Source organism: Lissotriton helveticus, chromosome 6 (assembly GCF_964261635.1).
Source record: "Lissotriton helveticus chromosome 6, aLisHel1.1, whole genome shotgun sequence".
In the NCBI taxonomy this organism is placed as follows: Eukaryota; Metazoa; Chordata; class Amphibia; order Caudata; family Salamandridae; genus Lissotriton; species Lissotriton helveticus.
Window position 1 is genome coordinate 40,849,181 of NC_136067.1, and position 144,179 is coordinate 40,993,359.

At 48.7% G+C, this 144,179-nt stretch overlaps 1 protein-coding gene across 2 annotated transcripts; it reads left to right on the plus strand.

Moving 5' to 3' along the window:
- The first annotated feature begins 51,355 nt into the window (after positions 1 to 51,355).
- KCNK5 (potassium two pore domain channel subfamily K member 5) lies at positions 51,356 to 117,152 on the plus strand. 2 transcript variants are annotated; one of them, XR_013596062.1, is made up of 6 exons: positions 51,382 to 52,070; positions 101,371 to 101,482; positions 109,263 to 109,429; positions 112,351 to 112,519; positions 114,510 to 115,630; positions 115,717 to 117,152. XR_013596062.1 is itself a non-coding variant. In XM_078647336.1 (5 exons), the coding sequence occupies exons 1-5, from the start codon at positions 51,885 to 51,887 to the stop codon at positions 115,322 to 115,324; spliced, it is 1,449 nt and encodes a 482-aa protein (XP_078503462.1). In that variant the 5' UTR covers positions 51,356 to 51,884; the 3' UTR covers positions 115,325 to 116,737. The 2 variants fall into 2 exon arrangements, 1 of the variants encoding a protein (XP_078503462.1); XM_078647336.1 differs by having other exon boundaries at positions 51,356 to 52,070; positions 114,510 to 116,737.
- The last annotated feature ends 27,027 nt before the right edge of the window (positions 117,153 to 144,179 follow it).

The following is a 144,179-nucleotide window of genomic DNA, read 5'->3' on the forward strand; positions in this document are numbered from 1 at the left end:
GAAGTTCAGCGAAGTCCTGAGAGCCCAGATGCTAGAAAAGCAGTGGTTTCAGTTCTAAATCTTATCCTAAGAGAATCTAGGGACCTACACCCAGGTAAGACCTTAAGTACCCTAGGGAAAGGGTTGGGAAGATTGAGAGGACCCTCCCAGGGGAGGGTCTGGACAGGGGGGAGGTTACTGCCATTTCCTTCATCCAGTTTCGGGCCAGAGTGGTTTGAACTGGACTATGCACAGGGACACCCAATGTGCACCTCATGCAGACTTTCAGGCGCTGGCAAGCGCACCCACCCATCCCTAATACACTAAATGCTGTCTGGGAGTTGGTCACACCTCCCGGTGACAGGATGCCTATTGTTCTGCCTTCCCTTGCTTGAGTTTGACTCAGCAGCAGGAGGGCAGAAATGTGTCTCTGGTCGGCAGCAACCATTTTTTTCTGTCCAGAACTAGAAGGCTGGTACTGGGAACACCGAGAGCCCAAAGGAGAGCTCTTCCAGTGCTTAGAATCATACCTCCCATACCATTTACAGCGTGGGGATATGATTCCAACATGTTTGATATCAAACATGATAGGATTCATTGCAGCCGTTTTCGAGATGGTCATCGTGCGGTCACGCGATGCCCGTCTCTATAGTATATGGCTGCTTCACTGACAACCTGGGAGAATGGACTCCGTAGGCTGCTGGGGTGTCCTGCTCATGCAGGGGCACCCTCCCACTTAGAACCAAGCCCCCTGCCTTCAGGATTGTAAATGCCTGCTATAAGGGTGACTTATAGGTTTTAAGTGCAGTGACCCTTAGATATAGAGAACCTATATCTTTAAGTAAGTGGTGCATGCACTAACTTACACAGGCTGCAATGGCAGGCCTGTAGTTCTATTTTGAGTCGTCTTTCATGCGTGGCATAACACATGCTGCAGCCCATGGGAGACCTCTAGGGTACCTATGCCCTGGGTACCTGTGTACCATATACTAGGGACTGACAAGGGTACCCCAGTAGCCAATCTGGGATGTACCTAAGTACATAACACAACCATTTAGGGAGAAAGCAGATAGATGGGGTCCTGATTAGCAGGATCCCAGTCAGACTAGTCAAAAACAGCATCACACCAAGCAAAAAGTGGGGGTGAAAATAAGAAGCGGGTCCTACTTTCCTACACACCAGTAACCAAGTAAGTACTCAAACCAACACTGCTTTTTATTAAGCTTAGAGACGGTTACCGTGTTTGGTAAACAGACTTCGAGCTGAAGCAATCTTGCAGCCGGCACCATGTGCAATGCTCTGGGCCTGAAGACTGGAACAAGGGCAGGGCCTTGCCCTTTGCCCATAACCCCTTTCTGTCTAATCGTTGACATATTTAATACTTAACTGTTGACTCGCATGAAATGCTGTTTTTCAGTGTGTTATTCATTCCTTTCGGATAAACGTTGTATTCGGTATTTTGATAATACCTGTACTCCCCGATGTGCAATATAGCGAGGTGCGCCTGTTGAACGTATATTTCCTACGTCATCAAGCCTCGTGCTCGTGGCACAGGTTGTTTGTGCAGTGGTGTGGTTACTGGTGTGGGGTACGGTGTGCACCCTTCACCTGTGTGACTAGTGGAGCAATCCTTCCTTACAGTCTAGTTTGCAAATGGCCACCTCCGTAGTGAGTGCATGACAAAACACACAGACCCCTTGTTGTATTTGTTTGCTGCCACTGTCAATGGCACACACTCCATGCAGTACTCACTCTGTATTTACTTTTTTTCATGCATGATGGAAGTCGAAATACCTGTGTGCCAGCAGCCAAACCGGTCTGGGGAGTGAGTCCCTGTGAATGCTGCTGGTTTCAGCAAAACCCTGCTCAAGAGCCATCCGCCGCAGCGGGCATGGTGTACATTTTATTTCAGCTCTTGTCCCCGTCGCAGTCCACACACAACACTATCTACTCATGCAGTGCCTGCTGAAGAGGTGAAGTAGGGTATACAGGCAGTGTTGCACCCTCTCTGTGCCATGGTGAGGTAACACTGTGACTACTGTGTTTAATTGGCCTCATGGCCGGATCAAGGGCAGTGCGACTGATACCACTGCACCGGTACAAAAGGGGGTGGTGATGGACGGAGCATCTGAACCAATCAAACACTCGCACCCAGTCAACAGATCTGGGTTTGATCCATCACCGTTCTTTAGCCCACTCTGCCACCCCAGTTCAGACATGGCTATATGCAAATCAGTCTGACCCTGTGCCTCATGGGAGCAGTCCAGTCCGAACTGCCAAGTCATGCCTTCCCTGGACTGGAATCAAGCTTTCGAGGACCGGTTTGTGGCATTTCAGCCGTCTTCAGCCAGTGATACCACTGCACCAGCATCAGCATCTTGTTCCTTGCCTCCAGCAATTTCCAAGCAACAATAAAGATGTCACGATAACTCCCCGATTAATGTTCTTCCTGGAGAGTAATGGGACTTGTGTCTAATTGAGGTTTTGACTCATCATTAGGGAGTGCTGTAAATAACCTGTACCATCCAGATCATAAGTGCACATTATGTAAATAGGTCAGTAGGTTACTGCTTTTCAAAAAGACATTGATTTGTTCCATTTTATAAATTAAAAATCATAATATAGAACAGTGAATTATTAACTTGTCATGTACACTGCAAAGTACAGGTGAGAGCATGGTTGTTGCAAAAAGGGTTCATTTGGATAGAACTTTTTTTATGTATTAACCCCTTCCATGCTGATGACGGCCCCCGTCCGTCATGCATCACGGTGGGCGTGTGCTGATGACAGCTGGGGGCTGTCATGATCCCGCCCACTCATTAAAACGGCCGCACAGGTGCAGAATTGCAGCCGCGCCGAAGGGGTTAAAAGAGAGCCCCCAATGATGGTCTGTTTTCAATTCAGAGGTTGTGCTTATCCAGACCGAGCAGTCTTAAACTGTACTGCCTGCCAGTATAGATGACATGCCCCTCCAACACCTTGTAGTCCTCTGGGTCAGGTTAATGTAACATTTCCTATACGCTGGGAGAAAACAGCCAATTACAAAACTACGGGAGAATTTAAAAAGCGGTCACCCTGATGTCAAATTATTTATGTGGGATTTTTGTGTTACACAAATCACTCTATGTTACTGCACAAACACAAGTTCTGACCCACTCTGCTGAACACCAATGTGAGGAATTGGGATGTTGGTTGAGTGGAGTGTGAGCCCTGATCAAGCAACAGCCACAATCCCTTAATGTGCAACGTGAAATTATACGCAGAGCCAGTGGCCCATTCAAACAACAGATACTGTTTAATATGGTACCTACTGTTTGGAAACCAAACAGCCCTTCAACAGGACCAGAGGGTCGTCCATAGATATATCTTGCCCCGAGACACTGATCGCTGAAAAAAGATTGACTAAATGGTCATGGAGGTGTCGAATCATGAAGAGATGGTCACAACCAGGGCGATCTCATGGCAACATCCCCAAAATGCATGCTGAATCCCCAAAATGCAGCCTCCGCTGCAGAAGCAATTGTTGATCTCGACTCATAGTTGCTAGAAAAACAGCAGTTGCCATCAAGGGACTAGTAGACCAGTATAAAGACGAGGATGACTTCCTTAGGAAACCCATCAAAAGGTTAAACCCCAGAACTTCTTCATCTCATGGAAATTTGAGGGAGTCCACTTAGAAGCTCTTGATTGGGTCTTAGGTTGTCACAGCGCTACCTCAAAAGCTGATCTGTATACAGATAGGTCTGCTCAACAATCCAATACAAAAGCATCATCAATATAGAGCTGGAAGAAATTGATAGGGGAAAAGTTCACTGTATGACCTTTACTCACTGCAAAACCACTAAAGCCAGGAAAAACAGGCTGCACCCTATTGGGGGGTAACCCAGGGCACACCCCTTCCATTGGGAAACCTTCCAGATGCTGGCTGCAATCTAGACCTCTCATGCTGCACCACTGGCACGTAAATGTCCTCCTCTAAAGGAGTACAGAAGGGGGTGGTGATGGACGGAGCATCTGAACCAATCAAACACTCACACCCAGTCAACAGATCTGGGTTTAATCCTTCACCACCCCCATTTGTACTCCTTTAAAGGAGGCACTTCCTCAGAACTCATAGTGGATGTTTATAGTCTCAAACACCCACATTGCCTTAGTAATCCCAGGCACTGAAGCAAACTACTATGTGTGTGGATGCACTCCTTGTTACTGGGAAGTGATGTACCTCACTGTGCAACCTACTTCAGAAGTGGGCAGAGCCATTGCCCAATTCTGTACGCTGTGGTGGGTGGAAGCAAAATGTGGATGACACAATAACAGGCCAATCGATGAAGTAACTGGCTTCAAGACGCTATAAATATGCATATTATACATATAGGTTTAGTAAAATCAAAAGGTCTTGGCTAACACCAGAGCTATAAACACTGGAATCAATTTTGTCACCTATTGTTACACTTGCACCAATTGTGAGTTAGTGCAAAATACTCTCACTTCATTTGTGAACCTCAGCACAAATTATTAACTGGAGTTAAAATTGTGAGCATGCAGGTGGAATTACACATTAAAAATTGTGTGATTCTGTTTCCACCCAAAAAAAGAAATCAGGTGGTACATCCCTGTGCAATCTGAAGCTGTGCTACAAGGTTTTATCACCCACTTTTTCATGAAACCCTTAACCCGTTACCCGCTGCTGTTTTTTCGCGGCAGTGCGGCCGTTTTAAAGAGCGGGCGGGGCTGCGTCGGCCGTTGAACGTGCGAAGTACCAGCCAGGTAGTGCTCCGAACGTTAAACGGCCGACGGCAGCACTTAACGGGTTAATGATGTCAAGAGACATTGCATGCCTAGAATTGCGTATTGTTGCCACTGCCCCTATCGGACACACATCTGTCAGAAATACTCACCCGAGCAGCATCATGTGCTGGGCCACTGGAATTATGCAATTGTGTGGCCACTGCGTTTTTTGCATAATTATTAATTTGCCACATTTGCCACATAATTCATCATCTGTTTCATAAGCTGCGGATTTTAACCCCAAAACATTGTTTCTAGCTCAGATGGTTCAAAAGTTTCTAAAAACAGGTGTTGCTGCCCAGTGGAAGGCCCTTTGGAAAAGTTAACTGGTCACCGTTCCAATGCTTATTTCTATATTTGGGTGTTAAACTGATACTAATGAGGTCAAACCTATATCCAGACACTGTTAACAAGTGTTATGATGAGAAAATAATTAATTAATATTATTTCAAAATGTGCCGCATTATGTTGCACAATTTGCCTTTTCTTGACGCCTAATTTTGTCAACACTGCCGCATAATTTGGCCCTTCCCTGCCGCATAATTCCAGTGACCCTAATCATACGACATGGAAACAGTTCCCACATAGGATCAAAACAAAAACAACATTATTCTAACCACATGCACCACATGGTGTATCAGGCTACTCGTGTAGGCAAGTGCTTCAGCGCCCCACATAGGTGTGGCAAGTGCCATATAAATGCTGCAATACAATACCGGGCGCTCTCCCACAGCATTTTATGTTTTACACAACTCACCATTTGCCACGCTTGCACTGCGGCTCATGGTACCCTGGCAACCCCAGTGCCCACGTGGCTCCTGGCCTGGTGAGACTCCTGGCAAGCACGGTAGCCAAGAATCCCCTCGCCATAGGCCTCAGTGGTGGGGACACCCACCCCTGGACACCACTCGCCTGTCCTTTGCCTGACCCCCAGTTTACTAAGGAAGTCTCTTGAGGTAGGACTGACACCCACCCATGGACACCACTCGCCTGACCTTTGCCTGACCTCCAGTTTACTAAGGAAGTCTCTTGAGGGAGGACTGACACCCACCCCTGGACACCACTCGCCTGACCTTTGCCTGACCTCCAGTTTACTAAGGAAGTCTCTTGAGGGAGGACTGACACCCACCCCTGGACACCACTCGCCTGACCTTTGCCTGACCTCCAGTTTACTAAGGGAGTCTCAAGAGGGAGAACTGGAAAATTCAGAAAGGAAAAGGTTTGTAGGCTCCTGCTTGCATCTGTTCCTGATGCCATCTCCGTGCCCTTGGGTACCAGGAGTGGTAAGTGCCCGGGGTACCAGTGCATCAGCTGCCCTCCCTGGCTAGCCTTGTCTCGTGCCTCTCTCCCTAACCCCTGATCACGTGGGACTGGAGGGGAGCGTGCACCCCTGGCGGCCTCTGGCTGGCTCCAGGCCCTGCGCCGCTGGGGTCCAAGGACCGATGCACATCTGCACTGATGAGAAGGGAATGACCCCAGCACTGAACGTCTCACCCAGGGAGCACTCCACCTCCCAGGACTGAGTGTGCCCTGAACATTCACAGGACTGCAGGGCAGGCTCTGGCGCACGAGAACACCACACTCACGAGGAACCCAGACTGTCCGTCTGCCTGCGTTTATCCAGCATGGATGCAGCGGCAGGGCGTCTGTGTCTTGTTTTCGTCTGCCAGATTTTTTCTGATAGTGGTGAGTTTTTGGATACCCCGGCAGTAGCCTCATTACTCCACATTCATTTTGATTTTTTTAGTCGCTGTTTAGGTTGTCTTATTGATGTGTGACGCTTTGTCAAAGTTGAGGTTGTATCATATGGTCAGCTCAGTGATGGGCCGCGTGTAGCGGTCAGTAGTGGCAGGGCGTGCGCAGCTCAGGCAGAAATACATCAGCTGCAGACTGGTCCTTGCGTGGACGTGCGCGATGGCGTCATCCCTGAGCACAAAGGACAGATCTTACCTCATAGACAGGGCACGAGTCGGGGGACACGTGAGTCCACCCACTTTTTTCACAGACCACCCTGCCTAGAAGTTGGGCCCCACTGACAAAGATGCTGAATTCGTCCCGGTGTAATTTCCAAACATCTGGACACTTTCGCACGTTGTTAACTGTTTTTGATCCACAACACTGTGCAGGCTGGGAGGAGACGGGGCTCTCTCATTTCTGACTCCTGCTGGGCCCATAACAAAGGCAGAACTTGAGGGGTGATCAGGCCTCCTTTTGTTGGAGTCTCCTGGCTGGCAGCAGTCAAGAACCGCACATTTAAAAGCAAATGCAGCAGAGGGGAAACCAAGGCTAGCACTTCACACATACTTAGGAGAGGCAGCTTTTCACTTTGTTCAGGCTCTGTTTAGGAGATTTGCATGCACTGTTAGAATGTCAGCGGTGTTGATCTTTCCCAGTATTTGCACAAAATAAATAGCATTTACATAGCACTTACTACCCCTGAGGAGGCGTTAAAACAATTTAAATATCACAATTTTTTATTTTAATGCACTATAGGTAGAGGAAGCTTTACGCTGACAAAAGGCAACATTGGTGCAACATGGGTTTGCAAGTGTACTCGAAATGTGCTCAAATGTACTTATGATAGACGTACTCAAACATATATGTGAGGGGATAAGATCTGATGTCACTTCTAGTGATGTCACACGCTGTGATGTCACCCGCTTCACACGCCGCCGTGTCACTCGCCGTGATGTCATGCGCCCTGATTTCACTTGCATACTGATTCATTAGGTTAGTCCCCCTACTTCTTTTTTAGGCCTCGGCCTGACCCAGCGCATGCGCTGGTCTGGCCGAGACATTTAGTGGCTGCTTTGAGAAGTGCTACTTTCCCGGCGACCAGCTTACTATCACACGCACAAGAGCGCGCGTGCATGCGCATAATAGCAAGCTGGTGGCCGGCAAGGTAGCACTTGTGGTGACGCGCGTCACCACAAGTGCTGCCCCACTACTGCAGTCTCATCAAGCACACGAGGAGTTCAGAGCCCGAGGAGAGCAAGGCATGTGAGCACTGCAGGCCTGCTCCGGCTTTCTATTCTACTCAGATTCGCTCTCAAATTACACGAATCACATGATATTGACACCCATTGCAGGCACTGCTGGAGTGGTACAAGGTGAGGCCTTGTTGTGTCAGCGTGTGTTAAGGTCCCTTACTTACAAAGGGGCACTAGCCGATCGTGTACAACCAGCTTTACGTTGTGTAGCTATTGAGTAAACCTATTTTTGAGATTAATTTGAAAGGGAGCCCGGCTTTGTTGTTGATCTGCCACCCACCCGCCTTCCCTAGATCGACTCACACTCATCAGTAGGCATCCCCTCCACTGTTTCTTTTGCCTATGCATAGAAAGCCTCAGTGCGGTCCGCAAAGGATAATACATTAATAATTCAGATGTCGAAATGCGCTGCAGAGGAAGGGATTTTTAAACAAATGAGGTGTAATCTGCCCACTTTAACTGTAGGGCAACAAGCAACAAAGGGGCTAAGTGATGGGACAGGGTTACAATGGGGGGGGTTGTACTGAAAGTGCAGCTGGATTCGCGGCTGCCAGGTCACAGTGGCAGTGTTGAGTGGCGAGCAGGTTTATTAGGACAGCTTTAGTGACAATGAAACCTTCATGTTGTACTAGTACAAGTCAAGTCCACTCAAGTTTATAAGTTAATTCATTTAGACCTTGACTGTAGTCGAATATATAAAAGAGTAATACAACATATATCATATATAAATAAAATCTATTGAACTCTGTAGGAATGTTTGCTATGAATATATAATTTTATATTGTGAATGTATTCTTCTGATGCTACTACATTTTATGACTATAATGTATACCCTCAGGCCACCAGTCTCTTTACTTTACAAATACAATATTACATGATTACCAGAACTCAACAACACATGTCTATTAGAAACACTACAAACATATTTTATTATTAATATTAAAAACAATATACACAAACATGACAAATACATGAATATGTAAAATACAGCCTAATATCATCGATGATATCAGGCTATTGAAATTTCTGCCATGCGCCATATCTTGATCCATACAAGACAATATATGTTTGAAGGGTTATCTTCCAGATCAGTATGTGTATATCACCATGAGAATGATTTATAAACAATTTGGTAGTTCATTATTTGTCTATTTCGTGAAATCTATGACTGTGTATGGGTTATTACAGGTGTGGATGATTGTATTGGTTAGTTTTAGAGCTGCATTTTATATATTTATGTATTTGTCATGTGTATTGAATATCGATTTGTCAGTTATTCCTGGACAAACCATTGCCAATATCTTTGGTTACACACTTATAAGGTGCCAAAAAAACAACACATATTAGCAATGCCAATAGCTCAAAAGTAAAATCCAAACTACCAAACTCTAAATGGGTGTTTTATGTATGCTAAAAAAATATTACTGCACATTGCTCAGAAGGTACATTTTGTAATTTTAGCCTTGAAGCTACTTTAGCATTAAAACTAATTGTAAAGTTGTTCCACATTTGCTTTTTAAGCAAAATAGCTAGAACAAGATTTTTCAGTAGCACACAATTCATTACTTTGTAGTAGTGTTTAGAAACATAGTTATGCTATAAAAACATTGCCTTAGCCGATACGTCTCGCCTTTCAGAACATACAAGTATTTGGTCATACAGCACAATATCCTTGGTGCAACAACATCAACTGTTGCATGGCTATACACGTATAAGGTCCCAAAGGCGAGACCTATTGGCTATGCCAGTGCTTGTTTAGGGCTTGTGCCCTGCTCATAGACTCCTCTCACTTATAATCAGGTTCACTGAAATCATGCGATTGTGCGGCCGAGACGATGTTCGCATGGTTATAACTTTGTCGCATTTGCCAGACCTTGAATTAGGCCTCTGCTTTCGTGAATGTAATGTATCGGCAGAAAAGCCCCGGGCTTCGGGTGCACGCAGGTCGAATTTATACTCACTGTTTTCTCTGCCTCTGGGCTTTTATTCTAGGAATCCGTTTATTTTGGGAGTGAACGTCATTTTGTTCAACTGATTTATTGTAACATTGGAATTAGCACCTGAAAGCAGTGGTTTGCAAAGGCAAACACAGGATAAGAGTTCACAGTTATGAGGGACGGTTGTATGTTGTTACAACGCATACTTTTACAACGCATGCCATTACAACGCATTTTTACAACGCAACATCCATTACAATGCATTCCATTACAACGCATGCCATTACAACGAATTTCCATAAACTACCATTACAACGCATTCCATTACAACGCATACTACCTTTACAACGCATACCATTACAACGCATACCATTACAACGCATAATTGGTAAGTATTGGATCGTATAGGGGTATAAATTACTATTCTAACTCCAGGGGGTGCAACAGTAGAGTAGGTGTTGGATAGTGTAGGGGTAAAAATTACTATTCTAACTCCAGGGGGTGCAACAGTAGGGTAAGTGTTGGATAGTGTAGGGGTACTATGCGTTGTAATGGTATGCGTTGTAATGGTATGCATTGTAATGGTATGCGTTGTAGTGTCATGCGTTGTAATGGTTGCGTTGTAATGACACGCGTTGTAATGGATGTTGCATTGTAAAGGTTTTGTTGTAATGGAAGTGCGTTGTAAAAGTTGCGTTGTAAACGTTGTTCCTCATGAGGGACACCATGAACCAGCACAGGGCTTACTTGAGACAAGTTATGGTTTAAATGGAAACAGTAAAAGTGCAGGTACTCGGTTACCTAGGGTGCCTCTTTGCCACTGAGAAGTGCAGGAATTCTCGCATTCAAATATTGCACCAGTCTTGAATAGGCCAGGTGCCGTCCTACCAAACTAAGGAAGTGTGGGTACTCAGTACCCAATACTACACGCAGTGCTTAATTTGATCCAGTGGTTCCCGGTGCTCGGCCCGGCACTTAATCGCCAACCCCAGCGCTAGTGACAGTCTTCCACAAGGTGGCACTGTCTGGCTAAGTTAGAGATGAACAAAACAACAGTTAACTATTAACACAATATACATTAAAAATGACTATTACTTGCTTCCCAACCCATTCTTATAGGTTTGGGGGCCAGAAACAATCCGAACTCTCACACTTGTAGGACTCTGATGGTTAGTAGTTGTGTTGTTACTTTCATTGGAAGCTTGGCAGGGACAATGGGTGGTGCAAGCTGCAGTGGCGTCTTGACGGGAGCCCTGGCACTTTTTTTTCTTTTTTCACAAATTAAGCACTGCTGTCCTGGCCACTTAAAATACTGAGTTCTGGTACTTCCAGAGAGAGCTCCACAGTGCCTCCCATGCCGCATGTGACACATGGACAGCCATTCACCAAAAGACTAGGGCCTAGATGTAGGTAATAGCAAATTACCGAATGGTAAATACCGAATTTTACCGATTCGGTATTCACTATTCGGTAATTGCTATGTGGGTAAAAAATTCGGTAAAAATACCGAATCAGTACGATTTGGTAATTACCGATTCGGTAATTACCGAATCGGTATTTGCCATTGATTCCTATGGGCCTTGAAGCCCATAGGATTCAATAGCAAATACCGATTCGGTAATTACCGAATCGGTAAAATTACCGATTTTACAAGGGGGACAGGGTGTCACTTTGACACACCCTGTTGCACCCCTGTTACTGGCTTGTTTGCCATGTGGCACACAGACATGCCCTTAGGGCATGTCTGTGTGCCACATGGCACAGGTGTACATGCACAGATGTGCATGTACACTGGAATTCGTTATTTACCATGTAATAGTATTACATGCTAAATAACGAATAGGTAATGGCCTGTGGCACTGTTTCCAGTGCCACCTACATCTGTATTTACCGATTCGGTAAATATTCCGATTCTGTAAATAAAGTGCAACCTACATGTCAATTCCCAAATACCTGTCGGTAACGGCCGAAATCGGCCGTTACCGACAGGTAATTGGCGACCTACATCGGGCCCTAGGTTCTTGAAGGCAGAATTTGCTGCTGTTTGGTGAACCTCAAGAGGAAAGGTGTATGCTGAGCGAAGAATCGTGCTATGGAACAGCTGGAAGCAGAGGGGGTGGTTATGTGAAGCCGAGGCTTAGGAGAAAGTATATGGCAGCTGCTGTTTACCGGCTGGAAGAATTGGCGGATCAGACTGCATCACTTTGGGAGGTTGTCTCCTGAAATGCTTTGTCTGACACATCACCTGCCAAAAGGAATCACTGTCAATGTGAAGATACTTATGGCCCTAAGTTTCCACAAAACAATTTACTTTTGGTTTGACTGCATAGTTGCTTGTCTATTTTATTTATTTAGATTTGTAAAGTGCCTTATCACCCAGGGGTCTCTAAGCGCTATCACATTCCCTTCCCTAATCCTTTCCCTGCGGAAAGTCATAGGTGACTAGCCCACCTAAACCCACTGGTGTTGTTTTTGTATAATTCTTTGTCTTTAACTAAGCTGCATTTTGTTCAGTTAGTGGACTGTGACCTCTGGGACAACATATATTCTAGGATGTATATATTTATTTGTGTTGCAAAGTGGAGGTTTTTGTTTTGCTAGATTTTCTGCCAGTAAACTGAAAGCAAAGATGTAAAACAGGACACCTTTGCCTTTTCTCTTAAAGGAGGATCTTCTGTTGCAGCAGCAGGGGAGGGTTGTCCTCCGAAACTGTCAATGCTCCGCCTTCATGCGTGGAAATTGAGCAAAGACCTTTGACCTTTCAACCTTCTGCCCGAATTCTGTAATGTTATTTTGGCAACTCAGCGTCCCTCCAAAAAGACTCTACACGCTGGCCGGTGGAGCAAGTTTGTGGCATGGCGTAGAGCCAAACAAGTTGACCCTTTATCTGTAGTCCTTTCCCAAATTATTTTGTTTATCCTTCCCCTTGCCCAGTAGGCCTCTGCATTGGGCATGTTGAAGGGTTTTTTAGCTGCCATCTCCGCCATCCTGTGCTATCAGATCAGCCTTACCTCTTCAAATCCCCCCTTGTAAATAGGACCCTTGAAGGTATGCAGCACGTGTTTCCTACAGCTTCCCTTGTTATACCTCATTAGGACTTTAATTTGGTTCTTACCTTTCTAATGTGTGCTCCCTTTGAGCTGCTTTAACCCCTTCAGCGCTCATGACGAGTTCAGCTCGTCATGAGCTACGGCGCTCCGGTGCTCATGACGAGCTGAGCTCATCATGACCGCGCCTGTTCCGTGGAACGCTCGCATGCTGGGCTGATTCCCCTGCAGTGCTGAGCGTTCCACGGGAGGCAATACACCTGTGACGAGCTCAGCTCGTCATGAGCACCGGAGTGCCGTAGCTCATGACGAGCTGACCTCGTCATGAGCATGGGGGCGCTGTGCGTGCCCCCCCGCCCCCCAGCACAGCGGGGGAAACAGCCCCGCATGGAAGGGGTTATACTTGCCCTGTTTGGCTCCTCAACATTAAGACGGCCTTTCTGGTGGTAATTTCATCTGCCCGCAGGGTTTGTGCACTGCAGGCACTGTCATCTCATTCTCCCTATGTCTTCCTTCCAAGACAAACTGGTTCTTCAGACTTGGGTGTCATGCCACTCACCTGGCTCTTGTCCGCAGAGATGATGCTGGATCTCCTATCTCTCCTAAGGTGGCGTCTGAGCAAGGAATTGTAATCATGAATCTACTGTCACCCCAGAGGGGAAGGGGGTTTGGGACAAAATAACAAACAGAGACTTGCGTGCCTTTGAGATCAGCCACCTTCTTCTTGGAGTCACACGTACGTCTCTTCTCTGTCCTGGAGAGAGCTGTCGTGATCTGTGCATATTGAAGTGCGCGGTGAGTTGTACTGCAAATACAAGTAGAGAGGTTATTCTACCAATAAATAGTCATTAAATATTCCCTTCCACCTTTGACATGTGTATTAACAAAGGCAAAGAGATGGGAATCAAAGCATAATTTGCCCGCACTAGTCTTAAAGTCCCTGTCGGTATTAGTGAAGAAAAAGGTGCAAACCACGGGCTGGAAGCACAATTCCCTATACTTCCTTAATTTAGAAGCTGATTCAAAGAACCTAGCATTCATCAATATACAGACACATGATAGCCCGGCACACTTTATACACAACTTGTAGTAGGTTCAGAAAACAGTTCAAAGGATCTAGTTCCATAGACGAGTCGATGTTCGATTTCAATTTATTCTTTATTTTTCATTCTTTAAAAACTTTTGAAAGCACCGCTTTTGAAACCGCCAACGCGTTTCGTCCCATCCAGGGACTTCTTCAGGGCTTAAAAAGTAAATATAGAGTGTTCAATTTGATATGGCGAACCATGTGAAGCGGACACGATCGAGGACCTCTATTGCAGGACCGGAACTACTGCATCCGGGACACTGCTCCCTATCAAAGATTCCGTACCTGCCAAATACTATGTTCAATGCATGAGGAAGTGCACTAAACTAAGATTAAAAAATTACCAGTTGCGAACATATGAAAGGTTATCAAATTGAACACTCTATATTTACTTTTTAAGCCCTGAAGAAGTCACTGGATGGGACGAAACGCGTTGGCGGTTTCAAAAGTGGTGCTTTCAAAAGTTTTTAAAGAATGAAAAATAAAGAATAAATTGAAATCAAACATCGACTCGTCTATGGAACTAGATCCTTTGAACTGTTTTCTGAACCTATTACAAGTTGTGTATAAAGTGTGCCGGGCTATCATGTGTCTGGACATGTGTATTAACAATCACTTACACAATAATGAATCTATTGCTGCATAGACTTCTAATAGTCAACTGTTACCCTTGGAGTTGCGACACTCCCGGCAGAAGCTATATGATGTTTTCACATCACACACTAAGGATCACCTTGTTTGTTCAACACTAGGCACAAGGTGCGCATGAGTGTGTTTTGGGATTTACAGACTACAGCACAACAAAGGATGGCACATAAGAATGTCACTGGGCACTAATACCAAGCTCTCGGTATGCGGGTTGAATAACACCCACAATGTCTCAATGTTCAAGAGTCGTCCTGTTTTCTGATTTTCAGCATCGTAAAAAGTCTTGGGTTGATACCCGTGCCATTAGTGCATTAACCTTAAGGTTGGAACTTAAAACCACCTTTTATTTTGTAGGTTCGGCATAGCAGGGATGGTGTTCTCTGTTTCAATAGATTTCCAGGGAAGAAGATGTCCGCAGCATTGGAGATTTGCAGGAGACAGCAGTGTGGCAATGCAGGGATGGTGTTTTCTGTATCACTGGATTTGCAGGGGAGAAGATGTCCCCGGAATCAGAGATTCGCTGGAGAGCCGCAATGCAGAGAAGCACGCTAGCTCGTGGAGACGTTCAGGTGAGCAGGGTCGCTGAACAGGATCAGTTCTCTTCAACCAGTGGGTAAGCCAAGCACTGCCTCATGGTTTGGTGGCTTAGTGGACTTATGCGTCCACTGTAGGGGTCTGTGTTTGACCTCATGGTCACAGGTTCAAACCCCAGTGGGTTAACTCAGCCTTTTATCCTTCTGAAATAAAATTAGTACTACTGAGTTGGGTAAAAACAAACACCCGTTATTCAAAGCCAAAATGCCCGCAAGTGAATGTGCGTTCTTACAAATGCACGTTATGTTTGGGTGTGGTATAAATACCATTCCCAAATCCGAGATGGCAGACAATCTGCACATGAGCTCCCCCGAGAGACTATGGGTCAGCCCAAATATCACTGTAGTCATGATGGTTCAGCCCAAATATCACTACTGTCATGAAGAGTCAGCCTGAAGCCCCAGGGGCTTGTTACTGTTTGTGCTTTGGTGTTTCATGACTCAGTGTTCTAGGGCCCGGGGGATAATTACTATTCCAAGAACGTTGTGAAGCCTCCAGGGCAATGAGTCCCATAAATAGCCCGGGGAGTACTGAGATAATCAACCAATCAATCAGAACATTTGTAGAGCGCACTACTTACCCGTGAGGGTCTCAAGGCGCTGGTGGGGTGGCGGGGTGCTGATACTGCTCGAATAGCAAGGTCTTGAGGAGTCTTCTGAAAGTCAGCAGGTCCTGGGTCTGCCGTAGGAGGATGGGGAGGATGTTCCAGGTCTAGGCGGCGAGGTGGGAGAACGATCTGCCATCAGAGGTCGCTCTTCGGATGCGGGGTACTGTGGCAAGGGCAAGGTTGGCGGAGCTGGCGGTTGCGGTGTAGAAGCATAGTTGTCTGTTGAGGTAAGTTGGACCGGTGTTGTGGAGTGCCTTGTGTGCGTGGGTATGGAGCTTGAAGGTGATCCTCTTGTTTATGGGGAGCCAGTGCAGGTCTCTTAGGTGGGGTGTGATGTGGCTGCGGCGAGGGATGTCGAGGATCAGGCGTGCAGAGGTGTTCTGTGTGCATTGCAGTCGTTTCAGGAGTTTGGCCGATGCTCCTGCGTAGAGGGCGTTTCCGTAGATGAACCTGCTGCTGATGAGGGCCTAGCTGACCGTTTTTCTTGTTTCGGTGGGGATCCACCTGTAGATCTTGCGGAGCATGTGGAGTGTGTTGAAGCAGGAGGACGAGAAGGCGTTGACCTGATTTGTCATGGAGAAAGTGGAGTTGAGAAGATATGTGTTTGATCCGCAAGCCCCCCACACACTAGGTACAGAAGGAAAAGGAATACAAGGAGGTAAGGGTCATGATGTGGAGAATCCTTCTTGCCGGAGGTAGTCAACCTGTACCACGTAGGCCAGTATATCACTTTGCCTACCTTTTACACCTGGCCTCATCCTTCCAAGGAAGGGTAGAGACTCCCCTGGATGGACCCAAAAAGAGCATTGTCCTTCTGACTTGACCGCACAAAACCATTCCAAGTAGACAAACAACTCTTTGTGGGATATGTCGGAGCCAAGAACGGAAAGGCAGCGCAGAAACGAACCATCTCCCAATTGATTGTGCACTGCATTAAGATCTGCTACGCATTGGCCGAGAATTAACCCCCAGATTGTTTGCGTGCTCATTCCACCAGAGCAGAGGACATCTGCGAGGGAGCACATTCACCAAGCACTACTGCCAGGTCAATCGGGACAGGCACTTTACTTGTTCGGTTCTGCATGATTTGCTAGTCCAAATTGTGTTCATAGTGTCGTAACACTAAAATCCAGTTTTGGGCAGTCCCAGTATCCCCAGCAAACTCATTAACAAATGTCAGTAGAGCAAAGCTGTGTTTTCAGCAAACAGACAGTGGATACACACAAAGTATTTTGGCATTCTGTATCCCTCCCTTGTAGTTTGTCCCAAATGTCATAAGAAAAATCCCCAGCAGACTAGTCGAGCAAGTCTTGACACTCCAGCAGGATCTAACACTATGATGTAGACAAGAGGCCCAGGGTAAGGGAGGCCAGTCTGTCTGTGGGAACAAAAGAAGGGCACAGACCTGGGTGTTAGCTACTTCTGATTGTGACTGGGTGGGTCTCTTTGAAGGTAATCAAGTTCTACGGCCCAGCCCACAGGCCATCCTTTCAAGGGCACAACAACACCTCCCCTCACCCAAATCCTTTTGGCCCTGTCCTGGGAGCAAGTTCGCATATTCTTTATTACTGCCTGGCAGAAGCTGAAGAGCAAAATGCAGATGTAGCTTCCTGGCACTTCAGGAAGGGAAAAGGTATATTTCTAAAAGTTACTTTTCCATAATAGCTAGGAAAAAATCAGACTTTGTCATTGACTTGGATTACTAATAACTAATAGAATTAGTTGTTTCATTATTTTTATAACTAATCTGATTCCCCAGCTACAGTATTAGTATTTAATGTTGTATTCTAGGGGGTTTCTCTGGAACAGCCATCCCTGCTATAGTGCTATAGTGAAAATAGCTTTGAGGGACTATTCACTGTAAGGACGTGTGGAATATTAAACGTTCACATGCACAGTTATAAATACTATGCCCCCTGTGTCGGCACTAAGGCCTACCTAGTTAATATTAGTATTTAAAAGGAAGGTTTTAGGCCTGTCAACAGGGTTTATTTTGACAGGTCAAAATGGCAGTTTAAAGATTTCTCTGCCAGGTTACAACGCCCAACCTGGGGTCGGTTTTATTGTGTGACTGCAGTAGGTGGCACAATGTGTGATATTTAACTTGCAGGCCGTGAATGCATTTTGTATTTTACACTGGGGGACCTATATGTTCTGTTGCTTGTATGGCCCTGCTTATCGCCCTTTAGGTTATGCAGGCGCTGTCTGAACTGGGGTGGCAGAGTGGGCTAAAGAACGGTGATGGATCAAACCCAGATCTTTTGACTGGGTGTGAGTGTTTGATTGGTTCAGATGTTCCGTCCATCACCACCCCCTTTTGTACCGCTTTTGGCCGCCATAAGTGTGGCAGGGTATGCTCAGACGTGAGTCCCTTGCTCACTTTGCCACTGGATTCAAGCAAGCCGGGCTGAAGACGGCTGTAATGCCAGAAACCGGTCCTCGGAAGCTTGTTTCCGGTCCAGGGAAGGCATGGCTTGGCAGTTCGGGCTGGACTGTTCCCACGAGGCACAGGGTCAGACTGATTTGCATATGGCCATGTCTGAACTGGGGTGGCAGAGTGGGCTAAAGAACGGTGATGGATTAAACCCAGATCTGTTGACTGGGTGTGAGTGTTTGATTGGTTCAGATGCTCCGTCCATCACCACCCCCTTTTGTACCGGTGCTGGAGCAGGAGCATAGGCCCTGTGGGGCTCCTAGTTGTACAGCCAGGTCTTCGGTTTCTTGCGGTAGCTGAGAAACTGTGTGGCAGATCATATGTGTAGAGGAAGTTGGTTTGTTTTTGGCGGCGATGAAGTACAATGTGTGCTCTCCTGTTTAGCTTTTGAGGATTGGTGCAAGGGAGAGAGAGGTGAAACATAGCTGTCTGGAGGGTTGGTAGAGTTGGTGTCGCTCGTTGAGGTACGCTGGTCCTGAGTTGTGGAGGGCTTTGTAGGCATGGATGAGCAGCTTGAATTCATAATATTTCTGGATGGGAAGCCAGGGTATGTCGGTAAAGTAGGGAGTGATGTAAGTACTTCTCTGGACATCTAGGATGAGTGGGGCGGCGGTGTTTTGGATGGTTTGGAGTTTTTGCATGAGTTGGTTGCAGATGCCTAAGTAGTGTGTGTTGTCATAGTTGAGTCTGTTGGTGACGATGGCTCGGGTGACCATGCGTCTTGTGCGCGTCATGACCCATTTGAAAATCTTGTGAAACGTTCTGAGAATATGGCAGCAGGATGCGATCACGGCATTGACCTGTTTGTTCATCAATGAGTTTGTCATCAAGGATGATGTCAAGGTTTCTTGCGTGGTCTGTGGGGGTCGGGGTTGGACCCAGGTCGGGTGGCCCCCAGGAGGAGTCCCAGTGAGAGCTCTTACTTCCGAAGATCAGGATCTCTCTTTTGTCCGTGTTGAGTTTGAGGCAGTTCTCTTGCATCCAGTTGGCCACGTTGGACATGCAGGTGGTGAAGTTGGTTCTGGTGGTGTTGTTCGTGTCGGTGAGCTAGAGGATGAGCTGACTATCTTGTTGATGACAATGTTGATGCTGTGTGTTCTTATGATGCGGGCGAGAGCTGCCATGTAAATATTGAACAGGGTTGGGCTGAGGGAGGAGCCCTGGCGGACTCCACAGGTGAGCTCCTTGTGTTTAGAAGTGCAAGTGGAGAGTCTGACCCATTGTGTCCGGTTGGAAAGGAAGGAGGCAGTCCAGCTCAGGGCGGGCCCTTGGATTCCTCTGCCCTGGAGTCAGGTGATGATGGTGCCATCGGAGATGGTGTTGAATGCCTCAGAAAGGTCAAGCAGGATGAGAGAGGTGATTTCTCCTTTGTCCGTGATGGACCTTATGTTGACTGTTTCTGCCAGGAGGGCGGTTTCCATGTTATGGTTGCTGTGGAACACTGACTGGGTGGAGTCCAGAAGGTGGTGTTTATCAAGACGTGCGGAGAGCCATTTATTGATCTCTTTCTCCGGGACTTTGGCTGCGAAGGGTAGGAGCGAGGTGGGCATGTAGTTGCTGAGCTCTTTCGGGTTGGCCGAGGGTTTCTTCAGGAGGGCAGGGACCTCTGCATGTTTTAAGCCATCCAGGAAGGAGCCACTGAGGATGGATGAATTTATGATGATGGTGAGGTTGGCACTAATCAGTGTACTTCCCCGGTTGTAAATGTGGTGAGGGCATGGGTATAATAGGGACCCCGAGTGAACGTTCTGCAGGATTCAGTCAGTGTCATCTATGGCGAGAGGGCTCCAGCCCATTAGGATGTGAGTGCTCCTGGTGGTGGTGAGGGGTTGCGTGATGATGTCCTCTACAGTGTGTTGGCTTGCCAAGTTGTCCAAGATATTAAGTATTTTGTCTTGGAAAAAGTCAGAGAGGCCATCACAGTGGATCTGTGAGGAAATGAAGGAGTTGGAGGCAGCTTTTGGGTTGGCAAATCATTGATGTTGAAGAGTTCTTTGCCAGAGTCAGTGCAGGATTTGAAGCTGAGCTTTCCTGGTTTCTTTTATCTGTGCTTGGTACCTTCTGAATACAGATTTGTAAGTGTGTCTGGAAGTATTGTCTCGGCCGGCTCTCCATCTTCTTTCTAGTTGTTTGCAATGGTCCTTGGAGTCTCTTAGGTCTTCTGTGTACCAACATGCTTGAGCGTGAGTTCTTGTGTGTCTGATCTTCTTTATGGGGGCCAGGGTGTTGGTACACTCTGAGATCCAATTGTTGAAGGTCGGTAAATTGTTCTCTGGGTCGCTTGTGATGATAAGCTGGTTTGATCTAAGGATGTGGGTCCTGTCTGATTCTGTTCTTTTTTTCCAGTTGTGACGAAAGTTGATGGTTGGTTTTGGTTTGCTGGGGTGGAGTGTATTGATGAAGAAGTGTAGGTGGAGTGGTCTATCCATGTGAGCGAGGTACGTTGGCTGAAGGTAATCTTGTTGTCGGCTTTGTTCAGTGATTTGAGTTGAGTCTTGTACAAGCTGCGTGACTCCGATGTTGTCGAGGCTCTCTACGTGGTCTGTGGCGTTGGGGTCCGTCGGGCCACAGAAAAGAATGTTGAGTTTAATGAGCTGGAGACAGTCGTTGGACCCAATAGCGATGGGAGTGATGAAGTCGGTGAGGAGGTTGCTGAAGGTGGTGCAGGGTCCTAACGGTCAACAGCCTGAAATGGTCGTAAAGTGTCCGAGGTGCAGATAGAAGTGCAAGTGTTCCATGAGCGTGGTCGGTTCATCCGTACGGGCAGTGCAGCTGATGGTGTCTTTGTGGATGACTGTGAGGCTTTCTCCAGGTCTGTCGTGGCAGACAATCTTCCAGCCAGGTGGAATGTCCTCCGGAGTGGCAGGGGCGGATGACGGGCGGAACCGGGGTTTTGGTGAGAAAGAGGACAGCCAGGGAATGCGTGTCAATGGGGTCCTAGATCTTGGTGGCATGCTTGCAGGGGGACCTGACATTGAGGAACACGCAGACAATGAGGAGGAGATGGGCAACCGAAACAGGCACATATATGGACACAAAAGGCAAATTGGCACAAAAAAGAGGCACTAAAGCAAAAAGAAGAAAAGAGCACAAAAGCCAAAAAGACAGACACCTGGGCACAGGCGACAAGAGAGCTCAAAAGACAAACGGGCACAAAGCAGAAAAGCAGAAAGAGCACAAAAGCCTAAGAAGGCAAATGATGAAAAAGACAAAATGACCTTACACACCAAACACAAGAGAGCACAGAAGGAAGAGTGGAAAGCGAGAGTGTGGTGGAGAGAGTGAGAGCAGAGAGTAGAGTGAAAGCAGGAGGAGAGGAAGAGAGATATAGAGCGGTGAGGTGGGGCCTCGCTGCAGATGGACGGGTCCAAATGGGCATTAAACTGGTCGGAGGACCAGTTTAACCCCTTGACCGCGGCTAAAATTTTGCCGCGGTGCGGGTGATTTATGGCGTGGGCGTGGTTCGGATGGCCCCCAGCCATCCTCCGCACACGCCCACCGTGACGTCCGACGCACGCAAGGGGTTAAGGTAAGTGGGAGCCAGGGACTGAGCGCCTGCTCAATGGAGTTTCGAAGTGGCTGCCATTAAGTAGGTTGCAGGAGAAGCTCGGGGATGGGGCTAGGGAGGTGCAGAAACTGTGATAGGAGAAGGCATGCAGGAGAGCAGGTAAGGTGAGGGGGAGGAGGGTGATGGGAAAAGCATGGGAAAAGCGGGGAAGAAATGAGGGAAGTAGAGAAGTGGTAGGGCAAGAGGAGTAAAAGTAGAAGGAGCATATGGGCAACAGAAATGGGCACAAATACGGGTAAAAAAGACAAACTGGCACCAAAACAAAAAGTACAATGATTGATTGATTGATTTTAAACTTATATAGCACGTACTGTCACCCCAAGGGTATCCTGGCGCTTCAGACTAAAAACCGAACCACGATGGAATAGGTTGCAACTGGCAGAGCAAAGAAAGAGGACACAATTGGACACAAGTAACACAAACAGGCACAGAAGACAAGCGAGCACTAAGTAGCAAAGCATCAAGAGCACAAGAACCAGAGAAGGCAAACAAGTACAAAAGACAAAACTGGCAGAGACGCCAAACACAAGAAAGCATAGACTGCAGAGTGCAAAGCAAGAGAGTGGAAGAGAGAGTGAGAGCAGAGTGAAAGCAGGAGGAGAGGGAGAGACAGAGCGCAGCCAGGCAGGGCCTCGCGGCAGACAGCCAAGTCCAAAGGGCCTTACACTGGGCAGATATGAGAAGTTGGCCTGATAGGTGATGTTTCCAATTCTGGAACCACCTGTTATCAGACCAAACAATCCCTTATGGTGTCTGGTTGTAAGTCAACCTTATTAGACAAGCTATCCTAGGGGTAGCATGGACTAAGCAGCCTAAAGGCTTAACTTAAGAGGTCGTGTTAAGCGAGCTGTTTTACTACATACAATCCTGTAATATCAAATGAAAGGACACCACACAAGTATATATTATAAAAATATATGTATTTATTACTAAAAACAATCCCCAGTATTCTTTATGAATAAAGGGGCACACGCGTTAAATCAAAAGCACTGTTTAAACATACAAAGTTGCACAATTATGGATGAGGGCAGGGGGCCACTCAAACCATATACTAAACAAGTGGTATAAGAGATGCCACTCGAGCAGTGGTTAGGCCTAGGGCCTAGGGAATCGCTGGGAGCAGTCAGGACAAGCAATGCTGAAGTCGGGAATGGCCCTCGGGATTCGGGAGCAGTGCGGAAAGCGCACGCATGCACCAATGTTAACCAATGGTGCGTAAAAGTTGTAAAGTTAAAGTTTAAGGACACTTCCGCTGAACCTAGAGGAACAAAACTTAAGACACAGACCCTAGAGATGTGCACCAGTGTGGGAACACCGGCGGAGCAAAGTTACCTCACCCACAGGAAGTGGGTGCACAGGGTCGAAGTGGCGTCGGGTTTTGACACGCAGGCTCTTGGTGCTTGAAGCTGAAAGGGCTGCAGGCGGGTTGAAGATGAAGTGTCCGGTGGAGTCCAAGGGTGGACTCAAGTCGAAGGGTACCTGAAAGCAGAGGGGACAGAGTCTGGGTCACTCAGCAGTGACCAGGGTGGAACCAGGACGGAACCAGGCAATGTCGGGCGCAGTCAGGTGGTCGTCGAGGAGCTTCTCTCCGCTGTCACGTGGGCTCTGGGGCATCTGCGACGTCCAGGAGCAGGTCACGATCTGTCCCACGCAGGCTCTCACCGTCGGCGCTGTCGGCTTCAAGTTTGGAGCAAACAACACTTGGCAAGAGCAATCCACGCGGAACCGGGAGATTGCTTCTCACTCGAACCAGGAAGGTCAGAGTGGGGGCTCCTTTTCAGGGGAGCTGGTGTGGATCTGGAGCAACCAGATTCACGAGTCTTCTTTGTAGTTTCGTCGAGACAGGGACCACTAGCCGGCTGGCAAGTGACCGGGCCAACGCGTTGAGCCAAATGGAGCAGAAGGGCCCCACGCAGCACTCGTCGAGTGTGGAGGGCTGAACTTCGGCTCAAGAGTAGCTCAGGGTGGGGGCTTCTCAAACCCCGGTGCACAGCTTCAAGGGTCACTCGTGGGCTGCACGGTCAGCGTCTTGTGGTCAATTCAAGATGGCGTGCCCCACGCTTCCGGTCGCCTCCACGGGTCTCAGCTCTGCAGGGACTGTGGATCGGGCTGTTGGAAGGCAGGAAAGCTTGATCTCGTTGATCTCAGTCGCTCGAGTTCCGGCGGGAACTGCAACTAAGTAGACGTCGAGGGCTGGATGGTGCCTGCTGCTGCAGGGTGGTCACTCCTTGACCACAAGGGAGATTCTTCGGGCTTCCACGTTGAGATGGAGGTCCAAGGGTCCAGAGTTTCGTTTCTAATGTTTCTTCCAGGAAATCTGATGTGCATTGGCACTGCTCCCACTCTTATTCGAATCTGGGGGGCGTGATTACCTGCTAGGTCCCCCCCTATGGGTGGGACCCAGGAAGTGGGTAGATACACCCCCTTCCTTTGATCCAGGCCGCCCTGGCACGAGGGCTGGAGTGCCCCAGAACCGGTTTGGCCGGATTATGCAAGGGGCAGCCTTGTGCGCCCCAAGCAGTGTCTGGTTTCTTTCAAACCTCCCTGCTACAATCCACTATCTCCTGTCTGGAGGGCGGTGACACCCTCCTGTGACAGGAAACCCTTTGTCCAGGCCCCATTTGGCTGAGTTTCGGTCAGCTGCAGGGGTCCAGACATTTGTCTGTGGCAGAGGCATCCATTTTGTGGATCTAAGGTCTTTGGAGAAATTAACCGCATTTAAGTAAAGCAACATGTCCTACCCCTCTAGAGGGGTGGAATGCTATCCCCGTCGCCAGAACTGGCGAGGGGATAGTATTCCAAATCGTATGACACCTTACACGACATGTTTTGATAAAGCCAAGCCAAAGTTGCTATATAACCGCGAGGATTATAAGGCACTTAAGAGTATATGGTATGGCATTATCCTGAAACAGCTTAGGGAGTTGTTCCCGACAGCTGCAGACAGGCTCAGCTCATGCTAGAGCTCCATCTCACATGAAACCACGCACTCTGCCTCCAGGATTGATGAGGCCTTCCATAGGAGTGGCTCACAGGTTAATATGTGTCCAGATATAGGTTTAGATATAGGTATACTATATCTAAGCAAGGGGTGATTACACCACCTTACCCCAGCTGAGTGATCAGCCAGTTGTGTCAATTTAAGAACCAGCCAGGGGTGGCAAAAGATATGCTGCAGCCCCTGGTAGGCCTTGGTGGCCCCTATGCCCTGGGCACCTATAGTGCATTATACAGGGGCTGACAAGGAGTCCATTTCCAATCGTGGTATGTACCTAGGGTACATGGAATCCATTTTACAGAGAGAGCAGATGGCCTGGGGCCCTGATTAGCAGGGAACCAGGTCAACTAAGTCAAAAAACCAGCTAAACACAGGCAAAAAATTCGGGGTAACCATAGTCAGGTAGCCACCTTCCTACAGCAGAGCACTACTCCAACGTAAGTGGGAGCTGGGCATCTCCTGTAGAGGTAAGTTAAAAGTATCAAACAGTTCGGCTCGGAACGAAATGTTGTGGGACGGACTGAGTGTGAACCGTCGATGCGGACTGTACTGGCAGCTATCGGGGCACTACATTCCCATGTGGAGTCCCTTGTCCACAGAATGATAGCGGTTACATGCGGACATGGGCATGAGGGACCGGACTCTGCTCCATTGCAAGATCCTGATCGGCCTATACTACCCACGGTGGTCATCGTAACGGAAGTGGGCCCTGTGCCACGAGGGGTGTTGGAGCTTCATGTCAGTGTGATGGCCGACGACCGTGAACTCGGTGCTTTCTATGGATTGCCAAGCCCACCATCATTGCTTACTGTGTGTGGATTAATGGGTGCCTCCTTTCCGGATACTCTTGGTGAGAACTGTCTACGGGACGAAACAGCGTTTTCCCCCTCTCCGACACCTTTACTACGATCGCTGAGACAACGACGTCGGGAGCTCATGGCGGTGAGGGGAGTCGTCGATGTCGATGGAGTTCCCAATGACTTTAAAACTTTGTCTCGCCTCGAAAGAACTTTATCGAACTGTTTCTGCATTTTGACTATCCTGCTGAGGCGACAGTCCGTCCGGAAGGGGCTCGCACGACGGATCGGAAGGGTCAAGGATGAGACTGATTGTTTGAGCTTGACACCGTGGGCTTGCTGAAGTGGGATTCGCTACCATTGTATTTGCTGGAGGTTGGGTGGTGTTTACTGTCTCCCCTGTTTCGTTCTATATTGTTTCTTAATAGAGTTGTGGGTTTTATCCTGGGGGATTCTTGGTTCTGGCGTGGTGGAGGGGGGACCGGGGGCCCGTACTGAGGTGTCCTCCCCCACTTTTTCTACTTTTAGTACCTAGTTAGATGGGGCGACAGGCACACTGCTAGTTGGGGATAGGCGCAAGCCATATGCAGGGGTGCAGGGTGGGGGGAGGAGTGTTCGTCTTGTTTGTGTTTTTAGTTTTTATGTTTGAAATCCTTTCGAATCCTGATATAGGTGGTCTTACTGAGGCACGAACTTGTGTTGTGGGTGGATGGGTTCTGGAGGCGGTATTATTTGCACAAATTAGCTAACTGTTGCGTTATCCATTATTGTATTCGGGATGCGGCTGTAGTCTTGTACCTCTATACTGCTGCACCCCCCCCCCCCCCATCCCGCCCTCCGATTCTCGTGGCTGCTTTTCAATGTTTATCCTGTTTCCTGGGGAGGTGGGGTTGGTGGTTGGCATTTGTTTGATTATCCTGAATGTCATACGGCCGCATACCCAATTTAGCTTGTGAGTTGGCTTTTATTGATAGTTCTCCATCCATTATGCCCTGTATGTATATTTCTTATCCTTCCATTCCGCGATGTAAGACACCTGTTATTGTTTTTTTGTTTTTTTGTTTTTTCTCAATAAAAAGATGTTTAAAAAAAAAAGTATCAAACAGTTGTATTTCAATTTCATCATGATTAAAGGGTGAGTATAGGCACTTTATCAATGGTTAGCAGGGGTAAAGTGAACAGAGTTCTATGGCCAACAAAAACAGTCAAGGTAAAACATCTGAGGAAATACTGTACAAAAGATGGCCATTCCTAAGTATAGTTGCACTGTTGACTGCTTTGACCTCCAAAAAGCAGCCCAGAAAGATGATCTGGACTAGGGAGTGTCGAAAGACATTCGAAGAACTGAAGGTGCAATGCAATGCGGTACGAAAGGGGGTGGTGGTGGACGAAGCATCTGAACCAATCAAACACTCACACCCAGTCAACAGATCTGGGTTTAATCCATCACCGTTCTTTAGCCCACTCTGCCACCCCAGTTCAGACATGACCATATGCAAATCAGTCTGACCCTGTGCCTCATGGGAACAGTCCAGCCCGAACTGCCAAGCCATGCCTTCCCTGGACCGGAAACAAGCTTCCGAGGACCGGTTTCTGGCATTTCGGCCGTCTTCAGCCCGGCTTGCTTGAATCCAGTGGCAAAGTGAGCAAGGGACTCACGTCTAAGCATACCCTGCCACACTTATGGCGAACAAAGCGGTACAAAAGGGGACCTATACTGAAAGCAACTGGCTACAGTCAGCCTTTTATTGCACAGATGGATGCCTCTGACAAGGGAGCTGCTGGCGTGCTGTCTGAACTGGATGACAACGGTAGAGAGCTTCCAGTAGCCCTTTATCAGTAGGAGGTTACTGCCCAGAGAACAGAACAGGGCGGCTATTGAGAAAGAGTGCTTTGCCATAGTGTGCACCTTGAGTAAGTTCCTTCCTTACTTGGTTGGCACTAGGCTTGTAGTACAAACAGATCAAAAGCCATTGAAGATGTTGATGGCTATGCAGGCAGTAAATCCCAAGTTTGGATGGTTTATTTCCCTGCAACAGTTAGATTTGAGTATTGAAGCACAGAGCCTGATTGAGCCACTGTACTGCTGATAACTTTCCCACCGCTGATCTGACGACCCAACCTCTACAGGTTAAGAGTTGGTTCTGGGTAATCTAATCTGGGTGGGGTGTCTGCTGGGATGGGAAAGTACCTTGCAGGGTGAAAGATATGCACCCATGCCCTGAGTGCCCCAGTTGCAACAATACCTCAGGTCTTTGGTGTACCAGCATGACTGATTTTTGTCCATGGGCAAAGACGGACCATGTGTTCGATCTGGCCGTCCACCTGTGTGTCTTCGGAGGGCTGTGTATATTGTTTATGTATGCGGTATTTCACTTTGCGTTCATGTATAAATACTACTTTTGTCATAAAAGCGAGTATCTGGATGAACATTAATCTATTGGGGTTGCTGAATATATTTTGAGTGTTGAGCGTGTCTTCACCTTGCACAACGCCCCTCCCCCGCTAAGAGGTCTTGGGTTTCTCGATCCATGCTACCACTGAGAGTCAAGTGCTGAAGAGGTACTTGACCACTTACTCAGGACCCTTAGCAGGTCGGGCCCTGGTACATCCGAAGTAAAAGCCTTCAACCATCCGGGTTGGGCCAAGTAGCTTCTGCTTGCCCCGTGGCCTTCTGAAACTCTGCGCTCTGGACGGTGTCGTTTGACCTTTTCCTCTTCCAGTTAGGCTTATAGATGCGAACAAGAGTAGTACTGTTGGATGATAAAAGTGCTGGCAGGCTGCTGGCCAAGGATGTATGACGTTACAACGCACACTTTTACAACGCATGCCATTACAACGACATTTTAAAAACTACATTTACAACGCATTCCATTACAACGCATAATACCTTTACAACGCATACCATTACAACGCATAACATTACATTACATGTTTGGTAGGTATTGGATAGTGTAGGGGTAAACATTTCTATTCTAACTCCAGGGGGTGCAACAGTAGGGTAAGTGTTGGATAGTGTGGGGTAAAAATTACTATTCTAACACCAGGGGGTGCAGCAGTAGGGTAAGTGTTGGATAGTGTAGGGGTAAAAATTACTATTCTAACTCCAGGGGGTGCAACAGTAGGGTAAGTGTTGGATGGTAATGTTATGCGTTGTAATGGTATGCGTTGTAATGACTGAGTTGTAATGACATGCGTTGTAGTGGTGTGCGTTGTAGTGTCATGCGTTGTAATGGTTGCGTTGTAATTGCATGCGTTGTAATGGATGTTGCGTTGTAAAAGTTTCGTTGTAATGGTAGTGCGTTGTAAAAGTTGCGTTGTAAAGGTTGTTTCCTGCTGGCCAGGGGCGTATCTAGGGTGGCGGGGGTGTTTGGGGTGTTACACCCCCCTATTAAATGTATTTTATAATAAATGGTTCGGTACAGCTGCTTTTAGTCGGATTGGTTGAGGTGTCTGTCAGATTTCACCAGGGATGTTTACATGCACAGATGAAAAATGCACACACACATTGTTTTAAAAATCTCCTAAAAATATTGGTTATTTTACAAAATATTGCGTTTTCTCTTTCGCTGCTCGTATGAACGCTCATGCACCCTGCTTGTCATATAATATATTTTAACATTATATGCCAGGCTGATTGTCGGGAAATTTCACTCCCCCTCCCCCCCTCCCTCATTTTACTGTCCAAACTCCGCCCCTGCTGCCTGTCTTCCGTGAGGGGTGAGGATGCCTTGGTAGCTAGGCATGTAGAGGCATGTATGATGCAACGACATGCACATCTGGCACCGCTGGCCACGCCCCCTCTATGCATACCCCCCTCACACCCCCAGGCGTCACTGTTCTCTCCATTGACTCGCTAACAGATGTTTACAGTTCACACCTGTCTCTGAAAAGCAGACATCTGAGAGCCCATGGGGAGGATCAGGTCTACCCCTGGCCGGGCCCCACCCTCTTCTTCCTCCCCCCATTGTCTCCGTGATTTACATCTACCCCTCCCCACCCCCAGCGGTACCAGCAGGCACCCCCCAGGCTGGTTTCCTTATTTACAAAAGACGAGCCGTCGTCTTTGTGGGAAACGTCTCATTTCCTCTTTAAAGTCAGCCTGCCCCTCTCCCACCGGTTGTATGCACCCCCCCCCCCCCCCCCCCCCAGGAGATAACCTCGAGGGCAGCTAGGGAGGGGCGAGCTGAAGTGTTGCTGAGTAGATTAACTCAGTTTGTGTACACAGGCTGGCTTCTAGCGCCTGGAGGCACTGTAATGAGGCAGCGCCGAAGCAGCGTTTGAAGAGACAATGCTTTGTGCACGACCCCCCTTCAGATTTCAAACCCTTGAATAGGGGACAAGAAAGGGGGGCCCTGAAGATAAACCGTGAAGGGGGAAAAGAGAACTGGCGCAAGAGAGGAGTTCTGTTTCCAGCTAATGGATTGGCTGGAATGAGTTCCAGTGAGTACGAAAAGAAAGAAACCAATCTTAAACATTTTTGTTACTTTTTGCATTATTATATAGCGCCAACTCGACGCAAAGGTGTTGGAGTGCTTTACATGAGCATTGGTTACATTACAGAAGCTCTGGTTGTTAAGCCACATCCTCTAGCTTAGTTTAGAGACCCTCCTGTCCTGTGAATTTGTACAGCCACGAGCCCCTTTTGTTCCCCGATGGACTCCGTAGAGCCTGGGTACTCGCACACATTTCACTGGGGGCCACAAAAAATTACTCATCTTGTGGTTGATTTGCAAAATGTGAAACCAGAAAAACTTGGTATCAGTCCTGGCTTCCCCGCTTGACCAAACTGTGTGATCCTTGGCAATCGGTTAATTTCACTTTACCTCCTTTTTCTTCCCTACCACACCCTTGAAGTACACGAGTTCAGGATGTTTGATGTACAAAACCTTCTCTTGTGTTTTATTTAATAAAGTATAATGTTTTCCCAATGAAATAACCACCAAGGCTGCACACACACGGAGCACCTGACAAATGATTTGCCTCTTGGTTCACTAATGGCATTGTTTTCAGAATGGCGGCGGCATGAATGTTTCCCAAATCATGTTCGAAAACTATCACTGCTGATAAAGACCTCTTAGTGCAGTGATATAATCAAATCTACTAAGTTAAACACTCATGCATGGTAATAAAATACACTTTTTGAAGTTTGCAGAGAGTTTATCATGTTTTTACATGATGTCTTTAAAACCAAAAGTGTTCCTACTGATAAGTTGTCTAGGACACCTTCTTTGTTTCGTTACCATTACTTTAGTTTATGTGTAAATAACGTATGCCAGTTTCACAGTTTTCTGAATGTTCCTGCTCTGTCAGGGGGCCGCAATTAAAGGTCAGGAGGGCCCCATGAGGCCCCGGGCCGTACTTTGAGTACCCCTGCCATAGAGTGACCTAATTGTTTTGGTGTGTCCCGGTAACAAAGTTGATGACGCAACCCGTATAGTTAGTTAACGGTTGCACTCTGAAGAATAAAGATAAGCACTACGGAGCTCCGTGTGTGGCGTGGTCAGTTGCACTCTACCAGGCTGGGGAGGACGCTACACCTCCCACAAGCCTGTATCATGTGTGACATCTTCAGCCAGTTATGCCATTTAAGCCGAGAACCCGTTGCATGCTGGTAGTAGTTGCTGTTTTAGCATTTTAAAGATGGTCTGAAAATTCCCAGCATGAAAAGTGGTCCTGGCTAAATTGTTAAAATTGGCTGGGAAGGTCAGCTTTTTATTATACATTCACAGGACACCTAGTTCATGCGGCAGCATACTGGGCGTACGGAGTCCCTAAGAGGACTTGTATTTTTTGGGAGCGGAGGAGGTGGGCTGTGAGTCACAGGGCAGATTTGAGATATTTTATTCCATAAGGCCCTCCTATAAATTAGAAACCTAGTCTCTTTAAAAGAGATAGAACTGAGCAGGCATTGAGTTTATCAGTGTGACTGCTACATCATACAGTATCTGAATAGCATTCCCTAACATGTATGTGGGCGTAAAGACAAGAGCCCACCCCATTACCTTCTGGGAGAGAATGAAAGACCCCACCCCTGGAGAAGTGAAATCTGTTCAGGCAAGGCATGCCTGAGTCCTGAATATTGGGGGCCTGGTCAGTTAAAAGATTAAGGACAAAAAATAACTTGGGCCATCTTACAGAGTGCCTGTACCTGTCTTGGCTGTCGAAGGAACAAGAACAGCACTTCTTCCGCCCCTTGCAAGCTGCAAAGACAAGAGATTCATCTCAATTGAGCTGATCGAACCACACTATACGGCTAATACTCAACAGTAGGCCGAGTGGGTTCCTGGGTAGCTGTTGGACGTGGCCCTTCTGGCAGGTCCCCCCCTGAGGTCGTGTGCTTGGTATATGTGACCTGGGAATGGTGACCCCCCTTCTGAGTGTGTGTGTGGTGAGAGAGACTGGCCTCCCATAGGAATGCATGGGGAATGGGTGTGCCCCTGATAGTTCCTGGTGCGTGAGGGGTACAGGCTCGAGTCTGGTATGTATGGACTCGTGTGATGGAATGCTGTAAGATGACGTATGCGACGTGTGTGTGTCTAAAAGAGAAGTGCCACTTCTAGACATCGGTGTGTGTGTGCAGTAAGCATACTGGCGCGTGATTGGCTGAAGTGAGGGAGGGGCTGGGCCTGTATCCTGTATGGGTCTGGGCTGTCCCCCCACAATGCTGGCTCCACCCACCTGGGGTGCGTCTGGTGTCCTAACCTGGCCAGTAACAAGAAATTCCTGATAACCAGTTCTAGCTGGTTCTCGTCCTGCCTGCCCCTTTTGAGACAAAGGGGTCTCATGTATAAAAGGAGGGTGTGCCCTCTTCTCTCTCTCTTTCCTGCTTGTCCTGACTGGAACGCTGCCAGGGGCATGCTGATGCGTGGGCTCAGGGTTGGCTGGCCTCCCTGGGCCCTGCCCTGCTCCTGAACTGCTGTTGGCCCTCTGCCCCTCCTAGGAGCTGCTGTGCTCCCCCTGAGGTCCTGGACTCTCCCATGGACTTTGCTATCCTTCCTAGCGCTTGGAGCGCGTCCTCCGTGTTACTGGCGCTGGGAGCGCCGCCTGCATCCAGCCGGTGCCAACCCGGCCTTTGCCCTGTTCTGCGGAAGTGCCTGAGCCTTAGCGAGTGCCTACCTCGCTTTATTCCCTACCGCTGGTGCATCCTACGAGGGAGCCGACCCCTCGTCATTTTCCCCGAGCTCACCGCCGCCGCCCGGGACCCTCGTGACGTCATCCCCGGGCCGCGCTGGTATTGGTCGCCGGCCTGGGATTCCCCTGTCACGTGATGTCCCCAGGCCGCGCCGTGATTGGCCGCCGGCCCGAGGAGAAGAGGGAGGCCGGCCGATGGAGTGCGTGGAGGAAGGAGCCGCGGGAGCCTACTCCGCGCTCCTGCCCTGCCCCGAGAAACTGCCAACACCCCCCCCGGGGCTCCCGAGAGTGAGGGAGGGCCCCGGGGAGCAACGAGAAGCCTGCGCAGCAGCGGAGACCGGCGCCCCCAGTCCGGTGAGTGCTGCAATGCGCGAAGGGGAGGAGGGGCGTCGGGCATATTATCGGTGCTCGCCCCTCCCCCCGTGTGAGCCCCCAGTCGTGCCCTGAGGCCCGTGGGGCCCCCAGTGATGCTGGGTCCCCTGAGGGGGGACCCCGCCTGCCCCAACCTTGTTCCTCTAGCCCGAGAGGCTCCATCGTGACCCCTTTTGTTCTCTGAGCCCGAGAGGCTCCACCGTGGTTCTTTGTTCCTCGAGCCCGAGAGGCTCATCCCTGGCCCCTGTCCCTAGGAGCCTGCAGGGCTCCGCCCACCATCTTGTTCTCGAGCCCCGAGATGGCTCCCACGTGGCCCTTGCCCATTTGGCGCAGTCCCAGCACCTTTGTCCCCGAGCCGGCGAAGCTCCAACGTGATGCCCCCATCATCTACGGCTGTCCAGCACTTCGTGGGCAGCTGCCACGTTTAGGTTTATTGTTGGCTACTTACAGCCGGTCCTGAACATTGAGAATTTTGGGCGCCTCGCCCCAGAACGGCCCCTTGGCCTGTGACAGTATTAGCTAAATGTTAACCGTGCTCCTTGAGAGTCATTCTGTGTTTCCTTCCTACAGGTACGTCTGTGGTGTTATATTCCATGTCATTCCTTCCCTCCTGACTATCCTTGCCTCATGTATGTTGATACTGGTTAGAGTGAGTTCTATTGCTAGTCCTATGAAACCCCGGGGCGTGACGTATTCTAATGCCAAGCTCCTGGTGACTAGGTGTTCTAGTCCTAGTTCGAGGAAGCTCCCAGTTGTTATCTGTTCTAATGCCAGCTCCATCATGTGCATATTCCTGGCAGTGGTCCCATGGCCCTGCCCTGTATATATTCCCTCGTAAGTCCTGCCCGTGCCCTGGCACCCTGTAAAGTATGTGTTCCTATGTGTCCTTTTTAATACAAAGACTATTTTCATATATACCTGGTGTGGAGTCCCTTTTGTGGGGGGGGCCCGGGAGGTTGTTGCTGGGGGTGCGTGCGCAAAATGCTTTACACATGACCTCCGAGATAGGCCTTGCTGCTCGCGCCACGTTACCTAGAGGGCGAGTAGGGGTTGTCTTGGTGGGTGACCCCCTGGCCCTGACGGGGGAGTGGTGGTCTCTGACTGACTCGGGCGCAAGCTCTGGTCGGCCGGGGATGCCATTTCCTACATTGGCGGCTAGCGGTGGGATCCGGACTTGTGTTTGCGCAGTACCACAGCGATAACCGGCCCCTCTACAACACTCTGCCGTTTTAGATTGTCGCAAAGAAAATAAACTGTTGGTGCACTTTGCTAAAAAAAAATTGTTGCTCTGTGGAAAATGTGGTTCTGGTGCTTTTTGCTAAAAATGTCTGTTCTTGTGGAAAATGTGGTTCGGGTGCACTGTGAGTTAGGTGTCCCTAGCTCGGGAGGGTAGATCATCCCCCTAAGTGCAATGTGTTTCTGGATTCACCAGAAGGGTGGGATCCAGTGGTGGCAGCGAAATTGTGTCCAATATGTGCAGTCCTTGTCCCTTCCCTAGAGTAATGGTACCTGTGCCACATGGGTCAGGTTGAGGAATCAGGCGCGGTGAAAACTGTCTTACCGGTCCGGGGGAGGGGGTGTGGATGAATGTGAGGTGTGCTGAGTAACGGAGTGGGAGTTCTCTGGGATGGGGAGCTTGCTGAATCAACGATAATTGTATCCTACCTACCCCGCTGAATGTGGTTGATGCATCATGTGTTCCGCACACCGCTGAATGTGTTTTATGCGTCAGGTATCTCCCTTGTTGAATGTGTGTTTAGTTGTATCCCGGACAAGGAAGACCTGCTGGCGCTGCCGCGGCTTGCCTTGGGGAGAGCTGAACACTGAGACCTGCTGGCGCTGCCGCGGCTCATCTTGTTTGTATGTATGTTTAGTTGTATCCCGGACAAGGAAGACCTGCTGGCGCTGCCGCGGCTTGCCTTGGGGAGAGCTGAACACTGAGACCTGCTGGCGCTGCCGCGGCTCATCTTGTTGAATGAATGTTAAGTTGTATCCCGGACAAGGAAGACCTGCTGGCGCTGCCGCGGCTTGCCTTGGGGAGAGCTGAACACTGGGCCTGCTGGCGCTGCCGCGGCTCATCTTGCTGAATGAATGTTAGGTGCGGAACTGGACAGGGGTCAGAAGGAGTCTGACTCCTGGACATCCGGTGAACTTAGTTCCCAGGTGGTAGACCAGTGGAGGGAGGAAGTTCTGAAACTGGTAGGAGATCGTGTTCTGAGGGTGCTTCTCCTGGGAGAGCGCGGAACTTCAGAAGTAGAGGTAGGGTGGGGCACTCTTGCCCGTGACCTCTGGCCAGCCTGAGGGTGCGGACCCTGGGTGGAAGATAAAATGGTAAAGTGGTACTACACGAAGAAAGGGAGTGGAGAATGGCTTTCGGGGGCTAGGGGTTACCACCTCCCACTCCGGGTTGGTATGGACCAGTGGTATCTGGGTGGCCTAGGGCCTGGTCCTAGTCACGGACAACTAAGGCGTGCCAGGGGGGTAGCCTGGTTGGGCCTATGTCTTTATTATTATTTTTTTTTAAATTTTTAGTCTGTGTGTGTCTATCGGTCCATGTGGCGTCGAACTGGAGGGTGGCTCGGCAGCGCGGGCCCCGTCCATGTTCTATCGCCCTGCAGCAGGGAAGTCCATCACGGTAGTGATTGGTCTACCCTGCGTTTGGGCTGGGAGGGGCATGTGTTGGACGTGGCCCTTCTGGCAGGTCCCCCCCTGAGGTCGTGTGCTTGGTATATATGACCTGGGAATGGTGACCCCCCTTCTGAGTGTGTGTGTGGTGAGAGAGACTGGCCTCCCATAGGAATGCATGGGGAATGGGTGTGCCCCTGATAGTTCCTGGTGCGTGAGGGGTACAGGCTCGAGTCTGGTATGTATGAACTCGTGTGATGGAATGCTGTAAGATGACGTATGTGACGTGTGTGTGTCTAAAAGAGAAGTGCCACTTCTAGACATCGGTGTGTGTGTGCAGTAAGCATACTGGCGCGTGATTGGCTGAAGTGAGGGAGGGGCTGGGCCTGTATCCTGTATGGGTCTGGGCTGTCCCCCCACAATGCTGGCTCCACCCACCTGGGGTGCGTCTGGTGTCCTAACCTGGCCAGTAACAAGAAATTCCTGATAACCAGTTCTAGCTGGTTCTCACCCTGCCTGCCCCTTTTGAGACAAAGGGGTCTCATGTATAAAAGGAGGGTGTGCCCTCTTCTCTCTCTCTTTCCTGCTTGTCCTGACTGGAACGCTGCCAGGGGCATGCTGCTGCGTGGGCTCAGGGTTGGCTGGCCTCCCTGGGCCCTGCCCTGCTCCTGAACTGCTGTTGGCCCTCTGCCCCTCCTAGGAGCTGCTGTGCTCCCCCTGAGGTCCTGGACTCTCCCATGGACTTTGCTATCCTTCCTAGCGCTTGGAGCGCGTCCTCCGTGTTACTGGCGCTGGGAGCGCCGCCTGCATCCAGCCGGTGCCAACCCGGCCTTTGCCCTGTTCTGCGGAAGTGCCTGAGCCTTAGCGAGTGCCTACCTCGCTTTATTCCCTACCGCTGGTGCATCCTACGAGGGAGCCGACCCCTCGTCATTTTCCCCGAGCTCACCGCCGCCGCCCGGGACCCTCGTGACGTCATCCCCGGGCTGCGCTGGTATTGGTCGCCGGCCCGGGATTCCCCTGTCACGTGATGTCCCCAGGCCGCGCCGTGATTGGCCGCCGGCCCGAGGAGAAGAGGGAGGCCGGCCGATGGAGTGCGTGGAGGAAGGAGCCGCGGGAGCCTACTCCGCGCTCCTGCCCTGCCCCGAGAAACTGCCAACACCCCCCCCCCGGGGCTCCCGAGAGTGAGGGAGGGCCCCGGGGAGCAACGAGAAGCCTGCGCAGCAGCGGAGACCGGCGCCCCCAGTCCGGTGAGTGCTGCAATGCGCGAAGGGGAGGAGGGGCGTCGGGCATATTATCGGTGCTCGCCCCTCCCCCCGTGTGAGCCTCCAGTCGTGCCCTGAGGCCCGTGGGGCCCCCAGTGATGCCGGGTCCCCTGAGGGGGGACCCCGCCTGCCCCAACCTTGTTCCTCTAGCCCGAGAGGCTCCACCGTGACCCCTTTTGTTCTCTGAGCCCGAGAGGCTCCACCGTGGTTCTTTGTTCCTCGAGCCCGAGAGGCTCATCCCTGGCCCCTGTCCCTAGGAGCCTGCAGGGCTCCGCCCACCATCTTGTTCTCGAGCCCCGAGATGGCTCCCACGTGGCCCTTGCCCATTTGGCGCAGTCCCAGCACCTTTGTCCCCGAGCCGGCGAAGCTCCAACGTGATGCCCCCATCATCTACGGCTGTCCAGCACTTCGTGGGCAGCTGCCACGTTTAGGTTTATTGTTGGCTACTTACAGCCGGTCCTGAACATTGAGACTTTTGGGCGCCTCGCCCCAGAACGGCCCCTTGGCCTGTGACAGTATTAGCTAAATGTTAACCGTGCTCCTTGAGAGTCATTCTGTGTTTCCTTCCTACAGGTACGTCTGTGGTGTTATATTCCATGTCATTCCTTCCCTCCTGACTATCCTTGCCTCATGTATGTTGATACTGGTTAGAGTGAGTTCTATTGCTAGTCCTATGAAACCCCGGGGCGTGACGTATTCTAATGCCAAGCTCCTGGTGACTAGGTGTTCTAGTCCTAGTTCGAGGAAGCTCCCAGTTGTTATCTGTTCTAATGCCAGCTCCATCATGTGCATATTCCTGGCAGTGGTCCCATGGCCCTGCCCTGTATATATTCCCTCGTAAGTCCTGCCCGTGCCCTGGCACCCTGTAAAGTATGTGTTCCTATGTGTCCTTTTTAATACAAAGACTATTTTCATATATACCTGGTGTGGAGTCCCTTTTGTGGGGGGGGCCCGGGAGGTTGTTGCTGGGGGTGCGTGCGCAAATGCTTTACACATGACCTCCGAGATAGGCCTTGCTGCTCGCGCCACGTTACCTAGAGGGCGAGTAGGGGTTGTCTTGGTGGGTGACACCCTGACGGGGGAGTGGTGGTCTCTGACTGACTCGGGCGCAAGCTCTGGTCGGCCGGGGATGCCATTTCCTACAGTAGCCAACGATCTCCTCTCGCTACCATACAGGAAATTCAGATAGAAAGATTAATAACTTTTGAAGACTCAACTCGGCAATGTGAAGGAGCTACCAGCAATGGAATGCCTCTTCTACCTGTTGAAACTGAGGAACATCAAAATACAAATGACACACAGATCTCAATTCAGCCTAATACCGACGTCTACGTGAATATGTCTCGATAGGAGGCATTGGCCAGTTCCATCAAACTTGCTGAGCTACCAAAGATAGATCGGACTGCGTCCGGCTACTTCATCGATTTTTATGATTTGTCGTCGGATCCAGGTGAACCCAAGTTACCGCCATCGCCTGTTCCCCACGAACAACATATTTGTGATTTCTAAAATTGGCTGAAAAAGACTTAGGGCCATATGTATCAAGGTACCCATTTGCGATTCTGAAATAGCGATTTTTAAGAAATCGCTATTTCAGAATCGCAAATTGGTATGTATGTACAAAATCGAATTTTTTGTGTGAATTCTTAGTATTCCTTAATTGCGATTAGCAAATTGCGAATCGCCATTAAGGAATACTTTCCCATTCATTTCTATGGGCCAGGAGGCCCATAGGAATGAATGGGAAGGTATTCTCAATTTTGCGATTCGCAATTTGAAAATCGCAAATTAAGAATAATTTCAAGGGTGCAGGGGTGTCCAAAGGACACCCTGTTGCACCCCTAAAATAAGCATGGGTGCACATACATGCCCTATGTGCGTCACATGGCACTTTGAAAAATGCAAAAATGGGCATTTTTCAAGGAATTCGCAAATTACCACCAACTTGAGGTTGGTGGTAATTTGCGATTTCTTAGGGAAAATTTGCCTTTTTTTTTTTTGCTTCATACATTGCATTTAAGGAATCCCAAAATATGTGATTCCTTAAATGCAATTGCCAAATACCAGATTTTCCTTTATACATACCATTTTGCAAATTCGCATTTGCAAACGCCGAAATTCTGTGAATTTTGGCGTTTGTGAATGCGAATTTGCTTCATACATATGGCCCTTACTTTGTTTTTCCCTGGCTACAGCTGTGGATTGCAATTTGTCTCCTGTTCCTCCCAGACCGCTCTGCAGTACAACATATGAACTTTGTCCTGAATCCGCATGCATCATCACACCTTGAAAAGAGGGACCTGTCTTTAGTGAGCATTACAGCAGGCCCAGTCCCTGAAGGAATAGTTTGGCACAGAGTTTCCTATGATGTGTATGGTCCTACTAAACTTTTAGGAATACCTTATTTGTTCAAAATTTCTCTTAGTGATATCATCGCCTCTAGCACTCTCTCTGAGGATTGGGGCATTGAAACTGTGTATACTATGTTGTCTGATGTAGAACAATCTGCTGCATTTTCAAATAATGAATTGTAAGATGGTACATCTAATTTTGGCAACCTGTTCTGTTACCAACACTATGGTCACCGTTTTTTGCACAAAGCAAGTCTCCCATGTAACGTTTTCCCTTACCATCAATAGGAACATTGCCCAACACCGCCATGAGGTAGTTCAACCGCATTTGCACAGAAGTTTGCTTATTTTTCTGGGTTTAACACTTCAGACCTGGTCTCTTAATATAATAAGTGGCAAAAGAACAATTGATGGACAGAATACAGAATAATGTCATACATTTACCACAGTACAGAGATCTGGGCCTAAATCCATTGTTTTTTTTCTCCCCATGCCATTCCAGTTTGGACCCAGCCAGATGCAAATCAGTCTTGACCGTGCTCCAAATGGGAACATTCTAGCCTGAACTGCCTGGCCGGGTCCTCCCTGGACTGAAAACAAGCATCCTAGGACTCGTTTCGGAGTTTCACCCCCCCATCAGCCAGGATAGCTTTACTCCAGTGGTATGGAGAGCACGGGACCCACGTCTGGGCATACCCGTTCCACTCGGGGTGACATGTTTCTACTGTGGTAAGATTGGACACCTTATGGAAGATTGAAGGACCCGAATGTATCACGAGCAACAGAGATCCAGGTGGGAGACAAGGAACCCATACAACACCCAGCATCAGCCCAATAGCAACACACAAGACCCTCAGACACAGAACACTTATGCCCCCGAGTGGGCCCCACCTGAAGGAGGGCATCTAGGAGCCCCCTCCTCACCGCAAAGAAGGATGGACCTGCTACACCTATGGTAGGATCAGCAAACAGCAAAGAACCCATTCCAAACATTAGCAAAGGTCCCCAGATTCCCCGCTGCACAAGGAGGAGCAACAGTATGGGGAGGAAGCTCAGTGTTCCATCCCCAGAACCCGTACTGGGTCCAATGAAGGTGCCCAGGAAACTCCATATGTCCCGTATTGTCAGTCGCTCGCAGGTCGCATGAGGAACCCACTGTGACGGTGCCTATCAATGACATACCTTACACCTTCCTAGTGGACACTGGGACCACCAGATCATGCCTCAAGGAAGGCAATGTTACCCTATCACTGAACATCATGGACACACAGGGGTTTTCAGGGTCTGTGAAAAGGGTTCCCTTCACCGAAATACTTGACTTGGAGATGGGTAGAAACCAACTCCAAGGGCAACTACCCTTTCATTCTTCATCCCCTACCAACCTTCTGGGGAGAGAACTAATAGCTAAACTAAACATGGCCATACACTTTTCAGAAGATAGAACCATGACTTGCTCAACCCCCGGCTGTCCTCCTTACAATTAATGGCCCTAAGAACCAACTCTGATAAGGGGGACACAGTCCGGGCCTCACCAATAGACCGGCTCCCATTCTCCAGGGCAGTCCTGACACTTATTGTCCACGCCCCAGTGCTATTTGGGAGACAAGTACAGCTGCCCAAGGAATTCTTATTCCATAAGGCAGGGTTCTCCAAAGTCAGTCCTCGAGGGTTGCAGCCATGCCGGATTTTTAAGATAACTACATTTATTTAAATGGAGATATGCTCAAAATCTGGCAAGGATCCGGCACTCCAGGACCGACTTTGAGGAACTCTGCCATTAGGAATGGCACCAAGAGAGGGAGCCCCAGGAGGATGAGCTAGTGATAGTCAAGGCAGTGGAGATCAGTCCCACTTACAGGGTCTTGATGGACTATGACAACAAACCAGTCACATGGGCATGCGTTATTTTAGTAGACCCAGCTCTCCACGTACTGGACATATCAGACGAACAACTGTTCACTGACTACCCAGAAGCCTCATCAATAGTCTTTGAAGATTCCATTGACAACAGAGTCGAACTGCAGCACAGGGCCTCGGAGCCTGTCACCACGGGACATCCTTCAGGGATCAAGATTTCACACTCTAGCCCCACAGCTATGGACAACTGAACCACATGACGTGGGGCTCATCACCACCGTCGAACCAGTTCGGATCACAGTCATGGAAGGTGCCAACCTCCCCAAAATCAAACTGTATCCACTGTCCAGGGAAGCAGAGGAAGGCACAATCCCCACCATCCAGGCCCTCATCAATAAGGGAGTACTCAGAGTGGGGTGTCACCCTGTAATACCTCTATAAACCCTGTGAAGAAGGCAAAGGTGGGACCTTGGTATCTAGTACAGGACATATGCCCCCTAAATGATATAGTGGTTCCAGAATTCCCTGTGGTACCAGACCCTTCCATCATACTGACCAACATCCCAACTGACGATATGTACTCAGTCATAGATGTTTAAAAAAAAACATGCATTTTGCTTCACTCAGACAGCCGGTACCGAACGGCATTCACATTTAGAGGAGCTCATCATCTCTTTCAAAGGTTGCCTCAAGGGTACTGTGAGTCACCAAGTATCGTTAATAGGATCCGGAGGTGTGACTTTTCCAATGTCCAATGTAAAAGCACCCTGCTACAATATGCTTATGATATCCTGAGATGCAGCCCCACTGAGCTGATATGCAGACAAGACGCTATCACCCTCCTCACTGTTAGCAGGGAGAAGCTACAAAGTGGACAACGTGAAAATAAAAAACTTACTGTAGGGGGTCAGCTATTTGGGTCAGCTGATCTCAGCCTCAGGAAGACACGTCACACCCGAGCGAACACACACCATTACAGCAATGATGCGGGCTCTGCAACAACGTCAGGCAATGGGTCTTTGATTACAGCAGCCTTGTAGCCCCCTGCTGGTCGCAATAAAGGATGCAAAGTCCAGTGGTACCCAACTGATATGGACCCCTGAGATGCAGGAGGCCTTCACCCAATTAAAATAAGAAATCACGAACACACCCGTACATGGGACCCCAGACTATATCAAGGAGTTCTTTCTGTTCTGCAATAGCGATGGACGGGTGATGATGGCAGGGCTCACCCAGAAGTACCCCTTAGGGCACAAACCCATTGCACATTATATTATGCCTGCACCCAGTTTGTCCCAGACTGGAGGAGGGCCTGCTCACTAACGCGCAAATAGGAATAGGAGGTTCAATCTCCTTCTTTACCATGCAAACCAACGCTCGGGCTGCAGGTCACCAGGCGGGAACTGCTGAAAATTATGAACACCACCGAAGATGGCCTCAACGCAATCAAAGAATAAATGAGCCCCATCCCCCTTATGGTGATGCAGCACGGGTATGTGTTAGACTTAATGACTGAAATGGAAGGGGGTGTATGTGCCAAGATAGGTACAGCGTGCTATACCTTCATCCCAATGAACTACTTGGACAATGGCACACTGTCAAGTGCCATCCAAGAACTGCACATCCGACAGCAGGTGATGATTAAAGAAGGTGATGCCCCAAACAAAGAATGGTGCACAGATTTGTTTGACTGAGTACCACGGTGGATCTCCAGCTTATGCAAGGTCTTCTTACCAGTGGTTGTAATATAGTGGGAATACACCTGGTTAGGAAACCCAATGCCAAGGGAAACACGCACACCACAAGCCAGAAACAGGAAAGCCCCATGCGCAAGGCAAGGACACAGCCATGGTAGTAGTTGATAACTCAACTAGAGAGGAGCAGGTTATCAGATTGATTTGTAGAAAAGTCCTGTTCTTAGGATTCCAGCACACCACAGAGCAACTGTTGCCTGCAATAGCTAAATTCACCATATAACACTTGTTACAGTTTCAGAACTACCCTCTATCAGATCAACATAACACAGCTGCCCTCTGTTCACTCCTAGACCTTCTTGTGCTGGAAACACCAGATATGGAACTAGCCTTAAACACACCAGGAAGTTTGCATTAGTAAATCACATATGGCCCCAGGTGGTAAAACCTAAAGAAACTAGTCAGATGCACGTACTCATAAACTAAAGTAAATGCACAGCAAAGGGCCTGAATTCAGCCCAAGAACATGATACCAGAGCAGCCGGCCAGTTGCATTTATCAGATAACGGCCAAACACCATAGGTAACACACATGACACACCCGGATCACCGCAGAACGTGACCTCCAGTTGGTTTTTATGGCCCCTTCTATCAGGGTGGGATCAGGTATCTAAGCACGCATTTTATGGCCACTGTTCCAGTATGTCCTGCCCAAAGGGGGACAAGCTTCTCTTTATTGCACCCACTGTACAGTATAAAGCCAGCCATGTACCTAATGCAAGTTGCATTCCGGCACGCAACTGTAAGCGATGCCGCTGCCCTTGGCACAAATTAGACGCTCCCTGTCTCGAGTCCAGAATGAAATCCTCCCACCCAGATTGGCCCAGTAATCTGGAGGAAGCAAACAAAGCCTACAGGGGATGGATCAACAACTCACTTGACCACTTTATCCCCAAAAAAATGTCCCGGCCCAAACGCGAGCAATCGCATCCATGGTACTCCGAGACACTAGCAGCTGAAAAAAAGCACTGCAAGATTCTCGAGCACGCCTGGAGGCGATCCTACGACCCTCTAGCAAAGAACATCTATAGGTCAGCCACTAAAGCATATCACAAACTCATAAAAAAAATGAAAGCTGCATTTTATACTACCATGATTAATTCCAGTCTCAATCCATCCAAAACCATCTTTTCCCTGATAAAGGACATGACTAAAGCACCAGAGGGAACCAACAGCACAATAGTCTCCAACTCGCAATGCGAAGACCTGGCTTGCTTCTTCATTAATAAAGTAGAGGGGATCTATAATTTGCTGAATACTAGTAGGTCTACCTCGACCTTCGGCCAACCCGCCGGCCCACCTAACCCCCCTTATTCCCTTCAAACCCTCCCACTCCTGGCCCATATAGATCTTGAACTCCTGGCCTTGAAGGCGAAGTCTGGGTCACCCGATGCCCCTGTTAAACCTGAAACCTTTAGGCAATTCCAGGACTCCATTCTGCACGAGGGACGGGAATTGATCAATAGATCTCTCAAGTCATCCACAGTCCCCAGGTCATGGAAACATGCCAAAGTCATCCCGCTGTTGAAAAAGCCCACCCTGGATCCCTCCCTCCCAGAAAACTTCAGACCTATTTCCCTTCTGCCGTACCTGGCCAAGGTGAAGGAAGCACATGTGAACTCCACCTTGACCAGATACCTGGAAGCTAATGAGATCCTGGATGAGTCACAAAACGACTTCCGGGCTAAGCATAGCATGGAGTCCGCTCTCTTGGCAGTTACAGAGCAACTGAGGGCCTCACAAGACCTGGGAAAAACCTCAGCACTGATCCTGCTTGACCTGAGCGCGGCGTTCGACGCGGTCTCCCACGAGATCCTGCTCAAACGTCTGGGGAGATCGGGGTCAGTGGCGGGGCTGTGGCTTGGTTCGCGTTATTTCTATCCGACCCCTCCTTCCAGATTCATGCTCCACCTTATTCATCTAGCGAGTTCCCTCTCAATTGCAGCGTCCCCCAGGGCTCTGCCCTAAGCACTACGCTGTTTAACGTGTACGTCCGCCCCTTGGCCCTCCTGGCCAAGGAACGAAAGATCAAATTGATCTCGTACGCGGTCGACATGTAGCTTATTTTTACCTTCTCTAATAACACCATGTTGGACCAGGTAAAATTTCAGGAAGATGTCCTGGCCATCTCGAGCTGGATGACGGAGAACTGCCTCCAACTTAATTCCTCCAAAACTGAGGTGCTCCTGATTGGCCGTGACTCACAGAAGTGGGACGATCAGTGGTGGCCCCCGACGATGGGCCCAGCCCCGATTATGAAGAAAGAAGTTAAGAATCTGGGGGTCCTAATGGACAACTCACTGTCTTTTGAGTCGCACGCAAAAAAGGTGGCTAGTACCTGCTTCGGCCGCCTACGCACCCTCAAGCCCATCTTGGGCTTCTTTGAGGCACCCACCCGCCAAGTAATAGTCCAGTCCCTGGTCCTATCCCACTTGGATTATTGTAATGGACTAATGCTTGGAACCAACTTGACGGTCACTAAGACTTCAAAGGGCTCAACACGCAGCTGCCCGCACTCTTTTTGCCTTACCTAAACACTGTCACACCTCACACATCCTACGCCGGCTGCATTGGCTGCTCGTGAAACAACAAATTCAATTTAAAACCCTCTGTCTAACCCACAAAATCTTACATGGCCAAAGCCCACAAATACTGCAGGGACTTTGCTCTTTCTACGTCCCCACACGTGCATTACGCTCTTCAGACCTGCACCTTGCTCGCACCATTAGGGTGCGCAAGAGCAGAGCAGGCGGCCGGTCCTTTAAGTCCATGGCCCCAGCTCTATGGAATTTCATCCCCCTTGAGGCACGCGCCACACAAAACCACTGGCTCTTTCGGAAACAAATTAAAACCTGGCTGTACGCCTCCATTTAGGATGATCAGCACTTCGGCTGCCTGATAATATTCGCACTCCACTGTTTATCCTGCTGTGCTTCTCCGGCTGACATGTCTGCAAGCGCTGGGACGCCCTGTTGCTGGGGTAGCCATGCGCTATAGTAAACAAAATTAACATATTCCCGCCTGTTATTGTTTCATAATTAAATTTAAACTGTTCCTGATTGCCAAGCCTCGCTGTTCTCCTTTTTGATCATCAGAGCTGCCTTCAACACCTGTACTACTGCTTTCTTCAGAAGCAGACTCTGGACGCCTTCCAGCAAGGCCTGTTTTATCCAGATCTCTGGAAAGAGGCGTGGGGCGAAAGAAGGCCTCTGGTAGTTCTTGAAAAGTTAGTTGACACCCGTGTTGCACAATGTCCATCACCCACTCTGGGTGAAGTTGAATCTTTCCACTTATCCTGGAAGTACACCAGCCTGCCCCCTAGTGGCAACTGTTGGAGATTACAAACTTCACTAGGGAGGGTCAGAGGGAAGATTTAATGACCAAGAATGCTACGTCCCTCACGAGTACTCAACACCAACTAACAAGTAACATTCAGTCAGAAACCTGCTCATATATGAGGGTTGAAAGATTGCGTGTGCTGGTTGCGAAATCAATAATGGGACACCTTCAAGATAGTTACAGTGTTCCCATCAGAGTTCCATCCTGTACCGCCCTACATCATTTGGGAAAGCCACCATAAGTACACAGGGAAGAGCCCAATGTACGATTTGGCACAGCGTGGTGGAAAACAATAACCCAATGAACTTGTGACAGGTAGGTGTCAGGATGTAACTAGTAAGCAGTGCTAAATAATGAAAATAAAAGAATTTTTCAAAAATGTGGTGATGTTAAAAAGGGGTAGAAGAAGGAAAGTAGATTTATTGGCAACCTTCAACTCCCACTATCTAAAAACAGTGCAAAAAGGTAGTGTCAGCAAATTACTACCTTGACAGTTTATATAGTCACGGTCGACATGTTTCTGCAGCTTTTACCTGTGCCCCGGGGTCACTTGCTGCTTCTTCAGGACCTATACTGCTACTGCTTAATTAGTGCATAATAAACAAGGAAACTTAAAACAAAGTAAATGTCACCTTAGATTCTCCTGATGAGAGGACCAGTGGATTTCACAAAACAGCACACACATAAAAAGAAAAAGAGAGAACAAGCCTATTAGCAAAGCTCTCAGGCGAGGCTCGAATACAGAACCCAGTCTCGCAGTCAATGGTTTTTAATCCATCCCTTTACACATTTATCTTGAGATGTCAAATATTCCCAAAAGAGCCCGATTACCACTTGTGTAAGAAAGCACTCACCCAATATTATGGAGAATGTTGCCCCACCTCACCCGGCATTAGCTCAGGTACTGCGGAGCCCCGCTCTGTGTAAATAACAAACATATAAAGAATCAATTGAAGGAAGTACTGTTAGGTCAAGGCAGGCCACTCGATATAACGTGGTTCACAGAGGCGCTTGTTTCTGTCTGCTGACTCACCTTTCCGTCGGTACTCCAGACGTCCAACTGGGCTGTCTGTGGGAGGTACCGACGGTCTGAGTCAGGTCACTTTTATAAGCTATAGATCTCGTAAGCCTACATACACATACCGGAAAAGGGGGCGCCGCGCTCCTTGCTGCAAGCGTCAACAGTCCTCTTCCGGGTATCTAGAGGTGTGTTCCGATTGGCTGGCGCGACGCGATGACGCGACCGCGTCACGCCGGGAACTATGGGCTTTGTGGTTTTGAAACAACCCGTGGCTAGTCTGGGAAGTCAAATCTATTGTGTAGGGGTCTCGTATTTTCAAGATATTGTTAGAATGCAAAGCAAGCGTCATCCCGCATATTATCGAGACACCCTCACATGAATAACAAAAATATATTAAAAGCGTTTTAAACAACATGCCGGCGACTTATAATTGAAATAGATAGGAGCGCCAACTTCAAGAGAAATTCAAGAAAGATCTGGCGAACTTTAGCACTACCAAGATCTATCCCTACACTAGTGATGATTACTCACCGCCAACGCATAATAAAAACAACCAGAAAGTGAGTTCTAATTACGGTTCCTCTGGCTCCGACACCGGATCGAGTGACTCGGACACTCCTCAACAGGGAGACCCCTCCAAGAAACAGAGAGGAAGAGGTAATAACAGGAGGAACTGGAGAGGTTATGGTCAACAGTTTGGACCACCACCACCACCTTGGTGGCAACCCTCACCATGGGGACCCTATCCTCCAATGATGGGGATGTATGATCCACATCAATCCTTTCAAACTTATGGTCAGCAGCCTTTTTTAGGGTCTGGCCGGAGAGGGCGAGGACGCCAACGGACGGCGCAACAAGGTCATGTGCGCTGGAGCGCACCTCCACCACCTGCTCAGCCAATGGGATTGAGGAGCGGGAAGGTAGTAGGACAGGACCAAGCCGGGACGTCGAGCGGTCAAACATCGTAATAAACCTTAGCTCGCACCAACTCACAGTGATGGAAGAGAAAGTTCTGAACGTTGGACGTCTGGAGTACGTTGGACGTCTGGAGTACCGACGGAAAGGTGAGTCAGCAGACAGAAACAAGCGCCTCTGTGAACCACGTTATATCGAGTGGCCTGCCTTGACCTAACAGTACTTCCTTCAATTGATTCTTTATATGTTTGTTATTTACACAGAGCGGGGCTCCGCAGTACCTGAGCTAATGCCGGGTGAGGTGGGGCAACATTCTCCATAATATTGGGTGAGTGCTTTCTTACACAAGTGGTAATCGGGCTCTTTTGGGAATATTTGACATCTCAAGATAAATGTGTAAAGGGATGGATTAAAAACCATTGACTGCGAGACTGGGTTCTGTATTCGAGCCTCGCCTGAGAGCTTTGCTAATAGGCTTGTTCTCTCTTTTTCTTTTTATGTGTGTGCTGTTTTGTGAAATCCACTGGTCCTCTCATCAGGAGAATCTAAGGTGACATTTACTTTGTTTTAAGTTTCCTTGTTTATTATGCACTAATTAAGCAGTAGCAGTATAGGTCCTGAAGAAGCAGCAAGTGACCCCGGGGCACAGGTAAAAGCTGCAGAAACATGTCGACCGTGACTATATAAACTGTCAAGGTAGTAATTTGCTGACACTACCTTTTTGCACTGTTTTTAGATAGTGGGAGTTGAAGGTTGCCAATAAATCTACTTTCCTTCTTCTACCCCTTTTTAACATCACCACATTTTTGAAAAATTCTTTTATTTTCATTATTTAGCACTGCTTACTAGTTACATCCTGACACCTACCTGTCACAAGTTCATTGGGTTATTGTTTTCCACCACGCTGTGCCAAATCGTACATTGGGCTCTTCCCTGTGTACTTATGGTGGCTTTCCCAAATGATGTAGGGCGGTACAGGATGGAACTCTGATGGGAACACTGTAACTATCTTGAAGGTGTCCCATTATTGATTTCGCAACCAGCACACGCAATCTTTCAACCCTCATATATGAGCAGGTTTCTGACTGAATGTTACTTGTTAGTTGGTGTTGAGAACTGTTGGAGATTTCCAGAGCAGTCATGGTTTGGGGGCTGGCAGATTTGAAGTAGCACATCCTATAACCTGTGACCAGGGTTGTGGGGGAAGCGGGGACCCCGGTCACCCCCCCCTTCCGCGAAAAGGCTGCTTCATATGGATGTATGACGATACAACGCGTGCTTTTACAACGCAGGTTTTACAACGCAAGTCGTTACAACGACTTGCGTTGTGGGGCGCTGGATAGTGAATAGTTTAATTTACTATTCCAACTCCAGTCCCCGTGGATAGTAGGGAAGGTGTTGGATAGTAAATTAAACTATTCCCTATCCTAGAGCGCCCTCCAGCGAAAGTCGTTGTAATGACTTTCGTTGTTAAAACTGCGTCGTAACGGTACTTCGTTGTAAAAGTTCAGTTGTAAAGGATGTTCCCCTTCATACATACAGGCTGCCCCATGGCCTCTTTTGGGGCAGCCTGTATATAAATAAATTACTTTTCTCTACCAACAACCGTGAAACTCTCTTTCGGCAGAAAGAAAAGAAACAAGAAAAGGTTCAACTTCCTTTTCTGTTGCATGCTGGGAGATGTGGCAGAGGCGTGGGTGGGCACATTTCAGGGTTGGTGAAACTTTTTGGGTGGGAGAAGCGCTCGAACACTTTGTGACAACTGTGCCTTGGAAGATGGACGGACGAGGAAGGGCCAGTCACCTTTCAGATGAAATACTAAACTGGTTCTAATATGGTAAAACGTTTGCCCAGGAGGTATTAATGTGTTAAAATATCAAACGAATTTTGCCACAGAAAGTGCTGCAAGTTGACACCTAATTTTCTTTTCCTTGTTGCTTGATTTATTCAACCCTGAAGCGTCATTTGGTACCCCACGGGCCCATGTGCCCCCCAAACCCCCGACTGCTGATTGGGTGATGAAATAGAGCAATAATTAGGATCCTCAGGAAACTGAGCCCTGGTGCCACTGCACCTTCTGCACCCCTGATACCCGCCCCCCCTTCCGCTAACGTATGTGGCACCATGATACAATGCATAGTTAATGTAAATGGTGTTATGCGTTTTTTTTAACCTCTTGCATGCTGCCGCGATTCTGTGACTGTGCGGCAGAATCGCGAGTGGGCGGGTTAATGACGGCCCCCAGCCGTCATCAGCACACGAGCCCCGTAGTGCATGACGGATGGGGGCCGTCACCAGCATGCAATAAAGAGGCACCCCAAGGGTGAACACTAGTAAACAAAACAAGAACTAAAGACACGTTTCGGTGCATCACTTCGAGCAGCAAAAGAGGCGCTCAATAGTTCGATTAAAGATCGAACAAGAGGGTTTGCAGAGCGCAACATTGCATGCGTGACACCAACTATCTCAGCGTGAAGGAATCGTCTTAATAAAATAGAGCCACTTTTCGTCCACACAAGACAAACGCAATCACCGGTGGCGAATCACTTTTTGAAAAGTTTCAGCTGAGCCCGAAACTTTGCTTCAGAAGTGTGTGTGTCTCCTCCCTCTACAGAGACAGACAGACACCCACGGGACGTGTTCAATCACGTGGTGCCCACGCCCTCCAGAGAGTGCCCGCTTCCGTGCCGCATGACTGGCACCGGGTGCCACAAGATCCGGTGCCCGGGGGAGAACCTGAACCCTGCTGCTGCGGTCTGTGGGTGAGCCCCCTGCAAACACACGTCCCTTCCCACAGCCCCGTGGGAGCGCACGGGGAGGTCACACGCCCACTCCCCCGGCGCAGTACTGCCTGCCGTGTGAGTGTCACATGCCCAAACTTCCGACACTGCCCGTGTGAGTGTCTCCCACCGGGGCACATGCTGAGCACCGCCCTCCCTGGTGGGAACCCAGGGACACACCCACCCCTCCGACACTGCCCGCAGTGTGAGTGACTCCCTCCCAAGCACATGCCCACCCTTCCCACACTGCCCGTGTGAGTGACTCCCTCCCAAGCACACGCCCACCCTTCCGACACTGCCCGTGTGAGGGCACTGCTGACCACCGCCCTCCCTGGTGGGAACCCCAGGGACACACGCCCAGGCACACACCCACCCACCCCTCCGACACTGCCCGTGTGAGTGTCTCCCGCCCAGGCACACGCCCACCCGGGCGGGGCACCGCGCCTGCGCCGAGGGGGCTCCAAATTCAAACAGCAGCTGAGGCGCTGGCAGACTCATAGCAGTGCCAGACAGAGGCCGGCAGGGAAGGAAGGAGCGGAGAGCAGCTGCGTACCAGGGAACACCGGCCCAAAGAAAGATCAGTGCCAGGCAACACCTGCCGCGGAGAGAAAGGGGCGTGCCAAGGGGACACCTGCCAGCGCCCGGGAGGGACGGACAACAGAAAACTAACCAAACGGCGCCAGAGACAGCCGTGCACCGGAGACAGCCTGGGGGATAGCGCTGCGCACGGAGGACAGCGCTGCGCCAGAGAAAACCGAGTGGCCACAATTCTGTCTGAGTTCACCTGCCCCCGAGACAGCCCGGGTTCAAGAGAGCCAGGCTCTGCCTCGAGGCGCTGCACCAGAGACCAGTGGAGAGAGGCTCTTGGCGCTATCTGAGCCGAGGGCGCCCATGCTGCCCCCCGGAGCCGCAGGTGGGCGCTGCACGCCGCTGCCCCGCCGCAGGGGGGCCCCGAGCCGGTCCTGCTCGCCCTGACTCCTCGCCCCCCCCGCCGCAGCAGCATGGTGGACAGGGGCCCCGTGTTGACCTCCGCCGTCATCTTCTATCTGTCCATCGGCGCCGCCATCTTCCAGGCGCTAGAGGAGCCCAACCTGAAGAGGGCCACCGAGAGCTACCGCCTCAGCAAGGAGGACATCCTGCGCCGGCACAAGTGCCTGAGCAAGGAGGCGCTGGACGAGATCGTGGAGGTAAGGGACAGTGCTTTAAATGTACCGGTGCTGCCCGGTACGGAGGACCCGCACTTTGTTGTTTTGAGTGGGAGAGTACCGGTACTTCTCAAGAGTGACGTACTACGTTTAACTGCAGAGTACCGGCACTTCTCAAGAGTGACGTAATACGTTTAACTGCAGAGTACCGGCACTTCTCAAGAGTGACGTAATACGTTTAACTGCAGAGTACCGGCACTTCTATTTTTCAGTTTCAAGCGCTGGTAAGGGGGGTCGGTGCGGGGGAACATTCCCCATGGGGTGTTATGAATAGTCACGCTTTAATACATCAGATTGTTTGAGAAGTATTAAAAGTGAGTGTTTGTTTGTTTAAGAGATTTTTATTAAGTTTTACAAAAAACAGTACAATGAAATACAAAGACTAGTTGAAAGCAAAAAATACAAAACATATTTCATGATTAGGTAAGTACTAAAAGTGAGTGCTTTTAAACATGAGCTGAGATACTTTCCTGCAGCCGCTATTAGTGAACGGGTCAGGTGATGCGTGTGTGCGTGCGTGCGCGTGTGCGCGTGGCCTTGAGTTTTATTATAGAAGCAGCGACATTATCTACTAGTAAATCAAACACACCGGGTTCTGTAGAACTGTCCTCGGCGCACCTTTAGAGGTGCTCCTATATGTGGTAGTGAACAGTGGGGTGTTGGTGAAATAAAGTATTTGCCCAGGATCACACAGTTTGGTCAGCCGGGAGGCTGGGATTGAGCCCAGATGTTCCAGTTTCTAACCGGGCAGTTCAGCCTCCAGATGGGTGAATCTTTATAACACATTCCTGCAGGTTGAGATTAGAGCCGGGTGACCGGCAGACGCCACGGTTTATTTTCGACAGATTGACACAGAGGGAACCTTGCACGGGGCACACAAGAGGCACAGCACACTTTACACCTGTCTTGTTTTGCAGCCCTCGGCTGTTTTCTGGCCCTCACGGGAGCAGTGCACCTGGCTGCCTGTGTTAAGTGTTTCTCAGCGCTACACATGAGGCCAGTGCCCCCCGTGAAAGCTCGGCTCGTGTAGGGGTGGTGATTCCAAGAGGAGCTCGAGCCGAGGTTACTTCCCACCCGGGGCTCCCGGTATCTGGGGGTGTGACGTCACTCCCGGTGCCTCGGGTGCAGGGTTCACTGTGGGGTGTCGCCTTTCCGGTACAAGTTCTGCAGATCCGAATGTGGGGCGGTGATGCAGGTGTATGGCGCGGTTGCACACTACCGACCCCTTGCAGGGCAGCGACACTTGGAATAGTTTGAGCAGGCGTTCCTTCGTGGAAGGTGAAACCCCGGGCAGTGCGGGAAGAGTGGGTAACCTGTGATGCGCCTCGGGCACACACAGCCAGCATTGCCGAGACAGATGCAGGCGGTGTGCGCTGAAACCACCCTCCGGCGCTCAGACCGACACATGCCACCCCGTCACCGGTAGGTGTGTGTGCCCCCACCTTCCCCCCACACCACGGTACGAGGTCACACTTGCACACTTCCACAGAACGCCTCCCAGGGCGCCTGTAGCGCTTCGATGCCTCAATCCAGCGCTGCTCTGACTGTACGTACAGCGCTTCGAAACAAGCGCTGGAATGAGGTATTTTCTGCTCACTCTGCTGGAAATGCTCGGGATGAGTGAGCCACGTTGACATGAGAGGGAGTTTGTTTACAGCTGGTGGAGAGGAGGCCACGGGGCCCGTCCGGGCCTGTTAGACTCGGCCAAGGGTGAAGGGGCTCCCACCAACCCCACACAGCTTCTCTTTCCGCTCTTTCTTTCTCCGACCACCTGCTCCTTCTCTTTACCCCGCGATCTTGCTCTCTCTGTGGTCTCTCACTCGCTCCCTCTGCACTCTCATGCTCTCTGCTTTATCTGCCTCCACACTGTCCGCTCTTTCTCTCTGCGCTCGCTCCCCGTCTCGCTCCTTCTCTCCACCTCTCCCATTTCTTCCCCGTAACCATCCCCTCTCCCTTGTCTTTCTCTGCTCTCTCCCTTTCCTCTGTCGTTCTCTCTCTCTCTCTCTCTCTCTCTCTCTCTCTCTCTCTCTCTCTCTCTCTCTCTCTCTCTGTCTCTGTCTCTGTCTCTGTCTCTCTCTCTCTGTCTCTGTCTCTCTCTCTCTCTCTCTGTCTCTCTCTCTGTCTCTCTCCTCTGTCTCTCCCTCACCCTTCTCTCTTGCTCACCCTCTCTGCTCTGATGCTCTCTTGCGTTCTCCCTCTGCTCTCTTGCTCTCCCTTGCTGCTCTCTTGGTCTGCCCTCTTGCACTCCCTCTCCCCCTGATTTCCTGCTGCTGTTGGAGGGCGGCGCCCTCCCACCCCTACACTGAGTCTCTAGCCCAGTGTCCTGGTGATTGAGGAGAGGGGAGTTTAAATCTGATTAGAGCTGTTCAGTCACAGTCCCACAGATGGTAACTTTGCACTGACAGCCCCAGCACTGGTGCGCTGAGCAACCAGTCTCTGAAAGTATAAGCATTGGCTCCTCCAAGTGTGCGTCTTCTGGTACTGAGCAGACCCACCAGGGCGGAAGGACAGACTCCTTGTGGTGTGCGTTGTGTATGAAAGGGGGGGTCGCATCTCACAGGGTGTCCATTCCCACGGTAAACTGTTCTTATGCTGATACCTTTTCACTGGCACCACCCATCGCCTGGCGCCCGGGCTTTTTCGGGTCTTGTGCAGGCTTCTTTGCTGTGAACGCCTTCTGGTCTGTTCCCACAGACAGACCCTGCTTTGTGCTGGGGTTCCCTCCCATGGCTAAGATTTCTGGGGAGGGGGGGGCAGCTGCTATTTTTTGATTCCACCCCTCCCCCACAGTTTAAGGTCTCAGCTGTCGCTGCCCGCTCATAGGAGGCCGCGTTTATTTAAATTGCTTGATGGCCACGTCGGGCTCTTTTGGTCATCCTGCCTGGAGGCCGGACCTGGTAATGCCGGTTGGCCCGCCCTGTCTGTCGGCACATATGAGGACAGACAGATGGATGCTGGTTAGCAGTGTTCTTGGTAGCTGATGTGCTGCATGATTGATCGACTTGTAGGCGCGATGATTGCTGATTGACAGTTGTATTCATGGTGGTGATTGGCAAGCAGTTCAGACTTTAATTGACAAGAGTTATTGATGGGGCTGATTGGCAGCAGGGGAGTTGGTGGCTGACAAGCAGGATACAGAGCTGGTGGTGCTGGTGAGCAGCAGCTGTGGTGGCTGCTGATGTGACTGTTTTGGTAGCAGTGATGGTGGCTGACGCGACTGGTGGCTGTTAGCAGTGGAGTGGGTGGCTGACAAGCAGGCTACAATGCTGAGGAGCTGCAGGTGGTGACCGGGAGTTAATTGTAAATGTAAATTGATACTTGTATAGCGCACTACTCACCCGCAAGGGTCTCAAGGCGCTTGTACGAATACCGCTGTGGAACCCATCCTGGCTTTCCTGTGAAATGTCCACTCCTGGGCACCCCCAAGGTGAAGCCAGGCATCCTTAGCGTTGTGGGGGCCGTTGTGGAGATTAAGCAAGCTATTGCCCAGAGTTGCAGAGTGGGACCCATGATTGGAATAGGCAACGAGGCGAGAATTATCAGGTCCGTGGAATTTTTGAGCCCAAGACCCGCCGAGGCGGGGAATTGAACCCTGGTCCCGGGCTAGACCTCTGCATCCGGGTCTGCCGCTCTAACCATTGAACATTATAAAGGTGGTCTGCACTCCATTTCTCCTCTTATTCGACTTTATTTAATCTGAAAGCATTTTTGTCCAGTTGCGTGCGTCCCTGGATCGTGCAAGCCCAAATGCACCACTATTAAGTAAAGACATATGGGGAGCGCGTGTTAGCACGCTCCACTCCCAGGTGCACTGCTTGTGAGGATGCCATATCCAACTCAATTTTAAACCATTCGACCTTTTCACAATTTATACAATTTCTTCATTAATGTTCGTCATTCTGTTGTCGTCATATTCATCAAATCCACATGTTTAACGTTCTGTATTTCAGAAACTTCTCGTACTTCCATGCGTCCATCCAGACTTCTTTTGGAAATAAGATCCTAATACACTGATTGATTCAGAGCAGCATTCTTTAATTTCATTTTCAAAACCCAATTCATTTCGGGCTAAAATACAGCCCTTCGTCAGGGGTAGCTGTAAATGGACAATTCAAAATAATATCAATGTTTGATTTACAATCTTTTTATAAAAAACATTTCAGATACAAGCAATCTAACATTCCGTCCTCAGCTATATCAAATAAATATACGAAGCATACGATTGCCCCAATCCGTAGTTCGATTGAAGCTGTTAGTTTAGTTCACCCTTCACCCACCTAAACAATCTGCTTAGTCATCCGTAGTAATTGCACTTTACCAGGCGTTTACTGAAAAGCAAGTCTAACTAATGCGGTTTGACATATGTCTTTGCTCTAACCATTGAGCCACACTTCTCCACACGATTGGCATCTGTCCTGTTGGTGGCTGATGAGCTGCAGCACTGATGATGTGGCTGGTGAGTGATAGATGGTGCCAATGGCAGCTGACGGGAACAATTTATGACAATGGTTGAACTGCAGACGGTGAGGATGGTGGCCAATTGAACAAATGAAACATTCACCCCCAGTCACCGATCTGGGTTTAATCAATCGTTCTTTTGCTCACCACACCACCCCAGTTTGGACCCAGCCATATGCAAATCAGTCTTCACCCAGTGCTACATGGGAGCAGTCCAACCCAAGCTGCCAGGCCAGGTCCTCCCTGGACCACAAACAAGCATCCTGGGACCAGTTTCGGGGTTTCACCCTTCATCAGCCAGGATAGTTTGAATACAGTGGCACAGTGAGCCGGGAACCAAAGTCTGGGCATCTCTGGCACACCTAGGGCGAGGAAGCAAAAGACACAGAAATGATGGACGGAAGGCGGAATAAATCAAACATTCACCCCCAGTCAAGAGATCAAAGCATAAATCAATCGTTATTTTACTCGGCACGCCACCCCAGTTTAGATCCAGCTATATGCAAATCAATCTTGATCCTGCTCCTCCTGGGAACAGTCCAGCCTGAACTGCCAGGCCAGGTCCTCCCTGGGCCGGAAACAAGCATCCTGGGACTGGTTTAATGGCATCACCCCGTATAAGCTAGGCAAGATTGATTCCAGTGGCATGGAGAGCACGGGACCCGCGTTTGGGCATACAGGCCCCACTCGGGACGACAAATGCAAAAAGAACAATTGATGGACAGAATGCAGAACAATGTCAAACATTCACCCCAGTACAGGGACCTGGGCCTAAATCCATCGCTTTTTGGCTGAGGAGCAGCAGACTGCGCCGATGGTGGTTGATTGGCAGTGGTGATGATGGTTGTGGTAAGCCGCAGACTGTGCTAAAGGTGGTTGAAAAGAGTTCTCTGGTTACTCCTTGTCTCAGCCCAACGGACAGTAATTCAGGCCCTGACCCTGTCCAGACTGGACTATGGTAACATTCTGTATCCTGGGGCCTCCAAGGCTTCCAACGCCTACAGGTGCTACAGAACACCACTGCTAGATTGCTTTTCCGTCTTCCAAAATTTTCTTCTACATCCAATCTTCTCCGAGACCACTGGCTCCCGGTGGATTAAAATAATCCAGTTAAAAGCATTATGCTATATGCACAAAGCTTTGTCCAATGCAGGTCTACAGTACCTAAGATCGCTGGTTAGGCACTCCCGTCCCACCCACTCCCTCCGCTCGGGCAACTGTAATCTTAATAAAGTTACCAGAATCGGGAGAACTCAGCAGGGAGGCGGTTCCTTTTCCTACCTTGGTCCTAAACTGTAGAATGCACTCCATGAGACTGCGCCATTCCCTTGGTGGGTTTAGGAAACCTTTGAAGACGTGGCTCTTCCAACTGCGCCACTGATACGCTGCCTCCGGATGCCTTACTTTAGATTTTTTTTTTTTTTTTTTTCAAAAAAGATTTTATTAGAAAGAAATTTTTACAACACGGTACAGATTAAACAGGATGAAGGCAATACTGGTCTTGTTGTCGTTACAAGCATAATATTGATACATTCTGGCTCGCTGAGACGCTTGAGTGATGGTTATACATAATCAACTTGAGTCCTAAAGAGCTCTGCTGAGTGGCCTAAACCCAGTGGCTCTCCTCACTGCTAATAAACACCCAGAAGCAAGCAACACGATTCTCAGAAACACCAAAAACGCCCTCCTGCACGTAGACAAAAGAATGGAAAGGAACATAAAGAACACAAAATGGGAATCCATTTGGTTCAACACAAAAATAAAATATAAACACAGCATACTTACCGTAGCCTCCTGGCCCCAGCGAGGTATCTTACTTTATATCTTCTATCGCTGGGAATATATCAATAATATATAATATAATATATATATATATATATATATATATATATAAGAAACTCGCTCTGCCACTGGCCTCGGCTCCAGATCAAATATCCCCATCATAAACACTCACTCACAATCTGAACGCACCCAGACACATCGAGGCATATAATAAAAACTACATAAACGCAACAACTTGAAAAGCAAATCTCTTGGGAACTGAAGATGAAGTGAACCAAGTGAAATTTAAACAGAGATTGCATTGATTACATTAAGGGTTTTTATAATCCTCGTTGAGAAATCGTTCAGCGTGTTTTCCAGTAAAGTTAAGGACATAAATATAAGGCCGTGCAGGGACAAGTTTCAAAGTTGATTTTAACTTGTGCCTTTGAAAGCACTTCCCAGGCTCGGCAACCCCCCCCCCCCCTCCCCCCGCCCCTGTAGTGAGCCCCATGCTGGCTTTGTGCATGAACGCAAATGCTGCTCTTGGCCTGGGGGTGTAAGTAAAACTACGTCTGCTCATTCCCTGGTTCGTGCTGTTGAAGTGGTCCGCTGCCTGCCCATCTCGGAAGGCGGGCTTCCTAAGCGCCCCGCCCCTTCTCACCTGAATCTAATTAATATAATATTGCAGCAGCCCTTTCCGATTTGTAGCTCAAAGTGGGACAACATTTGACTCTGTGTTTACCTGCAATTATACCTCAAGGGCGTTGTAAGGTCTATGTTCACTGAATGCCCAGCCAAGCTGGCTGCCTTGCCACCTGCCTGGCTGCTAGGCAGCTGCTGAGCCGAGCTGGCAGGGAGCCCGACCTGCACCTCTGGTGGCCGTGTGCATTGTGCCAGAGAAAGGTGTAATGTACACCAGTGCTTCTCAACCTTTTGACTTCTGGGGACCCCCACGGAATCATTACTGGAACCCAGGGACCCCCACTGAACCCCTATTGGAATCTGGGGACCCCCACTGAATCATTACTGGAGCCCGGGGACCCCCACTGAACCACTATTGGAATACAGGGACTTCCCACTGAGTCATTACTGAAAGCCGGGGCCCCTCTGAACCAATATTGAAATCTGGGGAACCACACGGAATCATTACTGGAGTCCGGGGACCCCCACTGAACCACTATTGGAATCTGGGGAACCCCATGGAATCATTACTGGAGCCCAGGGACCCCCACTGAACCACTATTGGAATAGAGGGAACCCCCCACTGAGTCATTACTGGAAGCCAGGGTCCCCTACTGAATCACCATTGGTATCTTGGGACCCCCCCTCTGAGTCATTACTCGAAGTCGGGGACCCCGGCCCAAGCATTGTCAATGATTTTAACTGCAGACCAATACACACATTTTTTCGAAATAACTTCTTAAACAAATCCGCAATTCATGACCCCTTTTATTTAATTTGCAAACTCATCAATAAAAGAGAAAACTCAACATTTTAATAGAAAGGTTGGTAGCTTTTCTAAATTAATTTGAGGTCCCTCATCATCCATGTTATATTCTGTTTGATGCATCCATACTGCTCCCACAAATACATCTGAGCATACTAGCTTAATTTTTAGCCTCCCATTTCAAATTCCTTCACATTTCCAATACGTTTTACATTGTTAAATTGTATGTTTAGCTTCTTTATTTATATACACTTTATTATTATTTTTATGCAAGAGACCAGAACAACCGGTCCTTGGTAGGCGATGGTTCCAGGCGCAACAGCCAAAAACATGGGCCAGGCCCAGAGTGAGGGAATTATTTGGGTCGTGTTTATTCCACAACCCATTACTCTTTACAGACCGCGTGGAATGTTTGCCCGAGTTGAACTTGACATGAACATCCCTGGGAGTGCACTGGCTCAACCCACCTTGTGCACACCCACCTGATGTAAAGAGAAATTCAGCACAAAAAAAACACTTTAAAAAAATAAAAATTCTGTTTATTAAGATAACTGGCTCTGTTGACAATCACATAGCACGTAGCAATTGATGGCCAAAAGTTACTCTTAACCCCTTGCGTGCTCGTGGCGGAACCATTCCGTCACGAGCCTCGGGTGGGCTGTGCTGGTGACGGAACGGTTCTGTCACGGCCCGCTCGCCGCGCCTGTGCGGCGCGAATTCCGCGCCTGCGCTGAGTGTTCTATTAGGCGGGCGGGGCCGTGACGGAACCTTTCCGTCATACGTACAGCTCACCCGAGGGCCGTGACGGAGCGGTTCCGTCACGAGTACGGGAGCGCCGCGCGGCTCCTCTCCCCCTTAGCACTGCGGCGGAATAGCTGCCGCAGCTAAGGGGTTAAAACCCACGGTCCTGCTCCCGCTTTGGATAAATACCAAGATGTCCTGGCCCAGACCTCCCCAAGCCCTTTAGTCTTAGTCTGCAGTTCTTAACCTTTTTTACTTCTATGGACCCCTCCTGAATCATTACTGGGATGTGGCGACCCCCAATCAGTCATTAATAGAAGTTGGGCACCTGATTTCTATGATTTAAACCCCAAAACAATATAAGTAAATACAGAAGTAAGCATACGTCAAACAAACACAGGTGATGAAATATTTAATTTGCAGGCAAATATGGAAAAATTGAAATTTTAAATTTAATGGGAAGGTTGTAACTTTTCTACATTCGCTTAATTCCACACTCTAGCATATCACTTTGTCTTTTTTGCTTCTAATGCGTGCTCTCTTCGTTGGCATTTCAACTGAGGCCACCCATGTACATGCTATCATTCTGTTTGTTATGCTTGCGCTACTTCCACAAATCAAGCCAAGGACACATGCTTAATTTTTAGCTGCTAGGCTCACAATCCTTCACCTTTTTAGAGAACATTATTTAAATCTTCCATTTTAGGATCTACTGGCCAAGGCGAATGCCTTTGGGGGCCCTTTGAGGCTAGCAGATGCAACCATCTAGGGTATCCTAGCAATTTATGCCCAAAGCCACTGGAATTATGCGTCAGGGGAAGGTCAAATTATGCGGCATGGTTGAGTAAATTGTGGCTGTTCATTGGTCAAATGTCTTAGTAGTCCATTCTTGGTACCTCCATGTCTCATTTTGTAACCTTGCATGGCAACAGACCCTGTTACATGTGGTGTTACACTGTAGGCTTTATTTACAGCTTCCGAGCACTTTTTTCTCACATAGCTTTGTCGTGCCTGCTGTAGCAGTCAGAGCTTTCTCCCAACGCTTTTTAAACCATTTTATGCCACACGTTTGCAATGCAATAGGTCTTGCATTTGCAAGAGTTTGAGCTATTGGCATTGTAAATGACCATGCCTTTTATTTATCTATTTTAAAAGCAACACATAAATAAAAGGCATTGTCATTTGCAATGCCTGTAGCCCAAACTCTGGTAAGTTCGAGACGTATTGCATTGCAAATGCTTGTTAACACTGTCTAGGCATTAGTTGTACCTCATTAGTACCAGTTTAGCACCCAAATATAGCAATAAGTTACAGAAAGGTGACGAGTCAAGCTTTGCAAAGGGCTTCCACTGCTCGGCAACATGTTGCTGAGTTTTTACTAACTTTTGAACCATTTGAGCTAGCAACTATTTTTTTTATCAAAGTCTGCAGATTGTGTGGGAGATGGATTATGTGGCAAATCTACAATTATGCGAAAATCAGTGCAGATCTACAATCGCATAATTCCAGTGGCCCTGCCTATGTCCTAGGGATGAGCAGCTCCTGGGGCATCGGAGGGCCACAATTCTAGAGGTCTGTAGCTGAGGAAATGATAGTCTACCCGACTCTGAAGGAAGTGTGCCACCCCACCCCACTCCCAAAAGAACCAGTGGTTCCCCCAGCATCATCTATGCCCCTCGCCTCTACCCTGACTGCCTTTTTATTGTTTAATTTTTACATTTTATTTGTTTCATACTTTGCAGCATTTTTCTTTACATGTCTGTCATTTCCTCAGGACAAAGACTATGTGGTGATGGCACGGGGAGGTGTCAAAGGGTATGTGTTGCCACTTCTGCTAGTACTGCCACCAAGCCCCCTGTGCAAGGGGGGGAATGCTGTAGAATGGCCCTTACTCTTACAAACCCCAAGTCTACTAGGAAACAAACAAAATGGCCGGAGTCCAGGGCTGGTGGTAAAGGGGGCAGGCCGCAGGCAGCAGAGATTCCTTGGCACGGGCAAGGCATTTCTCAATGGGAAATAACCTTTACAACGCAACTTTTACAACGCAGTACCTTTACAACGCAACATCCACTACAACGCATGCATTTACAATGCAACCATTACAACGCATGACACTACAATGCACACCACAACAACGCATGCCATTACTACTCAGTTATTACAACGCATACCATTACAACGCATAACATTACCATCCAACACTTACCCTACTGTTGCACCCCCTGGAGTTAGAATAGTAATTTTTACCCCTACACTATCCAACACTTACCCTACTGTTGCACCCCCTGGAGTTAGAATAGTAAATTTTACCCCTACACTATCCAATACTTACCAAACATGCAATGTAATGTAATGCGTTGTAAAGGTATTATGCGTTGTAATGGAATGCGTTGTAAAGGTAGTTCTTAAAATTTCGTTGTAATGGCATGCGTTGTAATGGATGTTGCATTGTAAAAAATGCGTTGTAAAGGTATGCGTTGTAAAAGTGTGCGTTGTAACGTCCTACATCCTTCTCAATAGTAAGGAGTTGTTGAACAGCAGAGGATGGATAATGTGGGATACGAAATCTCCTCGGTGGAGGGGCATGCGGGGTTTTATTTTATTCCACAGGACTTATATAGCGCCATGTCATCAAAGCGGTTATTGGAGCGCTTTGCAAAAAATAATTAACGAAATGCATGAGTAAAGAGTTAACAGAGATAGGCTTATGGGTAGTGCAGTCGGTTGTGGGATGGAAGTTGGGGGTGCAGGAAGAGACCGAGGGAGCAAGAGATGGTATGAAACAAAACAATTTGAACAAAAACATAGTGTAGAAATGCATCCACTGTAGGGGCCTGTGTTCAGCCTCATGGTTGCAGGTTTGAATCCTGGCATGACCACTCAGCCTTTCATCCTTCTGAGGTCGATAAAAGGCACGCAATTGTTTTGGGTATCAACAAACCTATGTTGTTCAGCGCCAAGGTGCTCTTCCGGGTGAACATGCGCTTTACAAATACATGCTATGTTGCAGCAAAGCCTGTGAAGGATTGTTTCACCCACAACATCACAGCGCGCCTCCTGCTTTTATATTGTTAATAGTAATGTATTTAATTTACTGCATGGTCCACTTTCTCTTTAGCAGCCACATATATTTATTTCATTTACAGCACGGTCCGCTTTCACTTTAGTGGCCGCACTACAGAACCTTTATTTAATTCTTTATTTTTTCTTTTTGGGTGAAAGCGCCCCGTACTACACTTTCACTGTAATCTTGACCACACTCCTTTCTTTAGATACTGCTCACTGTAAACAGAATACGGAACCCGTTGACTGCGGCGTGAATTCCGCCACGGTGCGGTAGAAATAACGAGTGGGTGTGGTTCGGACGGCCTCCGTTCTCTGCACACGCCCACTGTGATGTCGGACGGCCGGGGGATAGGTTAAAGTAGGTCTTGCATTTGCAAGAGTTTGAGCTATTGGCATTAGAAATGACACTGACTTTTATATATGTGTTGCTTTTAAAAACACATAAATAAAAGGCATTGTCCTTTTCAATGCCAATGGCGTAAACTCTCACAAATGCGAGACCTATTGCATTGAAAGTGCTTGTTCTCTCTGCACTGAGTCGCGCTGTGGAATGCAGGATAGCTTTGAGCGAGGAAGCGAGCAAACCAGCTAAGATGGCAGCGCCCACGTCATTTCTAGATCTGATGCGAGCAGGGGGTGCAGGCCTTGATCGGTTGATAGGAAGGAGGAGTTTTTTTTTTCTTTAGTTGGTCTGGGTGGAAGTCTTTGGCAGTCATTAATTTATTTACATGGCCATTTTGCCCAGTCTCTCCTCCAGGACTTTTAGGTCTGGCAAAGGTGTCAAGTCCCTTCTCTTATCACTGCATTGGCTGGTAATCTATTAGAAAGGTGAAGCAGCTGCACGGTGAAGTATCCATCCGAAGAAAAAGGTACTTACCTTTTGGTAACGATCTTACTGGTGGATAGCACATCCACCTGCCGTTTCCTCACTGATACCACCCACATCCTCATATTGAAGGAGGGCCATCGGTCATGTGGATACAGGTTCCAAATGAAATGCCCACTCCTGGGCACCCCCAAGGTGAAGCCAGGTATCCCAGCGCTGCTGGGGCCGTTGTGGAGATTAAGCAAGCTATTGCCCAGAGTTGCCGAGTGGGACCCATGATTAGAATAGGCACCGAGGCGAGAATTATCAGGTCCGAAGAAATTGAGCCCAAGACCCGTCGAGGCGGGAATTGAACCCTGGTCCGGACCAGACCTCTGCATCAGGGTCTGCCGCTCTAACCATTGAGCCACACTTCTCCAAAAGGTGAGGAATCTACAGGTAGTGCCCATCGATAAGACTGGTGACCGAAGGAAGTGTTTCTTTTGTTCAAGGTGTTTAGTTCTCCTGGTTTTCTAACCGCAGTTGGTGTCTCAGGCAGAAGCTGACCCTCTGAAGCCCGTTCTCGGTTCACGGCTCTAAGAGCCAGGAGTGGTCGAAGGCTGCCAGTGGGTCCAGAGGACCAGGAAGCAGGCCTCGCAGTCTTCAAGAATGCAATGAAGAGAATCCATCGAGAGCTTTCCGGGTCGCCATTTCGGCCTCACTTAGCCCGAGCAGCGTGTATCTGACCTGCTAAGTTAGGGTGACCAGAAGTCCCGGATATGCCCCAACGGTCCCAGTTTTGCATGGACTCTCCCGGTGTCCCTACACTTTTTTCCACAACAAAGGATCTCGGTTTCTGAGAGCGGGTCGGGTGAGGGCGCACATTATATCACAGTGTGGTACAGGCTCGCGTTTCCCCCGGCTCTCTCAACACAGGAACATGAGCTGAGCGGTTTAAAAGCCGCCCTCTGCGTTGCCGTGCCTTTCTCGGGCAGCACAGCAGGGTTTAATGAGGGGCGACTCAGTGTCCCATCAGCCCAAGCCAGACTCATTAGCAGCTCGCCCCGGGGCTCCCCACACATGGGAGAGCAAGGAATATCTATCTATCTATCGCCCTCTATCTATCTATCTATTCCATTTGCACTTTCCATGCACCGGCACTTTGTCCCTAATTGCACCAGATCTACAGAATGTAATTACTCAAGAGTCCTCTTGTCATTAGTAGGCTATTGTACCTTTTAACCGTTTCTATACTGGTAACATCTGCCCCATTCTCATCTGCGTCGCAGAAGCTCGTTCTGGTAGCATGAAGGGCAATTATTGGCGAGTCTGGTGTTCAGCGTGTGCGTTTTGTATTTTTCACTATCCGTTCTCTAATCATGTAATGGTTTTAATTCACCGTATCACGATGAATTAATAAATACAAGAGCTGTAAATAAATATATGTATATAGGAAAGTGACCTTAAAGAATTTTTGTGTAGCCCTTTTGTGACCATGATCCGGCAAAAACATAGTCCTATTTCTATGTCGATGGCCTTCCCGTTTTTTCATTCTGAAAATCCGGTCACCCCATTCTAAGTGCTCATTATGTGGGGTGCAAAGCTAGCCTTGTTTCCTGTGGAAGCAGTGTACTCTAGAGTCTGTGGCTGTAATGTACTCTGCAGTGTTTGATAAAAAGTGCCAAGGCACTCCTTCAGAGCCCTTTGCAACATGCGCTACCCATTGCCCCTGCCACTTCTGCCAATGACAGCACCAGCACAGTTACTAGCCGTCGCTCCTAAGAGTGTGACAATTCAGACTATGCCAGGCCCCCAAAGCTAATAGAATGGCTTGAGTGCAGGTATTGGCTATTAATAATGTATATTGAATTAATAAACAACAATTGCTGTGCGGGTGGCTGACTGCCATAAGCATTGGTGTTCACAATTAAGTGTTGGTGCTGAACAGGCAAGCCACCGGCTCAAATTAAGCACTCTAGGCCCTGCGGGACTGGCAGACCCAGGGGTGAGGGGAAGGAGGTAGTTCGATGGTAGGGCTGGAGACGGGGTGGTACAAAGTGTGGCCTTGAAGTTGGGGTGGCTTCCGGGGGGCTTGCTAGATTAAGATGGGGGTAGAGGCTGTTGGCCCTTAGAGGGGGGGTCCTTTAGCAAGGGCTGTGGTCTGTACACCGACAGGGCGGGGGTTGCAGTGTGTGTGAGCTTGCAGCTGTGATGCATAAAGCTCCCCTAGTGTGCACGTCTGTGGTGACTTGTGCAGCTTTGCCCATCCTGTGTCTTGGCCTCTCTTGTGTCTTGGCTCCGGCTCCCGGGGGCGGTCCAGGGGGGTGTGCGGCTGGATCCCCGGATGTGGCGGCTGCTGTTTGCCTTCAGAGCTCGACAAACACGAAGCACTTTTCCCTCTTGAGTTTGCGAACTCGTCCATGTGATGTGTTTCAGGAGGGGGGAGGGGGTGATGGGCACGCGCCCAGGTGGCCCCGCGCCCGGCGCGCACCGAGGGTGAGAACAAGGCAGGGCCGACGCTCCTGTGAATGTGTTTCCCTGAAGAAATGCGAATGACTTCCTAGCGCTAAACAGGAAGGGCTGGGGGTCGGTGAGAAGTCGTGGCTGATGAGGGCAGAGTGGAAGCGGCTCCATAACTGTACTTCCAGCCTCGCTGCCACCTCTCACACCCTGGCACCGGGCCTGGCAGGGCCCTGGCGGCTCGGCCTGTGCACGCCAAGGGAGGCAGCTGCTCTTCCCGCAGCCCTCTCCATGTGCGCCCCAGGGGAATCTGTGCCCTCACTGTGCGCCCCAGGGGAGTGTGTGCCCTCACTGTGCACCCCAGGGGAGTGTGTGCCCTCACTGTGCACCCCAGGGGAGTGGGCCGATATTGGCACTATGCCCTCAGCCCTCACTGTGCACCCCAGGGGAGTGTGTGCTCTCTCACTGAGTCTGTGCCCTTTCCCTGTGCACTCCAGGGGAGTCTGTGCCCTCTCACTGTGCGCCCCAGGGGAGTCTGTGCCCCAGGGGAGTGTGTGCCCTCTCCCTGTGTGCCCCAGGGGAGTGTGTGCCCCAGGGGAGTGTGTGCCCTCTCCCTGTGTGCCCCAGGGGAGTGTGTGCCCTCTCCCTGTGCGCCCCAGGGGAGTATGTGCCCTCTCCCTGTGCGCCCCAGGGGAGTGTTTTCCCCTCTCCCTGTGCGCCCCAGGGGAGTGTGTGCCCTCTCCCCGTGCACCCAGGGGAGTGTGTGCCCCTCTCACTGTGCACCCCAGGGGAGTGTGTGCCCCCCTCACTGTGCACCCCAGGGGAGTGTGTGCCCCCCTCACTGTGCACCCCAGGGGAGTGTGTGCCCCCCCTCACTGTGCACCCAGGGGAGTGTGTGCCCCCCCTCACTGTGCACCCAGGGGAGTGTGTGCCCCCCCTCACTGTGCACCCAGGGGAGTCTGTGCCCTCACTGTGCACCCAGGGGAGTCTGTGCCATCACTGCACCCAGGGGAGTGTGTGCCCCCCTCACTGTGCACCCCAGGGGAGTGTGTGCCCTCACTGTGCACCCCAGGGGAGTGTGTGCCCTCACTGTGCACCCAGGGGAGTCTGTGCCCGGTCACGTGTTCATGCAGCACACGTCGAGACCGCGCCCACCAGCCTTCTGCAGTGCTCGCCCTGAGCCCGCCGCACGCCTGGGCACGAGTGTGCACACTTATCACAAGTGCACCTGCTCGACTCCACTTTCCCACCTCCACGCGAGAGCTCGCATTGTGGGCAGTTGCAGTGAGACCCCAGCCTCCCCCGACGCAGCAGACCCTTCGTGTGGCACGGACTGCAGTTTGTGCCCCCAGCCCTGGCGTGGGCAGTGTGGGGGGTGGCTGCCAGCGCCATCTGCAGGCATGAGATAACCCCGTCTGGCAGGGGGGGGGGGGGCGTGCCCCTGGCTCTGGGCCGGAAGCCACGAGTGAAGCCCAGTTTCCTCTCTTGCCCAAGCACGAGGCCGCCTCGTCAGTCGGTGCCCGTTGGCGATGCCCACGCGGCGCTTTGCATCAAAGGGGTGGGTTTCAAGGGCGCACTCGCTTGGCAGTTTGTTCAGGGATGGGGAGCGACACCAGAGTCTAAACCAATACGAGTGGTTCTCCTCGAGCAGGCGCCTAGCAACCAGGAGTGCAGCAGGTGCAGTGTCACCGGGGCCTATGACAGCAGCACCATAGATGGCAGCTGTCTTTTACTACCAACCAGGAGACGGTGGGGCCCCTGGCAGGCTGGGTCCCCCGCTGGCCTTATGTTGCATCTGTGCTCTCGCACCTAGGGAAGTCCAGTTCTTGCATTGGCGAGTCACTCTTTGAGCATTTTATAGACCGGAAGCGCATGCATCGAGCGCTGTTCACCGCGAAGCAGCGAGCACAGCGCCTTAAGACCCTAAAGGGTGGTTTGTTGAGCTTTATAGAAGTCTCGATTTATTCCCAGGGTCGCAGTAACTAATCCTAGCGACGTATAAAACTGACTTGCGCATAGTGGGTGACCATATAGGTTGCTCTGGCGATGGGTTCAGAGACGGCTACATCTTTTGATCGCTCGCTGTCCTAGGGTGTTGTCTTTCAGGCGCCCTAAATCCGTAGGTGGGATACTCCTGACCCTCAGGGTACTTCTTGTTACTGAGGAGAGCTGGTACTCTCCCTTTCAAATGAAGGCAGCGCAGGCACTACGTACCAGACCCAGCAGCCAGTCCGGACACCCGACCCGTGGCTGAGCTTAATTCAAGCATTCATCCATCACCTTGTTTTTGAATTTTTCACCTTAAGTGCGCCGGGTATACCCCAACGTGGTTCCCGAGCTTACTACACCACTGGATTCAAGCTAGCCTGGCTGATGAGGGGTGAAACCCCGAAACTGGTCCCAGGATGTTTGATTCCGGTCCTGTGAAGCCATGGCTTGGCAGTTCAGGCTGGGCTGCTCCCATGAGGCACAGGGTCAAGACTGATTTGCATATGGCCAGGTCTAAACTGGGGTGGCTTGGTGAACAAATGAATGATGGATTTAACCCAGATCTCTTGACTGAATGTTTTGATTTGTTCTGCATTCCGTCCATCAATTTTGTCTTTTGCTTTCTCACCCTAAGTTTGCCGGCTCATGCCCAGACGTGGGTCCAGGGCTCACTTTGCCACTGGAATCAAGCTAGCCTGGCTGATGTAAATGTAAATGTTTGTATTTTATATAGCGCACTTCTACCCGGAGGCCTCGTAGCGCAGCGCTGCTGGGGCCGTTGTGGAGATTAAGCAAGCTATTGCCCAGAGTTGCAGAGTGGGACCCATGATTAGAATAGGCACCTAGGCGAGAATTATCAGGTCTGGGGAGGCGGGAATTGAACCCTGGTCCCGGGCCAGACCTCTGCATCAGAGTCTGCCGCTCTAACCATTGAGCCACACTTCTCCACATAATGATGAGGGGTGAAACCCTGTAACCGGTCCCAGGATGCTTGTTTTGGTCCAGGGAGGACCTGTCATGGCAGCTCGGGCTGGACTGTTCACATGGGGAGCGGATTGAGATGCTTCTGGGTGATCCATTACCTTGCCTTCCTCAGTCAGCCCTTTCTCACTCGGCGTCTCCGATTCAGGGTTCTCACCCCTCTTTTCTCTCCCTTTTGTTAATGAACCTGCCCTCCCTCTCTTCAGTCATTCTGTGCACTTCTTTTCTTCTACTGTCTGTTATGTCCTCTGCCCCCTTTCTCTGTCATTTCTTTTCCTCCTTGTTCTTTTCCCTAAAACCTTCTCCATTCTCTCCTGCTGGCTGCACGTTCTCTGCTTTCTCTATGCTCCGCCTGTTTCTCTTCCTCCTCCCACGAGCTGGTTGCTCTCGCTATACCATCTGTTTCTTTTCTCCCATACCGCAGCCTTTGTTCTGTCCCCCCATGCACTCTGTTCATCTTTTGTTGTCTCATCTCCCTGCAGTCTCGCTGCCTCTCTCCATGCACAATCCCTTCTCTCTGTGGCCTGTTCTATCTCCCTGGCGTTACACTGAGCGTTTGAGCAAATCAAACACTCACACCCAGTCAACAGTTCTGGGTTTAATCCATCACCGTTCTTTAGCTCACTCGGCCACCCCAGTTCAGACATGGCCATATGCAAATCAGTCTGACCCTGTGCCTCATGGGAACAGTCCAGCCCGAACTGCCAAGCCATGTCTTCCCTGGACCGGAAACAAGCCTCCGAGGACCGGTTTCTGGCATTCCAGCCGTCTTCAGCCCGGCTTGCTTGAATCCAGTGGCAAAGTGAGCAAGGGACTCACGTCTGAGCATACCCTGCCACACTTATGGCGAACAAAGCGGTACAAAAGGGGGTGGTGATGGACGGAGCATCTGAATCAATCAAACACTCACACCCAGTCAAAAGATCTGGGTTGAATCCATCACCGTTCTTTAGCCCACTCTGCCACCCCAGTTCAGACATGGCTATATGCAAATCAGTCTGACCCTGTGCCTCATGGGAACAGTCCAGCCGGAACTGCCAAGCCATGCCTTCCCTGGACCGGAACCAAGCTTCCCAGGACCGGTTTCTGGCATTCCAGCCGTCTTCAGCCCGGCTTGCTTGAATCCAGTGGCGAAGTGAGCAAGGGACCCACGTCTGAGCATACCCTGCCAACTTATGGCGAACAAAGCGATACTGCTCCGTTTTAGGTCTCCGCTGATCCAGCGCACACTTTCTTTGCTTACAGGGGAGCCTGCCTGTTGCTTTTCATTGCTAAGTTTCATCATCACTCTCGTTTCCTTGCTTCTCTTTGGTCTGACTGTGCTGGCGTCACTTCCTCTTCACGTGTTGTCCCGCCCCTGGAGCATGGCCCAAGTTCAACTTTGTTCACGCGCACCTCTGCGCGTGCCTAGTGGCCACTTTTTGTGTATAAATTACCAGGCCTGATAGAAGTTTGAGTGTTCAAAGTAGAAAGCTGTTACTTCATGGAATAAATATTCCTTCTAATTATAACCACAATAAAGAAAATTATTATATGTTTTAATCTGACACAAATGGGCATCCACTGTGCAGAATTATCCATGTGGAACTCTGCATGTACATTTTACATTCTCGTCAAAATCCAGGACTGTTCTCCAGGCTCCTAGAAGCCGTTCATTTTATTGTGCGTGCTGAAAGTTATCACGAGGGTGGGAAGCGCACGAGTCTATCAGGAGGCAACACCAGAAGAAAGCACGTACACTGCACAAGCGCCAGTGCACCGCCTAGCGCCTCAAGGTCTATCAGGAGGCGCTAGTTCCAAGAAGACAACAATTGCCTACTTGGAACTAGCGCCTCCTGAAAGACTTGGAGGCGCTAGGCGGTGAACTAGCACTTGTGCAGTGTCCGTGCTTTCTGCTGGTTTTGCCCAGGTCTCTATCCGAGCAGAGGCCAGCTCGGGGTCTGGGCGACTGGAGGCCGGAGGGGGAGGGCCCGAGTCACCCCGGCCCCCTCTTGTGGTGGGGCTGCCCAGCTGGCAGCAGCTGCAGTGTGGGGGCGGGGCACGGGCCGGAAGTGAGGCGGCGGGCCCTCCCGGCAGCACGGGGTCTCACAGAGCTTCTAAGCACATTGTTCATCGTTCGTGCCTTAAATGCTCTGCGTTTGTCACCCTTTTGTCTTCCAGAGCCCGCCTTTGCCAGGGAGGCGCCCTGGGCGGAAATGCATGTGGCCCCCTCCTGCTGGTGAATAAAAGTAGGCAGCCCCTGGGTTCAGGGGTCAGCCCCTGGGTTCAGAGGTCAGCCCCTGGAGGTGCATTAGTAGTGTCTGCCCTCTGAACAGATTCCTGTCCCTCCCACACTCACCTGAATTATGCACCGATTTGCACCTCGCCCTGGTGCCAAGTTGCTGGTTGGAGGGGGGTTAATAGTGCGTGCCAGCAGGGGGTGAGAGGAGATAGGGGGCAAGAAAGCAGGCAGATGGGGTGTTAAAAACAGGTCTGCAGCCCTGGAGGCAGGGTCTCTGCTGACATTAATGCAGACAGCTCCGTACGCCCCTCTGAAGCCTGCGCCCTGGGCATGGAGCCCGCTCGCCTATGCCAACATGTGCCTGGGTGGCACAACCAGAAAGGCCTCTCTGCAGTGATGCCCCCCCTTCCCTGCCACCCCCTTCTGCCTCTGTTTACAAACGCCTACTAACGTTGAGGGCGGCCATGGGCAGTGCCACTGCTAGGCTGGCGGTGGGCATGGTGTATGCGATCTGAGTTCTCCCCAACAAGCACTAGGAAATTCCGGGCGTCAAGCGCTCCTAAACAGAGGATCTATTTTCCATCATTTAATATTTCCTTCATATGTGCACTGAATTTAAATTGTTCATAAGGATGGCCAGTTTATATGGCCAACCGGAGCTCAGTTAGCTGCTAGAACCAGCAGTGGCCTCGTGGCACTATAAAAACAAGAGAACACAGGAAAATGAGGCTTAGTTCAGCCGACGTCTGCCTGGGGAGTTATTTAAACTTGAAAATGCTGCCAGCTTCTGCTAAAGCCAGGATGTGTGTGCTTGCTGCTGCATAGGCAGCTGACCAGGATGCAAGCAGGGTGGCACAGCTTCAAGTCTGTGCAGAGAATTGATGGCCATTTTGCGATTCCTTAATAGCGAAAAATACCGATTCGCTATTAAGGAATAGAAAAATGGAATGCATCAAGAAATCACTAAAAAAAAAATAGCGATTTCTTAGAATTCCTTAATTGCGACTCGCAAATTGCGACTCGCAATTAAGGAATACCTCCCCATTCATTTCTATGGGACCCTAGGGTCCCATAGGAATGAATGGGAAGCCTATCTCAATTAGCGAATCGCAATTAGCGAATCGCAAATTGAGATTGCGATTTCAAGGGTGCAGGGGTGTCCAAAGGACACCCTGTTGCACCCCTGAAATTGATCTGTGCACATATGTTGCGCATTGCTTGAATATAACTACAGCCGGGACCGGCGGAGAGTATTTTATTTGCGTTGATTAGCTGCCCTATAGCCATGAAGAAGTCTTGGGTAACTCCCTGACGAAACACATGTTGGCTGGGCACCTGGAATAAACCTAACTGAAAGAATACATCTATCAACATCTCTGTGTTATGTCATTGAATTACGTACAGCACTCGTACTGTTAATGGAATGAACGTGTGCACAGATCCTATATACATAAAGTTAGGGTTTTGTCTTTAGTTAGGGTTTTGTCTTTAGTTAGGGTTTTGTCTTTAGTTAGGGTTTTGTCTTTAGTTAGGGTTTTGTCTTTAGTTAGGGTTTTGTCTTTAGTTAGGGTTTTGTCTTTAGTTAGGATTTTGTCTTGTCTTTAGTTAGGATTTTGTCTTGTCTTTAGTTAGGGTTTTGTCTTGAGTTAGGGTTTTGTCTTGAGTTAGGGTTTTGTCTTGAGTTAGGGTTTTGTCTTGAGTTAGGGTTTTGTCTTGAGTTAGGGTTTTGTCTTGAGTTAGGGTTTTGTCTTGAGTTAGGGTTTTGTCTTTAGTTAGGGTTTTGTCTTTAGTTAGGGTTTTGTCTTTAGTTAGGGGTTTGTCTTTAGTTAGGGGTTTGTCTTGTCTTTAGTTAGGGGTTTGTCTTGTCTTTAGTTAGGGTTTTGTCTTGTCTTTAGTTAGGGTTTTGTCTTGTCTTTAGTTAGGATTTTGTCTTGTCTTTAGTTAGGATTTTGTCTTGTCTTTAGTTAGGATTTTGTCTTGTCTTTAGTTAGGGTTTTGTCTTTAGTTAAAGGTTTTGTCTTGAGTTAAGGGTTTTGTCTTGAGTTAGGGTTTTGTCTTTAGTTAGGGTTTTGTCTTTAGTTAGGGTTTTGTCTTTAGTTAGGGTTTTGTCTTTAGTTAGGGTTTTGTCTTTAGTTAGGATTTTGTCTTTAGTTAGGGTTTTGTCTTTAGTTAGGGTTTTGTCTTTAGTTAGGGTTTTGTCTTTAGTTAGGGTTTTGTCTTTAGTTAGGATTTTGTCTTGTCTTTAGTTAGGATTTTGTCTTGTCTTTAGTTAGGATTTTGTCTTGTCTTTAGTTAGGATTTTGTCTTGTCTTTAGCTAGGATTTTGTCTTGTCTTTAGCTAGGATTTTGTCTTGAGTTAGGGTTTTGTCTTTAGTTAGGGTTTTGTCTTTAGTTAGGGTTTTGTCTTTAGTTAGGGTTTTGTCTTGTCTTTAGTTAGGATTTTGTTTTAAGACAAACTTCAGTTTAATTTAAATTTAACAAGACAAAATTCTAATTTAAAACAGAATCCTAATTTAACACAAAATCCTAACTTTACTACTACTAAATGCCTTTCTGTGACTACCAAAAGTAGTAAATGTAGGATTTGTTCTCAGATTAGTTCTGTGAATCGGCCCCAAGATCGCACTTAGAGGCACTATGCGGTTCTGGAAAGTCTGTGTTTTTTTCCTTGAAGCATTACACCTATGCTTTGTTGCAGGTCTGTACAGACATTTCCGGGCCATTGTAGTGTTTCAATCTGTATTTGTTACCCCTCCCCTCTATTCTCCTTCCCGCTATCCCCTGTGTACCCCCCCCAGGGCTCCCAGGACTTGCCTCCGCATCCCCTTCATATATTGTTTCTCGCTTCCATGAAGATGCTCACCCCAGGGGGAAACATCCTTTACGACGCAACTTTTACCACGCAGTGCCTTTACAACGCAGGTTTTTCAACGCAAGTCATTCCAACAAATTGCGCTGGGGGCGCTCTAGGATAAGGTAATAGTTTAATTTACTATCCAACACCTTCCCTACTATCCACGGGGACTGGAGTTGGAATAGTAAATTAAACTATTCACTATCCAGCGCCCCCCAACACAAGTCGTTGTAACGACTTGCGTTGAAAAACCTGCGTTGTAAAGGCATGCGTAGTAAAAGCATGCGTAGTAACGACGTACATCCACCCCAGGCCATGTGCCCATTGCAGGAGCTGTGTGCCCACCCACCGTCTCAGGGTGGGTCTTTGCACCTCGAGCCCCGAGGCACAGAATCATGTTTTGATTGTCAGTTCTTTTCCTGGGTTCCCTCAAGAAACCGGGCGCCCCTGGCACTTGGGTGGGGGTTGAGGGGGGGAGGGGGGGGGAAGGTGAGGGAAAGAGGCAAAGTCTTTCCTCCTCCGATAACTGACACGCCCCCAGCCCCCCTGCCCAGAATGTAATCTTTGGTCAGGGAGGCGACTACGAATGGCCACATTTTCTTTCTCTTCTGTATTTTTCCACCACGTGTCTGGCAAAATCCAGGCTGGATTCCAGGGACGGGCTGAGGACGCACTGTGTGATTCTCTGCAGAGAACACGGAGAGAAAGTTAGGTTTGCGATCGAAGGAAAGGGAGAAATGTACTGCACTTTCTGTTCTTGTTTCTTTGCTTCGTGGGGAGGGTCGCTGAAAGTGACCTGCAGGGACAATGTTGACTTTCATGCTTTAAAGGTCAGATGTTTTTGTGTGAGGGAGTTGTCTGCATTATTTTCACTTTTATACCAAGAATACCTACTCTGGTCCCCAGTGTCCATATGGCAGACACCAGTGACCTATGCTGAGAAGGACTCACACCCCATCTCTGGCTCCACTCAGCAGCAGTCACAGACATTGAACCCTTCACAGTGCCTATGCAGAAGCCCATTCTAGCGCTGTTATACCTTCATAGGTGCTTATGTAGCAGACCCCCGTGAACTTACCCTTCATACAGTTCCGCCTATGTGAGAAGGGTATCTTGGCCCTGAATAGCAGATTTTTATTGTTACCCTACGGTACTTGTTTTATCTACCTCAGAAGGATGAATGGCTGAGTTGACCTGCTTGGATTTGATCCTGTGACCATGAGGTTGAACACAGGCCCCCCACAGTGGGCGCATTAGCCCACTGAGCCACCAGACCTGGCAGCAGCAGCCTCCCACTCCCGGCGAGCGCAGTGTGTGCCAGTCTCCTTGCATCCTCTAGGCTCTGCCAACCTGGAAGGCCCAGGTGCATAGCACAACCCTTTCTACATTTTTCTGTCCGTGCTTGTTTGTGTCATCTTGAAGGTTACACTTTAACCAACACGGGTAATCCTTACCGAAGAAAGCGTTAATCACCCCGGTTATCAGGGAAAGTCAGACTCCAGGGAACAACAGTAACTTATTAACAAGTGGCGCATAACTTGGGGGTCAAAGAGGGGACCTGTGCCCTGGAATTATCAAGTGTATGATCCAACCTCGCAGGAATCTGCTGAGCCATGCTGCTTTCATTCGCCCTCTGCTTCTGGTACGGGTCCAGAATTCCTCCTGCCAGACTTCCTGGTCGTGACGCGCTTTCAGGTAGAGCCCATATCTACAGCATGGAAGCGTCATCCCGCTGCTGACTTCTTACGGTGTTGTCAGCCTGTAACATTACCGTAAACTGATCTATTCCAGTTTCATTGGGTGCTGGATAGGTGATGGCCAGGGAATCCACGGAGACTGGAGTTGGAATAGTAAATTAAACTATTCACTATCCAGCGCCCCCCAACGCAAGTCGTTCTAACGACTTGCGCTGTAAAACCTGCGTGGTAACGGTACGCGTGGTAATACCACGCGTTGTACCGTCATACATCCGTCTATTAATGACCAGGCCTGAGACCCACTTTTTGCATTACAGATCACAAGCTCTCTTGCCCATTTTTATTTTACACACAGTTTTTGATCAGATATATATAAAAAAAAACACAGTGCACTCTCTTGCCTGAGGTGCCGCTGGCCTCTTTTCCAGTGTGCTCTCTTGCCTGAGGTGTAGCTTAGCCTCAAGCTCCTCGACGGAGGCCAAGGGATCCCAGACTGTTCCCGAGAGACTAGGCCCTTCACGCTGTGTCTGCTTTGGTGGAGAATGGTTTTCTTGATAGACAGAGGCTGGGTGCAGAGACCAAAGCCATACAAAAGGGGGGGTATGCTCAGACGTGAGTCCCGTGCTCTCCACACCACTGGAGTCAAGCTATCCTGGCTGAAGATGGCTGAAAGCCAGAAACCGGTCCTAGGATGCTTGATTCCGGTCCAGGAAAGGCATGGCTTGGCAGTTCGGGCTGGACTGTTCCCATGAGGCACAGGGTCAGAGCTGATTTGCATATGGCCATGTCTGAACTGGGGTGGTGTGGTGAGCCAAGAAACGATGGATTTAGGCCGAGATCTCTGTACTGGGGTGAATGTATGACATTGTTCTGCATTCTGTCCATCGACTGTTTATGCAGAGACCAGGCTAGGCAATGCCTCTCAATGGAAGATCAAACTCCTCAAATCCCAGACTTTATCCTGTGCGTGCTGCGTCTAATATATGCAGTTTGGACAAAGTTCCCTTTCTCTGGGCTGAAAATTGTTAAAGTGTGACTACCAGTTCGCAGAGCAGGCATGAAGTGGACGGACAATGGACTTTTTTGTTTCTTGCCTGTATGGTGACTTGGTTGCACTTGTCTGGGATGTGACTAACTCATCTCTGAGCTGGCCTTGCAGGGGACCTCGAGGCTGGAGCAATCCTTATACTGATCTATGCCCTGTGCTTGGCGTGCTGCCCTCCTGTTCATATCTCATGCCAGGGCGACCAGTTCTTTTCCTCGTTTGCCTTGAGGTTTGTGGATTGTTCCTTGTTTTCCCTCCGCCCTCTCCTCCCCCCCCCCCCCCCCCCAACATGCCCAGGCTGGTCTTCGCTTCTTATTTATTTTTTAAATTGAATCTCTCTCCATCGTCCCAAATAGGTACAAAGTGCAGACGGGAAAGGAGGTTGATTTCGCTGAGCGCCCTAGCATGCCCATTGTCACTGCTCCGCCAAGGTAATGCCCAGGACCACATCTGTACCGGTGCTCACCTTCTCAATATTGGAGCCGCGTGAACTCACTGCCTGGGTGTGAGTGTTTGGTTCAGATGCTCCGTCCATCACCACCCCCTTTTGTACCGCTTTGGCCGCCATAAGTGTGGCAGGGTATGCTCAGACGTGAGTCCCTTGCTCACTTTGCCACTGGATTCAAGCAAGCCTGGCTGAAGACGGCTGAAACGCCAGAAACCGGTCCTCGGAAGCTTGTTTCCGGTCCAGGGAAGGCATGGCTTGGCAGTTTGGGCTGGACTGTTCCCATGAGGCACCGGGTCAGACTGATTTGCATATAGCCATGTCTGAACTGGGGTGGCAGAGTGAGCTAAAGAACGGTGATGGATTAAACCCAGAACTGTTGACTGGGTGTGAGTGTTTGATTGGTTCAGATGCTCCGTCCATCACCACCCCCTTTTGTACCGCGTGCACTCACTGCGGCATCTCTCAGCAAGACCTCCAGTATTGAGAAGCCGACTGTAGAGCCTGTAGTTCAATTTGTGCACATCTGCCAGCATTGATACCGATGTTGTCCTAGGCATTATCTCGGCAGAGAACACAGGCGGACTGTTTTAAGGCGAAATGTCAGATGGCAAGTTTGTCCTGCGAAGACCCCCTACGAATAAACTAGGGTCGAAACGTCAACTTTTTTTATTGGGATTGTCCGATAGTTCATATGGCGAACAGTAACCTGTGATTGTATCTCACTGGTTTATTTACTGTAACTTTTAGGACGGGGGCGATGGAAGAGAGATCTGATGAAGTGGGGGTTTGGGGGTGTCTTTCTTCCTGCCTTTGTACCATGTCTTGTGGAGTGACAGCAGGTTCATGGAAGTAACTTTGGACACCCCTTTTCAGTGAGATGGTGACTCAAGTCCATGTGCTTATGGGTCGACCCATACCTTTTAAGGCCTCTCGGTCGCGGATGGACAGCCACTGCAGAGATTCCCTCCTTGTGTGACGTGGTTGGAGTGCTTTAAAGCAATAATTCGTCATATTGCAAAGGTCGGAGCCTTCTGGAGTTTATCTACACCATAGAAAGCGCTCAGCCTTGTTGCGAGTCTGGGTTTTATTTGCAAGCGCACGTGGCCTTCGAGGCCTCGCTGGTGGAGGAGAAACCGCAGCACAGTGACCTGCGGAAGGATACATTTTGTGTCTTCTCCCAAGGGCATTGGCGTGGGAGGACTTCACGCCGCTGTCACGCCACCCTTGCTCTCTGCCTCTTCACGGGACTTGGCGAACAGTCGCTCCACATGGGCTTGTGCTGGAATGGAATGTGTTTTGCATTGCAAGAGTGATGCAAATAATCCATGTATTGCAGGATTATCCTTGTACCTGTGTTTGGTTCTCTTTTGTAACTTGCACACGTCACTTCTCTCTTGTAACACACTGTTTCCTACCTCTCACATTTTGTTTGCTTTTGATACTTGCACACGTGCCACCATTGCCTACGTAACGTTAGTTCTTGTGCCTCTGTGTCTAGCATATATTGCAGTATTATACCTCTAATTGTACTTTGTTTTCTCTTGTAACCTGCACACTTGTCACTCTCTCCTCCTGTAATGCACCGTTTGCTACCTCATGTATTGTTTGCTCACAATTGTCACTTTTACCTCATGTAACTTATCGTCTGCTTTTGTAATTGTGTTCATTTGTAATTTTCTGTTCCTATTGTGAGGCGCTCTGACGCCTTCGGGTAAAGTCTGCGCTATATAAAAACGCATCAATAAAAATAAATGCCAAGAACTGCCCTCTCCCAAAGGCATGGGTAATTAGTCTGGCGGCATTCCATTCCATCATTGGTTGCTTGCTCTACTGTTGCAGGCAGGGAGGGGCACCTGTTTGCGAGTCCGTCCTCACCTGCAAGGAATGACAGACACCCCCCCCCCCCCCCTGCATCAGAGAGAATGCTGCCAAGCAGCCCTGGTAACACCCTCCAGGGTTGGAGCCGAGGCTGGTTTGCATGTGGTTGGGCTCTGTAATGAGTGCTACCCATGGTAATTACACTGAGGGTAAATTTAAATCCGTTATTCCCCCTCCACCATTTTTTTTCTGTAATAAATGGCTCCAAACCACGTGGTTTGGACACGAACCAGAACAATAAGTCAGCTGGGGGAATACATTTTTGCTGCAGTGGTCTGAGTGGTGTTTTGCTGCCCTGGCCATACTGTGAGGGCCACTCCTATTGGGTGCTCGGTTGTGCCGCCTCTGGTGCTGTGTCCATGTGAGAGGGGTATATTAGTGAAATCTTAAAGGTTCACAGACAGAGACATACCCGCTTGAATACCGCCGATGAGGTGTTTTGTCTGTTATTACTACAGAAAAAGGAAATAGTACAGCTAATCTGGGAATACCTCTTCGGTAATTACGCGTCCGGGATTACCAATACTACTCTGTTCCTGGGAGATGGGGAATTCTCACTTGAATGTGTTTCTGTACTGATTTCCTCCTGCAATCTTGCCTGCAACCACAGACATACTCCTGCAGTACTGATTTCCTCCTGCAATCTTGCCTGCAACCACAGACTTACTCCTGCAGTATTGATTTCCTCCTGCAATCTTGCCTGCAACCACAGACTTACTCCTGCAGTATTGATTTCCTCCTGCAATCTTGCCTGCAACCACAGACATACTCCTGCAGTACTGATTTCCTCCTGAAATCTTGCCTGCAACCACAGACCTACTCCTGCAGATGCAACCTGCCCAGTGTCTGTGGAACCGCGCAGGGTGTGGTATTCACGCAAACATCAGAATCCATCTCCCGTTGATTGTGGCCCTGGGTCGCCTCTGATTGGCTGCTGTGAGCTGTGCCGGGCCCTGTTCCATTTTCTAAGTTTCACTTCTGATTCGAAGTTCTCGGGCTACCCGGGGGTGTGGACACCTGCTGACGATACTGTGTGCACCCCCATATGCCTCAAGGGAGCTGCTGAACCTGTTCTGCTGAGCAGGCTTCCAGAGACAGCCCCACCTCTGGGGTTCACGGCCATGGACCTGTCATTCTGTAATAAGAAAGCGGCACCTTTGAACTGTGTGCACCGCCCCTCTGCCTCCAGGCTGCTGCTGCGGTCGCATGCCCCAGGGAGCTGCTGTGGTCCCCTGCTCCAGGGAGCTGCAGAACCTGTTCTGCTGAGCAGAGGCCAAGGACCTGGCTGTCACTCTGTAATAAGAAAGCGGCACCTTTGAACCGTGTGCACCGCCCTTCTGCCTCCAGGCTGCTGCGGTCGCATGCTCCAGGGAGCTGCTGTGGTCCCTTCCCCTGCTCCAGAGACCTGCTGAACCTGTTCTGCTGAGCAGAAGCCAAGGACCTGTCACTCTCTGTAATAAGAAAGCGGCACCGCTGTGTGCACCGCCTTCTGCCTCTAGGGTGCTGCTGCGGTCGCATGCTCCAGGGAGCTGCTGTGGTCCCTTCCCCCTGCTCCAGAGACCTGCTGAACCTGTTCTGCTGAGCAGAAGCCAAGGACCTGTCACTCTCTGTAATAAGAAAGCGGCACCGCTGTGTGCACCGCCTTCTGCCTCTAGGGTGCTGCTGCGGTCGCATGCTCCAGGGAGCTGCTGTGGTCCCTTCCCCCTGCTCCAGAGACCTGCTGAACCTGTTCTGCTGAGCAGAAGCCAAGGACCTGTCACTCTCTGTAATAAGAAAGCGGCACCGCTGTGTGCACCGCCTTCTGCCTCTAGGGTGCTGCTGCGGTCGCATGCTCCAGGGAGCTGCTGTGGTCCCTTCCCCCTGCTCCAGAGACCTGCTCAACCTGTTCTGCCGAGCAGGCTCTCCGAGCCAGCGCCGCCTCTGGAGCAGAAGCCAAGGACCTGTCACTCTGTAATAAGAAAGCTGCACATTTGGAACGCCCCTGGTCTGTGGGAACCCTATACACAGGCTCATCCAGGAGGCTGCAAAGGAGAGAAACAAGGCCAGCCACCTGTACATTCCTAGACAGCACAGGCAATGTGTGCATGTGGGGCTGGACGCAGCCGGTGTGCAGGGCTTTAAGTGGGCCGGGTCGCTCCGGGTCTCAGACCTGGTGATCATTAAAAACGCTAATTGAAACGGGTCTCTTCCGGACCCTGTATTCACGTCCTCGACTCTTCAGGCAAAACACTCATTTATTTGTGAACAATGACCGTGGGGGGGAAAGTTAAGTTTTCTGCTTATATTTCACATGCTTTACTTTATCGTGCATTCCCCACAAGTGTGTACTTTTTCCAGGGTGTTGTTGCTGTGTTTTTTTTCAGGCAGATAACTCTGTTGTGTAAGACATACTTTAAACTGAGTCGCATCCAGGTGTTTATATTGGGGCAGAATGGAGTGTGGCTGAAGGTAGTGAGTTTCTCTCTGGGCCTGTCGGTGGGTCAATAAGGTGTTCAGAATCGTGGCCATCCAATCCTTGGCCTCTCTGCAAAGCGCACACGGCAGTGGTCACCAATGCTAGTTACATGTGTACTTCTAAGCAAATGTGCGGGTAGGGAGGCACTTTTTAAATATATTTTTATATATTTCTATGCCATGCCGTTAAATATATGGGTCCCACCCCTTTCAGGGACGCCAATGCCCTCTTTTTTTTAAATCCCACTTAAAGCCCTGAATGGGGTGTTACCTTGCCTGGGCCCTCGGTTTCTGCTGTTCATCACGCATCCTCTTGAGAAGTGGTCCTCCCTTAGTGGCGGCTTGTGACGCTGTCCCAGGTGGTAGTGATGGACGGAGCATCTGAACCAATCAAACACTCACACCCAGTCAACAGATCTGGGTTTAATCCATCACCGTTCTTTAGCCCACTCTGCCACCCCAGTTCAGACATGGCCATATGCAAATCAGTCTGACCCTGTGCCTCATGGGAACAGTCCAGCCGGAACTGCCAAGCCATGCCTTCCCTGGATCGGAAACAAGCTTCCCAGGACTGGTTTCTGGCATTGCAGCCTTCTTCAGCCAGGCTTGCTTGAATCCAGTGGCAAAGTGAGCAAGGGACTCACGTCTGAGCATACTCTGCCACACTTATGGCAAACAAAGCGGTACAAAAGGGGGTGGTGACTGACGGAGCATCTGAACCAATCAAACACTCACACCCAGTCAAAAGATCTGGGTTTAATCCATCACCGTTCCAGGTGAAGGCCACTACAAATGCTTTAAATATCTTCTATGGAGTGGTCTTTCCTCTCAAAACTGTGTCCCAAAACTGATCTAGTCTGGGTATTGGGTGCTTAGGGGGGAAAGTAAACTGAGTAATCGGTAGCTCTGGTCACCTTGCACGGTGAGCGCCATTGTGACCTTAGGAGGAGGAAGTGGCAGATGCAAAACAGGTGACAAAAGTGCCTTCCAGTGGTGCTTGCAGAGGTCTTCGCCGTGGAGCTAGAAACATGTCTTTCCTTTTCCCAGATCTTAACCCCTCCCATGCGCCGCCGTTTTGTGGCAGTGCAGCACTTCTGCAAAACGGGCGGGGCCGCGTCGGCCATTGGCCGACGGCAGCACCAGCGAGGTAGCGTTGCCGACGGCAGCATGGAAGGGGTTAAACTTGGACAGAGACTTGTAGCAGCATCAAAGGCGAGTCTGTAGGCGTCCCCATCAACCAGGGGACCCAGCACTTTGTCAGAGACAGAGTAGGGGTGACAAGGCCATTGGTTGAGCAATCTCGACATGGAGCATAACCCAGTTATTTTATTTTAATTTTAAAAGTTTTATATAGCGCTAGCTTAACCCGTAGGTATCGGAGCGCTCTACAAACACACAGTAAACTGTAGAAGGACATTACATGACCTGGTTGGCTGGCAGTAAGGAAGCAAACCACAGAAAAAAAATACAGCAAGGGAGATAAATATGTAGTGCAGAGGAGGGGGGGAGAGCAAGAAATAGAAAAAGGTGAGAAAGACATAGGGCCAGATGTAGGAGAATCGTATTTACAGATTCATAAATACCGAATTTTACCGATTCGGTATTTATGAATCGGTAAATATGAAGGAGGGAGATTTAGGAAGAATCGGTAATTGAATTACCAATTCTTTAAAATTCGGTAATTACCGAATCGGTATTTCCTATTGATTCCTATGGGCCTTGAAGCCCATAGGAATCAATGGGAAATACTGATTCGGTAATTACCGAATCAGTAAATACCGATTCCTGCAAGGGTGCAGGGGGTGTGACTCCTACATCTGGCCCATAGTCCGGTCACCCACTATCTTTGAATGTCCGGGGAGAGAGGAGACCGCTTGGATAAAGTAGTCTAGGTAAGTTGACATTGGCCATGAAAGTATTTGTTTAGGAGATGGAGTTTCAGGTCCCTTTTGAAACGGGAGAAGGAGGGGTTGCATCTGAGGGGAGTGTTCCATATCCCGGGAGCGTTGCCAGAAAACGATCGGTGTTGGGTGGTTATTACACTCCCAGGAAACGAGACTTTTCCGCCTAAATTAAACCCCTTCAATGGCGGTCGGGTGCTGGCAGCCTGAGATCTGTGGCTTTTAATATACAGGAGATTTTCCATAAAGTAACTTTATGATCGGATTTGAATGCCATGGCTTGCACAGTGTACCCAAGCACCACTTTTCTGCAGGTTTCACATGCATGACAGTCTGTTCCCTCAGGGTGGCTGAGGGTTTTTGAAGCAGGGCCGTGGGCCAATGTTTGTTGTTCCTGCTCGCAGGTGCCGAGGCTTTGCCTCTGTGGTGATCACAGCACACAACCCAGCCTTTCACATCTGGATTCCCATTTCCACGAGCGCTTCTTTATTTTTATTTTGTTTAACCCCCGACGGTGGTGGACGCCAGGTTTCAAGGGCAGGGCCAGGCCCCTTGATTCCTCTCGGCTTCCGGTTTCCCACGGTGACGTGGTCCGGAGGGGGCGGAAGTGGCCTGCCGCGCGCTGACGTGGCCCCCGGCATGCTGAGGTGGCGCCTGGGCACGTGCCACGGTGCAGGCTGCTGCTGCCAGAGGCTGGGCCCAGATCCTGTAATGCACGGTTTGCTACCTCTTGTATTTTGTTGGCTCACAATTGTCACTATTGCCTCATGTAATGTAACGTTTTAATGTTCTCATGTTTCAGTTCTGTTCCTACTGTGAAGCGCTCTGACACCTTCGGGTAAAGTCTGCGCTATATAAAAACGCATAAAATAAAAATAAATAAATATACACAGGCCGCTCACGGTGTCCACAGCTGGAGCCGCGGCCTCTGCCAGCTGTGCAGGGCTTCACAGCCGCCACGTGGGCCTTCAAGGGGGTTGCAGCTGGGAAACCTACATAGCTGCAGGGGGAATCTCGGCTCTAGTTACACACTGCTCTACCTGTGCAACCACCCATTACAACCTTTAAATTAGAACATGGCTCCACGCCTATGGATATCCGGCTGCAGTAGCTGCAGGGGGAATCTCTGATCCAGTTACGCACTGCTCAACATGTTCAAAAAGCTTTGACTTTAAAATTGGAACATGGCTCCACGCCATACGGCTATCCATCTACATCAGCCTGCGGTAGCTGCAGTTATGCACGGTTCTACACGTGGAAAGAACCTTAACCTCATCACGGCGGCGCAAATTCCGCCTCAGTGCTGAACATTCCAATCGCGGCGTAGTCATGACGGCTCCCGGCCGTCGTCAGCACACGCCCACCGTGACTCATGACGGCCGGGAGCCGTCATGAGCATCGAAGAGGATAATAACCTTTAGATTAGAACATGGCTCCACGCCATGTAGATATTTTACTACAGCACAGTCCGTATTTGCTACGAGGGATGATCCCTGCTCCTGTTATACACCACTGTCTTACCCTTGAAGCACAGACCTGAGCCGCCACCCTGTCTGGCGACGCTGGAGTCCCCCCCCCCCCCCCCCCCCCCCCCTCCAGTTGGCTGGTTCTGGTTTTCCTTGGTGTAAGGCCTAGCTGCAGACAGTGCTGCCTTCCGCCATGGAAGAGAAACTGTGGTGCAACTGTCGGAGGCATCCTGCCAGCCACCTATACCCCCTCCAAACCTTACTAGTCTACTTTCTCTAAATGGCCGCCACTTCCCCAGTTCTCCGCACTCCTGCGGTCTGGTGCTTGCACGTTACCGGATTCATGTGCCAGAGAATTCCCAGGTTCTCATTGGAAATCACCTTGCAAATGAGATTAAGCTTTTAACTCCTACTATGCTGGTGACGGAACCACTCCGTCACCAGCCACGGGTGGGCTGTGCTAATGACGGAGTGGTTCCGTCACGGCCCGGCCGCCGCGCCTGCGCATCGTTAATTTCGCGCCTGCGTGGCGCGTTCTATTATGCGGGCGGGGCTGTGACGGAACCACTCCGTCATTAGCACAGCCCACCCGTGGCTGGTGAGGGAGTGGTTCCGTCACCAGCATGTCGGTGCCGCGCGGGCCTCCCCTCACCCCCCCCTCAGCGCTGCGGCGGAATTACCGCCGCGGCCAAGAGGTTAAGGGACCGTGCCGGCTCATGTGCATTCCAGATTAGAGGGCTAACTAAAAATCCTTCCTTAATCAAGAGTAGCACAGGAAGTTTAAATGTTGTCACCAAAACCGATCTATTAACTGCCTCCAGCCTGTGAGCATGCAGGAATGCTGCCACGGGGACAGATGGCGGGCGCCTGCTTTCTTAGTTCATGTTATATGTGTTTTAATCCGGGGTATCATTTGACAAACCCAGCACATATTTGTATGCCTTGTTAACCCCTTCGGTGCTGATGACGGCGTCCGTCATGCACCGCGGTGGGCGTGTGCTGATGACGTCTGCGGGCCGTCATGAACCCGCCCACTTCGAAAAACGCCGCACAGGTGCAGAATTGCGGCCGCACCCAAGGGGTTAAAGGTAAGTCATGGACTTAAAGTTTAAAATATATATATATATATATATATATATATATATATATCTATATATATATATATATATATATATATATATCTATATATATCACCATCTAAGCTACAATAAGTAACTCATGAACGGCCACTCCAATCGTGCTGGTTTAGTTTCTTTATTGGAGACAGCATAGCACAGCATGACGCGTTTCGCCTCCACGAGGCTTAATCATATGCAGCATTGCAAGGGATGGGTTCGTTTAGCTTTTTTAAAATCAATGTAGCTTGAAACATTGAAGAGGGACTAGTGCCCAACAGTTCGAACTTTAAAGTGACAGCAGGGTTTTCATAATTCATATTGAATAGCGTAGTGTCGGTAAGTACCAGCAGTTACCTCAGGAAAGTTCCATGAAAATAAAGTATTTCCATCATACCTGTGTCCTGACACTATGCTTTTCCCCTTTACTGATTTTCGCTGTGTTGGTTAAACCACAGTGTCCAGAATGCACCCCTGCTGTTTCCCTTAGTTAGCAAAGTCCTCCAATGTAGTCCTTGGCACAATTATTCTTTCGGATCAGCCGACAGCCTAGTACAAAGTGCCTTTAGTAGGAAAAAATCCATGTGTGGCTTGTAATTTTCAGCAGTGGCATTTCCCAAAGTTAATTCAGCTACCATCCGGGTTATATATATATATTATTCCCCTTGCCCTAGTTTAAAAAAAAAAAATGTTTTAATACCAGACTATAACATTTCCCATGTCCAGGCAAACAAAATGGTCACACTGGCGCAAACCCCTTCGCTGTGAGTTCGGACAAGCTTCTCGATAACAACAGGCAGAGTTTGGCGATTCCAGTTCACTCGATCCCAGATAATTTTTTCCTATATGCTGCTGCTTTCAGACCTGCACGAGCACATACAGTAACCACTATAAAAACAAACCTATATGGCAATTCTTAATGCATTCTTAGAAAGTATAAATACTTGAGCACCTCTGTTGAACATGTACTGGACGTCACTGACTGTTTGCAGAATGTCGTGTCCTCCAACCTTGGCAGCACAATATATTGGTTTATAAGACAGTGTGTAACCTGTGCACCAGGAGCTAAACCGCCCCTCTCGCCACCACAGCCTAACCTGGTTAGGAGCTTCCCTCACTCTTCTCACACCCCCCCCTCCCCATTCTTGCTTGACACTGCTTGTATAGCCATATTGGCAGGAATCTAAGGGGTAGATGTATCAAGATTCCATTTTGCGATTTCTAAATAGCACTTTTTAAGGAATCGCTATTTAGAAATCGCAAAATGGAACGTATGTAGAAAATCGCTATTTTTTAGCGATTTCTTAGTCTTCCTTATTTGCGAATTCGCAATTTGCAATGAAGGAATAATTTCCCATGCATTCCTATGGGCCAGGAGGCCCATAGGAATGATTGTGAAATAATTCTCAATTTGCGATTCGCAATTTGCTAATCGCAAATTGAGAATAATTTCAAGGGTGCAGGGGTGTCTCAAAGACACCCTGCTGCACCCCTTAAATGTACATGTGTGACCATATGGCGCACATACATGCCCGATGGGCATGTATGTGCGTCACATGCCACCTTCACAAATGCCAAATAGGGCATTTTTAAAAAATCTCAAATCACCACCAACTAGAAGTTGGTGGTAATTTTTCTTAACCCAAAATCTCAATTTCTAAAACGTACATACATCGCATTTAAGGAATCGCAAAATTTGTGATTCCTTAAATGCTTAAGCAAAATAAGGAATCGCAAATTTATGCGATTCCTTATTTTGCGATTTTTTTATTTATTTTTTTTTTTTTTTTGGTATTATTATTTTTTTTTTATAATACATATCCAATAAAGCCTTTTGCGATTCGCAAAGGCCGGAATTCGCAAAAGGCTTGATACATCTACCCCTAAGTCTCCAGACGCTAAGCAAAGCAGCTCTGGATAGGTTGCTGGTATAGAAGATGGTGAGTACATTTTAAAACCATGCAGCAGAGTGTTCTGCGTAATGGAACTTTACCCCAGGCTCAGTGAACTGCAGGGATGTCTGGAAGGATCAGCCATGCAGCCCTTGGCCAAATTCTGACTCTTGTGTACCACTTTCTTCTGCATCATTTTTCGTGCTGTGCAGCAGCGCTTAATTTGAGACGGTGGTTTCTGTTGCTCAGCACCGGCACTTAATTGTCAGCACCGACACTTGTGGCAGTTTGCCACATGATGGCACTGTTTGCAATTTAAAGATGAGCAGAACACCAGTTGTGGATTTTAACAGCTAGGTTGGCAAAACGAGGACTGCAACTTGTACCTTTGAGAATCTGCACTGATTCTAGGCATGATGCTCCACCCATCATAGTCGTCCACTGGTGTGACTTCAGTTCTTTCACTTCTTGGCGTGGAGATGGGTGAGCGCTCCGGTTAGGCCAGCTCCATATATATGTAAATACATACAAAATGGCTGACAACTTGTGAGATGGCCTTATATCGTTAACCCGTTAAGTGCTGCAGTCGGCCGTTGAACGTTCGGAGCACTACCTGGCTGGTGCTGCGCACGTTCAATGGCCGACGAAGCCTCACCCGTTCTTCAAAACGGCCGCACTGCCGCGAAAAATTGGCCGCGTTTAACGGGTTAAAAGAGGTGACAACTCCTGCTCGCGTGGAGACAGTTCTTGCTCAGTTAGCCTGCCAAGCACGAAGGCTGGTCTCGCATGCCTGCATTGTCCTAATGTGGAGGCATGTTGTGTCAGCCATGCCATACAGTGGAGGCAGGCACGTTTGTTAACCCTTCTTTAGCATGGAGGAAGGTCCTGCTTGTCTGTCCTCTCTGATATAGGGGCATATGTAGGTAATTTCCATTTTGCAATTCTCGAATAGCGATTTTTAAGGAATCGCTCTTTGAGAATTGCAAAATGGAATGTAGGTAATAATTCGCAATTTTTTTGCGTATCTCTAACATTCCTTAATTGCGATTAGCAAATTGCGAATCGCAATTAAGGAATGAGTGTCCCATTCATTCCTATGGACCAAGAGCCCCATAGGAATGAATGGGGATACATTCTCAAATTGCGATTTTTCTATGAGAAAATCGCAATTTGAGAATCTCAATTCCAAGGGTGCCAGGGTGTCCAAAGGAAACCTGTTGCACCCTTGGAATGTGTCTGTAAGTACATGTGGCGCACAGACATGCCCTAAGGGCATGTCTGTGCGCTACATGGCACTTTGAATTTTTAAAAAAAATGCATTTTGACAGGAAATCGCAAAATGCCATCTACTTGAAGTAGGTGGTATTTTGCGATTCCTTAAGCCAAAATCGCAAATTTAAAAGCACCCCTACATAGCATTTAAGGAATCACAAAATTGCGACAGATGTCCAGTGTTCTCCACGGATAGTAGATGAGGCCAGTCCCACTTTACCCTCCCAGTATGGAATACATACGAATCCACCAAGGAACCTCCTAATAGTGTTTCTGCATGTTCTTCTGCAAGTGGTAATTCCTTTATTGGGTTATTTCAGCCTTGTTTAGAGCACTGTTGCATTGGGCGTCTTCAGCCCCTTTATATGGCTGCTGCGTTACATGTCTATAGCTGCATTTAAAATTCTGCTACGTTGCGGTCTTCAAGCATTTATAACAATGCTGCGCTGGTGGTGTTCAGCATCTCCCTAATCTCTTTTAGAGACTCTTTCTACTGCCATCTCTCCTTCTACTCATGCCGAGACTCATCTTACTACTACGACCTCCCAAACAACGCTTTCTAGAGTCTTCCATCCCTCCATTATCCTATTCGATCCAACTAACAGACTCATGTTCACCGCACAAATTAACACATATTTCCCTATATTAATCCTTTTTGGGTTCAGGAGTAGCATGCTACTCACTCTAAAGCACTTCACCTACCTCGTCATGGGTATCCACAAGGTGAAAGCCAGGCATCCCGCTGCGAGGGGCCGTAGTGGAGATTAAGCAAGCTATTGCCCAGAGTCGCAGAGTGTGACCCCGTGAGTCGAGTAGGCACCGGAGCGAGAATTGTCGAGTCCGTGGAATTTTGAGCCCCAGACCCGCCGAGGCGGGGAATCAAACCCTGGTCCACGGCCGATCTCAGCTTCCGGGTCTGCCGCCTCTAACCACTGAGCCACGCTTCTCCACTGCTCAGCATAGATCAGAGTGTGGCATTAGCAGGAGGTTTAGGCACTGTAAGGAGAGGCTGGACTGAGCTGCCCTGGCCCAAGTCCTTTGAAGGGATGTATTTCGTTACAACGCATGCTTTTTCCACGCGTGCCTTTACAACGCAAGTCGTTACAACGACTTGCGCTGGATAGTTAATAGTTTAATTTACTATTCCAACTCCAGTCCCCGTGGATAGTAGGGAAGCTTTTGGATAGTAAATTAAACTATTCCCTATCCTACAGCGCCCTCCAGCGCAAGTGTTTGTAATGACTTGCGTTGTAATACCTGCGTTGTAAAGGTACTGCGTGGAAAAAGTTTTGTTGTAAAGGATGTTTCCCCCTTTGAAGACACCCCCTTTTGAAGAGTATGCAGGGTAGCATTGTTTAAACCCCCATCAGGGGCCGTCTGCAGGGCACTCGCAAGATGCGCCCGACGCTTCAGTCAGTAGTAGGGCCAACCCATCCTAACCACTGGGGGACCAGATAGAAGTGGGACTTGGCAGGTGGTCATTCATTTCGCCTAGATAGGTAGATGCTGAAAAAGGGACAGATTAAATGCAGTTTTGCAGCGTGAATCTTTCTGGATTCACTATGCTGTGCATTATTCCGCGGTCTTGTGGTTGGGTCCGGATTCGTAGTCTTTTCTTTGTTTTTTTTTTTTTTTTTTCTTAGCCCAGGTGGGCGTCGGCGTCACACCCCCTTGGGTGTATTTCCGGTGACGTCGGCATGCTTCCTGCGGAAGCTCCCACTCTTGGGCGCCATCTTCAGATTCTTTTTTTCCGCGGTCGGGTCTGGATCGTTCCCGTTTGGGCTCCAGACATTTTTGGAGAAAGAAGAAAGAAAATACAGAAAAGACGAGGAGAAGTCATCTGAAGACTCCAGGGGACTTCATCGGCGAGAAACAAGCAAGGATAAGGCGTTTTCCATCGAGATCTTCGACCGTCGACGAACACGCGACCAGAGAGGCCCTGGACGCTCGAGGATGGACAACACGCCGTTCAAGTTCTGCCGTAACTGCCACCACAAGTACGCGCAGAAGGACCAGCACCCGGTATGCAACCTTTGCCTACCGGTGGACCACGAAAGCGGAGACTGCAACGCCTGTTCCGCCTTCACCCCGAAGACCCTTCGTGTGAGAGAGAGGCAGAGGGTAGCACACGCCGCCCTGCAGGGGAAGGCCCCGACTCCGTCACTCTACGAGCTGGGGATGTCCACCGAGGAAGAAGACAACGCTGCCGCCGAAGACGACAGCTACACGGTCGTAGAGACCGATTACACGAAGACTTCTGACAAGGTAGGAGACTCTTCGGCCCCCAAGAACCCGAGAGACTCTGAGTCTAGAAAGATCGAGGGCAAGACCCCGAAAGCGCCGACGCCAAAAAAGGCGGCGTCCGCGACTACTCCCAGGCCCAGCGGATCCTCCGAGAAGGAGTCCCCGGCGCCGAGAGCTGCTGATCAGCACAAAACGTCGAAAATCGTCCCCGAAAAGGATCGATCGACGCCGAGGGAGAAAGACCCAAAACTGACGACGACGACCAGAGAACCGAAATCCGGTTCGACGTCGAAAACTTCGACTCCGAGAGGCACGGCGACGAGCCTTCCGCCGAAGAGAGCGGCCGACCCATCCGACGCGGAACACGCGGCCGAGATGGAAAAGAAGAGAAGGCGCCTCGAGGCAGAAATGGAGAACATCATGCAGCGGAAGAAAGATTTCGACGCAAAGATGAAAGCCTTCACGATCCCTCACAAGACCAAGCCACCGGTGATGGAGCCGGTCGAGGAGGAAGAGGAGATCGCCGAAGTCACCGAGGAACAAGACCAGGACGTCGAGGTGATCGACGACCAGGAGGAGTTCGAGAACCCCTACGATAGTTACAACTATGGGGAGGAGGAGGAGGGCAGGACAGACACAGAGTCGGCACCCTCGGACCTTCAGGAGGTAGATTACATCGATGTCGACACCGACAGCCCGGAGGAGGTGGTCGACACCTACCCCTCGAGGCCCTCGCCGCCGGACGACATCGGGGCCTACAACTCGGTGATACAATCTGCCGCAGCAGCTTTCAAGCTCAAGCTCGACGAAGAGAAGCAGAAAGCAGACTTCCTTCTAGAAACATTGCTCCCAACACAAACGAGGAGCCAGTTCCTTCCAATGCTCGAGAGCGTCTTGGCTCAGGGGAAGGAAGCTTTCAGGGAGCCCGCAACATGCAAGGCAGTAACTCCCAGAACTGAGAAGTACACGCATGCCACAAAGGACCCGGCCTACATTCAGGGCACGGTCTCCGCAGACTCCATTATCACGGCCACAGCAAGGAGGAGGGCTAACGTACCCACTACCTCGGGGCCACCACCGGATAAGGAGAGCAAAAGGATGGATCTGGTGGGCAGAAGGATCGAACGGAATGCCGCGACCCACTGGCGCATGGCTAATTCCAACGCCCTGATAAACAGGCACATGTACCAAATCATGGAGGGACTAGGGCAGTTGGTGAAGGACTTGCCCCAGGATGCCAGGCAGAAAGCCGAAAAGCTGGTTGAAGAGGGAAAGAATGCGGCAAATTCTTGCCTTAAGACGGCCCTGGATGGGGCAGACACCGCCAGCAGGCTCATGATGATGGGCGTCACGGAAAGGAGGCACGCCTGGCTCAGAATATCCGGTTTCAAACCGGAAGTGCAACACAGTATCCTGAACACACCGTTCAACGGCAGCACGCTTTTCGGACCAACAGTGGATGAACAGCTCAGCCAACTGAAGAAGGATAACGAAACAGCAAGATCCATGGGAGCATTGCAGTTCAGAGGGAACAAGAGGGGCACCCCGTCACGGAGGCCCGGCGGGAGAGGCGGAAACCAGCCAGGTACATCACACCAGGCTTTCCAGCAAACGCACCAGGCAGACTCGCAGAGTCAGCAGGGTCATCAGAAGCAGCCCTGGCAGTACCAACAAAGAGGCCAGTCCTTTCGAGGGAGAAATGGACGGGGACAAAATAGAAGAGGGGGCCAGCAGCCCACCTCCAAGTGACTTCAAAAAACTCCGTGTGCCCGCCCGCAAGAAAGACCCCAGGGGGCAGCACGTACAGATGGGTCAAGACAAACTAGACACCTACGACCACAGGACACCAGTGGGAGGAAGATTAAGATTCCACCTCCGAGAGTGGAGAGAAATCACATCAGACAAATGGATCCTCAACATTATCCAATTCGGATACTGCATAGAGTTGGAGGCGAGGCCAACAAGCAGAAAACCAAAAAGAAAGCCACTAGCAAGCAAGCAGCTGCAGTGCCTTCAGGAAGAAGCAAAAGAACTCCTGCAGAAGCAGGCCATAGAACGGGTACCCTTCAAGGAAAGAAACACAGGAGTATACTCAACGTACTTCCTGGTACCAAAAGTAGACGAGACAATGAGACCCATTCTCGATTTACGGTTCGTGAACAAATTCATAAGAACGCAAAAATTCAAAATGACCTCCCTGCAAGAGGTGCTCCCACAGTTGCAGATCGGGGACTTCATGTCCACTATAGACCTCAAAGACGCATACCTGCACATCCCAATGAACAGAAAGCACAAGCACATGCTCAGGTTCACCGTCGGAGAAAGCCACTACCAGTTCACGACACTGGCCTTCGGTCTAAAATCGGCACCAAGAGTTTTCACAAAGTGCCTCGCAGCAGTCGCAGCGCACCTAAGAATGCAGGGAATACACGTATACCCTTACCTGGACGACTGGCTGGTGAAAGCAAACTCATACCAGAAATGCAAGCTGCACGCACATACAGTGACCAGCACGCTCATAAACCTGGGGTTCTCCATCCATTGGAAGAAATCATCAATGGAGCCGGAACAAGTGAAGATCTTCCTGGGAGCACAAATCAACACCTTACAGGGCAAGGTGTTCCCCAGCGAGAAGAGGGCGAGGGCGCTGGTGAAGGAAACTCGCCTCTACCGGAAGGGACAAGCTCGGACAGTGAGGACTGCGAGCAAGATCATGGGGATGATGGCATCATGCATCCACCTGGTACCGAATGTACGACTCCACATGAGACCCATTCAAGAATGGCTACAGGAGCAATGGTCACAAGCTACAGGCAGTTGGGAGGATCTAGTGGTTGTAACGCACGCAGTGCAGAAGGAGATGACATGGTGGACCATGGAGAACATAGCAAAGGGAAAGCCTCTAACGCCCCCAACGCCAACAGTGACCATCACCACAGACGCATCCCTGAAGGGATGGGGCGCTCACATGGAGGAGCTCAAGGTGAGGGGACTGTGGACACCGACAGATGCCACAAAGCACATCAATTACTTAGAATTGAAGACGATCTTCCTTGCACTGAAAGCCTTCCAAACAAGACTGTACAAGCACAAGGTGTTGATACAAACAGACAACACCACTGCGATGTTCTACATCAACAAGCAGGGGGGCACCCAGTCTGCCCCGCTTTCAACGCTAGCGCAGGAGATACGGAGATGGGCCATCCCTCTCAAGATAGACCTACTGGCCATACACCTGCCAGGGAAGGACAACATACAAGCAGATTGGCTCAGCAGGCAGACATCGGCATCCCACGAGTGGGAGCTCAATGCTCAGGAGACAAGGCGCCTATTCGACAGATGGGGAACTCCATCGGTGGACCTGTTTGCCACACGCCAGAATGCAAAATGCCGAAACTTCGCATCCAGGCAGCCCGAGGAAGGGTCACTAGGGAATGCCCTATGGATAGATTGGTCAAGGACATTTGCCTACGCCTTTCCCCCGATACCACTGATGCACAGAGTACTGAGCAAGTGCAGAGCGAGCAACATGACACTGATACTGGTCGCACCACAGTGGGCGAGGCAGACATGGTACTCGCAGATCATGGAGATGACACAGTGTGCACACCACAGATTCAGCAGGCGAAAAGACTTACTCTCCATGCAGAACGGAGAGGTGCTACACCCAGAGCCAGAGAGCATGAGCCTAGTAGCGTGGCTCCTGAGGACATAGAGTTCGCACATTTAAGATTGCCAGAAAGTACACTGAAGGTCCTGCGGGAGGCAAGAAGGCCTAGCACTCGGAAGTGCTATGTGGCAAAATGGAAGAGGTTCACAATATGGTGTAGACAAGAAAGACTTCACAATAAAATGAAGAAGGATTCCACAGTGCTAAAGTACCTGACGCACTTGCTAGAGAAGAACCTTAGCTCATCCTCCCTGAGGGTTCACTTAGCAGCGATAGTCGCCTACACAAGGGGTGAAACTTGCAGGAGTTTCTTCACGTCACAGGTGGTGAAGAGATTCCTAGAAGGGGCGAAAAGGATCGCTCCGCCCAAGCGGGTGCCGCCACCGGCATGGAACTTGAACATAGTCCTAACGGAACTCATGAAAGAGCCCTTTGAACCGCTCCACAAGGCGTCCTTAAAGATGCTAACTATGAAAACAGCTTTCCTGGTTGCAATAACGTCCCTACGCAGAGTAAGCGAGCTTCAGGCCCTGACGCTACAAGAACCCTACATACAAATACACAATGACAGGGTTGTGATGAGGACTGACCCAAACTTCATGCCGAAGGTGGTATCTAAATTTCACATGAACCAGTCTATACAGATACCGAGTTTTTTCCAAAAACCAACAACTGCGGCAGAGCGAGCTCTGCACACCCTGGACGCCAGAAGGGCAGTCATGCACTACATCGAAAGGACGAAGGGACACAGGAAGACAAAACAGTTCTTTGTGTCATTCGCCAACAGTTACATGGGAAAAGCAGTAACCAAAAAGACCATTGCACGATGGATCGCACAGACAATCCAACTCTGCCACAAGCGGGCAGGACAAGAGCTAGCAGAGGGGACACGTGCCCACTCCACTAGGAAAAAGGGCGCTACAATAGCCTTCCTGGCTAACACACCCATACAAGACATATGCCTGGCGGCAACATGGGCTTCGGTGCACACGTTCACGAAGCACTACTGTGTGGACATACAGATGAACAAGGAAGCTCAAGTTGGACAGAAGGTGCTACAGCACATATTCAATACCCAACGCTCATCTTCCACCCAACCGCCACAGAAATGAGAAACCGCTACAAAATCTATGCACAGCATAGTGAATCCAGAAAGATTCACGCTGCAAAACGAATAGTTTTCTTACCTGTCGGTGTAGTTTTGCAGCTTGAAGATCTTTCTGGATTCACTAGCGAACCCACCCACCTCCGCCAGAAAGATGAGGCTGGAGAGAGAAGAGGTGGTTAACAAAAGAAAGGATATTTAAAAAGTACAAAGCGGTAAAATACCAACTAATTAGAACATTGCCATTACTTCGGAAACGAAAGAAACACGGAAAAAAAGAACCCGAAGATGGCGCCCAAGAGTGGGAGCTTCCGCAGGAAGCATGCCGACGTCACCGGAAATACACCCAAGGGGGTGTGACGCCGACGCCCACCTGGGCTAAGAAAAAAAAAAAAACAAAGAAAAGACTACGAATCCGGACCCAACCACAAGACCGCGGAATAATGCACAGCATAGTGAATCCAGAAAGATCTTCAAGCTGCAAAACTACACCGACAGGTAAGAAAACTATTCGTTACAGGTGACTTTTGGGGCAGAAATGGCTGCATTCAGAGCCAACCAGCAGTGTGACCGCGGTGACCGAGCGAAACCGCATCGGCTGTGTAAAGATAGAAAAGCTGAACTCACTCGCAAGCGCTTTCCTCTGTGGGTAGCTTTTTTTGTAGGTGGCTCTATGTGTGGGTGGCTCTGTGTGTGTGGGTGGCTCTGTGTGTGTGGGTGGCTCTGTGTGTGTGGGTGGCTCTGTGTGTGTGGGTGGCTCTGTGTGTGTGGGTGGCTCTGTGTGTGTGGGTGGCTCTGTGTGTGTGGGTGGCTCTGTGTGTGTGGGTGGCTCTGTGTGTGGGGGTGGCTCTGTGTGTGGGGGTGGCTCTGTGTGTGGGGGTGGCTCTGTGTGTGGGTGGCTCTGTGTGGGTGGCTCTGTGTGGGTGGCTCTGTGTGGATGGCTTTGTGTGGGTGGCTCTGTGTGTGTGTGTGTGTGTGTGGCTCTGTCTGTGTGTGTGGCTCTGTCTGTGTGTGTGGCTCTGTCTGTGTGTGTGGCTCTGTGTGTGTGTCTGTCTGTCTCTGTCTGTCTGTGTGTGTGTGTGTGTGTGTGTGTGTCTGTGTGTGTGTGTCTGTCTGTGTGTGTGTGTGTCTGTGTCCGCTAATGCTCTCTACTACTCTCTAATGCTCACCTATTGCCATTGTAAATGACAATACCATTTATTTATATATTTTTTTTAAACTGGAAAAAATGCCATTTGCAATGCCAATAGCTCTAACTTTAATAAAGCCGAGACCATCTGTGTGTGTGTGTGGCTCTGTCTGTGTGTGTGGCTCTGTCTGTGTGTGTGGCTCTGTCTGTGTGTGTGGCTCTGTGTGTGTGTCTGTCTGTCTCTGTCTGTCTGTGTGTGTGTGTGTGTGTGTGTGTGTGGGTCTGTGTGTGTGTGTGTCTGTGTGTGTGTGTGTCTGTGTCCGCTAATGCTCTCTACTACTCTCTAATGCTCACCTATTGCCATTGTAAATGACAATACCATTTATTTATATATTTTTTTTAAACTGGAAAAAATGCCATTTGCAATGCCAATAGCTCTAACTTTAATAAAGCCGAGACCATCTGTGTGTGTGTGTGGCTCTGTCTGTGTGTGTGGCTCTGTCTGTGTGTGTGGCTCTGTCTGTGTGTGTGGCTCTGTGTGTGTGTCTGTCTGTCTCTGTCTGTCTGTGTGTGTGTGTGTGTGTGTGTGTGTGTGTCTGTGTGTGTGTGTGTCTGTGTCCGCTAATGCTCTCTACTACTCTCTAATGCTCACCTATTGCCATTGTAAATGACAATACCATTTATTTATATATTTTTTTTAAACTGGAAAAAATGCCATTTGCAATGCCAATAGCTCTAACTTTAATAAAGCCGAGACCATCGCATTGTGAATGCTTGTTAGAAAGCATGAAGCTTTTTTTAATGTTACTGCACGCTGGAAGTGGTAAAACTTTAGCAAATTGTTTACGTGGTTTGAGAAACAGTGATTGTTTGATCAAGTAATATGAATAAACCCTCTCATGTTAAACAGGAATCTTAGGTGGTTTGCAATATTATAATTAAGGCTCCTTTTTTCCGTTTTGTACTGATTTTTACAGAACAATACAGACCGAAAACAATGTTTATGGTCTGTATTTTTAAAAGCAGAAAAATACTGAAAATTGTGCTTTTAATGGGTGTCTGCTGTGAATTCCAAGACCAGGGAAGAGCAAATTAATCTCCATGTTAAGTCAAAAGAAAACAGGTTAAGATATCTTTAAATACAGGCATATGTTTACATATATGTGTAGTAAATTGCTAATATTTACCTATGGGTGTAGAGTTTCTTTCTATTTGATCCCTGTTGCGTTTCAGCAAATTCAGCAGCCGAAGTATGAGAGCGTGTTTATCAGTTAAATAAATTTGGAAATATACCACTTTTGACTCCATATATTTGCAAACCACAAAATATTGATAAATGCCAATAAGATGGCCAAAAAAAGAAATCTGGCTAAATACAGATGGAAATGTAAAGGAAAATAACATAAAATCTAAATACCAATAAGATGGCCAAAAAAAGAAATTGGCTAAATACAGATGGAAATGTAAAAGAAAATTACATAACATCGGAGCCCTAATTATATTTGGTGTGTGGGGCTGCATCCTGTACCAAAACCTTTCAAATACTTGTCTTCTGTCCCCAGGGCTTCTCCTATTGGACCCTTGTCGCTGACTCTGAGGGGGCCATTGTCCTGAGGGCAGACAGCAGGATGGGATGAGGGCAGGGGGCGTGGCCTGACCCCCTCCCCCATCACAGACAGGGCAGCTGTTACAGCAGGAAATGAAAGGAGCAGGTGCATCTCTCCCCCCCCCCCCCCCCCCCCACTGAGCCCATGGGGGGGAGGGGGTTAGCAACAAAGAGTCCATTCTGCCGCCCAAAAGAGGGGTCCCTGTGACGGAGGGACTGCGGAATAAAACTAGCATTGATTAGGAAGCCACAGACCTCAGCATGACTGCACTTTCATTCACTTCTTCGCTTCCACCAAGCTTGTTTTTTTTTTTTTTTTATTCTCAGCCCGATATCGACTTTACTCCTGCCCTCGACCCAAGTAAATCACTATTTCCAGGGTGCACATCACTTCTGCAAAGATGTTGGTGAACCCCCCCCCCCCCCCACCACACACACACACACATAGTGGGGTTTCCCCCAATTTTCTAGCCTTCCTCGCTCCCCAGAATACCCTACAAAATTCGTCATTAAAAGGGATTTAATCGCGCCATCTATGACGACAGCTGGGGCCATTTTCGAACGGGCTAACGCATGTTTATTGTTCCCCCAATGTATCGACCACCGGAGGATGAAAGGCTGAATGTTGCTGCTGAGACTTGAACCTCTGACCACGTAGCCACCCGACCAAGCTGAGCCTGGCTGGCAGCTCACCTTATGTGAATTTGAACGTTAAATGAGCACTTTTCCTTGTAGCATTTGGCCCTGTAGGTTGAACTTCCAGGCATCAGTGGGTTCTTGAATAGGAGGCCCTGCCACACCCCATCACCGTGGCCTGGTCTGCCACACCCCGAATATCAGAAACCAACCGGGCACTCGAGAGAAAGCGCAGGCCGGTCCTCGGGGTGCCATGGAGGCCTTGAAGAGAGTGTGGGCACGGTCAGGTGGCTCTACCTGCCCCAGGCAGGGGCAGTGCACGTCCGTCTGTAGCGCCCACCGCGCCACTCAAGGCGCTGGAGCTCGGCAACTTCCCATCCACAGCACCAAAGCGCCTAGACGCGTCCCTGTGGGACAGGCACGGCGGCCTAGCCTGATCATCTGTTATTTATCACATTTACCCTAAAGTGCCCTCCATGCAGAACGGGTTTTTACACAATCATTTCCTAGTCGAATTCTGCGCTCATTCGATCGACGTCAGAAGGATGAACGCTTGAGTCAGCTTTCATTTGATTCGAAGGTATATCAGTCAAGTATTTAACTCTTTCTGTGTTGACTGGGCCACTCTTCAGTTCTCACTCAGAATATACAGGTGACGTTGGTCACACCATTGGCGACGTAGATCGGTCACTTGAGAGTTTATCTGAGGATCTGCTAATAGCCATTGCTGTATGTCACGTTGCTGAGATTATGTAGTGCTTTATTTCCGTTAGTATCGGCTCACAGCACTGTTCAGGTTTTTGCGCACAGCCCATAGTTCCTTTCCTGTTTCATCAGTAAAATGCATGTTGTAAGTTGTTGACTGTTGTAATTCTGTTGTAACAGTTTTTTCTTCTGTTCCTTGGCATTAACACTCTTCTTTTCTTGTTTGCCCTCAGGTTGTTTCGGCAGCCCAAGGCCAAGGGGTGACGCTCTCCGGGAACTACAGCATCAAAACATGGGACTGGCCCAACGCGGTCATCTTCACTGCGACAGTCATCACAACCATTGGTGAGTCTCACGCATTGCGCGTATGTAGCCGCAGTATCGGAGGGTCTCACGCATTGCGCGTATATAGCCGCAGTATCGGAGGTCTCACGCATTGCGCGTATGTAGCACTTCATGGCCGGCCACAGCTCAAGTAGAGGTGTCACTTTTTGGCGTCCTCTTTTCTGTTAGAGGGATACTCCGAGACTAGCCTTGCAGTTTTAAGCTGGAGAGTTTATCTCTGCTCTAAATAAATGTTTAACAAACCATCACACCTGCAGTCATGCAATCTTTTCAAAACGGCATGAGAGCGGTGGCTGGTTGGATGGCCCAGAACTTCCTCCAGTGCAATGTGACCAAAACGGAGGTCATGTTGTTTGGAGGGGCCACCCTGCTCTGGTCGCCGGATTGGTGGCCACTTGAGCTAGGACCTGTCCCATCGCCTAAACAGACCATCAAAAATCTGGGGATACGCCTGGACCAAACTCTGATTATGAAAGATCATGTCAGCCAGGTCGCGGGAACGTGTTTCCGCACAATTGGTCTCCTACGGCGTATCTTCCCTTTCCTACCGAACATCCATAGGAAAACGCTGGTACAGGCTCTAATCCTTGGGCGGGTAGACTATTGTAATAGTCTACTTAGCTCCGCCAATCAGGAACAACTACGCAGACTGCAGGTGGTGCAGAACACCGCGGCAAGACTCATCCTGAATGCTCCTCCCCGTACCCCTTCCCGCCCTCTCCTTTCCCACCTTCACTGGCTTCCAGTGCAACAGAGGGTGAGTTTTAAACTCTGCTGCATTATGCATAAGTGCATTTATGGATCTGGTCCTAAATATCTAAAAGATATTTTTTTCCTCTACTCTCCCGGACGTGCTCTGCGATCTAGCAACACTATGTTGCTACATATACCGAAAGTAACCAGAGCAAGACAAGGAGGCCGAGCACCCTCCCTAAAAGGCCCCTTGTTGTGGAACTCCCTACCACCGCAGCTGAGACAAATCTCCAATCTTTTTTCCTTTAGGAAGAAACTAAAAACTTTCCTGTTCACATCTGGTTAACCTGACCTCTCTCTCTGTCATTCCCTCTATATAATTTGTCCCTCTCATTCAGGAGCCACGCGCGGAGATATCCCTTCGGGGCTGATTCAGGCGCGTTATAAGAATTTAAATAAATAAATAAATAAATAAATAAAAGTTGAGGAAAAAAAGTAAGATCTGTAAACCTGCATACGTACTTTATTGCTTGTTATGATCTACCACTATTGTGTGTTATTCTGTTGTTGGAAGTTTTGCACGAAGGTAACCTGTCTGTCTTAGACTGTAATTAAGGCTCCCGGCTTTCCGTTTTTACGGATTTTTACAGATAAATACAGACAGGATGAAATGTCTTTAAATAACGGAATATGTTAACATATATTCATGGCATAGTGTTAATATCTACCAGTGTATGTATTGTGTAATATTTGGCAGCTTAAATAGCTAAAACACGACAGACATCAAAGTATGAATCCACGTCTTGTCAGTTAAATAGATATGGAAATGTACAGTTTTGCAACTTTATTTATATGCAAACGCAAAATAAATATGGATAAATACAGATAAAAAGGCCCAAAAATAAATGTGGATAAATACAGATAAAATGGCCAAAAAATAAATATGGATAAATACAGACGAAAATGGGCAAAAATAAATACCATAAAACCGGGAGCCCTAACTGTAATATATTTTCTGATGGATACTATAATCTAACCACAGATTCCTCATCTATAGAATTTCACAAAGATCCAGACTGATCAGGAAGATATTTTTTAAGCCTATCCCCTGCGCACCAGTCTGTGGCATCGCGCGGCCCGTGCCTTCTCTTCTGCCCTGTAAATGACCACGCAAGCTGCACATAGGTGCCACCCAAGCATGCTGACGCCCTTTCCTTCTAGTCCTTCCTACGCGGCGCCGGAGCTGGTGCCTGCTTTGTCTCGTCAGTTGAGGAGCTTTATCCATTCACATTTTTATCCAGTGTGCAAGGGAACTTGTCCCCTCCTAAAACTACAGGGTTTAAGCCTTGTAGGGACTGTTGCAAACAAATGGCTGTGGAGCCTAATCGCTGCCGATTCTGAAGCACCTTGAATTCCAGGGTCTAGTGAAGCAACAGGTTGAAGTGTTTCAGGAATGGCTTGCTCTACCAGTGGCACGCTTTGGCCTCCCTGGATCCATGGAGGTCCTGGACAGGATGTATGACATCACAACGCATGCTTTTACTCCGCATGCCACTACAACGCAGTTTTTACAACGCAAGTCGTTACAACGACTTGCGTTGGGTGGGCGCTGGATAGTGGAATAGTTTAATTTACTATTCCAACTCCAGTCCCCGTGGATAGTAGGGAAGGTGTTGGATAGAAAATTAAACTATTCCCTATCCTACAGCGCCCTCCAGCACAAGTCGTTGTAACGACTTGCGTTGTAATAGCTGCATCGTAATGGTAGTGCGGAGTAAAAGTTGTATGTAAAGGATGTCCCCCCCCCCCCCCCCCCCCCCCCCCCGGACGCCATCTGTTCCTCCTAAACCTGCTTTGGTTTCAGTGCTGACTCCAGAGCCGACACCACACCCAGCACCATGATTCATGCCCGTTCCTCCCACATTGTCACCGCACTGCCAAAATTGAAGGGAGATATATGCCCCATTAGTCTGTCCAATCTCGAACCAAAACAGTCTCAAGCTCGGCCACAGCTGTGTTCTAGCTACTGTCCAGGGCTCCCGTCCCTCTCAACTCTTAACTGGGTGGCCGACTCCACAGGAGATAGAAATCTGTTGTAATCTGGTGGCGCGGGGGCGTGTGAACCAGTTGCTGTTGGTTGGAAAGGTAGGAGGAGAACCAGTGAAGGACACTGAATTCAGTGGTGAGGCTATTAGGATGTATGACGCTACAACGCGTACCGTTACAACGCGTACCTTTACAACGCAGGATTAACAACGCAAGTCGTTACAACGACTTGCGTTGGGGGGTGCTGGATAGTGAATAGTTTAATTTACTATTCCAACTCCAGTCCCCGTGGATAGTAGGGAAGGTGTTGGATAGTAAATTAAACTATCCCCTATCCTAGAGCGCCCTCCAGTGAAAGTCGTAACGACTTTCGTTGTAAATCCCACGTTGTAACGGTACCGCGTTGTAACGGTTCCGTTGTTAAGGATGTTTCCCGGCTATTAGATCCTGCCTCACAGAATTTTTTAAATAGCTAAAGATGAATCCGCTTCAATGCAATCCGGACAAATTCGAGATTGTCCTCTTTGTCCTGTCCTATGTGAACAATTGGAGCCAGTGGTGGGACACAGATTTCTCACCTGCCCAATCCACAGTCCAGAACCTGGGTATCCACATTGACAATACGCTCTCTATGCGGTCACAGGTTCAGGCACTGGTGGGAACCTGTTTTGGTTTATTGCAGATTCTGAAAAAATTCCTACCGCTTCTTCCCCTGGATTCCAGGAAGTTAGTGGTGCAGGTGCTGGTCACGTACAGGCTCGACTATGCTAACGCTCTCTACCTGGGACTACCCGACTTCCTTCTCCAGCGCCTCCAGGTGGTGCGAAACGTGTCAGCCAGGGTGATCCTCAGACTGAACCCTAGGTCGCATATGACCCCCATCTTAAGGCCTTACATTGGATGTATGTCAATACAATGCGGTGTTTACACCGCACTACCATTACAACACTGGTTTTACAACGCAAGCCGTCACCACGACATGCGCTGTAGAGTGCTGGACTTAGGAATACTAAGATTTACTATTCCAACACCAGCCTACGTACAGTAGGGAAGGTTTTGGAATAGTAAATATACTATTCCTAAGCCTAGAGCGCCCTCCAGCGCAAGTCGTGGTAACGACTTGCATTGTGAAACCAGCGTTGATATGGTAGTGCGGTGTAAACACCGCGTTGTAATGGATGTTCCCCCTTACATTGACTCCCAGTGAGGGAGCGAATTCAATTCAAGGCCATTCTAGTCTTTTTCATAGCGTTCCACGGCCTGGACAACGGTTATCTTAGAAAGCGAGTGTGCTGATACACACCCTCCAGGGCACTTGGTTCATTCTCTGCCAATATGGCCTGCATTTCCAAAACACGCTTGGCGCGGAAAGGGGGTAAGTTCTTTTGGCCTGTTTGGTGCACAAGCATGGAACAAATTGCCGGCGGCCTTGAGAGCAACTACCCCTCGAAAGAGGAGGAGAGAACCAATCACTTTGAACCCAAACGAGCACTCTGCTTTTACATTGATTGTACCAAAGACCATCAGGTGGACGGTAAGCTCTTTGTGGGTTTCTCTGGGGTAAAGAAAGGCAGGGTCGTGCAGAAAAGGACAGGTTACTTGCCTTCAGTAACGTTCATTCCAGTGGATGCTGTATCTAACCAATGGTTACTCACTGCCATCCGCCTCCTTTGTTCTATAGAATGCACTCTTTTGCACCAAAAAAGGTTCCGAATTGGAGATCTGCACACTGGCACGAATAATTGATTTTTGGGCTTGGCTTACAAGGGCGCAGGTGGTGTCCAGAAAGAAACTGACGTCCGTGTTCTTGGGTGGCACCTGTATGTGACTCGAGCGGTCACTTCTGGGGCGGAGCTCAGTAAAAATGTAAAAAATTGATACTTGTATAGCGCACTACTCACCCGCAAGGGTCTCAAGGCGCTTGTACGAATACCGCTGTGGAACCCATCCTGGCTTTCCCTGTGAGGTGTCCAATCCTGGGCATCCACAAGGTGAAGCCAGGTATCCTTACCGTTGTGGGGGCCGTTGTGGAGATTAAGCAAGCTATTGCACAGAGTTGCAGAGTGGGACCCATGATTGGAATAGGCACCGAGGCGAGAATTATCAGTCCGTGGAATTTTGAGCCCAAGACCCGCCGAGGCGGGGAATTGAACCCTGGTCCCGGGCTAGACCTCTGCATCAGGGTCTGCCGCTCTAACCATTGAGCCACATTTCTCCAGAGATGCACAGCGCCACCTGCTGGCTGAAATAATCTTCCAGTCTGGCACCAAGGGATATTCTAAAGGTGAGGAATCTGGGGTTAGATAGACAACCACCAGAAAGAGCATTACCAAAGGTAAGTAACTTGTTAAATTTCAGCCCGCTCTCCACAGCCAGATAAGTCTGTAAACAAAGGCAGACAGGACTAAAGAGGAGAAAGTCCTGCTCACCTGGGACCCATTTACAAACTTTTGTTTTAAATATTATTGGTGCAAAGTAATGATGAGCCAAAGCACACATAAATTCAGGAGTTACACAAAAGATAATCTAAGAAAACATGCAAAAGAAAATACGTTTTCCTTTATAAAAAAATATCATGAATGCAGTGTAGACTAGCATTGGCAAAGCCTATAGGCCTCGCCCTTTTGATTTTATTTCTGCAGAGTTATTGGCTTTGACTTTGCATTTGTATGATTCTGTTCCAAGGATATATGTTCTAGCATGTATCATGATGCATGCTGTACAGGTACATGCATCGTCACACACGCGCTCGAGTGGATCATGCTCTACGGCGGCCCCAGCATGATGACTATACCTGCACATGTATCACTGCGGACGCGTCATGACTCAGCGGTCTTTGTTTATCTTCTAATTTACCACTTTCTGACCAATATTAAAACAGTAAATGTGCTCGAAAGCGCATTTTTGGAAAGGATTTACCCAGCAGCAAATTACAGTGGTATTAACCACATGGGTGCTGCTGACGAGCTGAGCTCGTCACGGCCGTTGGAACGTTCGCACGCGGGGCTAATTTCCTCGCTGTACTGAACATTCTAAAAACGGGTGTGGCCGTGACAGGCAGTTCCGCTGCGCCTCATGACGAGCTGAGCTCGTCACGTCCGTTGGAACGTTCGCACGCGGGGCTAATTTCCTCGCTGTACTGAACATTCTAAAAACGGGTGTGGCCGTGACAGGCAGTTCCGCTGCGCCTCATGACGAGCTGAGCTCGTCACCAGCACGGCGGCACCGCGCGCGGCCCTGCTACCCCCCCCGCTAACACCTCGCAGCCAAGGGGTTAAAAAGTAAAAAAAAACAAATGAATAAAAGTCCAGTATGCAAGGGGCTGGTTATGTGGTAGTTAGTAAACACCGCCGAGTAGTGGCGTGCATGGCGGGATGGGCAAGCAAAAGAGGAGGATAGATCCTATGGGGTAAAGATGCCAAACAGTGCGGCGAGGGTGGGGTAGGGGAAGCAGCAACAAGCTTGGGGATGGGTCGAGCAGTAGTTTCTTTGTGTAGTTACGTATTGTAGGGTGGGGACAGAATACTACTTGGTCTTTAAATATAGTTTCCCTTGGACCCCCTTATTAAATAGTTTTTGGTATCTTGATGGGTCGAGCAACACAGAGAAGGAGGGATTGGGGGAAACAGTCCACGGTGGACAGGGGGAGATGGCAATGAAAACTCATGCACTCCTTGTTGCGCTAAAAGGAGAATATAAAAGTAGTTCCCTGTATGTGAGCAGTGAAGCTCCAGGGAAGAGACCAACACAAGAAGAGGAAGGGAAGCCATTGAATAGGAAACAAGTGCATAAGTGTGACAAAGCCAAACGTTGATGAGCAACGGGCTGCCATCTTGGTGGGTCGCGGTCACTAGAACCCGTGCAAATCAAAGATTAAAACGTTTTGTTGCAATGTAGGAATTCAAAGTGGCATGCAGGGTCGCCTAAGCTTTCATTATTTGGGGGAAAAACAGTGCATAAGCAAGTTAACAGTCAATTATTGCTTATGTCCTGTTTTTTCCCCCCAAAGAATCCTTTTACCCTACGACTAGCAAGTATATTATATTTGTAGGGGTCCCTAATTTCCGCCTAAGCTTTAATTACATTGTTGACTATTCAGTAGTTCTCATGAAACCTCAAACATTATTCATATAAAAACTGCTACCTACATATATAGCTCCGAATGTGCTCCTGAAGTTTTGTTATATGCACTTCCTGGCATAATGCGTCCTTAGATTTTTAGGTTTTACTTGGCTTATTTCTCCTCTTATGTGGCCATTGTGTATGAGACCATTGCTCCTGTGACTCAGAGCCTATGAGTGCCTCAGCAGAGTTCTTTTATGCACTACTAAAGGCCACACAATCTTTGGGAGAAGCCCTACAAATTCTTGTTTCCCTGATTAATGCACAACGCAAAAGTTGGGTATGGCTTGGAAGCTTGCATTTCACTGCTGGAGTGGTGTGGCTCACTGGTTAGAGGCGGCAGACCCGGAAGCAGAGAACAGCCCGGGACCAGGGTTCAATTCCTGCCGCGGCAGGGTCTTGGACTAGGGTCAGCGGACTCGACAATTCTCGCCTCGGTGCCTACTCTAACCAGGGATCACACTCGGCAACTCTGGGCATTAGCTTGCCTCATCTCTACAACGGCCCCCCACAGACGCCGGGGATGCCTGGTTTCACCTTGGAGATACCCAGAAAGGGACCATCTCACAGGGAAAACCAGGACGGGTTCCCCAGCGGTCTTCAGCGCCAGGATACTCATTGGAATCGCTGTGCGCTTTACAAGTACACCCACATTTACAAGATACCGCAGTGGGTGGAGTGGTCTTGGTTGCTTTGGATTGCCTCTGTGGGAGGGTGGCTTCCCAAGCCAGCATTACACACACGCACAGTATTTGTGGACCATCACACTGCACAAAGACTAGACCTACACAGAGAAACCAGGGGCGCTCACCCACCACAAGATACCACGTTGGGTCGAGTGGCCCTTTCTGCAATGTGATATCTGTCATTGTAATGGTAAACATTGCATTCTTTCTGATCCATTTCTTCTTCCTTCCAGGCTATGGCAATGTTGCCCCCAAGACCTCCGCCGGACGCCTCTTCTGTGTCTTCTTCGGCCTCTTCGGGGTGCCTCTCTGCCTGACCTGGATTAGTGCTCTGGGCAAGTTCTTCGCTGGACGGGCAAGGAGACTCGGCCAGTTCATGAGAAAGAGAGGCGTAGGCCTGGTAAGTTTTACATACGCAGCCTGGCTCGCGGATGGGAACGTGGATTTTAAGAGCCCGTAGCTTTGCAAGAAGTGCTTCAAGAAATATACTGTAGTGTTTGTAGTGAAGTGACATGTCTTGTGGTTTATATTGTGATCTGTGGATTTGTCATGTCCCCATTTTGGTGTTACAGACACAAATGAGAAGATGAGCATTTTGCATGTGGAGAAGTGTGGCTCAATGGTTAGAGCGGCAGACCCTGATGCAGAGGTCTGGTTCGGGACCAAGGTTCAATTCCCGCCTCGGCGGTTCTTGGACTCAATCTCCCCGGACCTGATAATTCTCGCCTCGGTGCCTATTTCAATCATGGCGTCCCACTCTGTGACTCTGGGCAATAGCTTGCTTAATCTCCACAACGGCCCCAACAGCGCTGGGATGCCTGGCCTCACCTTGGGGGTGCCCAGGAGTGGGCATTTCACAGGGAAAAAGCCAGGAAGGGTTCCTAAGCGGTATACGGACAGCGCCGGGACACTTCCGTTGGAGGTAGCTGTGCGCTCTACAAATGCTGGCACTTACAATTTACATTTATGTCTTGCGCTCCAGTGCAACAAATACCATATTGATTGTGAGATTGTGTACATTGCGTGCTAAAGGGTGTAGAGATCTGGTCCTGGGCAATGGTACATCAGCATGGCAGAGTAAGGACAGAGCCTGCTTCATTTCACGACTTACCTCTAAAAGCACGATATACCAATGGCGACCTATGAACCTCATGTGGATTAGAAAGGGTCGCTGCCGCGCCTTGCTCAATTTCTTTTTCAGGGTCCCCTTACCCTTTGAGTGTGGTTTGTTGCTGCGTCTGAAGTGTGTTTGGCTGTTCTGCTGATCTTGTCCATGGGAGTGATTTGCAGTCTCCTGAGTGGTGGTAGGTAGATGATGCCCCTGCATCCAACTAGTTTGGTTTTAGCCGGGTGTCTTCGCCATTGGCTCCTCTGTGTAAGAGGAGGCTTTGATGCCGCATTGAAACCGACCTTCATGAAGTTATTAGATGAACCCTCCAGCATTGGCATAAAGGAACGAAGGCTGGAGGCACATCCAGGAGGGACAAACCGGGCATTTTTCATAGCCGGGTTTGAGTTTGAACATACACCATGACCGCGCATCATTACAATGAACCCGCTCCATCTGATTTGCCTCTCCTGCTGACTCCCACCCTCACAACAGGACCTCACCTCCCCTGGTTGTATGTCGGACCCACGCTGGCATTTACCGCGCCTGCCGTAACAGCGGGGTCCGAACCACAACTGCGTCTTTGCAAAGCATTCCATTACCATGCAAGTCATTGAAAACGGCCTGTCTTGGCGAAAGCGCTGAACTTGGAATAGTATAATTTACTATTTCAACTCTGGTCTGTGCAACAGTAGGGAAAGTGTGGGATTTAAAGTCCAACAAAACTTTCCTTAAGGTAAATCAGTGTAACAGCTTGCTTGGTAAAGGAATGCGCTGTAAAAAGGCATTCATGGTTTGGACCACTTTATGGTACAGTAGGAGAAGAGGGCATTGGGGTGTAAGAGATGACGTAAGAAGGTGCAGCAGAAGGATGGTACAGGAGGCAACCTCTAGTAAATGGAAGCAATAATTGATTAGAGGGGTTAGGGTTAACCCCTTCGATGCTGATGACGGCCCCCAGCCGTCATGTATCACGGGGCTCATGTGCTGAAGACGGCTGGGGGCCGTCATGATCCCGCCCACTTCGAAAAACTCCGCACAGGCGCAGAATCGTGGCCGCGCCCAAGGGGTTAAAGTAAGATTCGCAGGTGTTAGGTTAATGGTTAGATTATGTTTGCCTACACTTTTCACATGACTTGTTTTCGTCTACCTTTATACCTCTACATTTTAAATCAATTTTTTGGCACTTTTTTTTAACTTGGCTCCATAGTATGATCAAATAGTGATTCTGGCAGATAGGCATCTGGTGGATTCACCACATCTGCCAGGAATCTGCAGACTTTCCACTGCTGCGAATCCGTAATTCAGGCCTTTGCATTTCACAAGGCAGCGGTGGAATTAACTGAACCTTTCAACGCAGAAACGTCTGGATTGAGGCATGACCAGCAGCAGTTGACTTTGGTTTTAGCCGTCTGTGGGGAAATATCAAACTGTATCTTACAGAAAGTATGATGGCTTGAACAAGTAATTAACACTTTTAGTGCTGCCGTTGCGAGCACTACCTCCGTAGTGCTGCGCACGTCCAATGGCCGACGCGGCCCCACCCGTTTCTTAGAACGTTCACCACTGGCGCTGAACGTTCGAAGCTAGAAACGGGTTAAAGGGGCATGATTCTGACCTCTGACAGAAGTAAACAAAAAGGCAGACTTGCCCTTGCAGGGGTGTTCGGCAGCATGGCCGGTTTTGCTTGTGTTTAGACCCCTTCCTTTCTGTACCTCGTATCTTTTTCTGGGCTTTGAATGGTTTTCCATCAATCAATCAATACTTGTATAGCGCTGCTAATCACCTGTGAGGTTATCCAGGCACTAGGTAGCTGGTCTCAGTTGAAAAGCCAGGTCTTGAGCCTCTTCCTGAATTCTTCCAGCAAGGGGGGGTGCCACACTGTGCAGTATTGCTCCCTGTGGCAATGTTTTACTTGTGAATTCAGAGTGGTGATAGGGAGGCTGCAATAGCGAAGAGGTGTGGTGCCGCGGCTAGGGCGACTGACTCCGGAATCTGGGGTTCACGGATCGATTCCCGGTGGCAGATTAGCCCAGCACCATGTGACTCTGGGCAATAGCTCGCTTAATCTTCTCGACGGCCCCCAGCGCCTAGAGACCCTTACGGGTGATTATGCGCTTTACAAATGTGAATTATTATTATTGTAATATCATGCTGGGGGCTGAAAACCACCAAAGTCTGACCACCTTCCTCTCTTCTCCTGCTGCAAACAGAGAAAGGCCCAGTTCATCTGCACGGCCATCTTCATCATCTGGGGCGTGATGGTGCATCTGGTCCTCCCGCCCTTCATCTTCATGGCCACCGAGGGCTGGGACTACATCGAGGGCCTCTACTTCTCCTTCATCACCATCAGCACCATTGGCTTTGGCGACTACGTTGCTGGTAAGTTGAAGATCTGGGCGACATTTTTTTTTTTGTTGTATTTTTTGCCATTTGTATTTTATTTTATTTTTTTTTTATTTTTTTTTTTATTTGACGTTGTAGGTGAATTTTGCTTTGTCCCCCTCCTTTGCGCCTTGTTGCCCCCAGGAATGTTCGACCTATACAATAATAGTGAAGAAACCGTCACTACTTCATCTTTACCATCTTTTTAAATTGTATTTTATGTATTTTATTATGTAATCTGTTATCAAAAAATATATATTTTTTTTCTATTTTTATATCAAAGTGCATTGGAAAATTATTAAAAATCTTGATTGCTTTCATACAAAAATTCCTTTTAGTTTAGTGTTTTCAGTTTGCTGGTCTTCATTGGATTGTTGAACTTTTGCTTTTGCCTGGGTTTGCTATTTGTCATTATACGACCTATACAATAATACATTGGTTTTTAGATAGTGCTCCATACTACACTTCTGCCATTTGGAAAGTGCTGAGAGTAGCAAATGTTACTATTACTCAATGGTTCTATTGCTTAATGGTCTCAATTTGCCTGCCTCGCAAGGATGGAAGGCTGAGTCTGCCATTCTGGGATTCCAGCTCGACTGTCCTCTCACTGCATCTGTTAGTGGCATATTTTCTGCTCCCTGAATTTTCCTTTCTGCAGTCAATGCACATACCTGTATACGTAAGACATGCTGCCAGCTTCATAATCCTTCTCTTTTCCTATACATAAGCAACACAATATGTATACAGTAACTCTAAATATGGGGCCATATGTATCATCAACCTGATTTGCGATTCTCAAATAGCGATTTTTAAGAAATCGCTGTTTGAGAATCGCAAATAAATATGTATGTACAAAATCGCGTTTTTTTTGCGATTTCTTAAAATTCCTTAATTGCGATTAGCAAATTGCGAATTGCAATTAAGGAATACTTTCCCATTCATTTCTATGGGCCAGGAGGTCCATAGGAATGAATGGGAAGTTATTCTCAATTTGCGATTCACAATTTGCTAATCGCAAATTGAGAATAATTTCAAGGGTGCAGGGGTGTCCAAAGGATACCCTGTTGCACCCCTGAAATATGCATGGGTACACGTGGCGCACATACATGCCCTATGGGCATGTATGTGCGTCACATGGCACTTTGAAAAATGCTGAAATGTGCATTTTTCAAGGATTTCGCAACTTACCACCAACTAGAAGTTGGTGGTAATTTGCGATTCCTTAAGGACATTTTGCAATTTTTTTTTGCTTCATACATTGCATTTAAGGAATCGCAAAATCTGCGATTCCTTAAATGCAATTGCAAAATAAGGAATCGTAAATTTAGCGATTCCTTGTTTTGCACCAGATTTTGCTTTATACATACCATTTAGCAAATTCGCATTCGCAAAGGCCGAAATTCTGCGAATTTCGGCCTCTGCGAATGCGAATTTGCTTGGTACATATGGCTCATAGTTTTAATTTGGTTTTCTTAGTCTCATAACTTACTTTTTCAGGTTTGTAGCATGCCCAGACTACTCCACTGAAAGCACATTTTTTATTAAATAAGAAGAAATGGTTGTTTGTATAGGTACACTATTGATATGCTTCTGTAACATAGGTGTACATTACTTGTGATTTAATTTGATTACAACTTCTTTCTGACTTATGGCATGCCACCCCACATAATAAGTAATTCCTTGTACGCCTCTCTGTCAGTGTGTCGCGTTGGTCGTTCACATGGCATGAAACCAGTTTTATCCCCCACACTCATCAACATAAAAGATTACAATGCCTTGACCGGTCTCTTTACCAGTATGTTTCTGGTGAAGATCTTTTGGGCTGGAGAACTGCTCCTGATGCAAAGCAGAAACCTGGTCCTGAAGATCTACCTGGGAAACTTGAAAGCTAAAGTAGTCTGGTTGTGCACAAAACCTTCTAAAGGCCAAAATAGTTTTCCTGAAGTCTGTTTTTCCTGGCTAAGTGTGTTCTTTCTTCTCTCCTCAGGTGTCAACCCCAGGATCCGCTACAGCGTCCTCTACCGATACTTCGTGGAGATGTGGATTTACATGGGTCTGGCCTGGCTCTCCCTCTTCATAAACTGGAAGGTCAGCATGTTCGTCGAAGTCCACAAAGCCATCAAGAAGCGGAGGAAGAAGAGGAAGGAGTCCTTCGAAAACGACCACGAGCCTAAGGGGGCGAAGGCTCTTGCTGTGGCCAGCTCGAAGGACGTGAAGATCTTCAGTTTCTTGTCGAAGTCGCAAGAAACGTACAACGATCACATGAAGCAGATTGGCAGAAAGTCGGCCAAGGCCATTTGTGAGCAAATCACGGCGGAGGGTAAATTGGCGAACGGACAAACGCCGACCAAATCGAGTTCTCAGAAGCACCTCACAGACTTCCAAGTGAAATATACAAAGGACCATGGGACCTCTTTTGACGAGATCGCATTTTTCAATGGCAACAGGAAAGAGAGCGGTGTGCGGCCGCTCAGTAACAAGGATACCACCATGTTTGTAAACCAGTTGGACAGGATCAGCGAAGAGGAAGGGGAGTTGTGGGACGCCCGGGAAAACCGCCCGCTGATCTTTGAGAACGCCAATATAACCTTCGTCAACGAGCTGGGAGAAGATGATCTTTCAGCTGATGAGAAGTCCAAGTCCTCCAATGAGGAAAACGCAGTAGAAGTGGAGACTGCTCAGAAAGAAGACAAAGAGTCTTTCACCGACGAATCTTATGTTTCTAGCAGCGAGGAAACTTCGGTCTCCTATGAGCAGCTTAGGAACGATTACAAAGTTGACAACGTAACTGTCACCACGTGACACGCAGTGCCGAAGACTAGTATTTTAATCCATAAAATGAGTCACTGACCAAAAACAAGGCAGTCCTATGGTTCTGCCAGACATGACCAGCAATTCTGTTTTTTTTAATGTGTGTGTATTTTAACAGTGCAAGAAAATTAGCAACCCAATGCTTGAAATCTTTGGTCTTCGACCTGAGCCAATTGATAACATTGAACCAGTTCTACAAGTGATTTGATATTTGAGAAGACAAGCACTCCTACACTGAAAACCATAAGTCGTTCGAGTCCACCCCATAGCGGACAACTAATTCTGAAACGGAACTATGTGCAATTTTAAAGAAGCAAATTTGGGGTTGGAAGACTCTTTTTTAATAGGTTGATTGGTTTATAGCTCGCATCAATTCTATTGAGAATCCCTTATCTAGCCCATATTGGTCTTAATGTTCTAACGACTGCCCTTCGAGTGTGCCTGGAGACCTGGTTAGTGCAGCTATGCAACGTACTTTTATTGAAACAGTGGTTGATGCCGAGCATGATCAAAACATATGAGCAAGAACCCTGATGGGAGCAAAGAGCAGTCTCCCACTCCGCTCCCAGAAGATATACTTGAAAACGACAAGGGAGACTTTGCCGCTACCTCATGTGGCTGATGTATGCGTGTCGGCTACCCATTCGACAAGACCTTCTTCAGGGTTCCGTATTGTTTAGTGTGATGTCCATGTTGGTGGAACTTCATGACCCACTGCTACGTTTTCCGATGCAGTGAACTTCTATCCCTCGCGGATGTAGAACTTTGACCGGTACTGACACGTCCCGTGAACTGAATAAGAGGACGAGGTTTTATAGTTCGAAACATGTCGCAACTCTGGTATTTTTACGGGGCTGTTGTGCATGATGTTGATCAAAGTGCAGTTGCTGGGCATTCTTACGGTTATAGTTTTTATGTTTTACTCCTCCTGCAGGATCCCAGCTTCAGCGCACTTCAGTTTTAGATGCCTCTGACGTTCTGATCCAAAGTGTGCAAGTTGCCATAGTGTTTAGTATTTTATTCTTAATGTATTAATACTTTTTTTAAAGAATGTGCTCACTCCTCTGAATGTTCGCACACTTTTAAAATCTAGACTCTGGTTTTGACAATAGGAAGGTTAGTTCCTGATGTTTAATCCCCAATCATTGGCTTCCTAGGGCATGGCATCAAATATTTGTAAAAGTATCATGAAAACAACAGTGTTTCCTCTGGTTTGGAGATGCGTGCAGTCTAAAATTGTGGGCTTTGCTGCAGTCGCTGCACGCGTTGTGTTGTCACTCGCCGCAAAGGCCGATAACCACATACACTGACGGAGAAGGGCGTATACGAACACTCCCTCCTCAAACCTTGTATTGACCTCCTCAAGTAGTCGGGACAGCCACTACTCCTCCCTGTCCATGCCCACCTCCCTGTATCTCCGCTGCTTGGCTTTGTACTACTTCAGGAGGTTCACTGGGAGTCCCAGACTTTGCCGTGGGTGGGGTGGATGGAAGAATCCTCACCTCACCAACTCCTCACACCCTGTCACTGTAAGAGGGACCTCCCTGAGGTCTGTACACAGTGGCAACAATCCCGTGTCCTAACCTCTCATTAACTGTGATAAATTCTTCGTAGCGACAAGGTATTCGTGGGGGCATTAACTAAAGTAGGGACCATATGTTGTCACCCAATTTTAACGTTGCTATGTTTTATTTTGTCTTGTTTGAAGTTGCCCTTTTATTTTATTGACTCTTACCATGTTCTTCTTTCCGTATTTGTGAATGTACACCTTGGATATGCACTCACCTTGCAAATTCCTAACACTGAAGTCACTCCTAACAATCTTTATTTGTTTGCTGTCTGAGGTGTCTTGATGCTGTCCGTGAACATGAAGTTCCGGCTCTTCATGCTCGGGTGTGGTCGTGTAAGACATTTAATGCTGCTTGTAGCCTGAACTCTGTGCCGAGGTCTTCGAGTGCTGGTGCTGGCCAAGTGAACTGCTAGGGCAGGTTGACCTATTGGAATCGCTCTTGCATAGAGTCGATAAGAAGAGTTCGGTGCACGGCAACCCTGGCAGGAAACCCTTGGGACCAATACAGGGAGCACAGGATGTACGCACCAGTTAGACTCCTCAGGTGGACATTTGTATTGGTCCATCCTTTGTGTGTAGGCAATATTGGATCTGCTTGCTAGGTGGACGGTGACAGAAGCGGATTTTTGCTTCCGATGCACAAGGAAAGTGGTTGAAAATGAGTTTCTCACTAAAGTAGGGTACGGTTGCTATGCATTTTGTAGGCATCCATCATCCCGTTGCACAAGTAGACAGAAATCCTTTTGAAGCCAAGTTTAGCATTACTGGTCGAGTATTGTTCGGTTGGGAACAGACACATTACCGGATGTGACAGAAGCCGCAGTAAATCCCCTGGTGGGTCCTGGGTGGCCATTTCCCTCGGTTTCAGGCACGTGCTCAGCCCCCGGCCCAAGATGGCGCCGCTGGGCGGGAGGTCTGCGTCACTGCTTTACGATGGAAGTAAAGCTCTGAGCATGTTGCACCTGACAGCGGAATGTGTCTTCTCCGCCTCTGGGGGGCGGCTGACCCCTAAAAGCAGGCTGTGGTGAGCGGATCCAGCTGTCGGCTGCAGCTGCTGCGGGTGAAATGCTTTAGGTAATAATAAATCTTTCTGTTATAACATAAAAATGGAATGTCCTCGCCGCCTCGTCAGTGTTGGAAAGTGGGTCTCTCTCGGCAGCTGTTGCAAATTGTTTAAAACACACAGATAAGTCATTTTTTTTAGGCTATTATACAAGAAATGCATCTTGCGTGGGCCCCAGGCTTTGGGGATCGTTTGGCTGCACTGAACCTTAGGCCTGACGCTTGCATCTCTTGGTTTTTGCCTTGCCTGACGCTTGCATCTCTTGGTTTTTGCCTTGCCTGACGCTTGCATCTCTTGGTTTTTGCCTTGCCTGACGCTTGCATCTCTTGGTTTTTGCCTTGCCTGACGCTTGCATCTCTTGGTTTTTGCCTTGCCTGACGCTTGTACCTCTTGGTTTTTGCCTTGCCTGACGCTTGTACCTTTTGGTTTTTGCCTTGCCTGACGCTTGTACCTCTTGGTTTTTGTCTTGCCTGACGCTTGCACATCTGTTTTTTTTTTTCCAGACATGGCAGCAGTGCACAGCTCGTACACTGCCTAGTGGCCATGAGGATGCTGCTGCACTGTAGTGCCTCAAAGCCCTGTCCCCTGTCTTCCATTGTTACAACGCTACCTTTGTAGAATGATAGTAGGCACTTTCGGAATGCTGCTTGAAACCTTTGGCTTCTTGTTGCTTTAAGTAGGTGGTCTGCAAACGTTTCATATTTTGCCTGACAGAAATTTGAGCTTGTGGTCACAGGTAAACCTCCAGTGTTAAGACCATCTGTTTGAATGTTGGCGCAGAGGGGGTGGGGCCAGATTACAAGGACTATATTCTGTTGCTGCCAGTAGCCAGCACACTGATGCCAACGGCGGATAACCAAAGGGGTATCAGAAATGTCAACCCGCATGCTGATGGCCACTTACTTTAGTTATGTACAATGACCTGTGATTTAGACCGTTAACTCGCGGGGAGTGCCAATAACTAGAATTATTGACTAGCTCTGCGGTCATTAATGCTAAAACGAACTTCGAACCCTAGAGGCGTGGCTGGATTACGGTGGCTTTATTCTCTGCACCGGAGGATGGGTTGGTTCACACGTCACTAGTTTGGCTTGTTTGCCGACTCGGATGTGACGGTCCAGTGTGCATGGACCTGTGTCGGCCATGTTGGTCCCCAGCTTTATGATCTGTCCTGTCCCCAAATACCCATGTTGGACACCCATGGTCTGAAACATGTGGCAGGGGCGCCCCATTAGCAACAGTCTGAAATCGTCTTTGTCCGAACTGCGATTAGGTAGCTGTGCGTAGCCAATAGCCGTACCACCAGTGCGGCGTTATTTGCGTGTCCACCCGAGCCTTACAGAGCGTAGTCTGCGGTGATGGCGCCTGCATCTTAAAGTACCTCCTCCTTCAAGGGACGTTTGTGGAAGTGCGAGACATCTGTCACCTGTCCGCCATTTTTGGCTTGTGCTTTGTTGTCCTTCAAGTGATGATATGATGCTTTATAAATGTCCTGCTGCAATATTGCTCACCCTAGCGACAGTGGTGTAATACACAAAGATGGGCCCCGGTGCATAATGTGATGAGGGGCCCCTGAGTCTGACATCACCCTGATTCAGAGGCCTTGGGTTGAATGGGTGTGGGCTCCACTGGTCATCCTGTACACTGGATTTCAAGTGGACAGAGCTATGTGGGTCCTTTTTTGGTGGTTTCTCTTCATCAGTGTCTTTCTGCACACTGCTGGTGACGTTCTCCAGGTGCTTGCTTACAAACTTATGCCTACTACATCTCCTGGGGCATAGCCATCCACCAGGACTCTCCAGCCAGCTCTGTCCTGGGCTTATCTTTCAATCCCCAGGTGCACTCTTTAGACCATGAGCTCTTCGATGCTTCTTGAAAACCTTTTTTCTACAAGATTTCACAAAGATCTATTAGATGCCACTCGTTCAGAAGGATTTCTCCAATCTGAACACCCCTGAATGTATGGCTGAATAAATGTATATTGTGTTATATATAGGACTGCTTGTGCTAAAGGGGTAAACATTACTTGCCGAAAACTAGACATCTTTTAGTATTATAGCTACTTTTGTGACATGTTTGTAGGGAGACAAACTGTTCTATTTGTGCCTTGACTTTTACAGAATCTTTAGCTTGCCTTCAGTGCAAGAAGCACTCCACACTGTTCTAGCTCCACATGCGGAGCAATAGGCTGCTATTTGACGGACTGTGGCTTCGGCCATATTCTTCGGCCAAGTCTTATATTGACCTTCGATTGCCGCTTCCCTATAACCCGCACAGTGTAGGGCCCAGGCAGCGGAGGTCGATCCTCTTCGGTGTGTCATTGTTTGACCTAATTCAGTATTAGTGATGGAAAATGTTTTTCAATTTAGGCTATCCTGTATGAAGATTTGCTCATGCCTTGATAGTGTTGAAGATCCCGGGTTACGAGTTTGTCGACAGCGGGGGGAGATGTGATGAGTATGAGGAACATCTTGCCCATTGATGGACCGCGTATCCCTTTCATCTTCTCTTCGAGTCCTCCGTGTCTCTTCCCACATATGGCATGTTTCAACCATATAGGAGTTTTCATGCCCTGAAGAAGGTCCTGTTCCTCCTTCGGGCCATGCCGAAACATGACGCATCTGCTTTTTTTCATGTTGAAAATATGAATCTAGGTAAACTTCTGCTCTGTGAAATGAGGGAAGAACTTAACTTGGAGTCTCATTAGTTGGGGGCCGTTTCCAGGTGTCCAGTTGAAGACAGATTGTTTCCACCCCTTCCTCCCAGCCCCTTTTTGTCGGGTTTGGTTTGTACACAAGGGTTTGTTTTCCCGTGATAGGGCAGGCTAGGGAGGTGTAGAGGTTGGAATAATTGCCCCGCGACAGCTACGTGTGTGTGTGTGCGTGCATGCGCGTGTGTGGCCAGCAGATTTAAAAAGAAATACGAAACACATGTTGCTGGTACGAAAGCTCTAAGTTGCTGCTCTGAGCAATCCTGGCATATGGGCACATTCAAGTCTGCATTTTTGCAGACTCAATCTGGTGTATGTGCTTTGGAGAGGGAGGGAGGGTGAGGTGAACAGAGTATACCCTGACCTTATTTCCTCTCTCCCTCCCAAGGGAAGCCTGTCCAAAATTGCCTTCTTAGTAGCACACACCCAAAGTTTACATTCCTCTTGCAACAAGTGCCTTTACCTGTCACCTCACCTTAATTTTCGTGCACTCTAACTTGTAATGCCTTAAATGTCTTGCCATTACTTCTGAGCCTGTAGTGCATGCGGTGAAAAGGCCCCACGGTGACACTCCGAAAGACGCAACGCTCCTACGGTCTGTGTGCATGTGTCCTCCTGTACCACTGGAATCACACTGTATGTAAATATTTGATGGTTCTTTGTAAGATATTGTAATTTATTTTAAGATTTTGCAATAAAAAGTGAAGAAAAAGTAATGGTCTGTGCGTTTGAATTCAGTGTTACCAAAATGAAAATGATACCACAGGTTGTATATTTACATGTGCAAACTTCTATTCCCTACGCTCTTCTTTATATATAAAAATGAATGTATGTCTGTCTGTTTGACCTTTATGCATTACTACACCATTCATCCGATCGGCATGAAACTTTGGGAAGTTGTTTCTGGCAAAAAAAAAGTGTTGAATATCGACCCCCCCCCCCCCCCGGCACGCCAGGGCCCTCATAATCTTTCCAATACTGAACGTTTACAGTTTCCGATGCGACTCGCTTTTGCAATGACCATCAACAAAGCACAAGGACAAAAGCTGCAAGTGTGTGGACTAGATTTGGAGAATCCGTGCTTCTCACATGGACAACTGTATGTGGCCAGCTCACGCGTCGGAAAACCTTCTGATTTATTCCTGTACGCACCAGACGGAAAAACAAAAAATATCGTGTATCCACAAGCACTCGAATAAATAAACAGAATTAAAACAACACTTTGAAATGTTTTCCATGTTAAATTGAATAAGTTTCAATAAAAATGGCACAATGTAAATTGAATGTTATCATAACAAGTTTCCTTAAATTTCCTTCCTTCTGAGATCGCAGCAACGCGCAACGGGTAAGCTAGTTATACAATAAAACCATAGACAACCAAAAGACAAATCTTTGCCCTTGTGCGGCATGTTGAAATCCTCAGCCTTACAGATGGAGATACATCCTCGGAGCACTCTGTCTTGGTCCTATCAAATGGAAGGTGCTAGTTCAACCCCCACCCTCCTTCCGCCAGCCCCAAGCAACCATTTGATATATTTATTTACACCCCAGATGCACAGTGGGATCCACCGAAATACAACCTTTCATTGCTATCGCGAAAGAAAGTTTCAGTTCTATTAAGGACCTGGAGACGAGGATTATTCTCTTCCTTTGATGTTTTGTTCAAACTGCTGCGTGAAATAAAAGCAATCACAAAAGTGCTCTTCATTTCCTCTAACTCTGGAAGCTGACTGCTCAAAATAAAAAATCACATGGCCGTAGATCTATTTCCTTGTGACTTGCTTGTCCCTTTCTTCTCACATCACCCTCTCAAGCGAGAGGATTCAACTTCATGCATGGTTGTGCTTGGTTCCTAAAATAGTAACAACAACAAACTTACGGGCTAAACTTCCAAAAGAAAATTTCAGCATGCAAATCTACACATTGATAATCTAAAAGAGACAATTCTTTATGGATTCTGTAGTATCCAAGGAAAAGCAAATCCAGGAGGGGACAAGTGTCCCGGAAGTGGTCTCAAATGGAAGTTGTTGTATGCTCCAGTGCCAGAACAGTATGTCTCGAGACCTGGACGGAGTCTTAGGAGACGAATATTCTTAAAAGCAGAAAAAGTTCTCTGATAGGAAAGAAAACAAAGGAGAAACGACAAAGCAAATTCAAGGACCGGGAGTGTTCACGACTGAGATTCGTGATGGACAACAGTTCCAGTACCACAACAGAAAGTTGTGACAAGGTGGTTCTTTGAACCGGGATAAGTGTTTTGTGAAATATGATAGCACATTATTTTACATTGAAAGATGATAGCTATGGGTTATAGCCCCATTTGCTTCAACAAAAATAAGAAGACTTGCTAAAAAGACATTTCCCTACACAGGGGTGGGAATGGGTGTTTCCCCTTTTTGCCCACACATGTGCCTGTTCACATTATTTTTACCCTACTAAGGGATGGGAATGGGTTATACCCCCATTTGCTCATATACATTTGCCTACATAGGTTACAATTTTCACCCTACAAAGGGATGGGAATGGGTTATAGTCCCATTTGCCCATATACATTTGCCTACATAGGTTACAATTTTTATCCTACAAAGGGATGGGAATGGGTTATAGCCCCATTTGCCCATATACATTTGCCTACATAGGTTACAATTTTACCCTACAAAGGGATGGGAATGGGTTATAGCCCCATTTGCCCATATACATTTGCCTACATAGGTAACATACAAATTTTAGCCTTACACGGGCACTGTAGTTAGGGTCACATCCCCTTCTACGTTTACACGAGTTTCCTCACACTGAGAACCGTATTATGGGTAACAGTCCCATTTACATATTTACCCTCACACTGGGCGTATGATGGGTTACATTCCCATTTACATTTACGTGGTCACCCTACATAGGGCGTCACTTGGGTTTCAGTCCCATTTATAGTGCTCCTCACACTCTTACACAGGAGTAGAGGACGGTCATGGGTTTTAGCCCCCTGACTGATCTTGTCTATTTACATTTTGTCATTATTTTGCTGTTTTGAATAACGCAATACAACATTTACATCGTATTTATTCTGTTTATTGGAAACAGAGGGAAGTTGTAGTCATACTGTATGTATCTACTTTGCCTCTTCTGTTTCCCTATTCGTCCAGCTTTCCTCGTGATGTCATTCTCTTTGTCATCCCTGGTTCCTGGATCTACACTTCTTGTTGTCGTCTTTTATCTCCAGCCTTCTTATGTTCATTCTTTGATTCTTTTCCTCCCTGTTCTGGTGGGAATCTGTTACTCTTTTTTCCTGTGTCTATGTAGAGACTGGTGTCCATTCTCCGTGGTGCCTTGTTCTTTCTTCCCTTCCTGCCTGGCCAGTGGGTGCATTCGGGGGTTAGTCATTGGTGCGTGTGAGTTCTTCTGCTCCATGTTATTTCCATTTTCTGATTACTTGTTTTTTGTTCATCTTTTCTATGTCCGTGAGTCTGTGTTGTCTATCGGTTTCCGCATTACTCTTCGCTTCCTCCTCATATTCTTCCACCTGTCTCTTCACGCTGCTTTGCTTACACCTTTCCTTGCTGTTGTTTCTGTTCCTCTGCTATTCTTCCTTGTTATCTCTTCCTTGGTTCTCCCCCGCTAGTTGTAATTCACATAGTGGTTTAAGGCTTCTGTTGGAACAAAAGGGGATATGTAGTATCCTGCATTTTATACTGTAAGGTGTTTAACCAGCCCTGCTCTGCCAGTGCCTGGGCTCTGACTCATTAGAATGTTGGAGTCTGATGATGCCTCGGAATGTTGGGACTGAGGGAGGCAGAGTGACAGTTGGTCATGGGCTGAGCAGCTGATAGGCAGCTCCTGGTGGGGCTCTAATCTACCACATATCTACATGATGTCCTGTACCTTGCAACCTGTTATCTTCATGAAATAAATCATCTTGAAATACTACCTTCCTGAGTGGACCTTCTTCACTACAGATTCCTTACCTTCGAATTACCCCCAGGTGGCAGACTGGATCCGTAAAGTTTTTAGTCAGCAGTATCCCTTTGTGTCAAAATGTGGCGTCGGTTGGCTCCGCGTTAGTCTTTGGCGTCGTGGTCGCCGAGATAACGTCGCGGTAGCTACTTAGACGCTGCCCTCGCGCGCTGACATCTGTTTTTTCCGCACCAGCCTGCGCAGATCTGGAGGGAGCGGTACCTCCAGTCACTTTTTGACTGACTTTTGTCAACACCTTTTTTGTCTTTGACTCATGGTGCATGTCAGGGATGCCCGGGTTTCAAAGCTTGCAGCTCCTGCAGCCGGCTGATGTCAGTGACAGATCTGCACCGTGTGTGCCTGTTTTGCCTGGAGCTCGACCATGATCCCATGTCATGCTACGATTGCCGGACCATAAATCCGAAGTCTTTGCAGGAGCGGTCCTGAATGCTTCTTGAGGCCCGGCAGTCAGCTCTGTGCCGTTTTAAGTCCCAGTCGCGTGGGAGGAGTCGGACCAACGTCGACCGACGCCGAATCCGGCGCTGACTGGTACTTTTGTGTCCTGTTCTACCCTGGTTCTTTTCGGCCACATTGACAACCAGAAGGGGGTGAGGAGGACTGGGAGGGGTCTGGTGAACCTTTGACAGACCAGTTGGAATATGATCCGGGAAGCCAGTGGTCTGGATACCTCCCCAGATCTTGGCATGTTGTCTCCTCCTACAGTGGTGTTGCGTAGGGCGGCTGAGGCTCTCCGCCTCGAGCTACTTACTTTGGCAGTCAGGACTAACCTCCTGATAGAGGTGCTTCAGCGGGCAGTGAGCTCTTCCGAGCTCCTGCTGCCATTCAATGAAGCCCTAACTGACATCCTTTTGGGCACCTGGTCCAGGCCCAACACTGGGGCTCCTGTGGACAGGATGATTGCCAGATGCCACCGCCTGGCCCGAGTGACCCCACTTTCCCAACACCCCACCCCTGAGAGCTTAGTGGTCCAAGCCTCCACATCCAAAGGCGCATTCCTTAACACACCACCTGAAAGGAAATCAAAAAGGCTGGACCATCTTTGGAAGAAGATGTTTTCTTCCTCCAGCTTGGGACTGTGGTTGGTAAACACCACATGTCTGTTGGGGCGTTATAACCAATCGTTGTGGGATACAGTGTCGCAGGTGCGGCCCCAGTGCCCGAAGGAGGCCTGGGCCGTGCTCTCCCATGCAGTTGCCATGGGGAGAGAGACCGCTGTGGACTGGATACCGCCAACTCGCTAGGTAGGTAGGACGATTTCCACGTCAGTAGGCCTTCGAGTCTACACCTGGCTGAGATCAACTGGCTTTTCTGGGGATGTTGAAGCTACCCTTATAGACATGCCCTTTGATGGCCGCTGCCTGTTCGACGACAAGGCACACAACGCACTAGAGCGTTTCAAGGACTCACGTGCTACGGGCAAGTCCTTTGGCCTCGCCACCACTCTCCCTGCGCAGTCTGCCTTTCACCCCTTTCGTGGCTACGGAAGGGGTGCCCCTCCACGTCCACCCAGGGCCACAGGCCGGCGAAAGCTGTTCAGCCCCTGTGCGGCCGGGGACGTGGGACCCACCGTCATGGGTCTGGGGGCCAGCGAGTGGGCCAGTCCACCGCCGCCCCCTCTGCCGCAGCCTCCAAACCCTCCTAGTCAGACATCCCAGGGCGACCAGTGGGCAGCAGGATTTGCCATCACCTCCCCCACTGGTGCACCATCACGTCGGGACAGGTGGTTTTGCTGATAGCCTGAAGGGGCTACTCACTCCCCTTCGAGACTTCCCCGCCAGCCATGCCACCTCAGTACAATCGCATGTCAGAGGATCATCTGGCCCTTCTCCAACAGGAAGTTACGGCTCTCTTAGCCAAGGGAGCCAGCAAGCGAGTTCCTGTCCCAGAAGTAGGTCGTGGTTGCTACTCCCACTAATTTCTGGTGCCCAAGAAGGACAACGTCCTGCATCCTATCTTGGATCTCAGGAACTTCAACTGCTTCTGCTGGAAGGAGAAGTTCAAAATGTTGACGTAGCTCGGGTCCTGTCTGCCCTCGACCCTGGAGACTCGATGGTAGCGTCGGACTTGCAGTACTCCTAGTTTCACATCCCTGTCCGGTTCACGGTAGGCCGTGAGCATTTTCAATTTACCGTGCTCCTCTTTAGCCTTACCAGCGCCCCTCGGGTGTTCACGAAGGTGATGGCGGTGGTCACAGCTCATCTGCGCAGATCAGGGGTTCCAGTCTTCTCCTATCTCAACGACTGGCTGTTGAAGGTGGGCTCACCCCAGACTGTCGTCTCCCACCTCCAGACTACGGCGGACCTCCTACATTCTCTGGGGTTCTCCATCAACGTGCCGAAGTCGCACCTGACTCCCTCTCAGAAGCTCCTCTTCATTGGAGCAGTTCTAGACATGGCGCAGTTTTGGGTTTATCCTCCCGGGCATCGAGTCCGGGATATTCAGGCTATGATTCCGATCTTTCAGCCTCTATCCCGGGTTCGGTCAGGATAACCCTCTGGCTACTGGGCAAGATGGCCTTCTGCATCCTGCTGGTGGATCATGCCAGATGGCAAATGCGGGCTCTGCAGTGGGACCTGACATTCCAGTGGGCGCTTGATCGGCCTGGAGGTATTCGCGAGCTTGCCTCCTCCCCTGCTCCACGAGTTCGTCCCGGTGTCTCTCCTGCATCTGGTCGCCTGGGATCTGGTCTACGATTTTTAAATCTTAATACCAGATCTCTAGTAAAGCACCATCTATCTGTGGCGGACCTTATCCTGGATGAGAAACCAGATTTGCTGGCTTTAACTGAAACCTGGCTTCAAGACACTGATGACGCCATAGTCAACCTTGCTTGTCCCCTGGGTTACCTATGTTTTAGATCTAATCGCCATTCGAGAGGTGGAGGTATTGCCTTATTCATTAAATCTGATTATACTTGCACCTGGACGGTCTTGCAGATTGCTGGTTGCGAGAGTGCGCTGTTCAAAGTTACCATCAGCCCCCAGTTCTCGCTGTCGGGAATGGTTGTCTATCGCCCCCCAGGCAGCGATGTAGCTTTTAGAGGTGCCTTTCCGGAGGCCGTGAGCCTATTGGCTAGTGGCTGCGCCAATTTTTCGATCTTAGGCGACCTCAACCTCCACTTCGATAGGTTGGAGTCTCTGGCCATCAGTGGTTTTTTGGCCGACTTAGAGGCTCTGCAGCTGATCCAGCTTGTCACCCAGCCTACACACGTGGCTGGTCACATCCTCGACCCGTTTTTTACGACCCTCTTGGATGTCCAGATCGTGGCGGTTGATCCTGTGGTTTGGTCTGACCACTACTTGGTGTCTGCTTGGCTTCCTCTTCCTGCCAACCCTATTATTCCACCTCCTCTGCGGATGCCTCGGCGCCACTGGAATAAACTTAGGCTGGAGGATCTTCACTGCATCATGGGTGCTGAGCCTCTGGGTCCATTGCTGAACGTCACCTCGGGCTATGATCGATTCTGTAACTGGATTACCAGGGCGCTTGATGCCCTGGTACCTATCATCTCCAGTAAGTCCAGACCTCGGCAGGCCAGCCCCTGGTATGACAGTGCGTTGCGTGCCATGAAGTCCTCTTGTAGACGGGCAGAAAGGGAGTGGCGCAGGACGTATGACGCCGATAGGAAATCCGCCTACCAGGCCCTAGTTAAGCTCTACCATCGAGCCATATGTAGGGCCCGGGCGGCGTTTTACGCAGCAGAATTTTGTAACAGCCTCAACCCCACAAAAACCATCTTTAAAACCATAAAAGATCTGATGGCAAAGAGGGTTCCTCCGCAGTTGGACAGCTCTACCTCCCACTGTGAAGCATTAGCCACTTTTTTTCTGGACAAAGTTAAAAAAATCTACCAGGCGTTTCCGAGTCCACTACCACCTGTGATTCCTTGGAGTGGCTCTAGCAATTGTCCATCGCTGCATTCCCTTCCAACTCTTTCTAACGAGGAGTTTGCGAAATGGGCCTTGCGAGTCAAATCTGGCTCGCCTGCAGATCCGGTAAGGTCGGCCCTTTTCAGGGATGCTGCCTTCCAGGGACGCACAATAGTGTGTTCTCTGATCAACCTCTCCCTGACTTCTGGCCTTGTTCCTGCCAAGTGGAAGCAAGCGGTAGTTTCCCCGATCCTGAAAAAACCATCTTTGGATCCGTCGAAACCTGAAAACTACCGCCCGATATCTTTGCTCCCTTGGCCGGCCAAGGTCATGGAGGCCCATGTAAATCTGGCCCTCACAGAGCATATGACCCAGGTTAATGTCCTGGATCCCGTGCAGAATGGGTTCCGTGCTGGTCACAGCACCGAGACGGCCCTTCTGGCAATGGTTGAGCACTTGCGGATTGTATTGGATGCAGGTCAAACGGCAGCGCTTATTTTATTAGACCTGAGCGCTGCCTTTGACACTGTTTCCCATCGCATCCTTCTACACCGCTTGCAGGACATTGGCCTTGGTGGTTCAGCTCTGCAGTGGTTCCGCTCCTTCCTTAGTGATCGCTCCTTCTGCGTTGCCACCCCTCCCTTTCAGTCCAAATTCCATCCGTTGGACCTGGGGGTGCCTCAAGGCTCCTCGCTGAGTCCCACGCTTTTTAATCTGTACGTGCAGCCGCTGGCTGAAGTCGCCAGGCAATGGGGCCTAACCATGGTCTCCTATGCCGACGATACTCAGCTGGCGGTTACGATCAGCGGGGATGCCAAGAAGGATGCCCTCAGGTTCCGCAGTGGACTGAGAGAGGTGGCCAGCTGGATGAATAACAACTGTCTCCAGCTGAACGCATCAAAAACGGAGGTGATGATCGTTGGAAGGGATGCGGACCTCTGGGGAGATGGATGGTGGCCTTCTGAGCTGGGAACAGCGCCAGCCCCTGTCCTGGAACTCAGGAATTTGGGAGTATGGCTTGACCATACGTTAAGCTTTGTGACTCACACGAAGAGAGTGGCGGCCTGCTGTTTTGGAGTATTACGCGGGCTAAGACCCCTGCTCAAATTCTTCGATGCTCCTACAAGACAGCTGGTCATTCAAGCGATGATTATTTCTCGCCTGGACTATGCTAGTTCACTCCTTTTAGGAGTGAACCAAGCTGAGATTCTCCGTTTACAGCGAGTCCAGAATGCTGCGGCTAGGGCGGTGGTCGGCTTGCCTCGGGCTTGCCCTACCTCCAACACTCTGCGGTCCCTACATTGGCTCCCGATGAATAAGCGAATCCAATTTAAAGCCCTCAGCATGGTTTTTAAAATTCTTCGTGAGTCGGCACCTTTGCTACTTCATAATTTGATTTCTCCTTATGTGCCAACTCGCTCACTTCGCTCCCTTGGACAATCCTTGGTGGTTGTGCCTCGGTTCAGACTCAGCCGGATGGGAGGACGCTCCTTCCGAGTGAAAGCTGCAGTTCTCTGGAATGCGCTCCCCCTGGAAATCCGTCTTCTGGATGATCTAATATCTTTCCGTAGGGCCTTGAAAACTTTTCTGTTTTAAACTCCCCCTGTTTTAAGTGCTCTGTTTTTGGTGCTGGTTTTAGTGTTGTGTTGTGTCTGCCTTTCCCTTGCGCCAGGACGCTCCTTTGCTGGAGCATCTGTGCGCATTAAAAATGTTACATAACATAACATAACATAACATAACACAGCATATGGGGAACCTGTCCGATTGCGTCCAGATCTCCAATTGCAGTGGTGGCTAACAAACCAGGATTGGGTTGACGGCAGATCCCTCTCCCTTCCTCAATCAGAGTTTACAGTGGTGATCGATGCAGTGGTGATCGATGCATCACTTCTAGGATGAGGCGGCCGCATGGGGGAGGCGGAGATCAGAGGCTTCTGGTCTCCGGCGGATTCACATCAACTTTCTGGAGCTTCGGGCGATTTGTCTTGCACTCAAAGCATTCCTTCCCTTTGTCCGGAGAAGAGTGCAGGTGTTCACGGACAATACCACCGCCACGTGGTACTGCAACAAACAAGATGGGGTGGGGTCATGGCCCCTATGTCGAGGCTCTCCACCTCTGGACATGGCTGGAACATCAGGGTATATCCCTGGTGGTTCAACACCTGGCAGGTTTGCTGAACGCCAGGGCGGACAAACTCAGCCGCAGGTGCATGATGGATCACAAATGGCGTCTTCACTTGAAGGTGGTGCAAGGTCTCTTTCAACAGTGGGGAGAGCCTTGGTTAGATCTGTTCACCACCGAAGAGAACGCACAATGTCAGCAATTCTGCGCCATGGAATTTCCAAGGCGGCACTTGCTCGGCAATGCTTTTCGTCGAGAGTGGAGTTGTGGTCTTCTGTACCCCTTTCCGCCTATATCACTTCTTCCCAGAGTGCTGAAGACGATCAGGCACGACCGGGCCCAAGTTATTCTTGTGGCCCCGGATTGGGCACGGAGAGTCTGGTATCCCGAGCTATTACACATGGCCATCGATCCTCCGATTAGACTGCCTCTTTGGAAGGTTTTTCTGTCGCAGCAGCAGGGGATGATCCTCCACCCAAACCTGTCCAGCCTCTACCTCCTTGCGTGGAGATTGAGCCGCGACAGTTGACAGCTTTCGACCTTCCTCCCGAAGTCTGTGATGTTATCTTGGCAACCAGGCGTCCCTCCACAAAGGGTGTGGACCCCTTTTCTGCCCCTCTTTCTGAGGTTCTCTTGTTCCTCCTTTCCTTGGCCCAGCAGGGCTCTGCTCTGGGCACTTAAAGTGCTACCTCTCGGCCATTTCAGCCTTTCTTAAGTTTCCTGATCTGCCTTCTCTTTTCAAGTCCCCTGTTGTAACTCTCTTTCTTAAGGGCATTATTCATCTTTTTCCTCCTGGTCCCTTCGTAATGCCCCAGTGGGACTTGAACTTGGTTCTTTTGTATCTTATGTGCGCTCCATTTGAGCCGCTACATAACTGTCCTCTCAGGCTTCTGACTTTAAAAACTGACTTTCTGGTACCATCACCTCTGTGCGCAGGGTGAGTGAGCTCCAAGCTCTTTCTTCTCAACCTCCTTTTCTGGCTGTTCATCCGGACAAGGTTGTCCTTCGAACTTGTCCTTCCTTCCAGGGCTTTAAGTGGGCCGGGTCTGAGCACCGGCAGTTATTTTCAGGGGGCCTCGAGACTGGTCTCAATCGGGTTCTATTTTCGGGCCTCGCAAAAGTAGTCAGTATTTTTTTTGGGGTCTGCAGTGAGAGCATGCGCATTACTCACTACTGAGAAGTGGAGACGTGATGCCAGGTGAGCCACGTTGTAGGGGAAGGGAAATCCTCTGAGAGCCATTTCCTCTCAGGATTTCCCTTCTCTTTTTGCAGTGCAGGAGCAACATCGTGGCATTATTAGGAGAGACGACTAGGCGTACAACGCCTATTGCCCCGGGCTGAGACAGCTTCTCAGGCGCGCGCACACAGCCACACCTGAGTACTTCACAGGTCTTTAAAAGACCATTTGCTTGTAAATGAGTCTGTTGTTTTTCACCCCTTTTTAGAGCCCCTGTATCCCCACTCTGCTGATTGCTGGAAGAATTAACCTCCCCCGAAATTTGACTCTAGTTGCACCTCTGGAGATGACCACAGGCAGTCAACTCCAGCACGACCCTGCTCTGACCTTTCACAGTGTCTTGTTTTAGTGCTAGGAAAACACATGCTTTGCCTGGCTCACTTAGTTCTCACACCCCCTCTTTAATATGAAGATAGCAGCGTTGGAATTACCTTTATATTCCTATACTGTGCTTCACATGGAAATATAGAAGGGCAGGTTCTCACCACCCCAAATTAGTTGTTTGGTATAACTTTCTCAAATGTTAGAACTACAGGTATTCAGTATCTGTGGTTCACGGCCGATTGAAAGCAGAGTTCCTTTATAGAAATGGACAAAAGGTTGTTTCTGAATTAGCGTCTCCCCACTTAGGGGAGAGGGGTTTGGCCTAACGGCTAAGGCGCTCGACCTTGGACCTGGGGATCTGGGTTCGAGTCTCAGCAATGACGCCGAAAACCCCCCCCTAAAAAACCTCCTGTGATTTTGGGCAAATCACTTAATCTCCCCGTGCCTAAAATGAAAGTGTGTCCTCATGTAATGTAACTGGTGCTATGTAAAGCGCTCTGATACCTGATTCGGTTCGGGTCTAGTTCGCGCTATATAAAACTCTGCAATAATAAAAGCTAGTTTACATTTCTTTTGCTGGATCAACCTTTGTTTAAAACACCACCAGAGAAGGGTGGTGAGCTATGGTCCGCAAAGAGCAACTGAAAGCTTTCTTGTTCTTTATCAGACACATCTGCCTGTTAAACGGTTTTACAAAAATTCGAAAGCATTATTCAGCACACCCTTATATTTATCAAAAACATTTAAAGCTAGGCCAGTATGATGGCCTTATATCTATGAAGCTGACATTCATGCACTGATTGTTTGACAATAGAAGACAACCCAAGTTTCCAATTTCTACTGAAAAAGCAGATTCCACATCACTGGATTTCTTCAAAGACGTAATTTTTTATTTCCCTTTGGTGTTAAGTCCAAAAACGAAACTGCCACAAAACTTCCGACACGTTTCGCCTTCCCTTGACCAAGGCAAAAGGCGAACTGATTGTTGACCAAATAATACATCAATCAGGCAGTTGGAAATATTCTCATAGCACTGCCACAGTGATAACCGCAACTTTCCTATTAGCCTCACCACCTACTCGTAGAAAAGGTGGGAGTAACACGTTTTCCATATGCACTAAAATTGATCAAAATCCACTTTAAAATATATACAGTGAAATCTATTTGGACTTTGGAGAGACGATAAATAGGGGTATAGCGCGGTTAGGACTCGACCGGATCGAGGAGAGAACGGCTTTGCTTTCGGTCGGAACTTATCAGGGTTCCATTCATCGTCTCTCTAAATTCAAAATTAATTTCACTATATATATATTTTATGGTGGATTCTGATAAATTTTAGTTTTGTGGCAGTTTTGTTTTTGGACTTGCCACCAAAGGGAAATAAAAAATTACGTCTTTGAAGAAATTCAGTGATATGGACTCTTCTTTTTCAGTAGAACTTGGATTGTCTACTATTGTCAAACAGTGCATGAATGTTGGCTTCATAGATATAAGGCCATCATATTGGCCTATGCTTTAAATGTTTTTGATAAATATAAGGGAGTGCTGAATATTGCTTTCGAATTTTTGTAAGTCTGTTTACGCAACTTTATTGGTTGTGTTATTGACACCTTTTTGGTAGTAGGTGCTAGAACCAAAATAGCACCCCGACATTATTATATATATTGTAAAGTTCTTCACACTATAACTGTTAATTCGAAGTGATCATTGGATGTGCGGTTCCATCTCTTTGTAAGGGAACACTACTACCTATCTTTTGTGAATATGCCTGTCAATGGTTATCACCAGCCTTTTCGGCCCATTAAGAGGCTGGGTGGATGAGTATAATACGGGGTGTTTAGGATCGGGGCGGAGGGTGCACGGAAAGGACGACGGATAGGTGAATAAAGGGCGAGTGGATGGATGGCCAGATGAATGGATGGATGGATGGATGTATAGACCACTACTTAGGATAGGCGGGTGGGCTGATAGATGGTTAGGATAGGTCCAGGGATGGATGGATGGATGGAAGGATGGACGGACGGACGGACGGACGGACGGACGGACGGACGGATGGACCAGTACTTAGGATAGTTGGGTGTGCTGATGGATGCTTAGGATAGGTCCAGGGACACATGGATGGATGGATGAATGGACCAGTACTTAGGATAGGCGGGTGGGTTGATGGATGCTTAGGATAGGTCCAGGGACACATGGATGGATGGATGGATGAATGGACCAGTACTTAGGATAGGCGGGTGGGCTGATGGATGCTTAGGATAGGTCCAGGGACACATGGATGGATGGATGGATGAATGGACCAGTACTTAGGATAGGCGGGTGGGCTGATGGATGCTTAGGATAGGTGCAGAGACAGATGTATGTATGAATGTAGTATTGTAGGAATGTATGGATGGATTGAAATATGGTTGGATGGCGCAGTGCTTAGGATGGATGGATGGATGGATGGATGCAGGGCTTTAAGTGGGCCGGGTCTGAGCACCGGCAGTTATTTTCAGGGGGCCTCGAAGCTGGTCTCTATAGGGTTCTATTTTCAGCCCTCGCGTAGGTAGTCCGTTTTTTTTTTTTTATTGGACTGCAGTGAGAGCATGCACATTGATGTGCGCATGCTCCTTTTGCTCACTACTGAGAAGTGGAGACGTCATGCTGAGTAAGCCGCGTTGTAGGAGGAAGGGAAATCCTTTAAAGAGTGTTTTCCGAAGGTAGGATAATTGGAGGGGATTTTCTTAAGCACACAATGCTAGTTATCTTGATTTAGACCACGTCCCTACTTGGATAGGCCGTACCCCTTTATGAGGTTTGCCCTGCCCCGTTTAGAGCACCCCCACTTAAAGCCCTGCTTCCTTCCTTCCGAAAGTGGTTTCTTCTTTCCACATTGGACAGACCATCAATTTCCCTACCTTCTTTCCAACTACGCATCCTTCAAAAGAAGAAGAAAGGCTCCACCGTCTGGATCCAAAACGTGCGCTTTCATTTTATTTGGATCACACAAAGCAATTCCGGCTGGATGACCAGCTCTTTGTTGGCTACGTGGGTGCCGAAAACGGTTGGGCCGTGCACAAACCGCCCATTTCTAGATGGGTCGTTTTGTGCATCAAAGCTTGCTATTCCTTGGCAGAGAAGGAGCCTCCAGTGGGGTTAAGCGCCGATTCCACCAGGGCAACGGCAGCTACCACTTCTTTGGGACGTGGAGTCCCCCTTAACAATATCTGTCAGGCAGCTATGTGGACATCGCTATAACACACATCTACAAAACACTACTGCCTGGACAGCCAAGTTCAGAGAGACTGCTTCTTTGGCAGTTTTGTTCTCCAGTACTTTCTGGTGTGAACTTGGTTCACAGACCCCCCTTTGCGGTTGGATTGCTGGGGTATCTATTCTAAGATAAAGAATCTATAACTGTCTCTTTCAGATAAACAAGTTACTTACCTTCGGTAACAAATATATCTGTAAGAGGCATAGATTAGTTATAGATTCCTTACCGCCCCACCCATCTTCTTCATTCTGCGACCTGATTTCCAGGGTTAAGGACTTCCTTTCAGGGCTCTAGTTTTGTGCACCAGTGGTCAGTGTCTTGCATGGCTCGGCGCTTCTAGCGCGGAAAGTCGTGTACAGAACTGACTTCCGCGTGCGAGGGCGGTGTCTAAGTAGCTACTGCGACATCATCCCAGTAACCGCGACGCCAACTATGAACGCGGAGCCGACCGATGCCACCTTTCGATGCACAAGGGTACCGCTGATAACTTCAGATCCAGTCTGACACCTGGGGGTAATTCTAAGGTAAGGAATATATAACTAACTTATGTTTCTTACAGATATATCATTACCAAAGGTAAGTAACTTGTTCTTCAAAGCTCTGAAACAGATAATTAACCTAGCAATGCTATTTACTCTTGATGTAACGTGGGTACGCAGAAAACAAAACTAGTATTCGACCAGATGGGATAAACCTCCCCTCTCACTTCTTCATAGAATTCCTTCACAAAAGCTGGAAATGTTTATATTCTAAGTCAGAACTGGAGGTGTGGATTATGCTAGTTCAAAGGTTACTTTCCACCAGCGAGCATATAATCATTACAGGCTTACAATAAAACATCTTAAAGGTTGCGCTGAACGACCAGTCGACTTTATTTATGATGTCTTTTAAACTGTCCCCAAGAAAGACCGCCTGAGATGCCATAATGCCGCTGGCCAAGTCTTCCCCCAAGTTTGTTCCTACTTCTTGTCGCGCCCGCTTTACCCAGCATACTGTGGTAGGTTAACAGACTGCAGAAAACTGCTTCCTAATGGAGATTGACACTTTTTAGACCCTTTCGGGACAAGGCTCTTGTGGCACACTCCCATACATTTCAATGCATTCAACCACACATAGTTATGGGGACACCCTTAAGTGCGGAATTTAAAATCAGAAGATGACCTGGTTAATTTCAAAGGTAGCACAATTTGGGGTGAACATACTACCAGACGTTCAGCACCCTGATGTCTTACACCCTCTTAAAACACACCAAACATACCACCATGATCAACTTCCCTCATAGTTCCTTTGCTGGCAGAAATTCATTCTGCTGCCATAAAACGCATAGGGCCAGATGTATCAAAATACCGATTTGCGATTCTCAAATAGCGATTTTTTGAGAATCGCTATTTGAGAATTGCAAAATGGTATGTATATAAAAAAATAGCAATTTTTTTAGCGATTTCTTACATTTCCTTAATTGCAATTAGCAAAATGCTAATCGCAATTAAGGAATAATTTCCCATTAATTTCTATGGGCCAGGAGGCCCATAGGAATGAATGTGAAGTTATTCTCAATTTGTGATTCGCAATTTGAGAATCGCAAATTGAGAATAATTTCAAGGGTGCAAGGGTGTCAAAAGGACACCCTGATGCACCCCTGAAATTCACATGTGTGCGCATATGGCGCACATACATGCCCTAAGGGCATGTATGAGCGTCACATGCCACCTTTACAAATGCCAAAAAGTGCATTTGTGAAAGAAATCGCAAATTACCACAAACTTGAAGTTGGTGCTAATTTGCGATTTCTTAAGGAGAAATCACAATAATTGAATGCTTGATGCATAGCATTTAAGGAATCGCAATTTGCGATTCCTTAAATGCTTATGCAAAATTAAGGAATCACAAATTTTGCGATTCTCTAATTTTGCTATGCAATTTCCTTCATACATACCCTTTAGCTAATTTTTTGTTGCAAACGCGGCTTTTTTGTGAATCGCAGCAATTGCGACTAAAAATTGCTTTGATACATCTGCCCCCAAATCTCTGGTGGTGCAAGGAAGCAAAGCAAGTGAGCCCAGCCCTCCCTGGAAGAGCTTCCTATTCTCTTCCATCCAACAATATATCACCCACTCATCCATCTACCGCTTATTCATCCACCCACTCATCCATGCATCCTTTCACCTTTCCTTTCATTCACTATTCCTTCCATCTTTCCCTCTTCTGTTTGGCCACCTTCTGTTCTTCCTTGCTCCTGCTTACTCTTCTATTGATATTTTATTTTTTATAGCAGTATTTACCAGCTTCTCTCTGTTGAGTTCCAGAGAGAAGGCCCATATAGACCCCCACACCCCAGCTGAAGCTGCTAAAGTGGGGGTTCACGACGCCCCCTGCCTTATGTGATAGTTCTTACTGGTGTCCGTCCCCGGATAAGGACTCATCTGAAGACTGAAGGGGTCTAAAAACAAAGCTGGATGGCTAGGCCAATGCCCTGAACACTGTAATAGGAGGCTGCCTGGTGGTGGATTTCAGAAGCCCGTGGCTGGTGGGCGCTCGTCTTCACCGTTTAAATCTACAAACAATTGATCAAGACAAGATCCCGTATTTCCACTAGTGGGCTTCTTTCACCGTCCACCCGCCATCGCAATTCCAAAGTCCAGGCTAGGACCTTTGTCGGCTAATCCTGCTCCTGGCCCGTATGCCCACGTTTTGCCCGCTCCCTGGCCTAGCGGATAACGACTGACTGGAGACCTCTAAGCCGGCATCAACTTCAGTTGGCAAAGACTTGGAGTTGATACCCTTGGTCGCTAGAGCTGGCTGCTAACCATGTAAGATACCATGAATTAACACTTGTGGCGGTTTTCCTTTGTACATCTATTGATCATGACATCCTTTGGGCGACTCTAATCTTAATTTGATATGCCTGTGTTGGAATGTCGCTTCTCTACGGTCTATACTGGTCATTACCGATCGGACTGACGCCGTTAAAGACTGTATCGTGATTTGTCCTCAAGAGACACGGACTCGTAATATGGTTCACATCAATGGATGGATGTCTATTCACCATCCACACTTATTTCTACAATCTTAGATTGGAAGATCCATAGGACACACCTTGACTCACCACATTTTCAGCATAAGACCAAAGAAAGGCTCACTGTGGTCAATTGTTATCACAATAAAGTTGCTGTTAGTAACAGAGAGATAGCACTGTCTCAACCAATCCCTCAGAAAGGTCTTCAGTGACCTAGATAAGGATTACATAGTGATTTTGGGGGTGGGGGGATTTTGATTGTAGGTTGTGCACACTTCTTACTAATCTCGTTTGTGAGGTACAAAGTCACGATATTGGTGGATATTCGCATTTTGAACATAACCAGCCCTCTCGCGATTCTTCTAGACTTGGGCATGGCAACGCAACACTATAAACTTATCACCGCCCCAACTGTTTAAAAAAATAAAGAGGGTTTCTTCAAAAGTGGGCCACTGTGGTCTCAGGGTGTCTGCTATAAGACCGTGTTGTTACAAATGGGACACAGTTATTGGTCTGTTTGGACGATATGCTAGACCCTAAAGGGAATTCTGGGAGCATTTAATGACATTTGCCAAACCATCAAAGGGCTTTTGAGCTAGACAAAAATGGTTTGACAATGCTTGCTCTAAAGCCCATAAATACCTTATTTCTGCCCTGAAGCAAGCACCCAGAGAGAGAGAGAGAGAGAGAGAGAGAGAGAGAGAGAGAGAGGCGATAAGATCCTGTAGATGAAATTGCATGGAAGCCTTCCTGGAAATGAAAACAGTAATAAGACAAGAAGCCTGGGAGAACCTGAACCAAGCCAGCATAAAGAGTGACTTGCGTTCATTCTGGAAAACTGTCAATGCTCCTTAATTTGGAGATAGACCTAGGTTCCCTTCGACATCGTCATACTGTCTAATAAATGGGTGGTGTATTTTCCAGGCCAGATGATAACCAAGGAGATCACAACAGCTGTCGGGATATTGTCATGGTGGACTCCCAAGGCTCTTGCATGGGAATGCAACCTTTTACCATAGAAGAGGTCAGATCAGCAATCACCCAGAGTGTGACGAATAAGGCCTGATGGAGTGCGAGTGCCAATGGACCTTTTCAATAATAACATTGATCTATGGGCCTCACCTATCACGATTGTCCTAAAGAACGCTGTTATCATTAGCCGACTTAAATCGTGGTCAAACTCCGTCATTGTTCCAATTTTTAAAAGGGCGCTAGAGCAGATCTCCGCTGCTATCACCCTATTCCATTGCTTGCTTCTACCAGGACTGTCTTGGGAAAGATTTTGTTGAATCCTTTGGGGGTCTGGGTAGCTGACAAAGGCAATTTCTCCCAATCCAGTACAGATTCAGGCAGGGTCCCGGTTCTACTGAGCAATGTTGAAATCTACACCTGAGCATTAGTAAACACACCGGCGAAGAAGGGCTGTCTGTTTCTAGCCTTCATGGACCTGACCTCAGCCTTTGACTGGGTGGATAGAGGCAAACTTTGGAGCAAACTGCTTGCTATGAGAGTGGAGGAAGGTTTACTTCATTTCTTGGCACAAATGCAAGTGGCAGTGACGGGTCGCATTAGGTATGGAGCCCATGGGGAATGCACCGACCCTATCAACATGAAGCGAAGAGTACGGCCAGGGCGTGTGTAGGCCCTGTTCCTTTTTCCTTTATATATTAATAATCTGGAGACCTTCCTGAATATGGGTGTGACGGACACACCCACGGTTGGATCCAGAAAACTCCCCGCTTTGTTATACGCAGATGACTGTGTCCTGATGTTGAGAGCCGAGTTGTGCCTACCGGTGTTAACTGGATTTGCTTCCTATATGAGTGAATTGGGGCTTCAGACGGGCATCCATTTAGGCCACAAAGGTACTTGGCCTCGTGTAATTAAAGTCAGGAACGCCCAGTTTAAACATAGAACGGAGGCACTTTTCCAGTTTGCTGAGAGGCTAGGTTGTAAGCCGACGGATGTCACACAGATCTATGCTGCTCGCTGCTGCTCTGACATGACTTATAGACTCCATTTTATACACCAATCAGTCCATATCTTCATGCTGGTTTATTTCTTTTCACTTTACTGTAAGCCAGGCTCTTCAAATGACCTTTCCAGCCTGACTAGAAAGACTTGGGACCACCCAGGGTTCCCTGTAATCCTCCTACCCATGAACCCGGAGGGTCTCCTCCACCAATCGGTGGTGGCGCCCCATTCGATTTGTTATAAGATTCTGGCAGCGGGAAACATGGATGGGTCAATCCTACAAAAGGTCCATCAGAACTGAGTGCCAAATCGGAGCGGCAAATTGCTACGATGAGAACAACATTCACTTTTTGTCTCTTGACTTGCGCCTCCACCCTCGTTATCACAGCAAATGTAGGGAAGGCGTGGTTGCATTTTAGAAAAAAAGTTTTGCATCTGTTACTACTACTCCCGGGTCCAGTGTCCAGCTGAAATAGCTCAGGAGGTGGCGGACCAACCAAGATACAAAAAGGCTGATGGAACACCGGCCCCATCTCCACGAGAGCCTGAGGATCTGCCGGTCCAGCGTCCACGAACTGAGGTCTTACACATGTTCGGAGTGCCAGACCTCCACTTCATTTGGTCTCCCTGGCAGGTATTTTGTTGCCACTGCAACCTGATTTCTAGCTAGAAGTGCCAAAAGTCCATGGCCAATTCTCAGTCCTCAATCAGGGCCCTAGTAAGGTGGCTTATGTAGCACACTCCTGAGATGTATCCAACTTCTACAGGACGTAACATTTCGCCCTCTCTGGTCCAACATTCGAAGGCAATGGGGATTGTCAGTAGTTCCAGATAATTGATGTGCAATTGTAATTTGTCTTCTGACCACTGTCTTCCGGTAGGTACCTCCCCACACTTGGCTCACCAGCCCAGTCTGCTGGTGCCTGATTCTATGACCAGGTCCAGGGTTGATGCGAAGAACACTCTCCTGTTCCACAGCTCCATGTATTTCGATCACCACCTTCTCTCCTCTGTTGCTCTGTCAGAGTAGGTAATCTTTTCTGTGTATGCTCCCCCTTTCCTTGGGTGGGCAGTCTTTAATCTCTACCAGGTCCTGTCACCGCGTCGCCACTGAAAGAAGGCCTGAATGGACGCTGATAGGAGCCCCGCTAAACGTGCTGTCGGATAGATATCTTGGCCTTCGCCTGGCATCTCAGCTCCTGTCCTGATGTGTGTTATCTTCTTCCAATATAATAGAAAAGGCGACTGAGTGTAAATTGCGCTAGGTGTGACAGATTGTAAAATTTACAATTTTGTTGACAGCTCAAAGGATAAGGTTATTGTCACCCACCAACAACCAAATTGGGTAATGCTTACACAAAAACCAAATTCAGAAAACAAAGATTTTATCCTGAGCACATCAATGAACAAATCCCTCTAACTGATTACGACTCATGATTTGACTGGTACTGCCTGAGGATATTGGGGGCCAAATACAGAAAAATTGGAAATTTAAGATGTACGCTGATTGAGGAGCGTCCGAAGAACTAAATCTTATCTCATTGCTCTCATTATTGATGGAGAGTATTGTGTGATACTTTAGCGTGTCCTAGCTATAGCCCTGAAGAAGTCTTTGGTTATATATACCAAGACGAAACACGTGTTGGCGACGGCTAGTTTGGGGTTTGAAGATTAACATCTATAATAAAAGAAGATATGAAGATTACACATTCTTTGGGATTTGTTCATTGATGTGCTCACGTAAGCTCAGGCTTAAAATCTCTTTGTTTTGTGTTATCATCTTCATCTGGACCCTATGAAGGACCAATTCTGTGTTTTATCACAAACCCCAAGAAGGCCCAGGTCCAACAGTGTGTCAGAGGTGCCTTGTTGATGATGAAACCCAGATCTTGCAGAAGTGAAACTGCCATCTGTACTTGTCTTGTGAGAGGGTCCCGACACTGATCCATCAGGAGTAAATCATCCTAATAGATGGTCAGTCTTACTTCTCGGGCTCGGAAGAACTCCATAGCCTGCCTGAGCTCCTTCATGAAGCACCACTGGATATAGGGAAGGGTTTGCAATTTGTAAATAGGTGTTCTCTCAATGAGCAGCTGTGTAGTGGGAAATAGGTACAAGCAGGGAGAGGTCCTTCAGGTCCAGACACACCATTGAGTTCCTGAGGATGGAGAATGACCTCAGTAGTTGAATGCTTCCATCTTGAAGTGGCGGAACTCCAGACACTTGTTAAAGACCCAGCAGTTCATCACCGGCCTTTGCCCCCTTGTCCCTCTTCTCCATTAGGAAAAGATTGCTTTTGAAGTGTCTCGGAGGATAAACGCAACAGGGTATGGCCCCTTTTTCCTCTAGCGAAGCTACTTCCTAATCCATCAGGTGCATTTGCAGGACCAAAAAAAGTCATCAAACTTTGTTGTCACCTTTAGTTTAGATGAATCATGGAATTCGACATGGATGCCTTTGATTATTTGTAGGACCTACGTATCTGAAGTCTGGTGCCAGTTTCTCTCCTACTATTAAGTGGGGAAAAATGGAGGAGATTTATTGGATTACCAACTGCTGGAATATGAGCCCCCCTGATTCTGCGCGTTGTTGTGCTCTTGAAGGGAAAAACATACCAACGTGGTGCGTTTTTGATTTAAAAATGTGTAAAGCCTGACTTTTGCCCCAGGGTATCTTGCCGCTACCTGTAATGTGAAGGAAGAAACCAGCATCTAAAGTCTACGGAGGGAAAGTGAACAATTGTGTTTTTAGTGACTTTCTCTAAGCCAGAAAGTTGGAGATATTCCTTAAATCCTCTGGCATTTGGTTCCTGAGGCAAGAGGTGATGTGGGGACAGTTTCTACATCCTCAGGAGGCTTTATGATTAATGTAAGAAGCAGACACTTTCTTGGCTGTGGATGAGTGCAATGATCTGTTTGGAGTGTACCATGGAAATTAATTTTTCCAAAAATCTTGGCTTGGAGACACAATGCCTGGTGGGCAATGCAGAGTGCCTTAAAGGCAACTTTTTTTTTAATAGGCAGCCAGTGAAATTATTCCCTATCTATGGAAACTGGTTAACATTTTGTGATCTTGTTCAGAGCCTTAACTGCTACATTTTGCAGTCTCTGCAGTCTTCCAAAAACACACTGCTGGGCTCCAACATAGAGGGCGTTAGAATAATGTAGCTTTGATATCACTAGAGAAGTGACCATTGTCTTCTGTAGATCCTATGGTAAGAAAGGAAGAATTTTCTTCAGAATTTCTAAACTATGGAATCTTTAGGAAGTCAAATGATTGGTTTGGTCCCTGGAAGAGAGCATAGGGCCATATGTATGAAGGTACTGGTTTGCGATTCTGAAATAGCGATTTTTAAGAAATCGCAATTTCAGAATCGCAAATTGGTATGTATGTACAAATTTGCTTTTTCTTAGCGAATTCTTAGTATTCCTTAATTGTGATTAGCAAATTGCGAATCGCAATTAAGGAATACTTTCCCATTCATTTCTATGGGCCAGGAGGCCCATAGGAATGAATGGGAAGTTATTCTCAATTTGTGATTCGCTAATCGCAAATTGAGAATAATTTCAAGGGTTCAGGGGAGTCCAAAGGACACCCTGTTGCACCCCTGAAATCTGCATGGGTGCACATTTGGCGCACATACATGCCCTAAGGGCATGTATGTGCGTCACATGGCACTTTGAAAAATACTGAAATGTGCATTTTTCAAGGAAATCTAAACGTACCACCAACTAGA

Bases quoted from the DNA above. Each gene is read 5' to 3' on its own strand.
- KCNK5 (XM_078647336.1), top strand. From the start codon at position 51,885: ATGGTGGACAGGGGCCCCGTGTTGACCTCCGCCGTCATCTTCTATCTG. The intron at 101,483-109,262 runs GTGAGTCTCACG...TCTTCCTTCCAG, and splicing joins GACAGTCATCACAACCATTG to GCTATGGCAATGTTGCCCCC. The intron at 112,520-114,509 runs GTAAGTTGAAGA...TTCTCTCCTCAG, and splicing joins CTTTGGCGACTACGTTGCTG to GTGTCAACCCCAGGATCCGC.